Raw genomic sequence first — 144,179 nt, 5'->3', positions numbered from 1 at the left:
GTGCAGACACTGGCCAGGTCATCCTTTAGTCCTGGGTAATAATAACTAAGAGGATAGTAACTAAGGACAATGGCCTTATGCCTTTGTAGATTCATGCCAATGCTCTAATGAGGGAAGATAATAAAGCCTAATATCCCTTACAGGGGAATTCACAGTGTCTCTCTGGGAGTATGGAGGACACTTTCCTCCCAAATTAGCCTCTCCATGAGTCAGGAGATAGATGGGATCGAGCATAAACATTTCCTATCAGCCACCTATTTATACCTGAAGATAAAAATGCAAGAACAAGTTAAAGAAGTGGAATTGGCCTTTTTGGACACTTAAAGCAATGAACACATCATGGGCATTTAGGGCCTAAGCCCTGCTTGGGTCAAAGATAAAGAGGTCACACACTTCCTATCCTTAGGGCGAAGGAGAACCAACTTCACATGCACAGAAAGACTCCTCTGGGTCAGAAAGGGAGGGGTCACCAGCCAATAAAAACTTAGGCTATGTTACTGCCAGTGAGGAATCCATCTTGACCAAAAGATGTGCACGCATATTGGGGAGGACCTGGGTCCGATCAGGTGTGCAAAATGAAATAAGAACTTTGGCCAATGGGAAACAAAGACCCAGATGAACTTCCCTAAGTGTTTTAAATCACTTCTCTGGGACACTCCTCAATGATGGGGATGATTGCATTCTCACTCCTCCTTTGTGTGTATCCTACTGCTTTGCCTCTGCCTTAGACAAACAGACAACATAGCTAAGTGTACTGTGTTTCTAACAATAAACTCTGTACCTGATTTCACAGACTTTGCTTGCTTTAAATATTCTTGCCTTCAACAGGGGGTGAGAATCAAGGCAATTCAGTTGGTAGTCCCCAGCTGGTCGAGTGGCTAATATTCCTGTTTCATCCAGGCTTCCCAGCTTCCATTCCTGAGCAGAGAATTAAGATCTCACTTCAAGCCATCACTCTCTGCCATCTCTCCAAAATCATCAGCATCCTCATCCATCCAGGCCAGATGTGACCTGAGTTAAACTCATGTGCGGGATTCCAGTTTGTACTTATGGTACATTCCACATGTGAAGATCATCAACGTTTTGCTAAACCCTTTGAAGCTGGTTAACCCTGTGCATCTATCAGCTGGTCTCTATGATCTTTCCCTTCTTCCCTTGAGCCAATTGCCATGGGGCAATTCTGAAAAATACCAGCTATTTGCTTAAGAAGGGCTGGGCAGCTTCGTCCTAGGCCCTCTAAATATGGTTGTAGCTACTCTGTAACCTTTTCACTTTGGCTTATATGAAGTGGTTTAGGTTAAGTTTGGAAAGCATGGAAACTGCAGCCAGACAGGTAGGCTTCAAATCCTGGCTTATTTAACTATGGCTTAAGGGAAAGTTACTTAACTTCTCTGCAACGCTGTTTACAGAACTTTAAATGGAGTAAGAGCATTGCAGTAATGGCATCCATCTCCAAGGGATGCTGTGAGAATAACATATGTTAATAAAGGTAAAGTGCTTTGATTAGTGTCCAGCAAGCAGGATGTGTCATATAATGTTAGCTGTTATTATTGCAAGTCATTACTCTTGAGTAAATACAGACTGCAATCTTCAGTTAGAGAATGTTCTTTTGATAAAACTATATTTCATTCTTCCATGTGTTAGGCAGATTGGTCCCTAAGTCTGAAGTCATCCTAGACTTTGAAGATAGCATAGAAAGTAGGAAAATATTACAAAGCTATATTAAAATTCTAGATCTTTTTCTACATTTCTCTTTATCCGATAGTTTATGTCCTAACATAAGTAGGTATCTGTTCAATCACACCTTTATCACCTTGTATTAAAGAGCTCTAATTTTTCTTTTCTTTCTTCTTTTCTCTCTTTCTTCTTTCCCTTTCTTAAGGCTGCACACATGACATATGGAAATTCGCAGACTAGGGGTTTGTTGACTTCCACTGTGCCACAGTGGGAACTCCTAGATCCCTAATTCTCTTGCCTAGAACAAATGGATATTCTCTCATACTTACCCCATCCAGACTATTTAAAATAGCAAGGTCTGCACCTTGAAACTCCATTTCCTGGTGGGTCATTCTTTATCAAGAATACAAGCAATACAACACCATGCACAAAAACAAAATCAAAATGGGTTAAAGACCAAAATGAAAGGCCAGAAACTTACATCAAAATTCTTGGAGGAAAACAGGCAGATCACTCTTCGATAAGTATGGCAGCAAACCCTTTTTGATGCCCCCTCTAGAATAATGAAAAAGAAAACAAAAATGAAGAAATTGGGAATTGCCCTTTTGGCACAGCCAGTTATGAAACTGACTAGTATTCATGAGGACATGGGTTTGATCTCCGGCCTCACTTAGTGAATTAAGCATCTGTGGTATAGGTCACAGATGAGGCTCGGATCCCACTTTGCTGTTTCTGTGCTGTAGGCTTGCAGTTGCAGCTCCAATTCCACCCCTAGCCTGGGAACTTACATATGCCACCATGCCCTAAAAGGAAAAAAAATGGACCTATAAACTCAAAAGCTTATACACAGAAAAGGAATCCATAAAAAAATGAAAAACAACCCACACAATGAGAGAAAGTACTTGAAAATGAAGCAAATGACAAGGAATTCACCTCCAAAATTTAAAAATGGTTCATATAGTTCAGGTTAAAAAATAAACAATCCATTGAAAAATGGGCAGAAGACCTAAATACACATTCCTCCAAAGACAGAATGATTTCCAAAAAGCACATGAAAAGATGCTAAGTGTAAATAATTATGGGAGAAATGCACATAAAAACTACCATGAGGTCTCACCTCACACCAGTCAGAATAGCCATCATCAAAAAGTCTACAAATAAGGAAAGAGAACCCTCCTATCATGTTGGTGGGAATGTAAATTGGTACAACCGCTAAGGAAAACGGTGTGGAAGTTCCTCAGAAAATAAATGTACACCTGTCATATGATACAGCAGTCACCGACAGCCCAAGGTATGGTGTGGCTGTGTGTGTGTGCGTGTGTGAGTGTGTGTGTATTTATTCAAAATATCTCCAAGGAAGATATACAGAAGGCCAACAAGCACATGAAAAAATGATCAACACCACTCATCACTGATTATTAGAGAAAAGCAAACCAAAACTACCATGAGATACCACATCACACCAATCAGAATGGCCATCATTCATCAGTCCACAAATAACAAATGCTGGAGCAGGTGTGGAGAAAACGGAACCCTCCTGCACTGTTGGTGGGAATGGAAACTGGTACAGCCACTATGGAGAACTGTATGGAAGTACCTTAGAAATCTATTCATAGAACTACCATATGATCCAGCAATTCCACTCACGGGCATATATTTGGACAAAATGTTCCTTCAAAAAGACACATGCACCCACATGTTCACTGCAGCTCTATTTACAATAGCCAAGACAAGGAAACAACCCAAATGTCCATCAACAGATGAGTGGATAAGGAAGATGTGGTATATATACACAATGGAGTCCTATTCGGATATAAAAGAGAATGAAATAATGCCATTTGCAGCAACATGGATGGAACTAGAGGCTCTCATCCTGAGTGAAATAAGAGAAAGACAAATGCCATATGATATCACTCACATCTGGTATCTAATATACAGCACAAATGAACCTTTCCACAGAAAAGAAATTCATGGACTTGGAGAATAGTCTTGTGGTTGCCTGGGGGGAGGGGGAGGGAGTGGGAGGGATTGGGAGTATGAGGTGATCTGATGCTTGAGTTTAAACTATTGCTCTTGGAATGGATTAACAATGAGATCCTGCTGTGTAGCACTGAGAACTATGTCTAGATACTTACAATGGGAGAAAAATTATGTATATATGTATGTGTAACTGGGTCCCCATGCTGTATATTGGGAGAAAAAAGTGTGTTGGGGGAAATAACCATATAAGATACATTTTAAAAATATATCACCATTGGATACTTCCAAACAAACACTGTGTTTTTGTTTTTGTTTGTGTCTTTTTAGGGCCAAACCTGTAGCATATGGAGGTTCCCTGGATAGGGGTAGAATCAGAGCTCTAGCTGCTGGCCTCCACTACAGCTACAGCAATGCCAGCTCTGAGCCATATCTGTGACCTACACCACAGCTCATGGAAATGCTGAATCCTTCACCTGCTGGGCAAGGCCAGGGGCTGAACCTGTGTCCTCATGGATGCTGGTCAGATTCATTTCTACTGAGCCATGAGGGGAACTCCCAATCAAATACTTTTAAAAGGAAAAGTCCTAGGTCACCATGTATTTAATACTCTTTGTTAAATATTTGAATCTTAAATGTTCGTAGAATGGAACATGAGAATTTATCTCAAAGTAACTCTTTATATTAATTTGCAATCAATTCCCAAAAGCAGTATAGGCATCTCATATCAGAAAACTTCCAACCAGTAACAACCATTACATCTTCCCAAATGCAAGCTAGACTTGAAGAAACAGGAGCCATACCACCACCAACAACAACCAAACAAACAGCATTAACATCAAATCATGATGAGAAGGGAGAATCTGATTTCTACAATGTCTCCTTACATTTTTTAACACAAAAGGTTTCAACAAAGAATTATGAGGTATGGAAATTAAAAAAGGAAAAATGATTCATGCGGTGAGGCATTACAAGGACTTTTAGTCACTCTCTTATATATTCCCATAGTACAAAGTGAAATTTGGGACCAAGAACTAAAAAAACTCAGGAAACTGGTGCCTAACCAAATGGAGAATGCTAATAGAGAGACAGAAATTACAAAAAGGAATCAAATGTATATTCTAGTGTTGAAAAGTACAGCTGGGAATGAAAAAGGCATTGGGGGAATTACTAACAGATTTGAGCTGGCAGAATAATGAATTGGCCTCTTTGAAGAAGAACTGACTGAGGCTATCCACTCTGAGGAGTGGAGAGAGGCAAGAATGGACAATATTGAGCAGAATGTAACAGACATATAGGACACCATTAAGTAGGCCAACATACATATAATAGGAATCCACATGATACATATAATAGGAATTACACCCAGAAAAGGGAATCAGAAGTCAGGGAAAATATTGGGAGAAAAATGCCCCAACTCCTCAAATATGATGTAATACATGAATGTATACATCCAAGAAACTCAATGAACTCCAACAAGATAAACTACAGGTCTACACAGATACTATAGTTAATTGACAAAACCCATGACAAAGAGAATTTTGAAAGCATCAAGGAAAAAGCCTAGTATACTTTCATATTTAGGGAACAAAAAAGAAGAACTATGAACCATGAATTCTGTATCTGATAAAACTACCTTTCAGAAATGAAGGAGAGGAGTGATATAGGCAAGATGGCAGATTAGGAGGCTCCAGGTCTTTAACCCCATGAAAATATCAAGGAAACAATCAGGTAAGAATAGCTTTGTGGAAGCTCTAGAAGACAAAGAGTAATCTGAAGCAATCAAGTGAATAGCCAATTGAGAAAGGGTCACACTCAAAATGATAGCAAATTCCATGATATTCTGCCTCCTCTATTCCTCACCCATTGTGAATGAATATGGTGCAGTAGAGGAACCAACCACTGGTCCTCCACTGGGAGAAACACAAGAGTGCAACTTGATTGCAGGGTTTGGCAGGCCAGGCACTGTCTCCAGAATCTGATTTCTGTCTCACATGACTTGAAGTTGAGATAGGGATGGTGGGACATTTTACATATCAGTAAAATGATGATGGATTCAATGGCACAGGAGAAGTTCATGGCAACTGTAGACCTGCACACATGTGGAGGTCAGAGATGACTGACAGAAGAATGCAATAAAACATGTAAGGGCCAAGAAGACAAAGGTGAGGTTTTTAGGGAAATTAAATACTTAAAAGCAACTGTGTGTGGGGGAGAGGATTAAGGCGCTGGGGAAGCACACACACACTCCCAGTGAAGGCACATCCTCAGAAAAGACCTGAGAGCACTGGTCTGTTTAGTAAAGGTCTTCATTTGCACATATCCAAGATACAAGACTGGGAAACGTGGTGTTTGTTTTTTTTTTTTTTCCTCATATGCAACTTTTTTTAAATTTTTTTCTTTTTTTCTTTTTTTTTTTTTTTTTGTCTTTTTGCTACTTCTTTGGGCCGCTCCCGCGGCATATGGAGGTTCCCAGGCTAGGGGTCGAATCGGAGCTGTAGCCGCCGGCCTACACCAGAGCCACAGCAACGTGGGATCCGAGCCGCGTCTGCAACCTACACCACAGCTCACGGCAACGCCGGATCATTAACCCACTGAGCAAGGGCAGGGACCGAACCTGCAACCTCATGGTTCCTAGTCGGATTCGTTAACCACTGCGCCACGACGGGAACTCCTGCATATGCAACTTTTGATAAATGCTCACAAAATATAGAAATAAAAAGGTAGATGTGGCTCATTCAAAGGAACATTAATAAATCTGAAGCAAATGAGCATAAAGAAACATAGGCTTCATAGTGGCTAGATAAACTTTTTCTTTTTCTTTTTTTCTTTTTTTTTCTTTTGTCTTTTTGCCTTTTCTAGGGCTGCTCCCATGGCATATGGAGATTCCCAGTCTAGGGGTCTAATCGGAGCTATAGTCACTGGCCTATTCCAGAGCCATAGCAATGCAGGATCCAAGCCACACCTGCAACCTACACCAGAGCTCACAGCAATGCTGGATCCTTAACCCCTGAGCAAAGCCAGGGATCAAACCCGTAACCTCATGGTTCCTAGTCAGATTTGTTAACAACTGAGCCACAACAGGAACTCCTAGATGAACATTTTAAACAACTGCCTTAGGTATTCTGAAATAGCAAAAGAAGAACACACATAATTAACAAAAGGAAGTCAGCAAGGTGGAAGGTGGTGAATGAATAAACGAAGAATATAGACAAAGACATAGAATTTATTTCAAAAAAGAAACAGAGGGTCTTGATCAGGAATGGATGTTGGACTTTGTCAAATGCTTTTTCTGCATCTATCGAGAAGATCATATGATTTTTGACTTCTGTTAATGTGGTGTATGATGTTGATTGATTTGCATATGGTGAACCATCCTTGTGAACCTGGGATGAACCCTACCTGGTCATGGTGTATAATTTTTGGATATGTTGTTGGATTCAGCTGGCTAAGATTTTGTGGAGAAATTTTGCATCTATATTCATCAAAGATATTGGCCCGATAGTTTTCTTTTTTGGTGTTATCTCTGTCTGGTTTTGGAATTAGGGTGATGATGGCATCGTAGAATGGTGGGAGTATTCCTTCTTCTTCAACCTTTTGAAAGACTTTAAGGAGGATGGGCACTAGATCCTCTTTATATGTTTGATAGTATTCGCCTGTGAAGCCAGATGGCCCTGGACTTTTATTTGTAGGGAGTGCTTTTATGACTTCTTCAATTTCATTTCTAGTGATTGGTCTGTTCAGTTGGTCTGTTTCTTCTTGATTCAGTTTTGGCAGGCTGTAAGAGTCTAGAAAATTGACCATTTCTTCCAGATTGTCAAATTTGTTGGCATAGAGTTGTTCATAGTATTTTCGTATGGTTTTTTTGTATTACTGCAGTATCTGTTGTGATTTCTCCTTTTTCATTTTTAATTATATTTGAGTTCTTTCTCTCCTCTTTTTAGTGAGTCTGCCCAGGGGTGTGTCAATTTTGTTTACCTTTTCAAAGAAACAGCTCTCGGTTTTATTAATTTTCTCTATTGTTTTTTTGAATTTCTACTTTATGGAATTCTTCTTTGATCTTTATAACTTCCTTCCTTCTGCTGACTTTGGGTGTTTTTTGTTCTTTTTCTAATTTGCTTAGATGGAAGGTTAAGCTGTCAATTTGGGATCTTCGTTTTTGAGAAAGGCCTGTATCACTATAAATTTCCCTCTGAGCACTGCTTTTGCGGCATCCCATAGATTTTGAGAGGTTGTGTCTTCATTATCATTTGTCTCAAGGTATTTTTAATTTCCTTCTTGATTTCCTCATTGACCCATTGGTTTTTTAGTAGCATGTTGTTTAGTCTCCATGTAGTAGGTTTTTTCTCATTTCTTTTCCTGTGGTTGATTTCTAGTTTCATGGCATTGTGTCAGCGAAGATACTTGAGATAATTTCTATGCTCCTAAATTTATTGAGGTTAGCTTTGTGTCCCAATATGTGGTCAATTCTTGAGAATGCTCCATGTGTTGTTGACAAGAATGTGTATTCTGATTCTTTTGGATGTAGTGTCCTGAAGATATCAATTAAATCTAACTTCTATTGTTTCCTTCAGGATCTCTGTTGCTTCATTGGTTTTCTGTCTAGAGGATCTGTCCATTGGTAGGTATCAAGGGAGCATTCCTGAACATAATCAAAGCCACTTATGATAAACCCACAGCAAATATAATCCTCAATAGGGAAAAACTGAAAGCCTTCTCACTCAAATCTGGAACAAGACAGGGATTCCTACTCTCACCACTGCTCTTCAACATAGTTTTGGAAGTCCTGGCCACAGCAATTCGACAAACAAAAGAAATAAAAGGCATCCATATCGGAAGAGAAGAGATCAAACTGTCACTGTATGCAGATGACATGATACTTTACATAGAAAACCTTAAGGACTCAACCCAAAAACTACTGGAACTGATTAATAAATTCAGTCAAGTAGCAGGATATAAGATTAACAGTCAGAAGTCAGTCGCATTTCTGTATACCAGCAATGAAATATTAGAAAAGGAATCCAAAAATACGATACCTTTTAAAATTGCACCTCACAAAATCAAATACCTCGGAATACACCTGACCAAGGAGGTACCTTTACCTTATATGCCAAGAACTATAAAACTTTAATCAAAGAAGACGTAAAGAAATGGAAAGATATTCCATGTTCAAGGATTGGAAAAATCAATATTGTAAAAATGGCCATACTACCCAAAGCAATCTACAGATTCAATGCAATCCCTATCCAATGACCCAGGACAGTTTTCACAGAACTAGAACAAACAATCCCAAAATTTATATGGAACCACAAAAGACCCAGAATCGCCAAAGCAATCCTGAGAAACAAAAACCAAGCAGGGGGCATAACTTTCCCAGACTTCAAGAAATACTACAAAGCCACAGTCACCAAAACAGTGTAGTACTGGTATCAAAACAGACAGACAGACCAATGCAACAGAAGAGAGAACCCGGAAATAAACCCTGACACCTACGGTCAATTAATCTTTGACAAGGGAGGCAAGAACATCAAATGGGAACAAGAACGTCTATTCATCAAGCATTGCTGGGAAACCTGGACAGCTGCATGCAAAGCAATGAAACTAGAACACACCCTCACACCATGCACAAAAATAAACTCCAAATGGATGAAAGACTTAAATATAAGACAGGACACCATCAAACTCCTAGAAGAGAACATAGGCAAAACACTCTTGGACATCAACAGCATGAATATTTTCTCAGGTCAGTCTCCCAAAGCAATAGAAATTAGAGCAAAAATAAACCCATGGGACCTAATCAAACTGAAAAGCTTTTGCACAGCAAAGGAAACCCAAAAGAAAACAAAAAGACAACTTTCAGAATGGGAGAAAACAGTTTCCAATGATGCAACCGACAAGGGCTTAATCTCTAGAATATATAAGCAACTTATACAACTCAACAGCAAAAAAGCCAATCAATCAATGGAAAAATGGGCAAAAGACCCGAATAGACTGTTCTCCAAGGAAGATACAAATGGCCAGCCAACACATGAAAAAATGCTCCACATCGCTGATTATAAGAGAAATGCAAATCAAAACTACCATGAGATACCACCTCACACCAGTCAGAATGGCCATCATTCATAAGTCCACAAATAACAAGTGCTGGAGGGGCTGTGGAGAAAAGGGAACCCTCCCGCCCTGTTGGTGGGAATGGAAACTGGTACAGCCGCTATGGAGAACAGTTTGGATATACCTCAGAAATGTATACATAGAACTTCCATATGACCCCACAATCCCACTCTTGGGCATATAATCGGACAAAACTCTACTTAAAAGAGACACATGCACCCATATGCTCATTGCAGCACTATTCACAATAGTCAGGACATGGAAACAACCCACATGTTCATCAACAGATGTTTGGATTTGGAAGAGGTGGTATATATACACAATAGAATACTACTCAGCCATAAAAAAGAATGACATAATGCCATTTGCAGCAACATGGATGAACTAGAGATTCATACTGAGTGACATGAGCCAGAAAGACAAAGACAAATACCATATGATATCACGTATAACTGGAATCTAATATCCAGCACAAATGAACATCTCCACAGAAAAGAGAATCATGGACTTGGAGAATAGACTTGTGGGGCTGCTTGATGCGAGAGGGAGGGAGTGGGAGGGATCGGGAGCTTGGGGTTATCAGATACAACTTAGAACAGATTTACAAGCAGATCCTGCTGAGTAGCATTGAGAACTATGTCTAGATACTCATATTGCAACAGAACCAAGGGTGGCAAAAAATTGTATACATGTAAGAGTAACTTGCTCCCCGTGCTGTACAGTGGAAGAAAATATTTTAAAAAATTTAATTAATTAAAAAAAGAAAGAAAAATGGGAAAGGGAGAGGCAAAGGGCCAACAAAGTCTCTTTTCCCTCTACCTGGTCAGGGCCCTCTGGCCAGGTCTCCATCTCAGGAGGAGCCCAGAAATTAAAAGGCCCCAGTTGTGGCTGATGGGTCTGCTCCACTGGTGGGTGAGTTGGCCCTCCAGTGCCCTAAGTGGTTACGATCTGTGGCTGAGGGTTAGCCAAAGAAATGTGGGCTGTCTCTAAAACCCTGAGGAAGGACTGTCCAGGTTAACTGAGGGTCTAAAAGAATATTGTGGTCAGTCCACGTGAATGGAAATAATTCCTGGCATGAAGGGTGTAGAGGAAGGGTAAAAAGGGCATCTTTTAGGTCAAGAACAGAGACATGAGGAGTGTTAGGAGGTATACGAGACAGAAGAGTATAGGGACTTGGGACCACTGTGTTAATGGGAAGGAGTACCAGATTGATGAGGCCAAGATCCTGAACTAATCGGAAGCATCTGTCTAGTTTTTTTACAGGAAGGATAGGAATATTGAACAGAAAGTGAGTAGGTTTGAGGACGTTGGCCTTGAGGAGAAGCTGAATTATAGGCTTTCATTCTCTCTGTGCTTCTAGGCTAATAGGATATTGAGATTGGATAGGAAATTTAGGAAGATCATTTAGTCTTATGAGAATTGGAGAATGATGTCTAGCAATGGAGGGTATATGGGTGTCCCAAACAATGGGATTGACATCCAAGGGGAGGTGGGAATGACTGGGGGAGTGGGCCCCAAATCTGACTGGCCCAGATATAGGAAGTTTGTGTTTGGTTGTATAGGAAATTCAATGTATCCCTGGAACTTAGTCAAAATATTCATCCCTATTATAAGCATAGCACATGGGGGAATACCTAGGAATTAGGTGGCAGAAAGTGGTGTTTACAAGTGTGCAAAGTAAAGGTCCAGTCTGTTGGGGTGTAGTGGGCAACCACTTTACCCCCATGATAGAAGTAGGGGAGGTGTAGGTAAGACCCTGTAAAATAGGTAATACTGAGTATAATGCCCCCAAGTCCAATAAGAACAAAATAATCTTATCTGCTCCTGCCAGAGCTCCCTGAGGTTCCAGAGTGGTGGTAGGAAGCTGGGGCCTGGTGGCCTCAGGCCCCACCCATCCTCCATGGCCAGGCCCAACAGGTTGTTCATGTTGATGGTCTCCAAGGTAGGTTTTGTGGAGGAGATGGTGGGCTGTCCTGGCTTCCCACAGTCCACTTTCCAATGTCCATTCTGACTGAATTTTGGAGAAGGGCCTGGCAGGGTTTTGGGTTATGGCATTCATTTGCCCAATGCCCCTCTAAGCCACCTTTGAAATAGGCCCTGGGAGGGGAGGTTGTTCTGTAAGTTTTTTGCCTCAGGGGGTCCATGGTTTGTTTTTGAGGATTTCCCTATATGGCAGAAGCAAGAAGCTGATATTCAGTCATGGACCTCTTTAGTTTAGGGGCCTTATGTTCTTCCTCAGCATTATTAAAGACCATTAAAGGCAGTTTTAATGAGATCCCTTGGTTGGAACAAAAGACCGTCCTCTAGTTTCCACATATTTTTTTAATATCTTGTGCTGATTGGGAGGTGAAATGCATATGCAAATGAATTTATCTCTCTTGACTTTCTAGATTTAGGGTAGGATACTTAGGGTAGTATACTATAAGCCTTGACATAAAAATGGCTGGATTTTCTTGGGGTTCCTGTATTATTTCTCTAATTTTATCCTAAGTAACTATTTTTAATGAGGACTTCATTCTTTCTATTAGACAAGAGATAAGGTGGCCTCTCGAGCCTCTGTCCTGGGAGTCTATCTGATAGTTCCAATTAGGATCCACACAAGGGATAGCTAGAGTTCCAACAGGACTGTTAGCAGGATCTTGGTATGTAAGGTGTCTGCATGGGCTTGGGCTGCCAGATAAATTCATTCCCTTTCTTCAGGGGACAGAAAACAGCTAAGGATAACACAAATGTCTTTCCAAGTGAAGTCGTAGGAGTGAATAAGATACTGGAGCTCTTTTGTGTAGGTAGTTGAGTCTGAGGTGAAGGAACCTAAACATTTTCCCTATTTGGGATAAGTCTCCCAAAGACAAAGGCACATGGACCCTGACTCTTCCTTCAACTCCAGCAACCTCTCTTAAAGGAAGGTTTGGGGCCTCAGGGGGGATTGCTGATCAAGATCTTGTCAAGGGGGTCATAAAAGGGGTTGTTGTTATGGGAGGGGGCTGCATGTTGGGAGTGGGAATTAGGATTCTTGGGGCATGGAAGAAGAGGAGGAAGAACAATGGTGGGAGGGAGAGAAGAAGGTGTAGGGGCTGTAGTACTTGGGTGCATGGAATTGGTGGGAGGGGGAGGAGGAGGCTTATGGTTGTGCAGGATTGAAGGAGGTGCTGAGGCATCACTAGGATTAAAGTCAGAGTTTGAAGAAACATAAGGGGGAGGCTGTTTAGTTTTTTCCTGCAGGTGAGGTGAAATGGGAGGAGGGCATTCATTTAACAGAAGAACCTGATATGAGCTACAGTCAGAGCAAAGAGAGGGTTGAGATCTTAAAGAGATAAAAGCTTGGAATTCCTGTCTTGGCTCAGAAGGAACAAATCTGACTAGGATCCATGTGGACACAGGTTTGAACACTGGTCTTCCTCAGAGGCTTAAGGATCTGGCATTGCTATGACCTGTGTTGTAGGTTGCAGACATGGCTCAGATCTGGCATTGCTGTGGCTATGGCCCAACTGCCACACCTCCAGTTCAACCCGTAGCCTGGGAACATCCAAGTGCCATGAGCACAGCCCTAAAAAGACACACACACACACACACACATAAAATAGATAAAAGCTTTAATGTAGGGAACATCTGACCATTTCCCATTGTGCTGGAAAAAAAATTCTCAAGATCTCCTGGGATTTTGAAATTGAATGGACCAGTCTCAGGCCATTGGCTCCCATTATCTAATTTATGTTTGGGCCAAGCCACGTGACAGAAGGAAATGAGACACTTGTGCTTAACATCTGATGGAGTCTCAGAGATGAAAGATTGTCCAAAATCACCCTAAAGCTGTATCTTGTGGACGCTGACAGGAGGAGGCCCCCGTGGTGTTAATTTGGGAATAGAGGAGTCTAAAAACCCATACAGGTGCTCAGAGAGGTATCCCCCTGAGAGGGCCTAAGATCTAAACGAGATAGACCACCTCGATGGTCAGAGGGGTTCTCCCTGTGAAGTCTATGATCTGAACGATGATTGTGCCTGATCAGGAAATGTCTTTGCTGAGAAGGGGGAGTACCTGTTCCCTGGGACCACATGGAAACGCAGCTGACTCAACATCCAGATTTTAAAGAGGAAATAAAAAATGGCAAGGAGGGGAGTTTCCATCATGACTCAGCAGCTAACAAATCTCACTAGCATCCAGGAGGGCACAGGTTTGAACCCTGAACTTGTTCAGTGAGTTAAGGATCTGGCATTGCCATGAGCTGTGGTGTAGGTTGCAGATGTGGCTTAGATCCTGTGTTGCTATGGCTGTGGTGTAGGCCAGCAGCTAAAGCTGCATTAGACCCCTAGCCTGGGAACCTCCTACATGCCATGGGTGTCACCCTAAAAAGCAAAAAAGAAAAAGGAAAAGAAAAATGGCAATGACATCAGACCGGGTTTGGGGAGAGAGTGGTGGAGGAGAAATCCAGTATTTACTCAACTTCCAATGGCCTTGAAGTGGAGGCCAGTGTGGGGTGCCATGTGATGGGAATCATCAGAAGGCACTTGAGATCCCAGTGCTCAACAGTCACAAGGAAGAGGACACTTCCACTCATCTGAGCAGTAGTAACTGGGAGAGAGGGCCAGAGAAATCAGAGGTCACTGTGGAGTAGCCCTGGACTAAATCTTCAATTGTCCCAATAGTCTCACTCTGTTCACTGAAAGACTCAGGCTTAGGAGATGGAAAGCAGGGAAAGAGTTTAGAAACAGAGGAGGCATCCACTCTTTCAGACCAAAGCTACTTGCCCCTAGAACCTACAGGGACCTGCAGAACACCCCAGAGTGTAGCCCTGGCTGGTGTTTCAGCTATCCCTCCAAGTCTTGGAGCATTTGTGGAAGCCTGGACATTGGAAAGGGGTGGGTGTGTATCCCTCCAGGGTTTTGGCACCAAAATGTTAGAGAACTGGAGAAAGACAGTTGACCAGAGCAGTGACATATCAGGCAAGATTTATGAACCAGCAGAGAGGTTTGGAGCACTGAGCAAAAGGAACACAGGACCCCTCAGCCTTGGGAAAGAATCAGGATTTATAGGCAGGGGATCATGTGCTAAGTCCTATACATTTGGGACAGCAGTTAAGATCCTGGTATAAAACTTAACATTCTCCTTGGGGCAGTCTTTGTCCTTGGGAAGTCAGCCACTTCATGGGCTTTGTTGTGCTGCCAGTGGAGGTCCAATAAAGTGGAGACTGCAGGTCCGGGTCTGAGAGTGTCAATGAGTCATGGGACTTACCATTTCTTAGGCCTTCATTATGTATATATAATTATTTTTTCCCATTCTTCCTAGTTTACAGTGTTCTGTCAAATTTCTACTGTTTAGGCCTTCATTTTAGTTTATGACTAAGAGGTTCCATGTGGCCATTAATACTTATGTGTTTATCAGATGATAAAATGTCAATTTTGTTCAGAAAGCCTAGGCTGTTTTGAAGTAAGTCAAGAGCCAGGACAGAAGCAGAGCGGGTTTAGGGTAAAGAAGTGAAAAAAAAAAAAACTATGCTGATGAATAAAAAAGTGAAAGGGAAGATCAAGTCAAAACTCATGCTATGACTTTGAAAACCAATTTGTAAATTGCCCAAAGAGGCATACACCAACTATCCTGCCACTGTGTAATGTGGAAGAAACTTCTGGTTCTTGCCTACCTGCCAGAGGCCAACACGGAGTGTCACTCCAAACCCAACCAGGCCCACCTTCCCTCAGCCCCTACCCCACTGCAGAATGACTTGAGTCCCCCCTTCGAAGCTTGAGACTCAAACTTGGCCTCCTTTACTTGAATCCTGAGCATCTGCTGAAGCAGGTCACTCTCTGGGTCCTGGTCTTGACTTTTTGCTTTGAGGCTACCAGGCAGCAGTGCTCTAGGCCCAAGCCTGTGTGAATGGTTTCACAAGGAGGTAAGCCAATAGACTTGGGATGGGTTCCCAAAGACCCTGCCATCCCTCAAATCCCTGCGGTTCACATGTGATACTTCACTGTGGACACATAGTTGGATGGAAGGACAGGAAAGAGAGAGAACTGCACCCCAGGGACCCCTCACACTGGGGGGCCTAGAGGGGCCTGTAGACACCTCAGCCTACCCATGGGAGGACAGATGCTTGGAGGTGGAAAAAGAGGACATGCTCTGGGTTTGGAGGAAGGATTGCATCAGGAAGGTTGACTTTCTCTAGAAGGGAGACAAGGCACTTTGAAATGTGTGTGTAGGGAATGTGGCTTGATATCTGCTCTTGGCAGAGGGAGGGTCATGGGGAAAGCCTAGCCCTGTCTTGTGTTCCTTAGGCATCTGAAGCTTGCCTCATTAGATCTTTCTAAGGGATGTGAATGGGTGCATACTGTATCTAATGGGAGCATGGGGTGAGATGGTCAGTCAGAAAACTATTCAATGGGGTGGGTGACTGTGGCCACATGTGCATTGAAGTGGTCCTCTCTAAGCTGGGCCCAAAGTTACTCTGCCACAGCCCAGGCCTCTTCCACTCCTTCCAGCCCAGAGCTCACTCCTCAGGTCAGGGAACTGTTGCCTTGGATTCCACAAGGGAGGTGCAGCCATGTGACTTCAACCAAGCTAAGACTCCTGTTTCTGAGTTGTTCTGTATTTTTTTCCCTTTCATGGAAACACATTTCTTCAGACCTACATCATCCTGTCTGGTATCTCACAGCAGATGCTCAGGCCTGACTTTGAGATGAAGAGTATGTTCCTATTTCACGTCACCATTTCATGGACAGGGATCACATGTGTGAAGGGGGGGGTGGTTGTGATGGAATGTCTATGAAGGCTGATTCCTTGTTAAAGAGGGATGTGTTGTAGCCCAGAAGAGGAAGACGATCTTCTGTGCTACCATGAAACCTCCTTTTCCCCTGTTGAGATTAATTAGGTGCATAGTGGTGGGTACCTCCCTCTGCTGAACAGACAGCTTTACCACAATGGCACCTGACTCATGCCTGCTTCTCAGTTTGTCTTCACCTTCCATTGTTGGGATCTGGAAGGGGAAGGACCTCAGGCAGCCTGTACTCCCACGATCTATGCAACATGACACTCCCTCAGCCTGTGCTAATCCTCTGCAGCCAATAGTGGCTGTGAAATGACAGAATCCAGGGGATACATGCTTAAATCTTAGACTCCTCTCCTAGGAACACAACTGCATGATGGCAGTGACTCAGGGTCCTGGGGATGGGATGGTGGAAACTCTCCTCTGTTCAAAGTCCAATATGGGTGGTTCTGTGAGGCAGGTGCATGATGGGCAGGTGCGTTATGCGATTGTATCAAGGTTCTGTGTGCAGAGTGACTTTCTCAGCCTTTCAGTTTTGTTAGGAGAGGTCATGAAAGAAAGGAAGAGCAGATTTATATTGGCAAGTGCAAAGGAACTGCTTATCAGAAGGTGTGGCCCTAAGACTTTATACACTGCCTGTCCAAAAAATGGACTTACAGTGAGTGGATACTGGCTTGGAGAGGGTCCCTATATGCTAATGACCTTGCTGAGGAGCATTGTTCAGAGTAGATGTGCTCCAAGCTCCAGGACTTGGGGACAGTCTGTGAGGGCTGAGTGTTGGAGTTCCTTAGTGAGGCTCTCTGAGTGAGTGCTGCTGTGCCTAACCTCTTCTCAGCAGACAGGAGGCAGGGAACTTGGTGCATGGGAACAAATTCACCAGTGGAATAATTCTCAACTGGAGATGAGAACATGAAAAACCCTCCAAGACTGCACAGTTTCCCCTGTTCAAATGCCCTTGCCTGTTGAGATGTACAGTCTGATTCACCAGGAAACTCCCTACCCAGTTGCCCATTCTCCTCCATTCACCACTTTCCTTTGTCTCAAGAGCATCTCCACAGCATGCTCAGCACAGCAGCCATCATTAAGCCTCATGCCTCCCTGTCCCATTTCAGAGCACTCCACTTTTCTCCATCCACTCCTGGCCCCCCATTGAAGCCACCCTTGGAGCTGCACCTGCCACCACCCATGACCCCATTACTCCCACCTGGAAGCACCTTATTCCTGCCAGCCTTCACCAGGAGATCTCTGGTGGCTAATACTGACCATGACCTCAGTGCCCCAGGGGTTTGCAAAATCACTGTCTAAGTCAGATCAGAAGGAAAGCCAGCATTGCCCCACCAGACTCAGATCTTTGGCCTTACCCAGGTACCCCCAAAGGGAGCTCCTGGGGCCCTCAGTGGGAGGGCTTGTTGCTTGTCCTGTAACCCTATTCCTAGAAACCCCTGCAGTGGAGAGTGTTGTGGCCACACTGGCTGTTGCAGTAGCTCAGGCTTGCAAGGGAGAGTGGGTCACAGGCCTTCCTCCTCAAGCTGCACAATCAGCTGCCCAGCTGGCCCCAGTCTGCCCCCAGTGAGCTCTGGCCCATGGCCACATGGTGCATCCAGGGCAGACAGCCTATCCTCCTCCAAGAATGGGGTCCCTCAGGATGACTCTTTGAACAGCAAGAGCTGAGAACTCCCAAGGCTGGCAGTGCCTAAAATCTCTGGCCCAGAAGCACCTGACCCAGAGCCCTAATGCAGAACTTTTCTCTTGCTTCCTCATTTGAGTGCATTCTGGAGAGCTCATGAGCTCACCTGGAGCCTTCACTAAAGAGGAACTGGCCATGGACTCACTGACTAGCTTTCTAGGAATCCTTCAGCCTAGACAGAAGGAAGGTTGAGGGTGATGTCCATGCCATGAAGAGGCATGTTGTCATTCACATGTGTCACATGTCCAGTCCATGACATCCTTTCAGTGTCTTCTCTCAGCTGACCCCCACCCCGTGGGTCCAGCCACATTACCTTCTGTGTTTCCATGGTAAATTTACCACAGACTAGCAGTCAGAGAGGGTCCTTCTGTAATGTCAGGAGCCAAGAGGTGAATGGCACCATCTTCTGTGCTGCTGCATCCTTTCAACAAGAAGTTGGGTGTATGGTGGCCAGGGACTATCACTTCAGAGGAGGCATAGGACAGGCAGGCTCAGGAGAGAGTTTTATGCATATGTGGTCCTTGTTGTTCTGGAGACTTCCAGTTACAACAAGGAGGTGGTAGTGCTCTCTTAAGGCAAGGTTCTTTCCTACTAGAGCTGTGAGCCTGGAAGGAATCTCCCTCCTAGACTTAAGGTCCTTCATATAAGGGGTACAATGACACCTAGTTGAGAGGACCGGGCAGAAGAGTCCTTGGGCTTATCTGACCTGTTAGCAGCTATCCTGGCACATGCCCTCCCTCATTGATGATGCTGAATTTTATATGAAACTGCAGTCCTGGAGAGGAAAGAGTTCCCCAAGGTACAGCATTCCAGCTATGGCCTGGGAATGGATGCTCATCCTCTAAGGAGTGTGAGGTGGTGGCAACAGCAACCAGGAAGGCCTGTCTTGCTCTACAGACACCCACCCCTCACACTACTGACCCTCAGTCAGGCTGTGGTGGGAAACATGGAGGAGAAGGAATGGAGGTGCTCAGGCAGCTGGAGGTGGGGCTGTAATAGGAGACTGACCCTGAGGGCTTGCAGCCCAGTGCTTCACTCTCTGGCCCACTGAAACCAACCATGACATTGGAGAAGGGACAGTGTTGGGCCATGAAGGAATGGCAGCACACAAGCATCTTTGACAGGATGAACTTCTATGAGATGGTGGCAAAGTGAGTCAGCATCCCGGGCTGTTGGGTACATGGTGGATGAGGGGGTGGGTGAGGGCCAGACCGCAGGGCAGGATATGACTGTGATGGTGACCAGCAGAGAGAACAGAGGAGGCTGGCACCCAACACATACTGTTCCCTGCATCCCAGAGGCCTTACTCCCCTCACCTGGAGACCTTGGCTATTCTGTCCTTCTTCCACCAGGAGCACTGCCCCCACATGAGGCTGACCTGTCCCTGTCCTGACATAAGGCCTCAGGATGGTCTTGGGAACCCTAGGAGCCCAGGAAGGGTCCACTCTGGGCACAGGGACTGTGCAGGGAAATGCACTCCACCCCAAGCTGTGTGCTGGGTGGCCAGTGATCACTGATCTAACACTTGGAACCCCTCTCCTCATCAGCAGTGGACTGGCTTTCCCTGTGTTTTCTGCATGGGAATCCCCTAGTTTCAAAACCAAAACCAAACAAATAAGCACCTCTCAGAGGAACGTGAGGCCTGTCTGCTAAGTTTAGCATCCCATCTCCAGCCTCTCCTGAGCCCTGTGTCAGGTGTGTGTTCCAGAACTCTCACTTACAGACCCAGGACCTAGATTTGGGCAAGGCTACTGTGAGGACACCTGCCTGACAAGGCTGCTGGCCATCACCATTCCTGTGGGACACACAAGGATAGGGGGGGCATGAGCAGGGGCCCCCATGGGCCACCATATGTCCAGTAGTCCTGGTTCAATTAAGCAACCTGGGTCTCTGCTGGGCCATGCCCTCCAGGGCTGGTAAAGCAGGAGGTGGCCCAGATCATGTACTTGCCCTAGAGTGGCTCCCTGCTGGAATAGCACCTCACAGGCCCTGACAGCCCCAAGGACACCCTCTCCTCATCCCCTCAGTCCTGCTGCCCTCAGTGGGCTCCAGAGCCCAGGCCTTTTTCTCACTGAGGCCTGTCCCTCAACACCCCCAAGGTTCATGGAATTTGAAGTGGAGGATGACTTCCAGATTCAGAACTTGCAGTGGATGAAGGGGGAATAGGGTCTGCTTACTCCAGCTCTAGTGAGTTCAGCTCCTCAGGGACTTCAGCCCCCAAAGTGGGGCCTTAGTCAGTTACCCACCTGCCCAATGGAGGTAAAGACAAAGTTAATAGGGGCCTAGGGGTAGAGGCAAGATGGCACAAGGGTAAGAGGACATGCTCACCCTCTCCCACAAACACATCAAAAAAAAAAATATACACACATCTCCATCTAAAAGGATTCACACAGGACATCAACTGAATGCTGGCAGAAAATCTTAAACCTCCAAAAAGGGCAAGAAACTCCTGACATAACCAGGTAGAACAAAAGAAAAAAAAAGAGAGAAAAGGAATCAGGACAGGACTCGCTTTCCTGAGAGGGAGCTGTGAAGGAGAAAGGGAACCCACACCCTGAGAAGCAACCTAACAAACAGAAAGATCAGCTGAGTCAGAGGGATCTCCAACATACTGAAGAAAGCACAGCAGAAGGCCTGAGAACTGAAAAGCAGAGTGAGAGAAGCACAGATCATCTGAACTGCTGGCACAGACACCACAGCCTGAGATTCTCGGGGGGGGGGGGTTGCTGGGCACTGAGACTTAGGCTCTGGAGCAGTGAGAAGCTGCTTACTAGCTCATGGTGGACCAGACCTGTGGGTGGCAGGAGCAAACCACTGCAATTATCCCTGACTCCAGAGGTGGTGTGGCCTACCACAGCTGGGGATATCTGAACAAAAATTACTTGCAGACCCAACCATTTCAGAGGGTATCATAGAAAAGGACACTACAATGGAACCTCACCTGATGGTGCTCTCACTCTTTTGGGGGCACAATCACCCTGCAGCCACCACTGCCAAACATTCCAAGAGGTGCCCATATGCTTGATCACTGTCCCTTCCTAGGAACCTGCAACTAAGAGCACCTTGTTCCCACATCCTGTCAGGGCTAAGCAGGACCAGGTGCTTCTTGCATGATTTTACAGGTGATAGGGCAAACCACCAAAGTTATCTCTAGCTCCAGCGGTGGCAGTGAGCTGACACCATTAGGGGTTGGGGAACAGGCACCTACTGCAGCCCCATTCACCTCAAGGGCATCACAGAGGAAGGCATTATGACTGAATCAACTCTTGGTTCTCTTGCACCCTTGGGAACACACTGGCCCTGCTGCTGCCACTACTGAATGTTCAGGGCAGTACCCATAGGCCAGATCTCTGGCACTTCCCAGGATCCTGCAACTCGGAGCAGCCTGAGCAGCACCTCCTATGTGGGCTAAGACAGACAGATCACCTCATGCATGGTCTACAGGTGGTGGATGCAAACCAACACAGTTACCACTGAAGCTAGATGGTCATGGCCCACTCCCACTAGGGATCCCTGAACAGGCACCACCTGACATTCCAATCATCTCAGAGGAGGACACTGCAATCAAACACAAGCTGTTGATGTTCTCACATCCCTGGGAACTCACACACCCTGCTGCAGCTACAGCCAAATTCTCTGGCCACCTTGAAGGTACTTTTGAGCTCATTACGGCTTCCCAGGGCCCTGTAAATAGGAGTAACCTGTGCCGCCTTCCTGCAGGTCTTTGCTTCTGTTGAGAGCCCAATGACCAGGCCCTGAATGCTGGCCCTACTCATTGCCCTCTTCTCCCTGAAAACATACTGAGCATCATGGGGATAACACACTTCTCATGCAGAAGAAAGAGACAGCAAAGATCCAAACCCCCACACCAATAATAAAGAGTAACCCCCCAAAAAAGATACAAAGGGGTATTCTTGCATAGACACAGACTTTCAAAAATACAGTTTGGCTTCCCGAAATTCACACAAAAAGAAAAACACAAGCAAGATGAAGAACCTCAGAAATGAATTCCCAGTTAAAACAACAGGTGAATTCACCCAAAGCAGTCAACAAGGAAACAGACCTCTGCAGTCTGACAGACTTGGAGTTCAAAAGAGACATAGTGAAAATACGGAAGGAATTAAGAGAGGATTGGAACAGGAATGCAGATTCCCTTAGAAAGGAATGAGAACATATAAGGAGGAGCCAAGAAAACTAGAAAATTCATTTGCAGAGATACAAACTGAAGGAAAGGCTATAAAGACCTGAATGAATAATGCAGAGGAAAGAATTAGTGATGTGGAACAGAGAATAATGGAAATCACCCAATCAGGACAGCAGACAGAAAACCAAATGGAAAAAAATGAAAGAAATATGAGACCTATGGGATAATATAAAGCAGGCAAATTTATGCATAATATGGATTCTAGAGGGAGAAGAAAAAGAAAAGCAGACTGAAAATACATTTGAAGAAATCCTGGCTGAAAATTTTCCAAATCTAATGGATACTGATAACAAGATATAGGAAACACAGAGGGCCCCAAACAAGTGGAACCCAAACAGGCCCACACCAAGACATATTATAATAAAAATGGCAAAAATGTAAAGATAAAGCGAAGATTCCAAAGGCAGCAAGAGAAAAGCAAAGCGTTAACTACAAGGGAACCCAAATAAGGCAATCAGCTGATATCGCTACAGGTACACTAAAGGCCAGGAGGGAGTGGCAAGATATAATTAAACCACTGAAAGGAAGAAAATCTGCAAACTAGAATATTCTATCCAGCAAGAAAATCATTTAAAATAGACGGAGAAATAAAGAATTTCTCCAACAGTCAAAAGCTGAAAGAGTACAGCAACACGAAACCCATTCTAAAAGAAATACTTAAAGGGCTTCTGTAATTAAAAAAAAAGGAAGATATAGGATGGAGGAAACCACAATTGGAAATCCATCACTTAAATAAGTCAGCATACAGACCTAAACATGAAGATGTTAAAAAAAGAAAAGGCATCCAAATCAAACACTGTGGGAAAGGGAAGTAAGAAGAAATAGATTCTTTTTTAATTTTTTAATGATGTGTTTAGCCTATATGACTATCAGGCTAAAGTAAGCAGATATAGGAAGGGGTTAACATACTTAAAGAAACAGGGCAACCACAAATCAAAACCGAACACTACATTCACAAAAACTGAAAAGAAAATACTCAAGCATAAAATAAATGGAAATCACCCAACCAAACAAGGAAAGGAAGAAAAGAGAAACATAGAATCAACTGGAAAATAAGGCTTAAAATGGAAATAAATACATATCTATCAATAATCACCTGAAATGTCAATGGGCTGAATGCTCCAATCAAAAGACACAGAGTGGCAGATTGGGATAAAAAGCAAAATCCTTCAATCTGCTGCCTACCATACACTCACCTTGGGGCAAAGGACACTTACAGATTGAAAGTGAGGGGTGGGAAAAGAGATTTCATGCCAACGGACAAGACAGGAAAGCAGGAGTTGCAGTACTCATATCAGACAAAAGAGACTTTAAAATCAAGGCCATCAAGAAAGACAAAGAAGGATAGCATTGAATAGTTAAAAGATCCATTCAAGAAGAGGATATTACAATCATCAATATATATGCCCCTAATATTGGAGGACCCAGATACCTCCAACAAATATAACAGAGATAAAAGGAGAAATTGATGGGAATACAATCATAGTAGGAGAATTAACACCCCACCCACATCAATGGACAGATCCTCCGGACAGAAAATCAATAAGGCAACAGAGATCCTAAAGGAAATACCAGAAAAGTTAGACTTAATTGACATTTTGAGGACATTACATCCAAAACAACAGAATACACATTCTTCTTAAGTGCACATGGAACATTCTCAAGAATTGATCACATCTTGGGGCACAAAGCTAACCTCAACAAATTTAGGAGTATAGAAATTATTTCAAATACCTTCTCTGACCACAATGGCATGAAACTAGAACTCAGTCACAGGAAAGGAAGTGAGAAAAAAACCTACTACATGGAGACTAAATAACATGCTACTAAAAAACCAATGGGTCAATGAGGAAATCAAGAAGGAAATTTAAAAAAAAAACCTCAAGACAAATGATCATGAAGACACAATCACTCAAAATCCAAGGGATGCCACAAAAGCAGTGCTCAGAGGGAAGTTCATAGCAATACAGGCCTTTCTCCAAAAAGAAGAAAAATCTCAAATGGACAATTTAACCCACCACCACAATGCATTAGAAAAAGAACAACAAGAAAAACCTAAAGTCAGCAGAAACAAGGACATCATAAAGATCTAAGAGGAAATCAATAAAATAGAGATTCAAAAAACAATAGACAAAATCAATCAAGCCAAGAGCTGGTTCTTTGAAAAGGTCAACAAAATGGACAAACCTCTGGCTAGACTCACCAAGAAGAGGAGAGAAAAAAAACCCAAAGTACAAAAATCAGAAATGAAAAAGGAGAAGGCACAATGGATACTACAGAAGGAAAAAAAAAAAACCATGAGAGAATACTAACAACAATTATGTGCCAACAGATTCAACCACCTGGAAGAAATGGACAACTTCCTAGAGATGTACAACCCACCAAAACTGAATCAAGAAGAAATAGATCAACTGAACAGACCAATCACTAGAAATGAAATTGAATATGTCATAAAAACACTCCCTACAAATAAAAGTCCAGGACCAGATGATTTCACAGGTGAATTCTACCAAACAAACAAGGAGGAACTTACACCCACACTCCTACAACTTTTCCAAAAGGTTGAAGAAGAAGGAATACTCCCAAAGACATTCTAGGATGCCACCATTACCTTCATTCCAAAACCAAAGATGCTGCCAAAAAAGAAGAGGTAAATCAGTCAACATCATACATCACGTTAACAAAACAAAACTCAAAAATGACATGATCCTCTCAATAGGGGCAGATAAAGCATTTGCCAAAGTCCAACATCATTTTATGATTAAAAGCCCTTACCAAAGTGGGTCTAGAGGGAACATTCCTTAGCATAATCAAAGCCATTTAAGACAAACCCACAGAAAATATAATACTCAATGGAGAAAAGCTGAAAGCCTTCCCACAAAAATCTGGAACAAGACAAGAATGCACACTCTCATCCCTATTATTCAACATAGTATTGGAAGTCCTAGCCACAGCAATCAGACAAACAAAGAAATAAAAGGCATCCAAATCGGAAGAGAAGTGATAAAGCTGTGACTCTATGCTGATGACAAGATACAATAAATACAAAACCCCAAGGACGAACCCCAAAATTACCTGAACTGCTCAGCAAATTCAGCAAAGTAGCAGGATATAAGATTAACATTCAGAAATCAGTCGCATTTCTGTATACCAACAATGAAATATTAGAAAAGGAATACAATAATACAATACCTTTTAAAATTGCAACCCAAAAAATCAAATACCTGTGTATACACCTGACCCAGGAGGTGAAAGACTTATATGCCAAGAAATATAAAACATTAATCAAGGAAATTAAAGATGTAAAGAAATGGAAAGATAGTCCATGCTCCTGGATGGAAAAAAAATTAATATTGTAAAAATGGCCATACTACCCAAAGCTATCTACAGATTCAATGCAACCCTGATACAATTACCCACTCCATTTTACACAGAACTAGAACAAACAGTCCAAATATTTTTATGAAACCACAAAAGACCCATGATTGCCAAAGCAATTCTGAGAAACAAAAACCAAGCAGGAGGCATAGCTCTCTCAGGCTTCAGGCACTATTACAAAGCCACAGTCATCAAAGACAGTGTGCGTCTGGTACCAAAACAGACAGACAGACCAATGGAACAGAATAGAGAATCCAGAAATAAACCCAAACACCTATGGGAAATTAATCTTTGACAAAGGAGTCAAGAATACAAAATGGGGGAAAGACAGTCTTTTCAGCAAGTACTGCTGGGAAACCTGGACAGTAGCATGCAAATCAGTGAAACTAAAACACACTCTCACACTATGCACCAAAATAAACCCAAAATGGATGAAAAACATAAATACAAGACAAGACACCATCAAACTCCTGGAAGAGAAAATAGGCAGCACATTTTCTGAAATCAACCTTACAAATGTTTTCTCAGGTTAGTCTCCCAAAGCGATAGAAATAAAAGCAAAAATAAACCAATGGGACCTAATCAAACATACACGCTTTTGCACAGCAAAGGAAACCAAAAAGAAAAAAAAAAAGACAACTTAGAGAATGAGGGAAAATAGTTTCCAATGATGCAACTGTCAAGGGCCTCATCTCTAAAATAGACAAACAACTTATACAACTCAACAGCAAGAACAGCAATAATGCGATTGAAAAATGGGCAAAAGACCTAAAGAGACATTTCTCCAAGGAAGATATACAGATGGCCAGCAAGCACCTGAAACAATGCTCAGTATCACTGATTATTAGAGAAATGCAAATCACAACGAATATGAGATACCACCTCACACCAGTCACAATGGCCATCATTCATAAGTCCACAAATAACAAATGCTGGAGGGGGTGTGGAGAAAAGGGAACCCTCCTGCCCTGTTGATGGGAATGGATGCTGGTACAACCACTAGGGAGAACAGTAGGGAGGTACCTTAGATATCTGTACATCAAACTACCGTATGACCCTGCAATCCCACTCTTGGGTATCTATCCAGACAAAACTCTCCTTAAAAAAGACACATGCACCCACATGTTCATTACAGCACTATTCACAATAGCCAAGACATGGAAACTACTCAATTGTCCAACGACAGGTGATTGGATTGGGAAGATGTGGTATATATACACAATGGAATCCTACTCAGCAATAAAATATAATGCCATTTGCAGCAACATGGATGGAACTAGATGCTCACATCCTGAGTGAGGCAAGTCAGAAAGAGAAAGACAAATACCATACAATATCACTTATATCTGGAATATAGTATACGGCACAAAGAAACCTTTCCACAGAAAAGAAAATAATTCTCTTGGAGAATAGCCTTGTGTTTGCCAAGGGGGAGGGCCAGGGAGTGCGTTGGATTGGAAGCTTGGGGTAAATCGATGCAGAATATTGCCTTTGGGATGGATTAGCAATGGGATCCTGCTGTGCAGCCCTAGTCACTTATGATGGAACATGTAATGTGAGAAAAAAGAAGGTATACATGTAAGTGTAACTGGGTCACAATGCTGTACAGTTGATAAAATATATATATAAATAAAAGATAAGAAAAAAATGAAGTTTTATACATTTAAAAAATAAATAGGGACCTAGGGATGGCCAATGTCCCAACATTGTTCCTTTAACCGCACTGTGGTATTAGTCTTTCCACTAGAACAGCCCCTGAAGGGGGTCTCACCTGCCCTTTGTCCCTCTGGGTTATGGACATGGTCAGTTTTCTAACTCTTCTCCCTCCTCCATGCCTAAGCAGCCCCATGAGGTATGCCTAAGAAGTGGGCTGGTGGGGACACCCCTGGGAAATTAAAGGTTCTGCACTTCCTCACATGTGACTCTTACATGTGCCCACTTTCCTCTCCCTCCCATGGCACATGAGGCTTCAGCTGGTCCTAAAACCACCCACACACAGGTCTATGGCCCCCCAGCACTGCCCTCCAATGTGCATGCTCTAGGCTTAGGAAATGGACATTAGAGTCTCTCACTTTCCCTTCCACCTGATCACCCTCAGCCTGTGCTCTTAGGAAGGCCAGCCCTGGGGCACAACCCAAACACTGCAGCCATGCCACTGGAGTGCCACCAGAGACCAAGGCACTCTTGTGTTCCCTAAGGCTGGGGTCAGACTAGGGTCACCAAAGAATCCTGCAAACCAGAGATTGATTTCAAGGCCCTTCTAAGGCACAGCCAGCAGTGAGTGGCCTTACAGCTCAAAGGCTCAGTTCTCTCTTCAAGAGGTCAGGACATCCCTCCATCCTCCTCAGGGACCTCGATCAGGACCCAGGGCCAATGAGGTTCTTGAGGAGACCTGTCCTCTTAGGGAGACCTGAGGGCTGGGGAACAGCTCCAGTAAGGAGGAGGAGGATCTCCCCACCCTGACCTTCTTCCTGGAACCTCAGCACAACCTGCTGTCCTTGGTGCTGCCCCAGAGCCAAGTCCCCACCACAGGCCTTGTGGGGACTCTGCAGGCTGGGGGACTCAACGAGCTCACTGGGTCACCCCACCCCCCAGAGAATAGGCATCAGCCCAGCCTCCCCAGCAGCTGGCTCTGTGTGGAGGCCTGGCCACCACAGAGAACCTGCCCATGCCCAGGACTGACCTGGGAGTCTTTGGGAGACCAGCCCTAGACAGGGGCTTGTTTACCCTGACAGACCAAAAAGAGAAGTTGTAACACATGTGTCACAGGGAAGAGGATGTTCCACTGCATCCAGTAGTGAACAGTGGTCCAGCTTTCCAGTGCAATCCCAACAGGAAGCCTAGGGGCTCTCTTTAGTCCCAGCATTGATCCTGGCTGACATGGGGTCAGGGAGGAAGGGCAAGGCTATCAGAGCCAGGAGAGGGGTGGCCCTGCGGGGGGTTAGGTAGTGGGGGATTTGGGTCTGGGTGTGCACAGAAGCACCATTGGGATGAAGTATGTAAAATGTGGACAAAGATAGTTTTATGGGAAATATTCATGGTCCACTGTCATCTTGCTCATGTCTGTGTTGCTCCACAGAGTGTTCTTTGGAGGAAAGAAGGATGAGGGCTGTCACAGGTGCTCTGGATTTACAGGTGAACCATGAAATCTTTCCTCCACAAAGACAAGGACTCATCAAGCTACTCTGGGGAGCACACAGATTTCACTATCCCCAGGAACCCCCACATCATCTCCGTCTCTCAAGCCTGCCTGACTAGTGGGCATCTGGGGCATCTCTACCATTATATGCATCCCCCTACCTTCAAGGGATTTGGCGCTGCTTTTGTGCCTTTCAGCCCTCTGAACACTCAGCAGTTCCTAGAGTGGAGGCTGGTGACAGCCTTTACCTTTAGGGAGTTTCTCTCTGCTTCCCCGAAGTCGCCAGATGACAGGCTGGGATGATCCTACACTCATCCAGGGTGCCCTGTGTGGGTGGCCTGGCCAGAGAGGAAAAGGCTTGGCTGTAGGGACAGGACTTTCTGCTTCTCTGCCTCATCGATGGGGGGAGAATCCACTATTCTCAGTGGGATTATTGCAATGGGCAAAATGGTGGAGGCAGGTGCCTCTTAGTCCCAATGAGGACAGAAAGATGGGAATGGTTGAGAGGAAATTCATAGATGATTAGGGACTTGAGTGGAGTAGTCCATCGTGATTTATTTATTTTTTCTTTTTAAGGCTGCACCAATGGCCTAAGTAGGTTCCCAGGCTAGGGGTCACATCAGAGCTGGAGACACTGGCCTATGCCACAGCAATGCCAGATCTGAGATGCATCTTCAACCTACACAGAGCTCACAGCAATGCTGGATCCTTAACCCCCTAAGGTCAGGGATCGAACTGGCATCCTCATGGATACTAGTCAGATTTATTTCCAGAGAGCCACTATGGGAACTCTGAGTATTGCACCTTGTCAAATCCCTGCACCACCCCAATGGCATCAACACCCAGATAGCTTTAGAAAGAGCAAGACCTAAGACTTTACAAAGACCAGGAATAGAGTTCCTGCTCTGGGAAAGAGGCCTAAGTATCCTGCCTTGTTCCAAGGAACCCCCATATGCCAAGAGTGTGGCCAAAAAAGGAAAGTAACAAAACCAAAAAATGAAATAGACTAGGTTTAACATTAAGGTGCATGGACTGCAAATGACAAATTACACTAATGTTCTTCAAACCATAAAAGGAATGAAATAGAAGGAGTTCCTGTCATGGCTCCGAGGTAATGAACACAACTGCTATCTGTGAGGACATGGGTATGATACCTAGCCGTGCTCATTTGGTTAAAGTTCCAGAGTTGCCACGAGCTGTGGTGTAGTGTCATGTAGCTTTGATCCTGCATTGCTGTGGCTGTGGCATAGGATGGAAGCTCAAGTTCTAATTCAATTCCTAGCAGGGGAACTTCCATATGTCCAGAATGAACCCCACCAAAAAAAAAGAAAAGAAAAAGAAAGAAAAAAAAGAACACAAAAAGAAAAAGAATGAAATTAAAAATAATTAAATGGAATTTTCATTCAACAGAATCAGCTGTAGCTTACATTTGACCCCTAGTCAGGGAACCTCTACATGCTGCAGATGGAGCCAAACTTGACAAAAAATACATACATAAAATAAAATAAATCAATAGTGGTCTAACGGATGATACATTCATGGAATCAGAGAATTGACTACCATCCACAGGGTGGATAAAGGAGGTTCCTAATTGCAGGGGTAGCATGGCTGCAGCTTGTCTGAGGGAGAGGCAGGTGCTGGACAACCTTTGGCTATGATACACACCAAGGGGAAGCCTGCCCATTGACAACACAGAAAGTCTCATCTCCGAAACTCTCAACATGGAATCAGAGCATTGGCTGAAGGAACACACCTGACAGAGGCTGTGGGCTGCCTGGTCTGGGTTCTCCCTACCAAAGGACATGTTTCTTCAAGAACAAGGCAAGGAGTAACACTTTTCTAAGTCACAGACATCATATATTAACAATACAGCTATTACAATTGTGCAGGCAAAGGGCTCTGAAGGGAATTTTTAAGTGGGGGGCAGGGAGCAGTTGTGTACGAGGGAGGATTTGGGCCCTCTGGCTTGTAGGTGACCTCTTGTCAGACAGGGGAAGTGACACACCTCGAAGCTGGGTAGTGTTCCAAGGCACTGCCTTCCTTCCTCAAATGGCAGGGATATGGAGGGTTTAAAAGTGGGAGCAGAGCAAAGAGTTATCACCTACTGCCTCCTTACCTCCTCTGCTTCAGGGTGAGGAGCTTCCTGCTTTCATAGAAATTATTGCTAGCACACCGATCATTGGAGATCTTGAACATCAACATTTTACTTCTCAGAAGCACATAGGAGAAATCAAAGATAGCCCATGGGTGTAGCTAAGGGTCTTGTCTTAGGGGAAACTTGCTTAATTGCAGTAGCTGCTTCCTGGTTAACTGGGGTTCAGTTGTACTTCTTCTAGAAAATGATGTTACTAATATTTGAAAAAGAACGTTTGGGGAGTGACCACCATGGCTCATTGGTTAACAAATCTGACTAGGAACCATGAGGTTGCAGGTTCTAGTCCTAGCCTCGCTCAGTGGGTTAAGGATCCAGCATTGCTGAGAGCTGTGATGTAGGTCGCAGTAGTGGCTCGGATCCTGTGCTGCTGTTGCTCTGGCATAGGCCAGTGGCTACAGCTCTGAGTAGACCCCTGGCCTTGAAACCTCCACATGCCATGTGTGCAGCCCTAGAAAATACAAAAAGTCAAAAACAAAAGTTTGGCAATCCCATGTTTTGGGAGGTAGCAAGATGGAGTGATGAGATTTTGGTTTCTGAAGTAGTGAGAGGGCAGGGCTGACTTGGGCAAGACAACCTCCCTGCAGGAGAAAGCCTGGCCTTCCTGCGACTTCAGGGTCACTGCCCATAGCCAGGGCTTATGGCTGACAGAGATGGGAAGTGCTGCCTAGTGACTCAGCCACTGGCCTTCTGAGACTTATGGCTGCACCCACAGCTCAGACCCACCCTGAGCAGCAGGAAAGAGGCTGGAGCTTCCCCCACCCTGAGCGCTCATCCCGCAGCCAGCTACTCAACCTGCATCCTGCACGTCACCATGCTGGTTGTAGTCCCTGCCCACAGGGGGCCTGGACTTCTCTGATCATGCAATAAAAGCACCAAGCCCAAGATCTGGGCCCCTCTCCTGAACGCTGGGTCCGAACAGAGTCTCTGGGTGCTGACCCGGAAATCAACGTGCAATGGCGACCCACAAATTCTCCTACTATTGTTCTGTCTGTGAACTTCCCTTGATAAACACAACTTCAGCAGCATGAATTCATATATTCAGGCAATTCCTTTATGGTTACTGTATAAGTGAAAAGTCTGAGAACTCCCGTGTAAAATTAATATTCAAAAGGTTCACACCAATGACACTTGAGGAACCTATAAGATAAACAAATAGTCATTACATTTCACTCCACCGTGTCCAAAGTATAAGCTTCCCCTTGTATAACAATGAGAATGAGAAGTGAGCCTCCAAATATGTGGAAATTGAGATGCACACTTCTAAATAACCCATGGTTAAAGATGACTCTCAAAGAAAAATTTTGAAATGAATAGAACTGAATGCAAAGGAAGATACAGTCCATAAAATGTGATTGGATCCAGATAAACCATTGTGAAGATGGAAACAAATGGCACTAGATGCTTCTACAATACAAAAGAAGAAAGGTCTCAAAATCAATAGCTTAAGTTTTCCTGAACGGAAACTACAAAAAAAAAATGCAATACTCAACCAATATCTGAAGAACAAACGAACTGACAATGCATTATAATCAAATGGAGTTTACTCTAGGAATACAAGCTTGGTTTAGTATTTAAAAATCATCAGTGTAGTTTGCTGTTATTAATAGATTAAAGAAGAAAATGTACATGGTCACATCAATTACTACAGAAAAAGCATTTGGCAATGTTCAACAACCCATTCATGTTAGAAACTCTCAGAAGACCAGGAAGAACACTCCTTCAACCCAGTACAGAACATCTACAAAATACCTACACTAAGCATCCTACTGAAAGGTGAAAGAATGAATGTTTTCCTCCTAAACTCAAAAGAAGGTCAGAATGTCCTTTCTCATTTCTTCCATTCTACTTAGCACTGCAGGGACTTGCCAATGCAGCATGGCAAGAAAAAGAAATGAAGACATACAGAATAGAAATGAAGAAATATAACTGTCCATGTTCATGGATAGCATGGCTACCTCCACAGAAAATCCCAACAATTCTCTTAAGGTACACTGAAGAGATGGAGGTTCCTTTACCAAAGTCTCAGGAGAGAAGATCAACACAGAAACATTCATCATATTTGTAAATGCTAAAAAGGGACATCTGGTAGCCCAAACCAAAAACACAATGCAATACAGAACAGTTCCAAAAAATGAAATATTTGGTTATACATATAAGTTTATGGCTGCTCCTGCAGCTTGTGGAAGTTCTCAGGCTAGGGGATCAAAATGGAGCTACAGCTAGCAACCAACACCACAGCAACAGCAACACCATATCCAACTGGCATCTGCACCCTACACTATAGCTTGTGGCAATAAAAGTACCTTACCCCACTGAGCCAGGCCAGAGAATCACCCCACATCCTCATGGCCACTATATCAGGTTCTTCATCAGGGACCCATAATGGGAACTCTCGTTAGAAATGTTTTGATAGAGGATTTGATTTGTATCATAAAACCCTATAAGACCTAAACAATTGTGTATGCATATACATAGATAATATTCACAGTCTGGAAGACTCCACATAATAAACTGTCCACTTCCAACAGAATTGCTTTTGTCAACATGGACAAGCTTATTATAACATGTATAAAGAAAAGGAGCCAAAATAGCTAAAATTATTTTGAGAAAGAAAATTAAAATTTGAGGCTATTAGGCTCCATATAAAGCCCTATGGAAGATAGATTAGCATTGGTGGAGGAATAGATTCATAGTTTGGTGTACAGGATAGAGAATACAGAAATAGACACATACCAATACAGCAAACTGGAATGGCTTAACACAAAAGTTATAGAGAAGTAGAATGGAAAAGGGATAGTTTTTAACGGATACTGAAATTCTACAAAATGGGGCATAGATTCAAATGCAAATTTCGAGACTGTGAAATTTTTACCAAAAAAAAAAAAAAACTAGGAGAAAAATCTCTGGGTTGTTGGGCTTGATAAAGAGGTCTTACACAGGACAAAAAGAAAATTACCCAAAAAAAGAAAAAAATGGAAAATCATATTTCATCAAAATCAAACATTTCCCTATACTGAAATGTCCTTCAAAAGGCACATGCACCCCAAATGTCCCTGAAGCACTGCTTACAAAAGCTATTGACCATGAGAAGTAGGTTGTGAGACCTCCCTCTACAGGCCTTCACAACTTGAAGTTTAATGAAGATTTCATTTTCTTAATTGGCACAGTTCTCCTTGATCTGGAATGATCCAGATCTTTCTCTGAAAGCATCACTGATCAAGAGTCAGGTTTTCCAAATTTAGAAGTCTTCACCTCTCAGTTCCAGGAAGGCTCTTTCTCATGCACTGTGTCCCACATAGAAGGGAAAGTAGACAGACCAGAAATCACTTGAGGTCACATTTGAGTAACAGGAAGAATAGTAGGGAGAACCCTCAGGTATGAGAGTCTACAACCCTATTGTTTGCAAAAAGGAGATCACACTCAAAAGCTCTACAAAATGACAAGGCATAGAATTATGACTCAGATAAAGGAAGAAGAAAAAAAACAGAAAAACAATTAAACGATCTGAAGATTATCAACTTCCACAAAAAAGTCCTTAGACTAATGATAGTCAAGATGGCTCAAGAACATGGAAATAAACTGGAGGCAAAGAGAGACAAGTTACAAGAAAACCCAACAAATAGAAGATTTTAAGATTAAGCAAGCAGAGACGAAAAACACAATAGCTGAAATAAAAAAATTCACATCAAAGGAAACAGTAACAGAATGCAGAAGGCAGAAAAATGAATAAGTGAGATGGAAGACAGCCTGGTGGAAATCACTGACGAGGAACAGAAGAGAAAAAAAGATTGAAAAGAAATGGAGGCAGTCCATGAGAACTCTGGAACAACATGACATGCACCAACATCTGCATTATAGGGGTACCAGAAGCAGAAGAGAGAGAGAAAGGGCCAGAGCACATAACAAAAACTTCCTTAACATGGGAAAGGAACCACTCACTCAAATCCAGGAAGCACAACGAGTACAATAGAAAACAAACCGAAGGAGGAACACCCCAAGACACATATTCATGAAACTGACCAAAATTAAAGACAAACAGAAAATGTTGAAAGCAGCTAGGGAAAAGAAACACATAACATACAAGCGAAGCCCAGGAAGGTTTTCAACACTACCAAACCAGCTTTACAACAAATACTACAGGAACTTCAAGAGGTGGACATGAAAAGGCCACCACTAAAATAAAAAATACTAAAAACGACACGGCTTACCGGTAAACATATACATATACATATAGTAAAGGCAGGAAATCATCCACACATAAATATGCTGAAAAATCCAGAAATCATCCAAAGAGGGTAAAAATGCAGCATACCAGAGTTGCATTTGCAACTAAGAGACCAACAACTTAAAACAATTTGTATATAGATAGAATCCTATATCAAAACTTCATGGGAACTGTGACCAACAATCTACAATCAATACACACAAAAATAATAAAAAGCCGTCCAAACACAACACTATATAGAGTCATCAAACCACAAGAGAAGAGAAGGGAAGGAAAAGAGGCCAACAAAAACAAATACAAATCAGTTCATAAAATGGTAATGTCATTGGACTAAATGCCCCAACCAAAAGATATAGACAGGCTGAATGGATACTAAAGACCCACATATATGCTGTCTCCAAGAGACTCACGTCAGTTCTAGGGACATATGAAAATTGAAAGCGAGGGGATGGAAGAAAATATTCCATGCATATGGAGTCAAAAGAAAGCTGGAGCAGCAATACTCTTTTCAGACAAATTAAACCTTAAAATAAAGAATATTATAAGAGACAAACAAGGTCATTACATAATGATCAAAGGATCAATCCAAGAAGCATGCATAGGGATGGTAAATACATATGCACCCGAAAGAGGGTTACCTCAAAACATAAGGCAACAGCTGTTAACCTGACCAAGGAGGTGAAAGACTTCCATGCTGAGAACTCTACAACTTCACTCAAGACAGTTAAAGAGGATTCAAAGAAACAGAAAGATGTTCCACACTCCTGGATTGGAAGAATTAATATCATTTACATGACCCTCCTACCCAAATCAATCAACAGATTCAAAGCAATCCCTATCAAATTACCCATGCCATTTTTCACAGAACTAGAACAAACAATCCAAAAATTGATATGGATCCATAAAAGACTCAGAATTGCCAAAGCAATCCTGAGGAACACAAACCAAGCAGGAGGCATAACTCTCTCAGACTTCAGACAATATTACAAAGCTACAATCATCAAGACAGTGTGGTACTGGTACCAAAACGACATACACTCCAATGGAACAGAATACAGAACCCAGAAATAACCCCAGACAACTATGGTCAAACAATCTTTGACAAACGAGGCAAGAATACAAAATCAGGGAAAGATTGACCCCTCCCCAAGTGGTATGGACAAAGCAGAACAATTCCACGTAAATCACACTCTCATACTAGAACTAGAACACACTCTCATACCATACACAAAAATAAACTCAAAATGGCTTAAAAATTTAACATAAGATAAGACATCATAAAACTCCTGGAAGAGATCATAGGCGAAACATTCCCTGACATCAAACATTGAAAGGTTTTCTTAGGTCAGTCCCCCAAAGCAATAGAATGAAAAAACAAAAATAAACCAATGGGAGCTAATCAAGCCCACAAGCATTTGCACAGCAATGGAAAACTTTAAAAAAAGCAAAAAGACAATCTATGCAATGGGAGAAAAGAGTTTCAAATAATGTAACTGACAAGAGCTTAATTTCCAAAACATACAAACAACTTATACAACGCAACAGCAAAAACAAAACAAACAAACAAACAAAACCCAGTTGAAAAATGAGGAGAAGGGGACTGGATTAAGATGGCAGGACAGAAGGAATGGAGTTCACCTGCTCTCTTCAAAACAACAAAATTACCACCAAATGCTGAACAACCTTCAACAAAATGGATTGGAAACTTTCAAAAAAGATATCCTACTCCAAGAAACAAAGAGGAGACCACATCAAGATGGTAGGAAGGCCTATTATGTGATATACACAAGCCCATGAGCATCATGTGGGCAGCACACAGACTGGAAAGGAACTGTGTCACAGAGACCCACCTACAGGAGCGAGAGTTCTGAGTCCCACATTGGATCCCCATACCTGGGGGTATGGCATTGGGAGAAAGAGCCCCCAGAGCATCTGGCATTGAGGGTAGTAGAGCTTCTGTGCTAAAGCTCCATGGGACTGGGGGAGACAGAAACCCCATTCTTGAAAGGTACACACAGGCTTTCATATCCACGGGGTCCCAGACAAAGTAGAGACTCCATGGGAATCTGGGGCAGGCCTGACTGCAGTTCTTGGAGGATCTCCTGGGAAAACAGGGAGTGACTGTGGATCACTGCTGGGGAAGGACACTGGAAGCAAAAGTCTCAGGAGTGCTCACTGGCATGTGTTCCTCTAGAGGTGGCCATTTTGGGGAAATCCGGCCCCACCTATCAGCGCTGAGAAGCCCCAGGTCAAACACGAGTCCAGGTGAGATCACAGCCCCACCCATCAGTAAACAGGCTGCCTAAAGACACCCTAATCACACAACTGCCTCTAATCTCACCCAGAGCAAAGACCCATCCTCCAGAGGGATAAGAAGCAGCTCCACCTACCAGTGGGCAGGCACCAGTCCTTTCCATCAGGAAGCCTATAGCAAGCCCCCACACCAACTTCAGCCACAAAGGGTGCGGACTTCAGAAGAAAGAGGGGCTACCACATTGTTTTCTGGAAAAAGGAGACCACACCAAAAACCTATAAAAATGTAAAGGCAGAGAACCATAACCCAGATGAAGGAGAGAGAAAAACCCCAGAAAAACAGCTAAGTGATCTGCAGAGTATCAGCCTCCAGGAAAAAGACTTTAGACTGATGATCATGAATGTGATGCAGGGCATTGGAAACAGATGGGAGGCAAAGACTGATAATTTACAGGAAACACTGAGCAAAGAAATACGAAATTTAAGACTGAAGCAAGCAGAGATGAAAAATACAATACCTGAAATATAAAATTCATTAGAAGCAGCCAACAACAGAATACATGAGGCAGAAGAATGAACAAGTGAGGTGGAGGACACACGATTGGAAATCACTGATGTGGAACAGAAAAAGAAAAAAGATTGAATAGATTGGAAGACAGTCTAAGAGAACTCTAGGACAACATTACATGCACCAACATCTGCATTATAGGGGTGCCAAAAGAAGAAGAGAGAGAGAAAAGGCCAGAGAACCTATTTGAAGAGATAATAGGCCAAAACTTCCCTACCATGGGGAAGGAATCACTCACTGAAATCTAGGAAGCACACTGAGTACCATATGAAATAAACCCAAGGAGGAACACCCCAAGACACATATTCACGAAACTGGACAAAATTAAAGACAAAGAGAACATATGGAAAGCATCTAGGGAAAACAAACACATAACATACATGGGAATCCTGAAAAGCTTTTCAGCTGATTTTTCCGCAGAAGCTCTGCAGGCCAGAAGGGAGTGGCACGATATACTTAATGAGATGAAAGGAAAAATCTCCAACCAAGATTACTCTACCCAGCAAGGCTTTCATTCTGATTTGAAGGAGAAAGCAAAAGCTTTACAGACAAACAACAGTTAAGAGGCTTCAGCACCACTAACCCAGATTTACAACAAATACTGAAAGAACTTCCTGAGGCAAAGAAAAGGCCACAACTAGAAACCAAAACACTACAAATGACAAGGATCACCAGTAAAGACATATACCCAGTAAAGGCATAGACACAGTAAATGTAGGAAATCATCCACGCTTCAATATGCTACCAAATCCAGAAATTGGGAGAAGAGGAGGGTACAAATGCAGGACACTGGAGATGCACTTCCAATTAAGAGACCAACAACTTAAAACAATCAGAGAGAGAGAGACGCCTATCTCAAAACTTCAGGGTAACTACAGGCCAAAAACCTACAATAGATACACACACAAATAAGAGCAATCAACTCAAATACAACGCTAAAGGTAGTCATCAATCCACAAAAGGAGAGAACAAGAGAAGAAGGGAAGAAAAAAGAGCAACAGCAACAAATCCAAAACAGTTAATGAAATGGCAATAAGAACATACAAATCAGTAAATAGCTTACATGTAAACGGACTAAATGCCCCAACCAAAAGATCTAGACTGGCTGAATGGATACAAAAGCAAGACCCATACATATGCTGTCTTCAAGAGACCCACTTCACTTTCTAGGGACACATACAAATTGAAAATGAGAGGATGGAAGAAAATATTCCATGCAAATGGCAATCAAAAACGCTGGAGTAATGATACTCATATCAGACAAAATAGGCCTGAAAATAAAGAATATGATAAGAGAAAAAGATGGGCATTACATAATGATCAAAGGACCAATCCAGGATCACTTCAATATATAAGGCAACTGCTAACAACCTTAAAAGGAGAAATTAACAACAACACCATAGAGCAGGGGACTTTAACACCCCACTGACTGCAATGGACAGATCATCCGGACAGAAAATCAACAAGAAAACTCAGGCCCTAAATGAAGCATTAGACCAGATGGATTGAATAGAGAGTTATAGGACATTCCATCCAAAAGCAGCAGAATACACTTCTTCTCAAGTGCACATGGAATTTGCTGTAGGAATGATCACTTTCTGGGCCACAAATCAAGCCTTGGTAACTTTAAGAAAATGGAAATCATATCCAGCATCTTTTTCCAAACACAACGCTATTCAACTTGAAATCAACAAGAAAAAAATTGCCAAAAACCACACACACACAAAGACATGAAGGCTAAACAACATGCTACCAAACAACCAATGGATCATCGAAGAGATCAAAGAGGAAAACTATAGCAAAAGCAGTTCTAAGAGGGAAGTTTATAGCAATACAAGCATACCTCAGGAAACAAGAGAAAGCTCAAATAAACAACCTAACTTCACATCTAAAGCAGCCTGAGAGAGTGTAACAGACAAGACCTAAAGATATAAGAAGGAAAGAAATAATAAAGATCAGAGCAGAAATGAATGAAATAGAAATGAAGAAAACCATAGAAAAGAGCAATAAAAATAAAAACTGGTTCTTTGAAAAGATCAACAAAATTGAAAAACCCTTAGTCAGACTTATCAAAAAAAAAAAAGAGGACTCAAATCCATAAAATTAGAGATGAAAAAGGAGAAGTTACAAAGGACATCACAGAAATACAGAGGATCCTACGAGACTACTACATACCAATAAATCTATACCAATAAAAGGGAAATCCTAGAAGAAATGGACAAATTCTTAGAAAACTACTTTCTTCTAAGACTAAACCAAGATGAACTAGAAAAGATGAATGGACCAATCACAAGCACAGAAATTGAAACTGTGATTTTAAAAATTCCAAAAAATAAAAGTCTAGGACCAGATGGCTTCACAGGGAATTCGATTCAAACATTTAGAGAAGAGATAACATCTATTCCTCTGAAACTATTCCAAAAACTTTCAGAGGAATGAACGCTTCCAAACTCATTCTAGAAGTCCACCATCACCCTGATAGCAAAACCAGACAAAGATGCCACAAAAAAAGAAAACTACTGGCCAATATCTCCAATGAATCTAGATGCAAAAATCCTCACCAAAATACTAGCAAACCAAATCCAACAGTACATTGAAAGGTTTGTACATTATGATCAAGTGGGATCTGTCCCAGCAATGCAAGGATTCTTCAATATCCACAAATCAAACAGTATGATACACCACATTAACAAACTGAGGAATAAAAACCATATCACCCTCTCCATAGGTGCAGAGAAAGACTTTCACAAGATGCAACACCCATAAAATCCCTTCAGACATGGGTACGGAAGGAATCTACCTCAACATTCTAAAGGGCATATATGACAAACACACAGCTAACATCATTGTGCATGGTAAAAAGCTGAAAGAATTCCCTCTGTGGTGAAGGATGTCTGCTCTCACCACTAATATTCAACATAGTTTTGGAAGTCTTGGGCATGGCAATCAGAGAAGAAAGTGAAATAAAAGGAATCCAAATTGGAAAGGAAGAGGTACAACTCTATTTGCGGAGGCATGATACTATACCTAGAAAATCCTAAAGATGCTACCTGAAAACTGTTAGCATTCATTGATGAATTTGGAAAAGTCACAGAATACAAAATTAATACACAGAAATTCATGGCATTTCTATATACTAAGAATGAACGATCAGAAAGAGAAATTCAGGAAACAATCCCATCAACCATCACATCAACGAGAATGAAATTCATAGGAATAAACCTACCTAAAGAGACAAGAGACCTGTACTCTGAAGACTATAAGACACTGATGAAAGACATCAAAGGTCACACAAACAGATGGAAATACCATCTTTTTGGATTGGAAGAATCAATATTATCAAAATTACTGTACTACCCAAGGCAATCTGCAGATTCAATGCAATCCCTATCAAACTACCAAGGACAGTTTTTGTAGAACTAGAAGAAAATATCTAAAAGTTTGTTTGAAAGCATGAAAGGCTCAGAATAGCCAGACATCCTGAGAAAGCAAAACAGAGCTGGAAGAATCAAGTTCCCTGACTTCAGATTATTCTACTAAGCATCAAATCCATATGGTACTGGCACAAAGACAGAAACGTACATCAGTGGAACAGGATAGAAAGCCCAGAATTAAACCCACACGCCTACAGTCAACTAATCTATGGCAATAGAAGCGAGAACATACAATAGAGAAAAGACTGTACCTTCAATAAATGATGCCATGAAACCTGGACAGCCACATGGAAAAGAATGAAATCAGAACACTTCCTAACACCACACACAACAATAAATGCAAAATGGATGAAAGACCTAAATAGAAGACCAGATAACATAAAACTCTTGAAGGAAAACCTAGGCCAAACACTCTCTGATATAAACCAAAGCAATATCTTCTCAGATCCACCTCCTAGAGTAATAACTATAAGAACAAAAAAAATCAATGGGACTTAATTAAATTTAAAACTTTCTGCACAGCAAAGGAAACCCTAAACAGGACAAAAAGACAACCCAAAGAATGGGAGAACATATTTGCAAATGAAGAGACTGACAAGGGGCTCATCTCCAAAATTTATAGCTACCCCTGCAGCTCAATTACAAACAAGAAAATAACCACATCAACAAATGGGCAGAAGACCTAAACCGACAATTCTCCAAAGAAGACATAACAGATGGCCAAAAAACACATGAAAAGATGTTCAACAGCACTAATTATTAGAGAAATGCAAATCAAAACTACTAGGAGGAACTACTTTACACCACCCAGCATGGCCATCATTAAAAAGTTTACAAACTGGAAATGCTGAAGAGGGTTGGAGAAAATGGAACCCTTATCATACTTTTGGTGGGAATGCAAATTGGTGCAATACTATGGAAAAGAGTGTGGAGATTCCTCAGAACACTAAAAATAGAATTACCCTTGATCCAGCAATCCTACTCCTGGGCATCTCTCCAGAGAAAACATGACTTAAAAAGATACCTGTACTCCAATGTTCATTGCAGTACTAGGTACAATACCCAAGCCATGCAAACAACCTAAATGTCCATCGGCAGTGGAGGAGATAAAGAAGATGTGGTCCATATACACAATGGAATATTACCCAATCATACAAATGAATGATGGGAGTTCCCACAGTGGCCCAGTGGTCATGAATCTGGCTGGTATCCATGTGGATGCAGGTTTGAACCCAAGCCTTCTTCCATGAGTCAGGGAGCTGGCATTGCTGTCAAATGTGGTGTAGGTCATAGATGTGGCTGATGCCATGTTGCTGGGACTGTGGTGGGATTCAATCCCTAAATGGAAACTTCCATATGCCCTAGGTTTGTCCCTAAAATGCAAAAAAATAAAATAAAATAAATCATAAAGAATGAAATAATGCCATTTACAGCAGCATGGATGGACCTAGAAATTATTGTCCTAAGTGAAGTTAGTGAAAGACAAACATCATATGATATCACTTATAGGTGGAATCTAAAAAAGGGATACAATGAACATCTTTGCAGAGCAGAAATAGACTAACAGACTTTGGAAAACTAATGGTTTCCAAAGGAGACAAGTTGGGGAGTAGGTGGGGTGGGCTGGGTGTTTGGGATGGAAATGCCGTAAAATCAGGTTGTTATGTTTGCTGAACAACTATAAATGTAATAAAATTCAATATAGCCCTGGGAACTATGTCTAGACACTTATGATGGAGAATAATGTGAGAAAAAAGATATATATGTAAGTGAGACTGGGCCACCTTGCCATAGAGTAAAAAATTGACAGAATCCTGAAAAACAGCTATAATGGAAAAAAACATTATAATCTAAAATCAATGAATTAAAAATAATAAAAAAAACAAACAAATGAATACATACATACATACATACATAAACCTAGAAGGTTTTGCACAGGAAAGGAGACCCTAAACAACAAAAAAAGACAACCCATGGAATGGGAGAAAATATTTGCAAATGAAGCAACTGACAAGGGATTCATCTCCAAAATTTATAATCACCTCCAAAAAAATGGGCCGAAGACTTAGACAATTCTCCAAAGGAGACAGACAGATGGTCATAAAGCACAAGAAAAGATGTTTAACATCACTACTTATTAAAAAAAATACAAATAAAGATACAATGAGGTACTCCCTCATACCCACCAGGATGGCCATCATCAAAAAGTCTGCAATAAATAAGTGCTGTAGAGGATGTGGAGAAATGGGGACCCTCTTAACAGTGTTGGTGGGAATGAAAATTGATACAGCCACTGTGGAAAACACTATGATCATGTCTCAAAAAAACTAAAAACAGAATTATCATATGATCCAGAAATCCCACTCCTGGGCATCTATCCAGAGAAATCCATGACTTGAAAAGACCTAGGCACCCAAGTGTCCACTGAAGCACTTTACAATAGCCAAGATCTGGAAGCAACCTAAATGTCCATCAACAGAAGAATGGATAAAGAGGTGGTACATAAACACCATGGGATATTAGCCATTAAAACGAAAGAACTAATGGCACTTGCAGCAACATGGATGGATATAGACAGTATCATGCTAAGTGAAGTTAGTAAGACAGTGAGACACCAATATCATATGCTATCACTTATATGTGGGATCTAAAAAATATGGATACAACTTCTGTGTAGAACAGAAAATGACTTTGAAAAACTTTCCGTTACCAGGTGGGATTCACCCCAGGTTCACAAGGATGGTTCAACACACTCAAATCAAACAATGCCATGCACCACATTAACAAAAAAGTCAGAAACCACATGATCATCTCAAAAGATGCAGAAAAAGCATTTGACAAAGTCCAACATATATTCATGATCAAAACTCTTAATAAAGTGGGTCTAAGGGGGAACAATCCTTAACATAAATAAAGCCATTTATGACAAACCCGCAGAAAATATAATACTCAATGGAGAAAAGCTGAAAGCCTTCCCATGAAAATATGGAGCAAGACACAGATGCCCACTCTCAGCACCAATGTTATTCAACATATTACTAGAAGTTCTATCCACAGCAAACACACAAACAAAAGAAATAAAAGCCATCCAAATAGGAAGAGTAGTGGCTAAAACTGTCAGTGTAAAATGATCACAGTAAACCTAGTTAATATCCATTACCACAAAGAGTTACACATTTTCTTTCTGTGATAAGAACTTTTTTTTTCCTTTTGGCTGTGCCTGTGACATGCAGAAGTTTCTGAGCCAGGTATTGAACCTGCGCCACAGCAGTGACCTGAGCCACAGCAATGATACCACTGGATCCTTAACCCACTCTCCACTAGGGCATCCAAGGACTCTTAAGATCCATTCTCTCAGCTACTCTCCAACACACAACGTGGTATTAACTGCAGTCACCATGCTGTACATTACCGTCCATGATTTATTTTATTTTATTTTATTTTATTTTATTTTATTTTATTTTATTTTACTATTATTATTTATTACTCATCTGTAATTGCACAATGACCATAATAATCCAATTTCACAGGATTTCCATCAAAAGCCCAAGCATTCCCCCCACCCCCCAAACTGTCTCCTCCGGAGACCATTATTTTCTGTCTTTTATTTATCAATCTGCTAAAAGGGAAGCTGAAGCAGGCTGAGTGACCTTTTAAATGTATGGAACCCCAAATGCTACAAAACGAGATTCCACAGGCTCCAAAGGCTGCCACAGATTCACCCTTCTTTGTGACTATGATGGAATTGTCCACCTATCAGTGTGAGCAGGGAAGATGTTAGGAATGGCTTATAAAAAGTTACTATTTTGCAAGCCCGTTCAGGTTGAGGCTCTTGAATATCATCCTAGAGGTCACTAACACTTCACTGTATGGAATCCAGGGGCTGAGTCAAAATAGAGGGGTCTATTTTGGGAAGGGAAGCAGGAGGCTGTAGGGTCAGCTGGTGGACATGGTGAGCATATGGCTCCCTGTTGGGTTGATGGCTGGATGTGGAATAAAGAAAACTAGGGTCAGGTCATCTGAGAACCAAGGACCTGAGATGAACTCGCCATTGTTAGAAGCATCCTGAACCTTCAGAAAAGAACAGGGACCATGTCTAAAGGTTTGCGAATATCAGAGCCATATCTCCTCAGAGAAGGACTCCCCAGGCTCTCCAGGCCTCACTCCCCAAGCCTCCCTTAGAGACAAGGCCTCCCCACCTTTGTCCTTGTCAGCTCACTGACCCTAGAGGTCCTGCCTATCCCTGAGGACTTAGGTTTCCACAGAGATATGGTGGTGGAGAATTGCTCATACAGCTTACCAGCCTGACCAACAGTAGTTCCCACCACACTGGGGCAACTGGGCACAGGGACACATGGCTCTAGAGACTTGAACCATCTGGACCCCATGTGCACGGTGTCCTTGCCTACCAGCTGTGCCACAGAAGAGCCAGGAATACCTGTGCTTGCCCAACTGATTCTCAGGGGGTTTTCCTGGGAGAACACTTGCCCACCTTACCTCTTATCCATGAATCCCCACGACTTCCTGACTGCTGCTTGTCGGCCAACCACACACCTGAGAAGCTTCTGTGCTAGAGAGTGATCTGCAATCAGCCTCACCCTTCTAGGGCCCCAGATTCTAGGACCATACAAATGCTGAAGGTGTGTCCCTGCCTAAGGTACAGATACCCTAAATCCATCCACATGATTTCCACTGGAATTCACCAGCATTTGGAGGGAGGAATTCTTGACCCTAAAGATTGAATCAACCTGAGAGGAGCAATGCTGTGATTCAGAATGAAGGGCCAAGGCACACATAAAATGGCACACCGCCCAGGATGCCCCACTCACAATTCAAATATAATGTGATATACACACACACCAATGATGCCTGAATATTCTGGCTTGGCACATAATTAAGTCACAACACACAGATGAGTGATATGCTCTAAATGCATTTTTGAAGCTCTTCAAGAAACTCAGGTGACATTTCAGATGTGATATCTGCATGGTATGAATATTCCAAACATGAGCAAACTCAAATTACAAAGCTGAGGTAACCGAACACAGAGCCGATTATCCCAAGCTAGTCTGAACCAGTTCCAGTGCCCTTTCATATATGCATGTGCACACAATCCACTTACACTCTGAGGAGGACCCTCAACACCCACCAGGGGATGTAAGCAAAGGACAGCACACATACATATGTGTGTGTGTGTGTGTGTGTGTCTTCTGAGCACACATGTACCTTTTAATCCTCAGTGTGAATCACCATACAAACTGACCGCCTAAGTTTACATATCTCAATAGACACAACTTCTAAAGTTTTACAGACAAATTCCTACTCACCTGGAATTTTCCACTGCCTCTCCTACTGAGACAGGTTGGGACCTGGCACCCTTGGCTGCAGTGGCTGCAGTGGCTGCAGGGAATGCACCTGGACAAACATCTCCTGGGGAACAAAATACAGCAAAGTATAAACAATGAGAAAGAACTCTGCTTGCACATTGCGGACAAATCATGAGAAAAATACAACTGCCACTTCTGAAGAACAGAGAGCAAAAGCAGAGGACTATGCATGCCCCCTACATGCACCACACTAAAGGGGTGGGGTGGGCAAGCCCCCTCAGCCACCCCCCGGCCCAATCCCTGGACATGCCCCTATCCTCACCCCATAGAAGGAACTAGCTCACCGCTACTCAGTGAGAAGGTGAACGAGGGAACCTGGTGATTGCTTTAGTGCCTCTATGCTGAAGCAGGTGTCCTGAATAAAGCCTTCACTGAGTTTCTCCTCCAGCATCTTATCAACTGCTCTTGATTAAGGAAGGCCAAGAACTCTAGCTGGTAACACTCCAACTCTATACACATCCAAAACATGGGCCTGAATAAAACAGGTGCAACCTACCTACCAACCAGTTGTCCATGTTGAATACCTACATGTACAGGCTCACGAAAACCAGCAAGTCCTCAGTTGTCTCATGCATAGCCCGTATGCCATGCCATAGCCCTAAAACACAGCCAATCCAGGACTCCTGAACACACACACAGCCTACACCGTTTCTTGGTTTCCAAACACACAAACAGACTTCTCACACCTCTCAGAATACATACCACATAAGCTCCAGGAACTCAAAAACACACACAGCCACAAGTAGCCTACACTGACTAAGATACATATACAAATGTCAAACACCTATGGACACACACATACAGATATTCCCAACCCTTGGACATACAGATGCCCCAAACACTAGGCGTGATGCCACCTCTTCAAAATACAACCACCCTCCTCCTCCCCCAACATAGACACCAAAGGGCACTCTAAGTGTATGTGTGTCAAATGTATGCATGTTTTTACCCTCCCCTGGATAGACACAGACAGACCATCTCTTAGTACCTATTAACAAACACATTAGCAACAAACACATAACACCTTAGCATTCTCCAAAGGCACATACTTTGCACACTCCTAACAACTCCAAGCCATGCAAACAAGACTTGGGCAGTCATGCACCTGGTGATAGACATACAAACATGGATATGCAAGTAAGACCCATGGACATATCTCCAGAAAACCACATATGAAGTGACTTCCATCTATCAAATGATAAGAGGAGCCAGCTCACACACCTGCATCTACTAACACATAACCATAGCCCATATTTCTCCTACACATCAATGCAAGTCTCCAACTCCCCTGAATAAACACAGAACCTCATCTCTCCATTAGAAACACACGTACGAACTCCTGGAAGAGCACATAGGCAAAGCATTCTCTGACATCAACCTCATGAATATGTTCACAGGTCCTTCTCCCAAGGCAACATAAAGAAGAGCAAAAATAAACCAATGGGACCTAGTCAAACTCACAAGCTTTTGCACAGCAAAGGAAACCAGCAAGAAAACACAAAGACAACTTTCACAATGGGAGAAAATAGTTTCAAACAATGCCATGGACAAGGGCTTCATCTCTAGGATATACAAGCAACATATGCAACTCAACAGCAGAAAAGCCAACCACCCAATGGACAAATGGGCAAAAGACCTGAAGAGACATTTCTCCAAGGAAGATACACAGATGGCCAACAAGCACCTGAAGCAATGCTCAACATCCCTGATTATTAGAGAAGTGCAAACCAAAACGACCATGAGATACCACCTCACACCAGTCACAATGGCCATCATTCATCAGTCCACAAATCACAAGTGCTGGAGGGGGTGTGGAGAAAAGGGAACCCTCCTGCCCTGTTGGTGGGAATGTAAGCTGGTACAGCCACTATGGAGAACCACATGGAGGTACCTTAGACACCTATACCTAGAACTACCCTATAACCCCGCAATCCCACTCTTGAGCATACATCCGGAGAAAACTTTCCTTGAAAAGGACACATGCACCTGCATGGTCATTACAGCTCTATTCACAATAGCCAAGACATGGGAACCAACCCAAATGTCCATCAACAGATGATTGGATTGGGAAGATGTGGTATACATACACAATGGAATCCTACTCAACCATAAAAAAGGACATGAGGCCATTTGTGTCACCATGAATGGAACTAGAGACTCTCATCCTCAGGGAAATAAGTCAGAAAGAGAAAAACAAAGACCATAGGACATCACTTATAACTAGAATCTAATATAAAGCACAAATGAACATTTCCACAGAAGAGAAAATAATAGACTTGGAGAATGGACTTGTGGCTGCCCAGGGAGAGAGGGAGGGAGTGGGAGGGATTGGGAGCTTGGGGTTAACAGGTGCAAACTATTGATCTTGGAATGGATGTACAATGAGATCCTGCTGTGTGCCATTAAGAATTCTGTCTAGATACTTACATTGCCACACAACAATGCGATGAAAACCTGTGCATACATGTATGTGTAACTTGGTCACCATGCTGTACAGCAAAAAAAAAAAAAAAATGAATAAATAAATAATAAATAACAAAGAAACACACATGTGCACTTCCCCAAATATTTAGGCCTAAAATCTCCCTACTGAAAAATACAAGTGCATAGCCCCAGCAAATATTCTACCAAATGACCGTGCCCCTTGAATACACACACAAACTCATACACACAACTCCTCTCCACAAGCCCCAAATATACCCACAATTACCCAGGACACTACAAATATGGCAACGTATAACCCCTATGCATTTAGCTCCAAATACACATATAATACATGCTCTGCATATACATAAAATCACACTCCCCCCCCACCCAGCCTTCATGCAAATACAGAAGCACAGAAACACAGGACAGCCACCTATGGAATATTCACCAGTCTCATAAAAGTTTCAGACTTGCCCTAAATACATCAAAAGACACACACACAGCTCCTGAAAAACTGCTACACAGAAAAGCCAAGAAGCATACAACATGCTACAAATACACAAATAATCATCCTAAAGATAAGGATAGATTCGGATACTTAAAATACATGAAAAGTCCCACTGGGGGTGAAAGACAAGGTTTAACAGAGTTTGGGGAACTGGTGTAAGCTGAGGAGCACTCAAGGAATGGAACCCAGCTATGATCTACACTAACTTGAAGGAAGACCAGGGGCCTCTATGTGTCAGACACAAACCCCCATACTTAAAACATAGGACAACACATAGGAAGAGTAAATCCTGTTGCATGAAGTCATGGAGTTAGTAGTCCTTGAAAAGCAGCATTTTTTCACATACCCAAGACAGAAATATAGATGACAGGGGACAAAACTAGGTAAATGGGGACATTAGCTTAAAACCTGAGATGAATTGCCATATTGTACATGTTACCACACTCCTGGTAATACACACAGGACTTCAATAGCATGGTTGACTGACCTGGTTAAGCCATGTAGGGGCAAAGCGAGGGACAAAAGATGTAAGCCTTGCCATCTGCCCCCAAATGAGGAAGAAGGCAGACTTCTCCCTTCTCCTCTTTTCCTTGGATTATAGAAATGGAGCTCTCTTGGTTCTTGGGGCTGCTCTGCTCCCTTGCCAGCCTGCTTCTCTCTCTCTCACAAGTGTCTTATGCTAAAAAACTCACTCATTGCCTGCTGCTTTGTCTCAAGCTGAATTCATTCTGCAATGAGTCAGAAAAGCCTGAGCTTCATGAGTCCTGACACTGGTAGAGAGGTTTTTCCTTAAAAGACAGTGGTTTTGAGGAGTTCGAGTCATTCTTTTGTGGCACAGAAGGTTAAGGATCCAACTTTGTCACTGCAGCCATCCAGATCGCTGCTGTGGCATTCAATCCTGGGCCTGGGAACCTCCACATGTAGCAGATAAAACCAAAAAAAGAAAAAATAATAATCATTGTGTTCCAGTCCACTCCTAACTTGGGATCTGGGTTCAAGTGCCAAACTACCGTGCAGGTTGATTCAAGTCCCACTCTCAATTTTGGCTGGGTTGAAGTACCAGCCACAGAGTTTCACTACACTCCCCACATATACAACATAAATGGATTGTACACCCAAGTGAACAGACCCCCGTAATGACCAAACATGGCCCTTATGCATAGGCAGATAATCCAAGTCCACCATTAGACACACAATCCCAAAACTCATGGGTGAAAACACCATGTGCCAAATATTCCCCTGAACACCAACTTACAAACACCTAAACACCAACTCCTTGAGAGTGCCTCTGTTACATCTCAAAACCCTTCAAATATAACACTCACCCTTAAAAAACGTTCACCAAAACACAGGCATGAACTCCCCTTATACACACATATCCATAGACCTAACCAACCCAGATATCTGACCATCCACCAGACTCCCAACAACCTATCAAATATGTCTGAACCCCATCTAGGCTTGTGCATCATTCATGATTTACATCAGACTACAAAGAGTTGGTGAGCACTACATTCAGGAAAGTTGTCCCCACCATGGACCCAAGCATGCCTTTTGAATATGAGCATTGACAGTAATTTTTATGTTCTGAAGGAGACACCAATGAAACAATGATCATGTACCTTGGCTCTTCACTGATTTTCCAGTGACCTGCGCTACTTCCTGGGAAGTGCATGAGGGTTTTCCAGTTGGAAATGTTTCTGTCTAGCTTTCCTACTCTTGAGAACTGCATGCTGGAATGGCACACATTTGAATGGCCCACAAACTTTATGCACCTGCCTCTGGAGGCCCTGCAATCACTCAAGTCTTCACGCAGCCTGACCCACAGTGCTGCCAATAAACTGTGGTGAAACACTGCTCCGGACCTTAACTCCATGCTGGCATGAACCCACACAGAGGAGGGCCCAGATATCCCACAGAGTGAAAAATAGTGCTGAGGGCTCACACCCAACACGTGAAAAGTCCCCATATGCCTTACCAGGGCCTTCACAGAATTAAGTGGAAAGGCTGCCATGTCTGGCCCACCCCCAGGCGGGCCACCCATTGGGAAACCACCCTCTGCCCTCATGCATGCGCTACTGGATTCCCAAGCAGACCCACCTCAACAGATACTGGGAACAGTTGGTGGAGTGTAGTCCCTGCACCTGACAGCCCTAGCCACTAGCGGACATGTGCATGGTTGCTGGCATGGGATGTGTGAATACCTAGCCCAGGAATTCTTGCATGAGAGGAATATAATGGAGAATTGGCATCCTCTGGGGAGTTTTTTTTTTTGATATGTCTTCTCATTGCGATCTTTCTGACCTTCTCCTCTTTAACCTCTCTCTTGTGAGATGATCTCCCACATTCAAATTGCAAACTTGAAAACTGTCCATTTAGATATGATCCCCATGAAAGAGTTTGGAGAGCTCCAGCCTAAGCACGGTATCCTCAATTTGGGCCAAGGGCATTCATGCCCTTTGGGCTGCAGTTCCTTAGTTTTGCTTACTGTTTTTTCTAGAAATATTAGGTCCTTTTACCTAGCAAGCCTTAGGGTTCCATTAAAAAGAATTTCTAGCAATGAATTGTAGACATGGAAAACACTCTGAGAGAACTTTCTCCTGTTTCCATGCCTAGAGCTTTTCCAAATGCATTTGTTCTACTCGAATGTTTTGCTCTCAGTGTAGTTAGTTAATGCATGGAAGTTTTTCAATAAAGGTTGATTCATAGGTGTTTCCTTTGTAAGGTTTTGGTTATCCTTGTGAAGTAAACTTGACAATCTTGGCCAATTACAGCACAGCAGGTACTTTGGGAACATTTGTACTCTCCCTCCCTACTTCTTTGACTACATCACAGAATTTCCGTTGGCAATCAACCAACAAATAAATAGGAGCAGATTCAACTTACTGACCTGACATTGTCATACTTTGCAAAGAAATGTGAACCATCAGGACCGTTCTCCGGTTAGCTGCAACGTTGGAGCATTTCTTCATCAACAGGATACCTCTCATGACCCCTTACATCTAACAACACCAAGAGCTCCCAAGGGCACAGACTTGAAACCTCCACAAGACACAAACCTGGAATATCTCAGTGCCTTTAAATTTCCATCAGCAAGTGGGAGATTACCTGTCTTCTGATGCTTGTGATCCATTTCCAGAGATGTTTCTCCTCAGCTGTCAGTGCCTGCCCTGAAGCTCTCTGCAGGAATAATCAGATAAGGGTCCAAAAGACATTGAGACACCCACATGCATGACTGGTTTTCCCTAATTACATTTCAGCTAATTTGATTATCTCTGCCTCTAGGATGTAGGGTTTTGAGGTAGTAAACAAAAATTGATTGCAGAATTGGGAATGTCACTTTTCCACAATGTGATTTTCTATCAGGGTCCCTGAGAAGATGCATTCAAATACTATATCAGAGCGATGAGTGAGCATCTTGTAAATAATCGGTTGAATGGTGGAACAAGGGGAGGAGACAACAAGAAGCCTGCCCTTCTTGAGAGCCTGGGTACAATGCCTGCCTCACCAATCCTCTCATATGAAGTTATTGGTTGAAAAACATTTAAAATTTTCATTACAAGAGCTCAAATACAGAGAAATATTTCCAAATTGTTTATTTTTTCAATCCCCCATCAAGAGGTACTTGATAGAAAGCTCACCATGATATTGCTTGAAATCCTCTCACTCTCTTTTGAGTCCATTTTTCTTTGCAAGGGGTAAGAAGCTTCTGAAGCATCTTCCCAAGTCTTTTTCTCAATGTGGGACATTCCTTATAAACCTCTCTTGCCTTCCCCGACACCCTAACATCAGTAGGAATTGTAGTGGTGCTACAGCAGAGAATGAATTTCACCTCCCAAGAGATTTGGTTGCAGTCCTATTAGGTTTTCACCCCTCATCTCCCTTGATGAGTTTCCTAATTGTCCTCTCTTCTCACCACACAAAACATGAATACTCATTCATATCATTAGGAGAGTGATGAGGTGACATTAATTCCCAACATGAAAATAAGAGTCAGAGAACTGTTTCTCATTTGTGTCTCTGTTTTGTTGTCTAAGGGATGCAGATGGGACCATAGGTAATGATGAGCCTAGATTCTAAAGTGGAAGGCTATGGGATGCGGACAGGAAATTCACAACCTTATAAGCAGGGCTTGCAGACCAGGTCTTAGATGGGATTGGCTTTGTCCAAAAGGAGAGTGGACAATGGTGGATAAAATACCGGCACTCTCTCAAGGTGCACATGCATTTCATGGGTAGTTGATTTTTTAAATCCTAGAAATATAAGGAGTTCCCATTGCGGCTCAGCAGAAATGAACCTGACAAGTACACATGAGGTTGCACTTTTGACCCCTGGCCTCCCTCAGAGGAATAAGGATCTGGTGTTGCCTTGAGCTATGCTGTAGGTCACAGACACAGCTTGCATCCCACATTGCTGTGGGTGTCCATAGGCCTGTAGCCGTAGGTCCGATTTGACTCCTATTCTGGAACTCACATATGTTGCAGGTCTGGCCCTAAAAAGGAAAATAAATAAAAGACCAAAAAAAAAAAAAAAAAAAAAACCCAGATCTCTGGGATATTTAGTACATTAACTTGTCTTCTTGTCCCTTATTTCTGTCCTTAACCCCATGAAGCACAAACACTCAATCCTATATCCTGCCTCTTCCATTGACATTTCATCCTGCAGATTTGGGGTCCCTTTGCCATTTTATTTTGGGTTGGACCAAAATGCACATTTCAGGTTCTAGTCCAAGTTCTCATCCTCTCTAGAACTGCTCACTATTAAGCGCCTAATATGTTACCCTTTTTGGCTAGTCTTGCCAGATAAATGCTGATGCTGAGGGAAAGGTAAATTTCAGATAAATAGGGAAAGAACTTTCAGTAAAGATATGTCCAAAATGTTGCATAGGACAGAGTTAAGGCTAAAGGCAGGCACTGTGTATGGGAAATGAAAAATTCAAATGGAGCTGGATATTTACTTTTGATATTGCCTGGGTTTGAACACTCTGTTCTTTCAGTTCCTTGAATTTCAAGAAAATGTAGAAACTCCCATAATAAAGGTTAGTCCAGTAACAGAGGAGCCACAATGGCAGTATGAAGGTGACAAAAATAATATACTCAGATATACGGAGACAAGATTTAATTTTCTATTTTTCCTGTTTACTTTTTTTCAAGATGAACTCTTACCTTATAATTGTTAATTTTTCCATTGCAGTTGATTTACAATGCTTTGTCTATTTCAACTGTACAGCAAAGGACCCTGTCATACAGACACACACACACACACACACATACATACACACATATATATACACATATATTATATATATATAATCGCTTTCTCACATTATCCTCCAACATTTTACATCCCTGTGCACATTTTAATTTTCAGAGACAAAGAAATAATTTTTGAAAAGGCAAATGGGTTGCATTCAATGTTCCTTGCCCAAAAGATCTCTGAAAAGATGTGAATGAAACAGGTAACACTGATTACCAGTGGGAACGAGGACTGAGTGGACAGGGGAAAGAGGGGGGAGGAGGACTCAACACTGCAAATTCTATCTCACACAAGTGGATTGTGATCCCTGAGAAGGGAGGATTTGTTGAAAATATTACATTCGATCATTAAAAAGGTAAAACATACAATACTTACCAGCAATGTCATCATACGGGAAACACATCACACTGATCTCTGGTCTTGGACACGTGGGCTGTGCAGCGGCTTTTTGGATAGGCTGGGCCTTTCCAGCACAAGGGAACATGAGGAAGGTGGGTCCTGCTGGATGCTGGTTGGCACACAAGGACAGCTTCCTTAGCAAAGACGGACACACACCAATCACAAATGGTGGGTCTGCTGAGAGAAGCCAAACCATAAACATTGGGTTCCAGGTGGCCATGAAAACCCAAGTGGTTATCAGATGATAAAAGCTGAATTTTGTTCAGAAAGTCTGGCCTCTGGGGAAGGAAGCCAAGAGCCAGGACGGAAGCTGAGGGGGTTGAAGGACAACAAACAAGTTCATGAATAACAAAGGGAAAGGGAACATCAAGACAAACCTTGGTGCTGTGACTCTGAAAACCAACACATACATTGCCTGACGAGGCACTTGACAATTGTCTGGCCCCTGCATAAGGTGGAAGAAACGTCTGGTTCTTGCCTCCCTGTAGAGGCCAGCATGGAATGGCACCCCACCCCCACCCAGGCTCACCTGCCCTCGGCCCCTCCCCCACTGCAGAATGACTGGAGGCCCGCATTCTACTGTTGAGATTCAAACTTGGGCTCCTTTACTTGCGTCCTGAGCATCTGTTGGGGCAGGTCCCTCGCTGGGTCCTGCTCTTGACTGTCCACGTTGAGGCCACCAGCCCGTGGCGGTCCAGGCCCATGCCTGTGGGAATGGCTTCAGAAGGCAGTAAGCCTCTAGACAGGGGCTGTTTTCCAAGAGAAAGGGCCTCCCTCAAATCCCTGGGTTTCCATTGTGATACTTCACTGTGGACATGAAGTTGGACTGAAGGAGAGGAAGGTGAGAGCACTGCACCCCAGGGTCATCTCCCCTGGGAAGCCTGGGGGCCTATAGAAACCTGAGCCTGCCCTGGGGAGGACAGCTGCTTGGAGGTGGTTATAGAGAACTTGCTCTGGTTGGGGAAGTAGGATGGCAGCAGGCAGGTTGGTTGTTTCTAGAAGGGAGACAAGCCACTTGGAACGTGTGTGTAGCCAGTGTCCTCTTGCTATTCAACTTTATAAAAAAACTTACTAATTTCAACCAATAGAGGAGAGTACTTTGAAATGGGGAAAAGATTAAATTTTAGAAAATTTGTAAGGAATGACATCTTGTGGAGTTCCCACTGGGGTGCAGCAGGTTAAGGATGTGGCATTTCCACAGTTCCAGCTTAGGTGGGATTCAGTCCCTGGCCTCTTTCTCTATGCAGCAGGTAGAGCCAAAAACCGCCCCCCAAAACTTGACATTTTATTCTACTCATGCCTACAGAATCTAGGCAGAGAGGCTGTTTTCACAACTAGGAAATTAATTGTTATTCTTAAGCCATTCATTCCTTAACAGTTCTAGTCTTTTATATGTATTAATCTCTTTAAAAAACATAAGAATCTTGCCAATACCTATGATTTTTATCAACGAACCCATTTTATCAACTGTCAGTGCCATGGCTATACATGTAAGAAATCTAAAATATATATGTGTGTATCTCATATACCAAGTTTGCTATTTTTCTGTCTTTTGCTTTTTACAGCTGCACTTGCAGCATGGGGGAGGTCCCAGGCTATGGGTCTAATCAGAGCTACAGCTGCTCATCACAGCCACAGCCACAGCAATGAGGTATCCAAGCCATGTCTATGAACTACAGAAGAGCTCACGGCAATGCCAGATCTCTGACCCATTTAGTGAGGCCAGGGATCAACCCTGCATCTTCATGGATACCATTCATATTTGCTTCCACTGTGCCACAAAAGGAACCCCTTGAGTTTGCTATTTCTTTTTTTTTTAATTTTTTTATTTTCCCACTGTACAGCAAGGGGGTCCGGTTATCCTTACATGTATACATTACAATTACATTTTTTCCTCCACCCTTTGTTCTGTTGCAACATGAGTTTCTAGACAAAGTTCTCAATGCTATTTAGCAGGATCTCCTTGTAAATCTATTCTAAGTTGTGTCTGATAAGCCCATGCTCCCGATCCCTCCCACTCCCTCCCCCTCCCATCAGGCAGCCTCAAGTCTATCCACGAAGTCCATGATTTTCTCTTCTGAGGAGATGTTCATTTGTGCTGGATATTAGATTCCAGTTATAAGTGATATCATATGGTATTTGTCTTTGTCTTTCTGGCTCATTGCACTCAGGATGAGATTCTCTAGTTCCATCCATGTTGCTGCACATGGCATTATGTCATTCTTTTTTATGGCTGAGTAGTATTCCATTGTGTATATATACCACCTCTTCCGAATCCAATCATCTGTCGATGGACATTTGGGTTGTTTCCATGTCCTGGCTATTGTGAATAGTGCTGCAATGAGCGTGCGGGTGCATGTGTCTCTTTTAAGTAGAGTTTTGTCCGGATAGATGCCCAAGAGTGGGATTGTGGGGTCATATGGAAGTTCTATGTATAGATTTCTAAGGTATCTCCAAACTGTTCTCCATAGTGGTTGTACCAGTTTACATGCCCACCAACAGGGCAGGAGGGTTCCCTTTTCTCCACAGCCCCTCCAGCACTTGTTATTTGTGGATTTATTAATGAGGGCCATTCTGACTGGTGTGAGGTGGTATCTCATGGTAGTTTTGATTTGCATTTCTCTTCTAATCAGCGATGTTGAGCATTTTTTCAAGTGTTTGTTGGCCATCTGTATATCTTCTTTGGAGAAATGTCTATTCAGGTCTTTTGCCCATTTTTCCATTGATTGAATGCCTTTTTTTGCTGTTGGGTTGTATATGTTGTTTATATACTCTAGAGATTAAGCCCTTGTCAGTTGCATCATTTGAAACTATTTTCTCCCATTCTGTAAGCTGTCTTTTTGTTTTCTTTTGGGTTTCCTTTGCTGTGCAAAAGCTTTTCAGTTTGATTAGGTCCCATGGGCTTATTTTTGCTCTAATTTCTATTGCTTTGGGAGACTGACCTGAGAAAATATTCATGATGTGGATGTCAGAGAGTGTTTTGCCTGTGTTTTATTCTAGGAGATTGATGGTGTCCTGTCTCATATTTAAGTCTTTTAGCCATTTGGAGTTTATTTTTGTGCATGGTGTGAGGGTGTGTTCTAGTTTCATTGCTTTGCATGCAGCTGTCCAGGTTTCCCAGCAATGCTTGCTGAATAGACTTTCTTGTTCCCATTTTATGTTCTTGCCTCCCTTGTCAAAGATTAATTGACCACAGGTGTCAGGGTTTATTTCTGGATTCTCTCTTCTGTTCTTTTGGTCTGTCTGTCTGTTTTGATACCAGTACCATACTCTTTTGATGACTGTGGCTTTGTAGTATTTCTTGAAGTCTGGGAGAGTTACGCCCCATGCTTGGTTTTTGTCTCTCAGGATTGCTTATGATACCTTTTAAAATTGCACCTCACAAAATCAAATACCTTGGAATACACCTGACCAAGGAGGTAAAGGACGTATATGCCGAGAACTATAAAAGTTTAATCAAAGAAATCAAAGAGGATGTAAAGAAATGGAAAGATATTCCATGTTCCTGGATTGGGAAAATCAATATTGTAAAAATGGCCATACTACCCAAAGCAATCTACAGATTCACTGCAATCCCTATCCAATTACCCATGACATTTTTCACAGAACTAGAGCAAACAATTCAAACATTTATATGGAACCACAAAAGACCCAGAATCGCCAAAGCAATCCTGAGTTTGCTATTTCTCATATCACACTCTCCCTCCCTCAATCAATCCAATGGTGCTGTGGGGTGATCAGTCTTGACACAGACACCTTTCCTGGGTTCCCCTCACAGAGCCCTGTTCTGGACCCCATACCCACCTTAGCGATCCCTTCCTCCACACTCCTTTCTGAACTGAGCTTCTCTAGGCCCCACTGGACAGCTGCTGACATACTCTACATGGATGAAACATCCCAGTAGGTTATGTGACAGCAGGTTATCTGGTAGAGCTGTAAGAACCAGAGGGACTCAACTCTTGGCCACGCTCAGGCTGCACACACCCCAAACACTTTGCTTCCTGATAGCAGTGACTTTCAAACAAGATTCTTACTCAAGTCCCAGAGAATAATGCAGACATGGGTGCTAGCTGCATGTACATTTCATAAGAAAGGACTTATGATCTTAGAATAAATCTAATCACAACACACATTATAAAATTCATCAACCAATAAGTGAGTCATCTGGGGGACATCTACAGTACAATACTTTCATCTCAGTCTTTCAGAGGTTTCTTAAAATAGTTTTGGAATTTATTTGACCAGGGGGAGGGGCTGGTCAGGGGATTTAGAAAGAGCCCATCACACATTCCCCATCGGACAACAATGTCCTGGAAGGCAGCAACAATGGCTTCCTGCCACCAGCACCAGAGCAGCAAGACTAGGGTCAACTCTGTACTCCCTGAAAACATGCTCAATGACTGGTAAAGAGTATTTAAGCTCCACAAACATAAGACTTCCTCCTCCAGTATGAGGACACTCCAAGAACCACTCACAGAGCCCCATCCTCTCAGATTACAATGAAGAAACAATGGCTGGAAGAAGTGGAGTCATTGGACCAAGGCCACCCAGTAGCTTGGAGTCCAAGTAAATATATTTATTTAGCAAACAAGGGTCTGGAAACCAGTGCAGTAAAGTCCTCATCATCAGAGTGATTTTATTATTCCTCAGCCAGCCAGCCATATATTTGTTCTATTAAACTTTCACCACACAGCCTTGGCTTTAATATTGTCACATGCATTCCTCTTCTCTCCCCAGAAGAGTGATGCTCTTTGAGGCACAAGATTCCCTCCAAATTCCATGTTAACAGTCCAGGAGAGCCTGGCTCTGCTGGGTGAGGAAGGACCACCACCTGACTCAGTGCTGCTGGTGGCAGCAAGCCAGCTGAGCAATGCCTCAGGTCCTGAGTGGACTCACTGGGAAGGCTGGTCTTGTCACTTGGCAGGGGCTGTCGCAGCAGCTGCATGTCTGTCATATCCACATTAGGTGTCCAGGGCTGATTGAGGGGCCAGAGTGTGGGAGGAGGCTGAGTGCTGGCTGTACTCTTAAGACCTAGGAGAGGTACAGAACAACACCCACACCCTCACTTCAACCCTGGGAGAAAGCCTGAGGCCAATGTGAACCATGAAGGTCAAGGGTGGATGCTGCAGGAATAAGGGGATAAAGCTCTGTCTTCCTCATTGAGCACCCTTGCTGGGTAGATCTCTCCTCTGGGACTGTGACCCTCTCTCTGTAAACCAAACTGTCACCAGTCTGAGGTCTTATGTGAAGATGGATCTTCCACATATCAAATTAGGTTCTAGGCTTAACAAGAGTCTTCTTGGCACATACTTAGTGGGATGACATTGGTGATGGGGGCCAAAACCCTGCTGTAAGCCATGGTGCTCCATGGCCTGCAGGGTCCTTCGGTGGGGGAGAACTGTGGTCCAGTGACTGCAGGGGCCTACTTGCCATGGGCAGAAACCCAGGATGTCAGTCATCACATATGTGTTTCATCAGAGGGGTCACGTGCTTCATGGTAGGCGAATCAGGAAGGAGCATGTGCCAGGAGCTAGGATGCAAGGGCAAGGCTGTCTGAGAACCTCAGTTACTGACCGCAGCTGCATTTTCCACGGGCCACATGCTGTTGGAACTAGACTTTGGTGCAAGCAAGTTTAGAGGGGTTCTCCATGGTGGGAGCTGTGTTCTCTCCTGATGGCACTCTGCCCATGCCAGCCTTGTGGTGTGAAGACAGAATGAGGATTGGGTGGGCTGTTTCTCAGCTGTGCAACCTGCATAAAAGGAGCTGAAACTCAGATATTCAGGCTTATGGACTGTCAGTGAGACCATGCTCCTTGCCTCTGATCCTTTCCTGCTTCCTCATCCTATTTCTTCACCAGTGAGCCTGAAAAGTAGGCATGGATATAGGAATGGAGGATGGAGGCTCCAGCCCAGCAGCACAGTGGTGCTGACCAGTGAGGCATGGAAGTCCTCGTGTGTTGCCGAGGCTCATCGTCCAGCATAGATGCAGGCAAAGCCCAGTGAAGATTTCAAAGTCAAGAGGAGAGTGTACTCAGAAGGCTGTGCCTGGACATCTCTGACTCTAGAATGAAGCTTGCTCAGAGGCAGAGGGGAAACCAGTCAGTTGGTTAGAGAAAAGCCTTTAGCTCTGCCACTTAAACTAACAGACTTACAAATTACCTGACAGGCTTTGGGACAACACGAGGAAGCCTCAGAAGACTAGGGTCAACTTCCTAGCAAGTTTTGTTCTAACAAGAGGGGAAGGAAGCCCTGTATTTTAGCAAATAGCTGGGAGAGGAGGAACGAGCCAAGTGAAAAGGCAGATGAGGCTGGCAGCCCCGGGCAATCTTCAAAAAATTACTGGGAGAAACCCAGGGGGAGCGAGGAAGCTGTTGATGGGAGGTTCTGTTCCTGGTGGGGGTGGGCGGTTGCTGTTCTGCTGCAGAACTTGGAAAGCTGAGTCAAGCCATGGTGCTTGATTTAGCTTGGCTTGGTCTTTCTCAGGTCGAGCATTTGACAGGCACCTGCAGAGCTCTCTCTGAACCCCAGAGAGCTCAGACTACAAATCATCATTAGCAAAAGGTTCACAGCTTAGGTTAAGAAATGAGAAGGGACTAGGTCCATCTTCAGCAGATGAAGAAACCAGGAGGCACTCTTTTCTGCACAGAAGCCAAAGACAGCAGCCTTAAAATGTCTTGGGCCAGTTTGAAGAAGTATAGGGAAAAGAGCAATGGTTGTAAGGAAAGCAGGGCCCTTAATTTTGTTTGGAAGTTGCTTATTATAATTGCGGATTCCATCATCATCTGGGGTGTGGGAACCCTTGAGAATAGAAAAGGGGATTTCGGAAGTTTTAACGCACAGCCTATACATGGTGAAGAGACAGGAAATGCCATGAAACCTGAAGGTGCCACCAATGCAAGTTACACACTTGTTAGCTGACAGTGGGGCTTTGGATGCCATTTTTCAGGGCGAAAGGCAGTCTGTCTAAAGGGTAGAAGGTGTCCCTAGAACATAGAAACTCTGTGTCACAACCCATTGACCGGAGACAGCTTTTAATTGACCATGGATGTTTGAGGCTAGAGTCTGGTGAAATTATGCACTTTTAATGGCAACTTGGAGGAGCTTAACCAGGACATGCACTGCTCTTTTCTCTCTTTGACTCCTTGTCCATTGTCCTCCTCTACACACTGCAAGCCATCTGCCATAGTCTGTAACTGGTGACAACCGTGCAGATTTAAACTGCAGGAGAGGCATCAGGCTCTGCAAACTCTGCATTTCCAAAATCGCTGTTTGGACTGTAAGCTGACCAAATAGACACATTTAGGATTTGGGCTCCTGTTTCCCAGCCAGAAATGCAGGCCTGGGAAAAGATGCTTCTCTATCTTGACACAAAGCTTTGTCTTGACAATTCATTGGAGCGTTGAGAAAATGGAACACAGAAGTCTCAGAGTTGGTGCAGCCCAATTTGGAAGCACGGGGAGGCTCCACATCCATTCCGGGGAAAATGAATTATGCTGCAGGTTCCGAAGAAGATCCTGACATTATCAGGAGCCGCTCTCACTAGGGCCCTCTGGTCAGGACCAGCCAGAGGAAGAAAAAGGAGGAGAGAAGAGATGCTCTTCCGGTATCTTAGGTCTTGAGTTGATGATGGGAGGGAGCTGGGTGAGAAATTTTACAAAGTTATAACACATTGTTACGATCCCTCACCTCGTCAGCTCCTGTCTGCTTGACAAGGACAATATCCTTTCAGGAAAATATGAAATAAAATGGAAAGTGGCCTCACGATGAAGTTACCTGAAGCAATGGCCTGATATGTTACAGAGTGTTGGGAGCAACATTAAAAAGGCATTTGTAACTGGCCACCTCCATGGCTCCAAGTGGAAGCTGATGCAGGCCTTCTCAGTCCCAGGGCTTTTGTGAGAGTTGGCCCCTCATGACCACTCTTGGCAAGCCAGGCCTGGGACGCTGGGGACCCCACCAGGGAAAAATTCCTTTTAAAGAGTCACAGCCCCTCTAACATGGACATTCTAGCAAGAGTCACGTCTGGGCAGAGGGTCAGAGGCATTCGCACCTGTGAGAGCACGAAGGAGGAGCCCAGCACCAAAGGGGGCTGGAAGTTGGCGACTGTCACCACAATAATCTAATTATTACTCTGCTCCTGTCCCCTCCTGAATAACTTTTTTATTGAAGTAGAGTTGATTTCCAATGTTGTGTGTCAGGTGTGCAGAAAAGTGATTCCATTATACCCCTGCATGTGTATATCTAGTCTTTTCCAGATTCGTTTCCATTACAGGTTCGTACAAGATGCTGATAGGTTGTCTATTTGATATTTAGTAGTGCTGATAACATCCTCAATCTACCATAACTGGGCCCATCTGAATGACACCCAACACCGCTCCTTCCTGAAGGCTTTCCTCTCAAGCTGGATGCCTGTCAAGATTCCTGTGCTGTGTGACAGCCCTCTCACTGCTGGCCCTGCAGTCAGCCCCTTCTCCACTTCCTCTAGCTGTCCTCTCACCTCATCACCACCCACCCCGCCTTATTCCCACCTCATTACCGACCTCCCACTTCATCACAGCTGTCACCATCCCATCGCCACCCTCCTCCTTCACCCCCATCCTCCCACCTCACCGCAGATCTCCTAACCACCCTCTCTCTCAGCTCAACTCCACCATCCTCCCACCTCATCTCCGTAACCCCACCTCATCGCTGTCCTCCCCACTTCATCACTGGCATCCTTCCACCTCACCACCACCCCCCCATCTCATCACCAACCTCCCACTTCACCACCACCCTCCATCTCATCACCAACCTCCCACCTCATCACCATCCTCCCCATCTCACCACCACCCTCTCATCTCATCTCCGTCTTCCCCATCTCACCACCACCCTCCCATCTCATCGCCAACCTTCCACCTCATCACCATCCTCCCATCTCACCACCACCCTCACATCTCATCTCCGTCTTCCCCACCGCCCCCTCACTCCCTCAGCACCACCACCTGCTCCCCACTGGCTCTTCTGGCGCCCTGGACTCCTCTGCCCCCCCCAGGCCTCCTTCTTCTCCTCAGCAGTTCAACTGTCACCTACAAAGCCCATTAACAATTCCCTGCTCATAAAAGTACAGTCTGGGAAATAAAGCAAAGTCTACCTTTTCTTTTCCTTTGTGCTTGGCCAGGTTTCAGTTGCTTGCAGGGCGCAGTGCAGAGACACCACGCCTGCACTGCAGACCCCAGTTAGGGAAGCAGCTGCGCCAGCCGTTAAAAAACGGTTCCTGAGGAAATAAGAGCAACACCGCGATTCAAGATGGCAGCGGACTGTGAACTAGGCTGTGCCTGGGATTGGGTGTGAGCCGTGTGTCCCCGCCTCCCGCGGCCTGCCGAGGCCCCGCCCCCCGGGCACATTGCCAGCCGAGGCCCCGCCCCCCCGCGCTCGGCCTGCAGAACCCTCGCCCCCCAGTCACATAGCCTGCTGAGGCCAAACCCCCCTGCAGAGGGCCTGCAGAGGCCCCGAAACCTGGCACATGGCCTGCCGAGGCCCCGCCTCCCCGCGCGCGGCCAGCCGAGGCCACGCCCCCCGGGCACATTGACAGCCGAGGCCCCCCCCCCCCCCCCCCCCCCGCGCTCGGCCTGCAGTAGCCGCGCCAACCTGGCACAAGGCCGGCCGAGGACCCCCTGTCAGCGCGCGGCCTGCGAGGCCCCGCCCCCCAGGAAACGCCTGCCGAGGTCCCGCCTCCCTGGCACGCGGCCTGCCGAGGCCACATCCCCCCAGGAAAAGGCCTGCCCTGGCCCCGCCTCCCCGCGCGCGGCCTGCCTAGGCCCCGTCCCCCCAGGAAAAGGCCTGCCGAGGCCCCGCCTCCCTGGCTCGGCCTGCAGAAGCCGCGCCCCCCAGTCGTATAGCCTACCGAGGCCCCGCTCCCCCCGCGCGCGGCCTGTCGAAGCACCACCTCCCCGCGCGCGGCCTGCCGAGGCCCCGCCCCCACGGCACAGGGCCTGCCGAGGCTTCTCCTCCCTGGCACGCGGCCTGCCAAGGCCCTGCCTCCCTGGCACATGGCTTGCCGAGGCCCCGCCTCCCCGCGCGGGGCCTGCAGAAACCTTGCCCACCTGGCACTTGGCCTGCTGAGGCCCCGCCCCCCAGGCACACGGCCCGCCGAGACCCCGCCTCCCCGCGCATGGCTTGCCCAGGCCCCGTCCCCCCAGCACAAGGCCTGTCTAGGCCCCGCCTCCCCGCGCGGCCCCCAGAAGCCGCGCCCCCCAGTCACATAGCCTGCGGAGGCCCCGCCCCCCCGGCGCAGGGCCTGCCGAAACCCCGCCTCCCCGCCCGCGGCCTGCAGAAGCCTTGCCCACCTGGCACGTGGCCTGCAGAGGGGCCCCCCCCCCCCCCGCCCTGTCCGCGCAAGTCCCGCAGAAGCCGCGCCCCTCAGTCACACAGCCTGCCGAGGCCCCGCCTCCTCAGCACGCGGCCTGCTGAAGCCCCGCCTTCCCCAGGTCGGCCTGAAGAAGCCACGCCCCCCAGTCACACAGCCTGCCGAGGCCCCGCCCCCCTGGCACCTGGACTGAAGAGGCCCTGCCTCCCCGCAAGGCCTACTGAGGGGGGTCCCCTTCGCACCCTACAGGGCCTGCTAAGGCCCCGTCTTCCTGCCGAGTCTGCCCCCCCCCCACCGCCGCCACCCCACGCCGCCTGCAGTGGCTATGCGCCCCACCGCCGAGCCCCAGCGCGCCTGCCTTGTCACCTCGCCACCACCACCCCCCCTCGCCCCCCGCCCCCCGCCCATGAACTGAGGAGACACTGTGAAGCTCCCAGGCCCGCCTGACTGCAGAGTGTGTGCTTGGAGCTCACAGCCCCGTCTTCGGGTGATGGAGAATGCTTTCCTTTCCTTCGCTGGGCCGGAGCCACGAGGGCAGGTGGCCCCTTGATGCGGCCCAGCTGGAAAGTGTCAGGAACACAACTTCCACCTGGTCTCTATGCCTACTGCTGGAAGCCACCGTGTCCAGCTCCCTTGGCCCATCCCCAGCTCTACCTGCAGTGGTTACCCTCTGCTCCCCGCTGCTGGCCAGGTCCCACCTAGGCCACCATCCCGGGGCCTCTGGCCGCTCACAGTCCCTCCCTGCACCTGCTCCCTCCAGGCTTCTTCCACGTTGTCCTCTGTCCCCCACAACCACACTGTTCCCACCCCTCCCTCACTGGTCCCCAGCTTTGGTCTCATCCACTCAGGTGTCCTTTCCTCCTTCTGGACCCTCTCCGCCTCCCTGACACGCGGCCTGCCGCGGACCCCCTGTCCGCGCGCTGCTCGTCGAAGCACCGCCCCCCCCAGGAAACGGCCTGCGGAGGCCCCGCCTCCCCCGCTCAGCCCGCAGAAGCCGCGCCCCCCAGTCACATAGCCTACCAAGGCCCCGCCCCCCCGGCAGAGGGCCTGCCGAGGCCCCGCCCCCCAGGACACGTGCTGCAGAGGCCCCGCCCCCCCGGCACAGGGACTGCTGAGGCCCCGCCTCCCTGGCACGCGGCCTGCCGAGGCCCCCGCTGTCAGCGCGCGGCCTGCCGAAGTCCCGCCTCCCCGCGCGCTGCCTGCCGAGGCCCCGCCCCCCCAGGTCATGGCCTGCCGAGGCCCTGCCTCTCAGCAGGCCACCGAGGGGGGATTCCCCCCCCACCCCCTGCACAGGGCCTGCTAAGGCCCCGTCTTCCCCCGTGTGGCCTTCCGAGGCTCTTCCCCCCCCCCCACCCCCCCCCCCGCCACCCCACGCCGCCTGCAGAGGCTCTGCGGCCCCCCGCCGAGCCCCAGCGCCTGCCTTGGCACCTCAACCCCCCCCATGGACTGAGGAGACCCTGTGAAGCTCCCAGGCCCGCCTGGCTGCAGAGTGCGTGCTTGGAGCTCACAGCCCCCTGTCTTCGGATGATGGAGAATGCTTTCCTTTCCTTCCCTGGGCAGGAGCCACACGGGCAGTTGGACCCTTGATGCGGCCCAACTGGAAAGTGTCAGGAACACAGCCTCCACCTGGTCTCTGTGCCTACTGCTGGAAGCTACCGTGTCCAGCTCCCTTGGCCCATCCCCAGCTCTACCCACAGTGGTTACCCTCTGCTCCCCACTGCTGGCCAGGTCCCACCTAGGCCACCATCCCGGGGCCTCTGGCCGCTCACAGTCCCTCCATATACCTGCCACCTGCAGTCCCTCCCTGCACCTGCTCCCTCCAGGCCTCTTCCACCTTGTCCTCTGTCCCCCACAACCACACTGTTCCCACCCCTCCCTCACTGGTCCCCAGCTTCAGTCTCATCCACTCAGGTGTCCTTTCCTCCTCCTGGTCCCTCTCTGGAGCACACTGCCAGGTCCACCAGCAACACTCGGTCCCCGTCTCTTGTTTGTTTTCTCTTTTCTCCACTAGAATGTAAGCCCCAAGCAGGGATTTTACTCTCCTGTCCTCTTTGCTGTGTTCCCAGTACCTCGAATAGTGTCTGGCGTGAGCTGAATGCTCCATAAACACTTGGTGAGTGAAAGGTGATGTGATGTGATGTGACAAGACAGTCCTGATTGGGAGAGGAGAGAAAAGTGACCAATGGTGAGCAGTCCTCAGGGAAGTGCTGACCCTTTCATGAGTGGGATGTTGGTGACAAGGTAACCAACTTGGACAGAAGACTCAGAAAGGTAGAGAGGGTGCCCAGGAGCTGAACAGAAGGAATGATGTGTTTACATTCAGACTCTCCCTGAGGAGTAGATGGGAATGTTTTCATTGCTCACCAGAGAGTCAAAGGGCATCTAAATAAATTGCTGACAATTTTGCTAAGTACAGTGCTTTTCGCTTGGTAGATGCACAAGGCAACTAACATATATAGCATCTACCAGCTTAAAAGCAATACTACCAGAATTATATAAAACTATATTTGAAAGTTTCTTTTAATAACATCTTGGGTTTTTTTTAAAGTCTAATTTTGTTCTGCAAAAGGGATGAGGTGTTGGTTCCTAGTAAAATAAGTCTACTTCCTCAATGTCTTTATTCCCATATACTAGATCTTATAACTACACTGGAGCTAAAAATTGCAAAACATAATTTCCACATTTGGCCGATAAAATCTAATGTACATTTAGAGTGTTATACTTTGCAAAGCCAAAGAAAAGGAATGTAGGTTATGGGACCTGGATACTTGGATTTGAAGAGTGTATCCGACATCCTAGCCATTCTGAACCTTGGTTTCATCAACTGAAAAATGGGAATCCTGTTGTGTCTAGAACCAGTATAATTTTAGTGACTAACAGCGTGTGCTACGGGTAGTACATGCTCCAGAGTGCTGCTAACAACCTATACTTTCTCAGTTACTAAAATCCCAAACAAAACGGCCTACCTAATCTTGATGCTATTAAACAATTTTTAGGGGTTGTGATGCTATCACAACTCAAAAATTCTTTTAACTCTGAAAACCCAAATCATTCATAAAAACCATCCAAAAAGTTTTTATGCAAATGAGTCAGCTTTGAAGTGGAGAAGATATAAAGCACATATTGCATTATCTCCTGAATACTTTCATAAAGAACAGGGCTCCTGGAGTTCCCAACGTGGCTCAGTGGAAGTGAATCTGACTAGCATCGCTGAGGACACAAGTTGGGTTCCTGACCTCCCTCCATGGGTTAAGGTTCCAGCATTGCTGTGAGCTGTGGTGTAGGCTGCAGATGTGGCTTGCATCCCTCATTGCTGTGGCTGAGGTGTAGGCTGGTGGCTACAGCTCTGATGCAACACCTAGCCTGGGAACCTCCATATGCCACGGATGCAGCCCTAAGGGGGGGGGGGAACAGACAAAAACAGGGTTTCTGAAATGGCATGCAAGTACCTTGTTACACAATTCCATCCGAGTTTCTCAGAATTACATTATTAATTCTTTTTTTTTTCAAAAAGGACTTTAGAACCATAGGATTTCCCTAAACAAATGACCTTGTTCTATAGATGAGGACGTGAAGAGCAACTCCTCCCTGGTTGTACAGGCAAGACCTGGCACAGTCTCTAGACTGCTAATTCATTCCTTTGTCATCTGCATGATGGCTGGGGCAGCCAGTAACCCAGACAAAAAGAAAGCCATGGAAGGGAGACAGGCCAATAATATCTTCCAGATGAGCCTTGCCCACCTCCAGTCTCCTGACGCAAGCATTTCCATATTGCAGATCTTCTCACACGTGGCTCACCCACCAGCTGTGGATAACTGCCCTGAACATGGGGCCCTGGCTCACCCTCCACATCTGCACAGCCTAAAAGGATAACAGGTCATACACCTGAAGAAAGCATCACTCCAACACACACTGTAGGTGCCTTGTGAGGAGGATAAAAGCCAGGGCTTGAGGAGCCAGGGAGTAGGGAGCTCATTCCCGGAGTGCTCAGAAGAAGGAAGTGCTCAAGGGACAGGAAGTGTACAGTATGTTCTGGCTGGCAGAGGTCTGCCCTGGCTTCCACATGGTTCACCACTGGATCTTCCATCTGGTGGGAAGATGTTATTGATTTTATATATATACACATACAGTTGGCTCTCATTAGTCACAGATTCCATATCAGAGAATTCACCTATTCACTAAAAATGTATTTGTCACCCCAAGTCAGGGCTTGGGGTGCTTTTGCTCATATGTGGACACACACAGAGAAGAGAAAAATTCATCTACCTACAAATGCATTTCCAGCTAAGGCTGAACAAAGCGAAACTCTGCCTTCTTGTTTCCACTCATACTGTAAGCAAATGCCCCTTCTCTGGTCTATTTAGTGCCACATTTCCCCACATTTTTGTGGTGTGTGTGTGTGTGATTTAACTCTTTCAAATGGCCCCCATGTTTGGTGCTGAAGTGTTGTCTAGGACTTTATGGGGGGGAAATACATTGGTTAGATACATTTGGTTTACACATAGGATTACAGTGCAATTGGCTGTGAGTTCAGTGCCAATGAAACAACAGTGTATATTAAACAAGGTGTCTTTAAACAGAAACACACATAAAATAAGCTTTTGTATTTATCAAGAGACAAAAAAGTGTGACCAGAGGCTGGCAGGAACCTAACCCTGAATTTCCCATGGGCGCAGTGTTTCAGTGTTCACTGATTCCATGTTTGTGGTGACTATAGACCCCAACCACATGACAATGAGGACTGAATAGGTATGTATATACCCATGCACTCATACATAGATATGCACTCATCCATGTCCGTGTAATGATGCAAACATGCGTGGGGCATATGGCATGTGGCTCCAGTCATGGTTTCATGAAGAGACTGTCATGGTTCTATAACCTATATTGTGAAAGCAGGAAATTTCAGGAGACGAAAGTGAAAAAAGAAATGCACCAAGACTCTGTGCATTAACCATTCATCAGTGGCCTGAATCCAGGATAAGACATGAATGAGATGGGCCATTCCACATGGCTTTGCAGGGAGATTTTACATCTTCCTGATAACAACTCTGACTCCATCAGGCCTGTGAGAGTTCCAGCACACAAGCGATTTTAATGCACCTAGATGGTAATACTTTTCCCCAAATTTCAATATTCTAAATATTTTAAGAGTCACAAATTATTTGCTCCCAAATAATTTATATGGACAAACTTTAAACAGTAATGATCTAAGCAAAATGTGCATCCCATGGGCATGACATAAAAAAAGAGGCTTTTCCAATTGTCAACCTTTTGAAGCCGCATTATCATCTTTGCAGTTCCCATAGCAACATGTTCCATTGCATGGGTGACAGTGATCTTGTGCTAAACTAACTTGGAAAACAAATGGACATTTCCTCCTGAGTGTCCTCACATCTCACAGTTGCCTCCAAGCCATAGAGGGTTGATGTACCCAGTGCAGCTTCGTGAAGAGTTATGAGGACATTTCATAAACAAGTTTCCAGGATTTGGCCTGTTAAAGCAGTTTTCAACTTCAAGAGCTTTCCAACACGAACCACATCGCCCTTTGTGTTATGCCATGGAGATTGTCCCAGCTGCAGAACAGATGCCAAGGGAAGACATGCCATCTTGGGTGGATTTGCAGCAGTTCCACAAAGGACCTGAGGGAGAGGGTGGGATGGAAGATGCCCAGTCCTACCGTCACCAACTCAGGCAGCAGGAGCCATTCTGGGAAAAGTGGATGAGATGCAGCAACCATGAAAGGCCAGTTTCTCCTTCCACAAACCACGTGGGAGAGCCACAATGCAGGACAGTACTCCCATGTTGGTTTCATCCTATCCATATTTTCATGAGTATGGAATCTCATAAGGGAAGGTCTCATACATGCACAGGGGTGGAAGAGATAGTTATAGGAGTGGAGGGGCTATTTTAAAGTACATTTTAGCCCAGAAACCTAGAAAGGGCTCCATGCTTTCTCCCAATGCCTCTCACAACTGGTTTGTTTGAATGACACATGTAGTTAGGACATTTCTTGAGAAAAAGTGGAATGTAGAGAATGGAATGTCAGTCAGTGGATTTGCAGGCACAGACACACTGTCCTAGTGCATATTTTTCTCCTGAAATAATCAAATATAATTTAGGCACTTTATAATTAACCCAAAGGGGGCTTTTAACAAAGAGCACAGAGCTCTAAGTTGAAAACGTACACTTGCAGAGTGTGTCCAAAGCCAACTTTGTTTTTCAAAAGGAAAATGTGTTCTCTCACTGCTTGAATTCAACCAGAAGGATGTGAACCAGGCATAGAGAAGGAGGCCTGGCCTCTCGGGTCCCTGAGATAGTGTAAGGCTGAGTCCTATGGGAGAAGACAGGGTCTCATCTCTCAAATTGTAATGGTTAGAGAAGCCAACTGGTGGACTTTTAAATAATTATAAAGGAAAGAGAAATAATTTGAGAATAAGGCAAGAAACTATAATGAAATCCTAAAACCTGATAGAGACCATACACTCCATGTGAAGGGTAGAATGAGCAGTTCCAAATCACAGAGGGCTAAAGAAGGCGGGGAGCCTTCTCACACCTGCTAGAACTTGTCACACTTCAGGCTATGTTTTCTCTGCAGAGGAGAAGTAGCAATACTACAGGACCGAGGAAGGTGGAAGGCACCTCCCCTTCCTAGTACCGAGTACTGTGACTTCCTCCTTGATTTCTGCTTCCAGTGGCTCAGTCAGTCCTAAAAGGCTCCTGCATACTGAGTGCCCAAGACATTGCAAATAAAATCAGACGCCATGGTGGTGCATCACTGGGCCTCAGGGTCCAGTGTGCTAGCTTTTGCTTCCCTAAAAGCCAAGATCATTGCTATGAGCCTAGGTCATTGCCACAAGCATACTTCAAAGCTTCTTCAGCATTCTTGCCTCTTCAATATCTCACTCAGTCTGTCTATTCAGACACTATTCAGCGACGCAAGATCTGAGCCATATCTTTGACATACACCACAGCTCTCGGCAACACTGGATCCCCCACCCAGTGAGCAAGGCCAGGGATAGAACCCGAATTCTCATGGATACTAGCTGGATTTGGTTCTGCTGTGCCACAATGGGAACTCCCTGAAACCCAGGTTTATATCCTGTTAGATTCTCATTCTTACTCTTTTTCCCTTGGTATGCATTCATGTTCATATTCTCCCTCTCTCTCTCTCAAAAAAAAAAAAAAAAAAAAAAGGAAAAAAGGTGTTCCCATCATAGCTCAATGTCCTCTGACCAACATCCATGAGGACACAGGTTTGAGCCTTGAGCTTGTCCAGTGGGTTAAGGATCCAGCGTTGCCATGAGCTGTGTTGTAGGTCTCAGATGTGGCTTTGATCCTGCATTGCTGTGGCTGTGGTGTGAGCTGGCAGGTATAGTTGCCATTCGACCCCTAGCCTGAGAACCTCCATATGCTGCGAGTATGGCCCTGGAAAAAAGAAAAAACAAACAAATATATATACATACTTTCTGTTTAAAATATATATGTTTTAGGGCCTCTAGGAAGTTCCCAGGCTAGGGGTTGAATCGGAGCTGCAGCTGCCAGCCTATGCCACAGCCACAGCAACAGCAATGCTGGATCCCAGCCACAATGGCAACCCATGCGGCAGCTTGCAGTGATGCTACATTTTGATCCTTAATCCACTGAGCAAGGCCAGGGATAGATCCCACATCTTCATGGACCCTGTCGGGTTCTTAACACACTGAGCCAATTTAAAGTATGGAATTCCTGAAGTCCATACTTTAAAATCCATACTTTTTATTCAAACTTCCTTAGTTTTCACCTCATGTGTTTTTTCTGTTCTAGTATTCCATCTATGATACCAGGTTACATTTAGTTGTCATGTCTCCTTAGGCCCCTCTTGGGCTGTGACAATTTCTCAGACACCTTGTTTTTGATGACCTTGACAGTTTTGAGGATGCTGGTCACTTAGGTTGTAGAATGTCCCCCACTTGGAATATGCCTGATGTTTCTTCATGATTAGATGCAGTTTATGGACTTTGGGGAGAAGATCACAGAGGTAAAGTGCCATTCTCTTCACATATCAATGATACACATACTCTAGGAAGGACTTAGCCCTTGTGTTGTTGACCTTGACTCCTGTTAGATTTTTCCACTGTCTTTTTATTTCCTTTCTATATTGTCCTTTTTAACAATAAGACATGATAATCAGTCTACAGTTAAAAGCAGGAAATTGTGCTGCACGTCCTGAGAACAGAGTACCTACATAAGTATTTGGAATTCTTCTGTACAATATATTTTTATTATCCCTTATTGATTGACTGAATGATTAATTTAGGCATTTATTGATTAATAGGGATTCATAGCCATTTATTTTATACTTTGGGTTATAAACTACTACTACATTACTTATTTTCTTGGTCAAATTGCTTCACTTTGGCCATTGGAAGCTCTTTCAGTTGGCCCATGTACACCGCATTTTTTTTTAGTAGTTTCTGACTTTCTCTTTTAAATATTGTTTGCAAATACATTGAGAACCACTTCAAATGCCACAGTAGTTTTTTGTTTTGAAACATCAAACATCATTTTTAAAACCTCAGTGGAGGAGTTCCCGTTGTGGCGCAGTGGTTAAGGAATATGACTAGGAACCATGAGGTTGTGGGTTCGATCCCTGGCCTTGCTCATGTGGCTTAAGGATCTGGCATTGCTGTGAGCTGTGGTGTAGGTTGCAGATGTGGCTCAGCTCTGGCATTGCTGTGGCTCTGGCATATGCCAGTGGCTACAGCTCTCATTTGACCTGTAGCCTGGGAATCTCCATAGACCACGGGAAGCAGCCCTAGAAAAGGCAAAAAGAGAAAAGAAAAAAGAAAAAGAAGGAAAAACCTCAGTGGAGAATAATGTTATCCTCATCAAATATCAACACTGGATATTCCTTTTTTTCACTCCTGATATTCCAAGTTTTTTCCTATAATCATTCCCCTTCTATCTCAAGAAGATCCTTTAGGAATTTTTAGATTAGATCCACTGGCAAAAAATTCACTCGGTTTTCCTTCATCTGAGAATGGCCATCTAAGGCACCACCAAACAGACAGGGGCCTGTTCAGGCACAAAGGCTCTGTGCCCTCTCCAGGATATCAGGAAGCCCCTCAGGCTGGAACTGCACAGCCATTTCCTTGCCAGGGCACAAAGCGCTCGGGCCCTCCATCAGGACCCAGGGCCAGCAAGGTTCTCAGCAAGGTTCTCAGGGAGGCCTCTCCTCTTAGTGAAGCCCCAGGGCTGGGTCACGGGTTCAGTGAGGATGAGGAGGAGCTCCCCAGCCTGGCCTACCTCTTGGGCCTTCACCACAGCCTGCTGCCCTGGGGGCTGCCACAGAGCCCTGTCCCTGCCTCGGGTCTTGTCTGCACTGCAGGGCAGAGGGCCCAGAAAGCTTCACAGGCCCCCGTGCCCCAGAGAATGGGCCTCAGCTCAGGCCCCCTGGAAGCTGCCAAGTCTAGAAAGCGGGCTCGATGTGGAGGCCTGGCTGCTGCTGAGGACCTGGCCAGGCCTAGGGCTGACCTGCGAGGCTCTGGGAGGCACACCCTGGCTCTGGGGCTGGATGACCCTACCCAGCCCAAAAGGAGTAGGTGTGACCCATGTGTTACGCGGAGGAGGAGGAAGTGGAACCTCAGCCAGTAGGGAACGGTGGGCCAGCCTTCCAGGGCCAGTCCAACTGGGCAGTCCCCATGGAAGCCTTGGGCTCCTCCAGGTCCTAGCAACCATCCTGGCTGCCATAGGGGTGGGGAGGAAGGACAGAATGACCAGAGCCAGGAGGGGGTGTGGGTGGGTGGGGTTAGGTTGTGGGGACTTGGGTCTGGGTGTGTGTGGGTGGGCACAGTAGCTCCTTTGCGATGGGGGATGTAAAACATGGATAAAATCGTTCTGTTGTGAAATGCACTTGGTCCACTGTCGTCTTGCATGTGCCTGTGTCCTCAGAGATGGGTCGTCTGAGGACAGAGAGGGGATCTGAGAGGAGCGAAGCATGTGTGAGATCCCAGGCAGTCTGGATCCACATGTGAAGGACTAAGTCTTTCCTCCACAGAGACAAGGATGCCCAGGCTGCTCCTGGGAGTACACAGCTCTCACTAGCCCCAGGGACAGCCTCATCATCCCTGTCTCTCCAGCCTGCTGGGCTAGGGGGCTTCTGGGGCATCAGTTCCATGCTCTGCATCCCGGAACACTCTGGGGATGGAGAGCTGCTTTTGTGCCATTCAGCCCTCTGGACACTCACCAGTCATGAGAATGGAGGCTGGAGGCAGCCCTTACCTCTAGAGAGTTTCTCTCTGCCTCTCTGAAGTGGCTAGATGACAGGCTGAGGTGATTCTCCACTCCTCCAGGGTGTCCCGTGAGGGCGGCCAGTCCAGAGAGGGAAAGGCTTGGCTGTAGGGACAGGACTTTCTGCTTCGGTGCCTTGTGGGTGGGGGACCATCCTATCGTCTTGGTGGGATTATTGCCATGTGCTAAATGGTGGAGGCAGCGGCCTCTCAGTCCCGGTGAGGACAAAACAAAGGAGGGAGTGAGTGACGTTAATCTCATGGCCTGTTAATGGCTTCGGGGGAGGTTCCATCATGTGAAGCTCAGTGGTCCCAACCTCACCAGCCCACTGGCATCCACCCCCAGGGAGCTTTTGATACAAGAAAACTTGGGACTTTACGTGATCAGGGATAAGTTTTGGATTTGGGTGAGGAGGGTTAAGGATCTTGGGTTGTCCCTGGGAACGTCTGTGTGCCACAGGGGCAGCCAACACTTACAAAATAAAAAACAAGCAAACAAAAAAAAGAAAAAGCAAAATGCCCCAAACGCCAAAAATCTAGGATTAATGCCAAGTGCAGGCACACTTAATGTGAGCCATTCACTCATGCTTTTCAATCCATTAAAACATGAAAGAACAGGAGTTCGTGTGGCTCGGCTCTAAGGACACTGATTAGGATCCATGGGGACGCGGGGATGAGACATGGCATGGCTTACTGGGCTAAGGTTCTGGCATTGCCGTCAGCTGTGGTGTAGGTATGAGGCATGCCTCAGATCCTGAATTGCTGTGGCTGTGCCATAGGCCAGCAGGTGCAGCTTGGACTCGACCCCTGACCTGGAACAGCCCACAGGCCCCAATGCAGCTGACTCAAAATGGAAAAGAAAAGAATGCAATAGAATTTGCAGAAAGGAAAGATGTACAGACCATCACCAAATAGTATTTTAGGGAGTTCCCATTATGGCTCAGAAGATGAAGAATCTGACTGCTATCCATGAGTACGTGGATTTGAGCCCTGGCCTTGTGCAGTGGGTTAAGCAATCCAGCATTGCCTTGAGCTGTGGTGTGGGCTACGGATGTGGCTTGGATCTGGCATTTCTGTGGCTGTAGCGTAGAACAGCAATGCCAGCTCTGATTCGACCCCGAGTCGGGGAACTTCCCTATGCTGCAGGTGGGGCCCTCCAATGCCAATCAGAGACTCCATCTATCCATGCATCACTCCATCCAACAAGGAAACAGTGGATTAATGGATGGCACATTCACTGCATCACAAAAATGGCCGCCATGCCCAGGGTGGGTGAAGGAGCTTCCCAATCTCAGGGGCTGGATTGGTGCAGCTTGTGTGAGACAGAGACAGTGGCTGGACACTCTTTGTCTATGACAGACACCAAGGGGAAACTGACCCTCTGATACCAGGGAAAGGCTCATCTCCAAACCCCTCAAGGCGGAGTCAAACCATTGGCTGAGGAAACCCATTTGACTTAGGATGTGGGGCCCCTGGCCTGGGTTCTGCCTTTCCAATGCCATGTGTCTCCAAGACCAAGGCACCGAGTCCCTTGTGTCCCAGTCACAGACAGCACACATTCAGTGTCCAGCCATTCCAACGGCCAGGCCATCGTGCCTTATTGGAAGGGCCTGTTTGGGTGGTGGGGATGCAGCAGTGTGTTCCAGAGGGGATTCGGGCCCTCTGGCTCACAGGTGACCTCTTGCCAGACAGGCCAAGTGACGCATCTGTAACCAGGGTGATTTCCCAGGCACTGCCTTCCTTCCTCAGATGGCAGGGATGCAAAGGGCTTGAAAGGGGGCACAGAGCACAGAGCCATCACCTACGGTCTCCTGACCGCCTCTGCCTGAGGGGGAGGAGTTTCCTGCTGTCGCAGAAGCTATTGCTAGCACACCAGTCGTTGGAGGAGTTCAGGATCCCCAACATTTTGCTACTCAGCAGCATGCAGGAGAGAGCAAGGATGGTCCTTGGAAGGAGCTAAGAGTCTTGGGTGAGGGGAAACTTGCTTATTTTCAAGAGGTGCTTCTTAGTCAGTCGGAGTAAGGATGCCCTTCCTTTCACGAAGTGCTTTGGAAGAGGTTTGACAAAGAAAGACTGGCAACCGCATGGGTTGGGAGGAAGCAACAGGCAGGGATGGAAATGTTGCTTGCTGAAGACGAGAAAGGGCAGTTCTGACTTGCTCAAGACCACCTCCCTGCAGCTGGGAGGTGGGCCTTCTTCCTTGGGACATCACGGTCCCTGCCAACAGCCAGGGACTGTGGCTGACAGAGCTGGGGAGTGCCTCCTGGTGCCTCTGTCATTGGCCTTCGGAGCCTGGTGGCTGCACCCACAGCTCAGACCTGCCCTGGGCAGTAGGAGAGAGGCTGGAGCTTTGCCCACTGGGAGTGCTGATCCCCCTGCCAGGGACTGCACCCGGCTCCTGCATGTCAGCCTTCTGGTGGTAGCCAATGCCCACATGGGACCACGGCTACACTGTTCATGCCATAGAAAGCAGCAGAGCGCTGCATCTGGGCCCCCTCCTGGACCCTGGCTCTCTCTCTACTTGTAAGCTGATCCAGACAACAATGGGCAGGGGTGGCTGTGAACTGGCCCTGTCAGACACATCTTCAGAAGCCTGGCATTTCCATGTTCAGGAAATCCCCTTATGGTTAAAGTGTAAGGGAAATAGGCAGAGAACTCCTCTGTCACAGTCATATTGGAGCCGTTCCTGCCTGGGATGTTTGGAGAACCTCTACGATAAGGAAACAAAGAGCCACTGCATTTCACTCCACTGGGTCCAAAGCATATGCTGTCCATTGCAGAACAACGAGAATGAGAAGAAAGGAAGCCTCCAGATATGTGGACATGGAGATGCACCCTTCGAACGACTCCATGCTCAAAGAGGCCTCTCCAGGAGAACTTGGAAAATATATAGAACGGTAGGCAAAGGAACGTGCAGTACCTAACAGGTAGTAGGATCCAGACAAACTGGTGTTAAGAGCGAAGCAAATGGCACGAAATGCTTACAGAATACAGAAGATGCCAGGTTGCCCATCAACAACCTACGTTTTCACACAAGGCATTGAGAAAATACAAATCGCAAAATAAAACAAACGCAGGAACAAAGAAGCTCATGACAATACCCTATGTTCAGAGGGACTCTAGCCAAGGAACACTAGCTTGGCTTACGATGCACAACCATCAACGTTATAGGCTCCATGAAGACATTACAGAGGAAAACCTACATGGTCACAATGGCGCTTGCAGAACATGTGCCACGCCCATTCATGTAAGAAACGCTCAGAAGTCTAGGAAGAGAAGGGCACTCCTTGAACCCCGTAAAGAACATCTCGACAAAAAGCTACACCAAGCCTCCTGCGTGATGGCGAAAGAATGAACGTCTTCCTCCTCCATCCAAAACAGGTCAGAAAGTTCTTTCTCATTTCTCCTTTTCTACTTAGTACTGTAGCTACGATCCAGGGCAGCATGGCAGGAAAAACAAAGAAAGTCCTACAGATGAGACAGGCACAACCATAATTCTCCATGCTCATGGATAGCATGGCTACCTCCACGGGAAGGCCCACCGAATCTCCAAGGCACACGGAAGAGATGGAGGTCACTTTATCAAAGTCTCAGTATACAAGGTCGACACAAACACCTTCATCATGTGTGTAAATCCCACAAAAGAACATGGCACCAAAACGAAAAACACCATGCAATACACAAGACTTGCCAAAACCTTGAAGCATTTGGTTCCATCGGTCATTCTATGGCTGCACCCACGGCATATGCAAGGTCCAGGCAAGGGGGTCAACCTGGAGCTACAGCTACCAGCCTACAGCAAAGCCCCACCAACACCAGGTCCAAGCCACACTGCCGCTGGTGGCACCACTGGACCCTCATCCCACTGAGCCAGGTCAGGGATTGAAACCACATCCTCCTGGACACTCTTTCAGGTTTGTCACAAACTGAGCCACAATGGGAAATCCGGGGATACATATTTGGGATAGAGCATCTGTATGATAAAACGAAAGAAGACCTACAACAATGCGGACACATATCATACACATGGATGGGAAGACTCAACACAGAATATGGCCAAATTCTAACAGAAGTTTTTTTTTTTTTTATTTTTTTTTTTGGCCCACATGGATGAAATTATTCTAAAATGGATAAAGAAAAGATAAAGGAGCCAGAACATCAAACATAATTTCGAGAAAGTACATTAATGTGGGAGGTGATTCGGCTTATGAGAACGATCTATGGAGGGCAGCTTGGCATTGCTGGCGGGAAAGAGGCAGACAGAGTTCAGTGTACAGATAGAGAATGCAGAAATAGATCCATAGCAATACACCAACCTGGGATGTCCTAATACGGAAGCTCAAGGGCAGTAGAATGGTATAGGGATAGGGATTGTATCCCATAGGAAAATGAACTCATCATGGAACATTCAGTGCAAATGTAAAATGTGTATAAATACAAACGATGCAACCTTTACCACACCTAAGAAAAAACATTTGGAGCAAACCTCTGGGTCCTCGGGCTTGGCAAAGGGGTCTTCCACATGACAAGAAAAACATTATCCCAAAAGGGAAGGAAAGAACAGAAAGTTGGACTTCATCAAAAGGAAAGAAAGGCCCTTCAAAACATACATGCACCCCAATGTCCACTGAAGCACCATTTCCAATAGCCAAGACAAGGGAGCAAGCTAAATGTCCATCGGCCGAGGCATGGATAAAGAGGATGAGGTTCATATGTACGGGGGGACATCACACAATCATACAAGAGAATGGAATCATGAACGCTGCAGCAGCAAGGATGGACCTGGAAATTATCATCCTAAGTGAAGGTGGACAGGGAAAGACAAACATCGTATGATACCACTTCTAAGTGGAACCGAAAGAGAGGACACAAATGAACATGTGCACGGAACAGAAACAGACTCCCAGCCTTGGAAAACAGGATGGGTCCCAAAGGAGCCAAGTCCACAGCAGGAGGGACTGGGGGTTTGGGACTGGCTTCTGCACACGGAGTACATGGAATGACCGGCCAACGGGAACCTGTGGTAGTGCCCAGGGAACTCTAGCCCACAGTTAGTGATAGTCGATATGGGCATAGAATCTGAGGGAGAAGGGGTGTGTGTGTATGTATGACCGAATCACTTTGCGACACAGCAGGAAATAGCACAACATGGTACCTCACTGTCCTTTCAATCAAAATGAAGATAAGTACATCAATACCGCTGGAATAGGCAACAACAACATCAGCAACAATGAAAAGATAAGCGTTCTTCCCCATGACAGCCAAAACCCTACCCCAGACAGAAAACGGACCTCATCAAATGGAAACATTTTCCTAGCTGAAAAGAAGCTACAGGTTTGAAGAAACTACCTGCCAACCACACATCTGACCCAAGTCTGGTGTCTCGAGGGAATAAGGCACTGCCAAGACACGACCATAACAGCGGGACCTATTCCACCAGAAAATGGGCAAACGATAGGAAGACATGGGTCACCCACCACAGCACTGTTAGTCCTGAAGGCTGGGTCCACTGTGAGGCTTCCCGGGATCCTGCTGGCTACATGAGATCACTGGGTCAGGCAGAGGGCAGGAAGGATTGCAACAACACTACTTCCAGGAACTCCCTCGGGTTGGCCTGAGCCAGCTAAGCTGAAAAGGAGACATCAGGCTCCAAGTGCTGGAGGTGTGGACCCCTTGGACCAGGCTGGCTGGGGCCCTTGGACCGAAGGCAGGTGTTCATGTGGGGGTGGGGGCCAGAAAGGTGGGCAGTGAGTTGTTCCCCTTCAGGCTATGGAGAGCGGGGCCGTGGGCATGCTGAAAGAGGGTGCTGGGAATCCAATGTAGGAGCAGAGTGCTGTGAGGCCTGGACCTCATCTCACAGCCTGGCGCTGGAGCTCCTCTCTCAGCTTCCCTCTCTGTCGCCTAGACTCCGTTCCTTCATGAGGCTTATATGCCATGGGCTGGAACCCCCGGCCTCACGGCCTTTGGTCATGGGCTCTGATCCGGCTCGAGTGCCCTGCACTCTGGAAACGTCCCCCCCTCACTTTGGGGAGTCGATCCTCCTTCATCCCAACTCCAGGACTGATGTTCCTTTACTTTCCAAGAGACCCTTCATCCCTGGCACTGGAGACACCTGCCAAAAGGGGCTACAGCTCTATTACCCGAAGTTCATATGTGGAAGGCTTCTCCCCCAGGACCTCCGAACATGACCTTAGGTGGAGCAGTCTTTTCTTTGTCTTTCCATTGCCTACGTTTGTTTGTTTGGATGGGGCTGCTGGGGCGGCATATGGAAGTTCCCAGGCTTGGCATCCGAACGATCCATCGATCGATCGGAGCTTTGGCAGCTGGCCTACACCACAGCCACCACAATGCCACATCCAAGCCGGGTCTGAGACCTACACCACAGCTCATGGCCACATTGGATCCTTCCCTTCCTGAGCGAGGCCAGGGATCGAACCTGAACACTCCTGGTTCCTTCTCGGGTTCAGTTCCAGGGCAACACCAGAGCAAGCCCTGCAGCAGAGTTTGTACAGGAAGAGCTGAAATCAGGTCACTAAGGTGGCCCCTAATACAATAGGATGGGTGCCCCTATAGAAAGGGCAAATTTAGACCCTGAGTCCCACAAGGGAGCTGATGTGAGGGCGCAGGCCGGAGATGGGCATCTGGAATCCAAGGAGAGAGGCCTCAGGGCCAACCCAGCTTGTTTATACCGGGATCTCAGAAGGCTGGGCACCAAACGATGAGTTGATTTCCTTTGGTTATTGGAGATTGCAGGCTTGGTTTGTGGGGTGGCCACTGTGGCACAGGAAGGCCAAGATGGGGCCCTGGAAAGCTGATGGATCTGGTGGGGGAGGAGTGGCTGTTTGCGGAATGGAGACTGGAGTCTGAGGCAGAGACAGGAGCACAGGAGCTTGGGGGGTCTGCACCAGGCCTGCTGCAGGACCTCGAGCATGAACAGCAGCAGGGGCCAGTCTCTGGGGGCACAAAGCCTGTGCCAGGCCCAGGAGAGCCAGCAGCCTGCAGAGACTGCGATGGGACCTGGGTGTGAGGAGGAGGGACCGTGGGCTCAGGGAGAGGCATGTGCTTCTGGATCTCATCGGTCCCATGGGAGAAGCAGGTGATATTGGTGAAGATGCTGGGGTAGGGGGCGTGTCAGCCGTCTAAGCCCCAGCGGGCCATCCCCACGAGACACCCTGAAAAAGGGAGGTCACAGATGAGGGCACCCTCCTTGGACCACCCTCCGGAGGACAGGGGACTTAGGCTGCAAGCAACAGAGCTAGGTCAGAGGAGTCTCTGCCATGCACGGTCACTCAGTTGTACTTCTGGGAAGTTCCAAAGCCTGGCATCCCATGGCTGATGAGCCTGTGTAAGCCATGCAGGCAGGCACGGGCGTCCTGATGGAGGAAGCTCCTGACTGACCCTCAGGACAATCACAGGTTTCAATCTATCAGCAGATGGGACTCTGAGCCTGGAGAACCCCTGGAGGTCCAGAAGAAGGCACTGTCCAAGGCCGAGAAGGGACATAGGTACCAACAGGGCCCAAGAGAGCTGGTGTGGGAGTGGAGCCTGGCCAGCTCAAGCCCCTGCAGACCTCAGCTCTGGCAAGGCCCTGGGCTGCACCAGCACACCCCTAACCGAGACCCTCTTCCTTTATCATTCCTTTAGACATCTGGTGTTCTCTCAAGGTCTTGGTTGAGCCTTTTCAGAAGATACCCATACCCAGGCCTGTTGGAGGTAGCCGGTCTTGCTCAGGGGGTCAGTTGGGTTTAGAAACAGAGTGGCTGGGACTTCCTAGAGTTAGTGCGCTCAGGGCCGGGCCATCTGGTGGGAAATCTCCTCATGTCATCAGCCAAAGGGAGGGTCTGGACCTTGTGGCTGGGGGAGAGGGGCAGGGGCCATTGCCAGTTTCCAGGGCACCACAACAGGGAGTCCTGCAATCGAGGTTTTAAAGCAACAACTACAGGAGAGTGATAGCAAGATACGGGAAGGACAGAGAGCCCCAAACAACTTGAACCCAAACAGGCACGCTGCAAGACCTCTTCTGATAAATATGGCCAAAGTGAAACAGAAAGAGAGGAGGCCAAAGGCAGCAAGAGAAAAGCAAGGCGTTCATGATGAGGGAACCCCAATAAGGTTATCAGCAGTTTGCTCTACAGAAACACTACAGGCCAGAAGGGGGTGATGAGACCAATTGAAAGAAAGAACAAATAATCTGCCTCCTCCAAATAGCCTATCCAGCAAGACTATCATTTCAAATCGAAGGGGAAATCAAGAATTTCTCCAACAAACCAACACTGAAAGTGTACTGCAATACAAAACCCATTCTGAAAGAAATACTCAAATGGTTCTCCAATTAAAAAAAAAGAAAAAAGAAAAAAACCATTGGAAAGCAGTGACTTAGAGAAGCCAGCGTACAGATCTAACCATGAAGATGTCAAAAACATAAAATGAAATAAACTACATCAAATCATACAATGAGGGCGAGGAATGGAAGGAAATGTAGATCCTTTGTCTTGTTTCAATGACGCGTTTGGTCCTATGTAAAGGTCAGGCTAAAGTCAGCAGACATACGAAGGGGTTAACATAATAACAAAACAGGGCAGCCCCAATCCAAAGGCCAACACTACATTCAAAAATCGGAAAAGGAAAGGACTCCAGCAGAGAATCAACGGAACCCATTCACTCAAAGGAAAAGAAAGAAGAAAAGAGAAACATAGACTCAACGGGAAAACAAGGCTTCAAATGGCAATCAAGAAACATCTATCAATGACCACCTGAATTGTTCTGGGACCGAATGCTGCCATCAAAAGACACAGAGGGCCAGATTGGGTACCAAAGCAAAATCCTTCAATCTGCTGCCTAGACAAGCTCACCCGAGGGCAAAGGACACGCATAGATTGAAAGGGAGGGGATGCAAAAATATATTTCATGCCAATGGACAAGACAGGAGATCAGGAGTAGCGCTGCTCATATCCAACAAAATCGCCTTTAAAACGAAGGCCATCGAGAAAGGCAAAGAAGGACACTAGTTCACGGTTAAGGGATCCATTCCAGAAGAAGATACCACACACTTATATCTGGAATTTCATATACGGCACAAATGAACCTTTCCACAGAAAAGCAACTCATGGACTTGCAGAATAGACTTGTGGTGGCCAAGGGGGAGGGGAGGGGGAGGGAGTGGGGTGGATGGGGAGCTTGGGGTTAATGCCTGCCCACTATTGCCTTGGGAATGGATTAGCAATGAGATCCTGCTGTGTAGCGCTGGGTACAATGTCTAGTCACGTTTGACGGAGCATGATAATGTGAGAACATAGAATGCCTACAGGTATGTGTAACTGGGTCACCACGTTGTACAGTAGAAAACAAGATTGTATCGGGGAAATAACAATTAAGAGCCAAAGAGGACGCGGTATATACACACAATGGAATACTCCTGCGCCATAAAACAGAGCACCCTAATGCCATCTGCAGCAACATGGGTGGAACGAGACCCTCTCATCCTGAGTGAAGGAAGTCCGAAAGAGAAGGACGACTACCATACGACATCACTCATATGAGGAGTCTCACATACAGCCCAAAGGAACCTTTCCACCTAAAGGAACTCATGCACTTGGAGAATAGACTTGTGGTTGCCTAGAGCGAGGGGAGGGAGTGGGATGGATGGGGAGCTTGGGGTTATTGGATGCAAACGACTGCTTTTGGAAGGGATTAGCAAGGAGATCCTGCTGTGTAGCACTGAGAACGTGGTCGAATCACTTATGATGGAGCAAGATAATGGCACAAAGACGAATTACACATGTATGGGGAACTGGGTCACAATGCTGGGCAGTGGAAAAAATTGTCTCGGGGAAATAACAATCAAAAAACACCCAACAAACACCCCACTAGAGGCAGTCATCAAACCACAAGAGCAGAGAACAAGGGAGGACGGGAAAAGACCAACAAAACCCAATCTGACACAGCTAATAACATGGCCATAAGAACATACAGATCAAGAAGCACCTTCAATGCAAATGCACAAAATGCCCCAACCGAAAGACATCGACTGGCTGCATGCATACAAAAAGAAGACGCATCTCCTTCTCTCTGGGTCTAGATGGAGAGCTCCGTCTCGTTCTCCATCTCAATCTCCATCTCGATCTCGATCCAGATAGGTAGAGGGATAGACAGATAGGTAGACCTGCTGTCTTCAAGAGACCCCCTTCAGTTTGAGGGACATATACAAATTGAAAGTGAGAGGATGCAAGAAAATATTCCTCGTGCGTGGGAATTAAAAGAGAGACGGAGTAGAAACACCCCCATCACACAAAAGAGACCTTCAAATAAAGCATATTAATAAGACACAAAGAAGGTCATTACATAACGGTCAAGGATAAATCCAAGGAGTGGAGATGGGAATTGGAAACCTATATGCACCCAATACAGGATCCCCGCAATGTAGAAGGCAACTGCTACAACCGTAAAAGGAGAAATGGACACTAACACAGTCAGAGCAGGGGGCCTTCCCACCCGACTCCCATCAACGCACGGGTCCTCCAGACATAAAATCAACAAGGGAACCCAGGCCTTCAATAATGCATTGGACCACAGGGCACTTCCTCCATAGGTAGAGCGCTTTCCATCCCAATGAAGCAGGATACACACTCCTCTCAAGGGCACACCCGACATTCCCTAGGACCGATCACATGCTGCGTCACCAAGCAAGCCACTGTACATGGAAGGAAATGGAAATCCTATCCCACAGCTTGTATGAACCCAACGCTATGAGGCTCGAAATCAACCACCAAGAAAACAATGGCAACAAACACCAACGCCCGGAAACTCGACAACATGCTACTCAACAACCAAGGGAGTGCTGGAGAAACCAAAGAGGAAATCTGAAGATCCCAAGAAGCAAGTGACACCAAAGACATAACAATCCAAAGCCTATGGGATGCAGCAAAGGCAGATCGAAGAGGGACCTTTCCAGCAATACAAGCCTACCTCAGCCAACAAGGAAAACCACCAACAAACAACCTGGCCTTATGCCCAAAGCAACCAGAGAAAGACAAACACAAGGAAAGACATCCTAATGATCAGAGCAGAAAGGAAAGAGCAGCGAAGAAAACCATCGGAAAGATCAATGCAGCTACAACTGCTTCTTTGAATACATCCACCATATGGATAAACCCTTAGCCAGACTCATCAGGGAAAAAAGAGTGGACTCAAATCAATAACCATCAAAATGCACACCAGCTTCCAATGGACATCCCAGAATACAGAGGATCAGAAGAGACTACTAAAAGCAACTCTATGCCAAGAAAACAGACTTCCTAGACGAAATGGACACCTTCCTAGCAAAGTACAATCTGCCAAGACTAAACTCCGATGACCTAGAAAAGATGACTGGGCTGATGCCAAGAACTGAAAATGACATTGTGAGGAAAAAACTTCCAGCAGGCATTCCCGTCGGGGCTACACTGGAATGAACCTGACCCGTATAGGAGAAAAGGCACGTGCAATCCCTGGATCCAGGATTGCCTTCAGATATGGAGCAGGTCCCAGATGCAGCTCGGATCTGGCCTTGCTGTGGCCGTGGCTGGCAGCTGCAGCTGCAGCGCCAATTCCACCATAGCCAGGGCATTTCCAAATGCCATGGGTCTGCCCTGAAAAGACAAGAAAAGGCCAACGCCCCACTCCACCCACTTCCCCACAAACAAAACTAGACCACCTGAGGTCTTCACATGCACATACCCAACAGGGGCCTGAACACAAACACCGACCAGTGGTGCACAATGACTACCTCGTATACAGGCTCACTACCACCAGCTCCTACACAGTCATCTCACGCACAGCCCATGGGCAAGGCCACAGCCCTACAGTACTTCTAGGCCAGGATTCCAGAACACACACACATCGCCTATGAGATTTCTTTGTTTCCAAACACACACACCTACCTCTGACATCCCTCCAAATACATACTACAGAAGCCCCAGGACCTCAAATACACACACAGCCACAATCCGCCTACACGTACTAATACACATGTACACGTCTCAAACACCTATGGACACACACAGACAAATATTCCCAACCCTTGAACATACAGATGCCCCAAACACTACACATGGTGCCACCTCTCCAGAAGACAACCGCCCTGCCAGGACACTGCACCTGTGTGGGTGTCAACTGCATATGCATTTCAGCCCTCACCCTCAATGTGGACACACCATCTCTTCGTACCTAGGACCTGTAGAAACACCTCGGCATTCTGCCAAGAAGCAACGTGGCACACTCCCAACACCTCCATACCATAGGAACACAACCTGGTCATTCATGCACCTGGTGATAGACACACAAACGAGTAGACACACGTAGGACACATGGACCTATCGCCAGCAAACCACACAGGAAATGACTTCCACATATCCAATGATCCTAGGACCCAGCTCATCCATCTGCAAACTCGTAACACATAACCCCAGCACATATTTCTCACACCAAGAAATGCACGTCTCCCACGCCCCTGTAGAAACACAGAACCTCATCTCTCCAGCAGACACACACTTCCCCACGTCCCCACATATATAAGCCTAACATGTCCCTCCTGAAAACTACAAGGGCATAGCCCCAGCGAATATGCCTCCAAATGCCCATGCCCCTGGAATACACACTCAAACGCATTCTACACACAACTCTCCAAAACACCCAAGCAGACCCGCAATTACTCAGTACACGACACAAGTGCAAACCTAGCACCCTACGTCCTTTCCTCCAAACACGCATATAACACACTCTCGGCATATCCATAAACCCACACTCCCCAAGGCTCCATCCAAGGGCATGCACTCTTCCAGCATGCAGAATCCAGAAGCATACCAATACGGCACCCCGACCTATATAGCATTCACCTGTCCCAGAAGATAGGCCGACTCGCCCTCTACACATCAAAAGACACATGCACGGCTCTGGAACATGTGCTACACACAAAAAAGCAAAGAGCCATATGACAGGCCATGAACACACAAATAATCATCCTAATGGGAAGGGCAGAGGAGGATCCTTAAAGAGCAGAAACCGCCCACGGGGGATGGGTTAAAGACAAGCTTTCAAGGGGTCTTCGAAATGGTCTAAAGCTGATGATCACTCAAGAAAAGGAACCCAGCCATGACTTACCCGACTTGAAGGAAGACCAGATGCATCCAAGTGCCAGACACGCTCAAGACACAACCCCCAAGAGTTCAAGCACAAGACAACAGATGTGGAGATCGAGTCCTGCTGCATGAGGTCAAGGAGAGAAGAGTCCTGGACAAGGAGCATTTCTGCACCTCACCCAGACAGAAACACAGGGGAGAGGGGACACGCCTAGGTAAAAGAGGACAGTAGATGGAAACCTGAGATGAATTACCCCAGTTGATATATATTACCAAAAGCCTGGGAATACACACCGATTTGAACAAGCACTGTGACAGCCCAGGGCACACCATCCATATAGGGCACAATGAGGAGCTGGAGATGGAAGCCTTGATATCCACCCCCAAATGAGGAAGAAGGCAGTCTTCTCCCCTCCCCACTGGGCCTTGGATTCTAGAAATGTAGCTCTCTTGGTTCTTGGGGCTGCTCTGCTCCCTGGCCAGCTTACGCGTATCTCCCCCCAGGGTCTTATGCTCCTAAACTCACTCTTTACCTGGGGCTTCGCTTCCTGCCAAACTCTTCCTGCCACGAAGCAGAAGAACCAGAGCTTCATCAAATCCTGACACCTGGTGAGGGGTCTGACAGTGCAAAGACAGTGGGTTTGAGCAGGTCGAGGCGTTCCTTTGTGGCACGGAAGGCTAAGGATTCTGAGTGTTCACTGCAGTGGTCCCGATTGCTGCTGTGGCACTCCGTCTGTGGACGGGGAAACTCCACATGGGGCAGATGCCACCAAAAAGAAGAAGTCTGTGCGCTCGAATCCTCTCTGAACCTGGGATCCTGGATTCAGGTGCCAAGCTGAGGGCAAGGTAGATTCCAGTCCCACTCTCAATTTTGGCTGGGGTCAAGTCCCAACCACGAAGTTTCACTACAGGCCCCAAAGGTACAAATACACAGATCGGCCCCTGGACTTCCCTAACATTGCCCTGAGGCCTAGGCAGATAATCCTACCAAGTCCACCAGGAGACACACAATCCCCAACTTCATGGCGGAAAACATCCATGAAAAATAGGCCCCTGAACACCAACTTACAAACACCTAAACGCCAGCTCCTGGACTATGCCTCTGTTACATCTCAGCACCCTCCAAAGACAAACGCTCACCCAAACACAGGCATGATCTCCCCTTACACACATATCCGTAGACAAAACCCAACCAACCCTCACCTTTGATGGATTACCAGATTCCCGACAACCAGGAGGCCATGTACCAATCCCCCCTAGGCTTGCAAATCCATCAAGATTTACATCCGACTACAACTAGGTGGTCAGCACTACATTCAGCAAGGCTGCCCCCAACAGAGACCCAAGCATGCCGTTTGAACAGAAGTGCTGACCGACATTGGGATGTGAAAAAGGAAGACACCAGTGAAACTAGCAGCCTGGATGGTACATCTTCACTCCTTTTCCCGAGCCCTGAGCTACTTCTTGTGAACCCCATGAGGGTTTTCAAATTGGAAATTCCTCCTTCGAGCTTTCCTACACTTTGGAACGGCGGGCACACTGGAATGCCACCCATTTTAATCACTCACACACTTTAGTCCCCTGCCTCCATAGGCCCCACAGTCCCTCAAGTCTCCCAGCAGCCTGATCCACAGTGCTGCTAAAAGCTGTGGTGGAAACACTGCTCCGGACCTGAGCTCCATGCGGGCATGAACCCACATGGAGGAGGGCACAAGGAGTCTGCAGCGTGCACAAGAGCACAGAGCGGTCACACCCAATGGCTGAAGAGTCCCCATATTCTTTGGCAGGGCTGTCATGGAATGAATGCTAAAGGCCACCAGGACGGGCCCCACCCTCAGGCAGGCCACCCCTTGGGAAACCAACCTCGTTGATCCCATGTGCGCTACTGACTACCCAAGCGGACCCTCCTCAACAGACACTAGGAGCGGTTGGAGGATGGGAGTCTCTGTGCACAACAGCTCAGTCAGCAGGGGACAGGTGGGAAGAGGAGGGAGGGAAGGAAGCATCAGAAGAGCTGGCCCAGGAGCTCCCTCCAAGACAGGAATGTCATGGAGGATTTGCATTCACTGGAAAGCTCTCTGGTGTCGTCTTCCTGTCTTCTCCCTGGGAGCTTCTGTGGCAATCTCTTCTTAAACCCTATCTCTTGGGAGATGAGCCCCCACGGTCACACTGCATCGGTGAAACCCATGCATTTAGATAGGATCCCCATACAAGAGTTTGCAGAGATCCAGCCTAAGCACAGAATCCTCAAAGTGGGCCAAGGACATTCATGCCCTTTAGGCCACAGTACCTTAGGCTGTGTGGACTCTTTGGGTTGGGATTTGCTCGTCTAGAAAGAGAAGGGTCTTTCCCCTAGCAAATTGGATGGATCCATTAAAGAACCATTCTAGCACGCAATTGGAGATCTGGGAACCTCTCTTCAGAGATGGTGCTCCTGTCGCCATGCCTAGAGAATTTCCAAATGCCTCGATTCTCCACGCATGTTTGTTCTTCATGTCTTTCTTTAATACATGGAGCTTGTTCAATAAAGGTTGGTGCACAGGTGTGTCTCCTTTGTACGGTTCTGGTTGTCCTGGTTATGCTGGTGAGCTAAACTTGACCCTCTTGGCCAGTCACAAGACAGCAGGTACTTTGGGAACACTATTCCTCTCCCTCCCTATATTTTGCACGACATCGTGGAAGTTCCGGTGGACATCCACCCACAAAGAAGTAGCAGCAGATTCAACATACCCACCTGACTTGGGAATGCTCGCCAAAGAAACTTGACCCCTCAGATCCCTTTTCTGGTCCATGGCAACATCAGAGCATTTCTTCCTCCACACGATACCTCTCAAGACCTTTACATATCTCTGATGACACCCAGAGCTCCCAAGGGCACAGACGTGAAGCGTCCACAAGACACAAACCTGGGATCTCTCGGTGCCTTTCAATTTCCATGTGGGAGTGGAAGGTTCACTGTCTCCTGATGCTAGTGATCCATCTCCAGAGATGTTTCTCCTCAGCCGCCAGTGCCTGCCCCGAAGCTCTCTGCAGGAACAATCAGAGGTCATGGTCCAAAGGACGTTGAGACACCCACTTCCATGACTGGTTTCCCTAATTACAGTGCAGCTGATTTGACACCCTCTGCCTATCCGATGTCGGCATGTAGGGTTCTGAGGTAGTATAAGATAATGAACAACAGAAGGAGTTCGTGTCATGGTGCATCAGAACCGAATCTGACTAGGAACCATGAAGTTGCGGGTTCCACCACTGGCCTCGCCCGGTGGGTTAAGGATCGGGTGTTGATGTGAGCTGCGGTGTAGGTTGCCAACACGGCTGGGATCTGGCATTGCTGTGGCACTGGCATAGGCCAGGGGCCACAGCTCTGATTGGACCCCTAGCCTGGCAATCTCCCGATGCCATGGATGCGGCCCTCAGAAGTCCAAAGTCAGTCAAAAAATGTGGAAGATTTGGGAGCACCTCGTTTCCACAATGCAACTTTTGTATCAGTGTCCCTGAGAAGACTCATGCCAATACGACATCTGGGGAGGGGGTGGGGTGGATTGGGAGCTTGGGGTGAAGGGATGCAAAGGATTGGCTTCGGTGTGGATTAGCAATGAGATCCTGCTGTGTAGCACTGGGAACTTGTGATGGAGCATGCTCATGGGAGCGACTAGAATGTGTACATGTGTGTGTACCTGGGTCACCATGCTGTACAGTAGCAAAACCATTGTCTTGGGGGAAGAACAATTCAAAACCAACCAAACAAGAAACCCCCACAAATACTACATCTGAGCTATGCGTGAGAATCTTGTAACAAATTGCAGGAGTGGCTGAAGAAGGGGAGGAAGCAACAAGGAAGCCTGGCCTTCCTGAATGCCTGGGTACAATGGGGGCCTCAGCAATCTTCTCATATGAAGGTCTTGTTTGAAAACCCTTGAAATGTTTCTTCAGTGTAAAAGCTCCAATAGAGAGCCCTATTCCCATGGTGCTCAGTTGTGCAGTGCCCCATCCAGAGTTTCTTCCTACAAAGCTCACCATGGCATTGCAGGAGATACTCTCGCCTCAGCTTCTCACCCTCTTTGGAGTCCATGTTCCTTTGCAAGGGGCAAGAAGCTTCGGAAGCACCCACACAAGTCCTTTTTCTCAATCTGCAACAATCCTTTCAACCTCTCCTTCCTTGCCCAACACCCTAACAGCAGGAGGAATTGTAGTTCTGCTACTGCACACAGGGACTCTTGCCTCCCAAGAGATTTGCTTGCAGTCCTAGGAGGTTTCACCCCTCACCTCCCTTGATGATGTTCCCGAGACCTCGCCTCTCACCACACCAGACGGACATACGCATTCCTATCACTTGCATCGTGATAAGCTGACCTTAACTCCCAATCTGAACGTTTCCTCAGGTGTGTTTCCGTTTGGCTGTGTCAGGGATGCTACGTTGATTCCCATGCAGACAGCACCATAGGCAAGGACGAGCCTCGATTCTCAAGAGCAAGGGTATGGGATGCAGACAGGAAATGCACCAGCTTTCAAGCAGGGCTTGCTGGGGAGGACGTTGATGCGAGTGGGTTTGGACACGTGGAGATTGGACATTGGTGGATAAAAAGCTGGCACTGTGTCAAAGGGCACACCCACATCACGGGCAGTCGATGTTTTCATACCTACAAAAGCCAGCAATTCCCATCATGGCTCAGCAGACATAAACCCCCCTAGGATCTGTGAGGATGCACACTCCATGCCAGCCTCCTTCAGTAGAATAAGGATCTGGGGTTGCCCTGAGCTGTGCTGTAGGTCCCAGATGCAGCTTGGATCCCACATTGCTCTGGCTATGGCAGAGGCCTGCTCGTGTAGGTCTGATGTAACTCCTAGCCTAGGAACATCCATAGGCAGCATGTGTGTCCCCCCAAAGGAGAAAGCAATTAAACCCAAGAGACCCGCCCACACACACTTTTGGTTCTTTCACATAAGGAAAGAGAAGATTTTGTCTTCTCCTCCCTTACTTCTGTCCTTAACCACATAAAGCTCAAAGATGCAATAGTATCTCTTGTCTCTTCCATTGCCATTTCATCCAAAGAGCCTGCAGATTTGGGGTCCCTTTGCTATTTTCTTTTGGGTGGGACCAAAAGGCACCTTTTGGTCTCCACTCTGAGTTCTCCTCCCCTCAAGAACTGCCCACTCCCTGTAGCCTAATATGGTACCCTTATGGGCGAGTCTTGCCAGATGCATGCTGATTCCAAGGGAAAGGTAAATTTCAGATACACAGGGAAAGTACTTGCCGTAAAGATATGTCCAAAATGGTGCACGGGACACAGGTCAGGCTAAATGCAGGCACTGTGTGAGGGAAATGAAAAACTCAAATGGAGCTGCACATTTACTATTGTTTTTGCCTGGCGTTGAGCACTCTGCCCTTTCAGTACATTGAATTTCAAGAGAATGGAGGAACTCCCATGTTAAAAATGCATCCAGTAACAGAGGAGCCACGATATCAGTAGGAAGGCAACAAAAGGAAAGATACTCAGGTCTATGGGGACGCAATTTAAATTTCTCGTTTCCTTTTTTACTTTTTCTCAAGAGGAACTCTTTGATCTTACAAGAGGTTAGGTTTTCCACTGCAGTTGATTTACAATGTTTTGTCTACTTCTGCTGCGTAGCCAAAGGACCCTGTCGTACAGACAGATGTATGTATATATGATATATGATACATATATATCTATATAGGATACATATGTAATCACTTTCTCACATTATCCCCCAACCTTTTCCATCACAAGTCCAAGATGGAGTTCCCTGTGCACATGGTACATTTCAACCAGAGACAAAGGAATACTACCTGCAAAGGCAAACGGATGGCATTCAAAGTTGCTTGCCCAAAAGATCTCTGAAAAGATGGGAATGAAACAGGTATCTCTGATCCCTGGTGGGAACGAGGACTGAGTGGACAGGGGAAAGAGGGGAGAGGAGGACTCAGCACTCCATATGCTATTCGGCACATGTGGACTGTGATCCCTGCAAGGGGAGGATTTCTTGAAAATGTTACATTCAAACATTTAACAGGGAAAAGCTCCAAGACTTACCAGCAATGTCATCATACGGGAGACACGACAGACTGATCTCTGGTCTTGGACACGTGGGCTGTGCAGTGGCTTTTTGGATAAGCTGGGCCTTTCCAGCACAAGGGAACATGAGGAAGGTGGGTCCTGCTGGATGCTGGTTGGCACACAAGGACGGTTTCCTTAGGAAAGACGGACACACACCAATCACAAATGGTGGGTCTGCTGAGAGAAGCCAAACCATAAACATTGGGTTCCAGGTGGCCATGAAAACCCAAGTGGTTATCAGATGATAAAAGGTGAATTTTGTTCAGAAAGTCTTGCCTCCGGGGAAGGGAGCCTGAAGCCAGGACGGAAGCTGAGGCGGGTGAAGGACAACAAACAAGTTGATGAATAACAGAGGGAAAGGGAACATCAAGACAAACCTTGGTGCTGTGACTCTGAAAACCAACACATACATTGCCTGACGAGGCACTCGACACTTGTCTGGCCCCTGCATAAGGTGGAAGAAACGTCTGGTTCTTGCCTCCCTGCAGAGGCCAGCATGGAATGGCACCCCACCCCCACCCAGGCTCACCTGCCCTCGGCCCCTCCCCCACTGCAGAATGACTGGAGGCCCGCATTCTACTGTTGAGATTCAAACTTGGGCTCCTTTACTTGCGTCCTGAGCATCTGTTGGGGCAGGTCCCTCGCTGGGTCCTGCTCTTGACTGTCCACGTTGAGGCCACCAGCCCGTGGTGGTCCAGGCCCATGCCTGTGGGAATGGCTTCAGAAGGCGGTAAGCCTCTAGACAGGGGCTGTTTTCCAAGAGAAAGGGCCTCCCTCAAATCCCTGGGTTTCCGTTGGGACCCTTCACTGTGGACATGGAGTTGGACGGAAGGAGAGGAAGGTGACAGCATTGCACCCCAGGGACATCTCAGCTGGGGAGCCTGTAGAAACCTGAAGCTGCCCTGGGGAGGACAGCTGCTTGGAGGTGGTTCAAGAGGCCTTGCTCTGGTTGGGGAGGCAGGATGGCAGCAGGCAGGTTGGCGGTTTCTAGAAGGGAGACAAGCCACTTGGAACGTGTGTGTAGCCAGTGTCCTGTGGCTGGCCCTGGGTGGGTCATGGGGAAAGCCTAGCCCCGCCTTGTGGTCCTCAGGCATCTGAAGCTCGCCTCACCAGACCTCTCTAAGGGATTGGAACTGGCGCATCCTCTGGCTAATGGGGGCGTGGAATGGGAGGGTATAGTCAGAAAACGATTCAGTGCTGGTGGGTGTTGTCTGGGGCCTCATGCTCAGGAAAGGGTCTGCTCTGAGCTGGGCGGGATGTGACTCTCGCTGCAATGGCCCAGAACGTTTCCCTCCATCCCGCCCAGAACTCACTTCTCAGGTCAGGCAACTGTGGCCTTGGATTCCACAAGGGAAGGGCAACCAGGTGACTTCATCCAAGCTAGGACTCGTGGGCCTGAGGTGTTCTGTATTGGTTTCCCTTTTGTGGAAATACATCTCTGCAGACATGGCGCAGCATGTCAGGTGGCTCACAGCAGAAGCTGAGGCCTGACTTTGAGATGAAGAGTGTGTTTCTATTTCAAGTCACTACTACTACATGTGGAGAGAGGCTGGTGCAGGTGGAATGCCTAGGAAGGCTGCTTCCTTTGTAAAGGGGGGGGTGAAGCAGTGTAGCACAGAAGCAGGAAGATGATCTAGTCTGCTACTCTGAAACCTCCTAGAGCATCTGTGGAGGTCAATTCGGTGCCTCGTGGTATGTACCTCCTTCTCCTGAATGGGCGGTTTTCTCACAATGGCACCTGACTCCTGCCTGCTTCTCAGTTTGTCCTCACTTTCCATTATTGGGAGCTGGAAGGGGAAGGACCACAGGCAGCCTCCACTCCCATGACCCTTGTCAGATGAGCCGCCCTGGGCCCGTGCTCATCTTTGGAAGCCAACCCTGGATGGGAAGTGGCAAAAATGCAGGGGACACACACCGACTTCTCAGACTTCTCTCTGAGGAGCAGAACTGCATGGCGGGAGGGACTCAGGGCCATCGGGATGGGGTGGCACACCTTAGCACCTGTGAAGTGTCCACTCTGGGTGGTTCAGAGAGGCAGGTGCATGCTTGGTGGGGCTGTTCTGTGTTTGTCTAAGGGTTCTGTGTGCAGAGCGATCTTCGCAGCCTTTGAGAGGTGTTGTGTGAGGTCAGGAAAGTATGACAGAACAGATGTGTGCTGAGCATCCCGAGAGGAAGGGTTGAGGAGGATGTGAGGCCCTTCGATTTAGACAGTGGAGGTCCATCAAAGGCCTCACGGTGCCTGGAAGGACCTTGGAGAAGGCCCTTACCTGCCAGTGACCTTGCTGAGGGGCATGCTCAGAGTAGATGACCTCTCAGGTCCAGGACGTGGGGACAGCCTGTGAGGACGAGGTGTCAGGGAGCTCCTCAGGGAGGCTCCCCCATCCCTGCTGCTGAGCTGAGCATTTCTCGGTAGACAGGGGCAGGGAACTGGGTGTGGGGGTCAAGACCATGAACATCCCGCCACGACATCTGCACAACACACAGGTTCCTCGGGCCAAATGCCCTCTCTCACTGAGGTCAGAACATGAAAATCCCTCCACGACATCTGCACAACACACAGCTTCCTCGGGCCAAATGCCCTCTCCCACTGAGGTGTGCCCTCTGAGTCCCCAGAGAGCTTCCGTCCATGTCACCCATTCTCCTCTTCCATTCACCCCTTTCCTTTCTCTCCACAGCATTTCCACTGCCGGGCACGGATGTGGTCATGCCCCCTGGGGCCTCACGCTCCTATCCTCCCCCCACTCCTGGCTCCCAACCCCAGCCAGCTTGGGAGCAGCACCTGCCACCGCCCATGGCCCCATTACTCCTGCCTGGCAGCACCCTATTGCAGCCCCCTCACCCCATGACACCTCGGGTGACTCCTGCTCACCATGGCCCCATTGCCCCAGGGCTTGGCAACATCCCTGTCCCAGTCTGGTCAGGAGGGAGGTCAGCATTGCCCCACCAGTCTCAGGCCTTTGGGCGCCCTCAGGCCCCCCTCAATGGGAATGCTTCCAGGGCCCTCATGGGGAGTGCTTTGTGTCCTGCACCCCTTTGCATAGCAAGCCCTGTGGGGGACAGCGGGGTGGCTGCCACAGCTATTGCAGCAGCTCAGGCTGGCAAGGGAGGCTTGGCCCCAGGCCTTCCTCCTCAAGCGGCACCACCAGCTGCCCAGATGGCCTTCATCCTGCCCCCAGGGACCTCTGGGCCGTGGCCACATGGCACCTCTGGGGCAGGCAGCCTGCATGCCTCCCAGCACACGGGCCCTCAGGAGGACGCCTCTCACCATAAGAGCGTCTATCAGAACTTCCGACGCTGGCAGCGCTTCAAGTCCCTGGCCCGCAGCCACCTGCCCCAGAGCCCCGATGCGGAAGCTCTCTCCTGCTTTCTCATGTAAGTGACCTCTCAGACCCTCATTAGCTCAGCTGGAGCCTTCGCATATACAGGACCTTGGCATGGACTCCCTGCTTAGGTTTCCAGGCATCCTTTCACCTCGAGAGAAGGAGGGTTGACAGCAATGTCCATGCTATGAGGAGGCACGTCTGCACTCAGATGTGTCCCACGTCCAGTCCATGACATCCCGTCCGTGCCTTAGCTCAGCTACCACCACCATGCAAGACCAGTTGTCTCACTTTCTGCACTGCCATGATAACATTGAGTGCAGGAGAGCAGTCCAAGAGGGTCCTGCTCGGATGTGAGGAGCCAGAGTTTGAATGGGACCTGCTTCTCTGGTGCTACCTCCTTTCAACATGGACCTGGGCCTCTGGCAGCCAGTGGGTATCACTTCAGATAAGGCTTAGGACATTCAGACCCAGGACGGAACTTTCTGCATGCCCGGTCCTTGTTGTTCTGAAGAAGTCCAGTGTGAACGGGGAGGTGGTCGAGCTGTCCATAGATAGACGGGCAAGGGTCTATCCTCCTAGAGCTGTGAACCTGGCAGGAACATCCCTCCTAGACCCGAGGTCCCTCCGAAAAGGGGGACTAGGCCATCTAGTGCAGAGACCTGGGCAGAAGAATCCTTGGGCTTCTCAGACCTGTTAGCTGGTAGACTGGCGCCTGCCCTCCCGCATTGATGGGGCTGCGTTTTATATGAGATGGCAACCCGCCCCCAGCCAGAGTGTCCCAGCTATAGCCAGGGAGTGGACAAGCATCCTCTGGTGAGTGGGAGGTGGTGGCACCAGGCACCAGGAAGGCTTGCCTTTGCTCTCCAGACACCCTCGTCTCCCCCTCTTGAGCCTGGGTTTGGCAGGGGTGGGGCCCATGGAGGCCTTGGAGCTGGGTGGGGTTGGGCAGTTGGGGGCTGGGCTGTACCAAGAGACTGACCCTGAGGGCTTACAGCCCAGTGCTTCGCACCCTGGCTCGCCTGAAGCCCACCATGACGCTGGAGGAGGGCATGGGGCAGGCCATGCAGGAATGGCAGCACATGAGCACCGTTCAGAGGATGGCCTTTTATGAAATGGCAGCAAAGTGAGTCAGGGTCCTGGGCCATGGGCGACATGGTGGGGTGGGTGGTGGGTGATGGGCAGGCCCCAGGGCAGGATCTGGCTATGGTGCTAGCAATCAGAGAGGATGCAAGAGGAGGCTGGCACCTGACACCTCCTGTTCCCTGAATCCCCAAATCCTATTGGCCTCCAGAATCCCCTCTGCCACCTGGAGAGCTTGGCTCTTCCAGCCTGTCTGTCCCAGGAGCTCTGCCCTACCGTGATGCTGATGTGGGGAGGCCTCAGGATGGCCTTGGGGAGCACGGCAGCCCAGGAGGGGGTCCCCTGAAGGCATGGGGGCTGTGCAGGGCTGAGGACTCCACCCGGCAGCCTGGCACCCCTTCATGCTGGGTGCCTAGCCATCACTGACCTAGCATGTGGTAGGCCTCTCTTCATCAACGATGGCTGGAATGGGCAAGCGGCCATCCCTGGGGAAGCCCATGGGTCTCTGGCCCTCCCTGTCATTTCTGCATGTGAACCTCCTAGTTTCCAAACAAAACCAAAGGAGCAGCTAGCTCTCAGTGGCAAGAGATGCCTCACCTCTAATGGTAGGATCCCCACTCCAGCCTGTGCTGGGCCCTGTCTCATGCGTGCTCTCCCAGACTCTCACTCCCAGCCCCAGGTTCTGGGTTCGGGCAAGGGCTCTGTGGGGACACGTGCCTGACCAGGCCACTGGCCATCTCCATTGTTTGGGTCAGACAAGGTCCGGGGGCACATGAGCAGTGGCCCCCACTGCCCACCATGTGTCCCTAAGCCTGGTCCCAGAGATTGACCTGGGTCTCTGCTGGGCCATGCCCTCCAGCTCCAGGGCTGGTCAGGCAGGAGGAGGCCCAGATCTTGGATATCTGCCACTGCAGTTCCCTGCTGTGACAGCACCTCACAGGCTCCTGACAGACCTAAGGACACCCTCTCCTCACCCCCTCGGTCCTGCTGCCCTGGGTGGGCTCCAGAGCCCAGGTGGTTTTCTCACTGGGGCCTGTCCCTCAACACCCCCCAGGTTCATGCAATTTGAGGCAGAGGATGAGATCAGGATGGGGAACGTGTCCTGCACAACGCGGGCACAGGGCATGCCTCCTCCAGCTCCAACAAAGCTGGCTCCTCAGGAATCCACATCCCGCAAAAGGGGCACTCAGTCTGTGAATCACCTTCCCCCTGGAGGTCAAGGTACAGGTAAGAGAGGCCTAGGCCTGGTCCCTGTTCCCAGATGGGTCCTTTCCACTCAAGGGGGCATTGGTCTTTCAACACGGATAGCCCCCGAGGGTGTCTCAGTCCCCCTTTTCCCCTCTGCGGTGTGGACCTGGTCCATTTAGAACCTCATCACCCTCCTCCCTGTCTAAGGGGCCCCTGTGAAATCTGCCTAACAAGTGTGCTGGTGGGGAGACCCTTGATCATTAGATGTTCCACACGTTCTCACACCTGACTTTTACCTGTCCCTGACTTGAATCTGGCCTCCCACCAAACCTGAGGCTCTGGCTGCTCCTCCCCCTTCCCACATGCATATCCATTGCCCCACAACAATGCCCTCCCCTGTGCCTGCTCAGGGGTCAGCTTCTGGGCGCTGGGTCCCCTCACTTTCCCTTCCTCCTGCTCTGCCTCAGCCTGTGCTCCAAGGAAACACGGCCCCAGGGTCCAGCACACCCACCCAAGGCCACGCAGGGCCTGGCAGCTGCTGGAGAACAAGGCCCCCAAGGAGATTCCCCCTGAGGCTCGCAGGGAGCATGGGGACATCCTGCAGGCACTGGTGGGTCCTGGCCCCTCAGCCACAGGGGAGTCAGATATGGAATGTCGAGAGGATGGATATGAGCTGCCACAGGACGAGGACGGCTGCTTCCCAGACCCGGATCTCCTCAGCTACGTGGACAAGCTGTGTTCCCAGGAGGACTTTGACACCAAGGTGGGCTGGGCCTGGAGTCTGAGACTCCAGGATTCCAGGGAGAGATGCTCTTAGCACCCTAGTTCTGGCTTTGGCCCAGGATAATGGGATTTAGGCTCTGGTCCTTGACCCTGACATCTGTGTGTCTTCCTGTGTGTCTGAGTGTACTTTGGTGCATAGGATGTGTATATGTGGATGTGTAAGTTGTACATGTGTGTGTCTCTCTCTTTGTAGGCCTTTGTGTGTCTGGGTCGGTGCCTATGTGTTTGTGCTTTGGAGCCCATGTGTCTGCATGTGCACCTGCTTGTGAGTGTGTGTGTGTGTTTATGTGAGAGTAGACAATACCTATGGGAGTTTGAAAGCTCCCCCTTTGTGAGGGGAACTCTGGATTGGCCTCTGCTAGTCACGTTTCTCCCAGGCCTTCCTGCCTCCCAGGGCACACCTGCCAAGGCTGCTCACAGCCTCTCCCTTCCATTCCAGGTGGACGTGGTCATTCACCCCCGATTCCTGGCAGAGTTGCTTTCCCCAGAACCAGAGTTGGATCTCTCGGGCCTGGCTGAGGAGCTGGAGCAGGAGGAAGGACTCTCCCCTGAAGAGGTGGCCAGGGGAGGGACTGACACTAGGGAGACTGGGGGCAGGGGGGGGTAGTCAGGTGACCCTGGAAATCCAGGAGGAAACGACCCAGGTCAGCCAGGGCCGGGGAGAGCCCTAGAGCAGGAGGCCCTGAAGGCTCTGTCCCTCCCTCCCCTGACAGAGAGGCCCTGCACCCGGGAGGCTGCCCAGGTGGGTGCAGGGCAGGAGGAATGGAAGGGGAGGAGGGGAGCCGGGGACAGGGCAAGGACCCTGCTGGGGAGAAGGTGCAGGAGGAAGGCAGGAGGGCCACAGTCTCTGTCTGTGGATGTGAGTCCCATCTCACCTCCCCCTGCCCATAAGCCCCGGCTCTCCCTGGAGGGTGCAGAGCAGTCACTGTCCACCTCTCTCCCACCAGCTAGTGCAGACACAAGTCCTGGCCTTGGAGGAGGATGACGGGGTGCCAGCCACTCCCAATCACAGGGCACTCCACCTGGACTCAAGACCTTCAGAGTCTGTGGCCCAACACGATGCCCAGAGGAACGAGCAAGGCCCACAGCCTGGGGTCAGAGATGAAACCTGTACACCCCAGATGGATTTCCATGGCCATCTAAGGCACCCCCAAACAGACAGGGGCCTGTTCAGGCACAAAGGCTCTGTGCCCTCTCCAGGATATCAGGAGCCCCCTAAGGCTGGAACAGCACAGCTGTTTCCTCGCCAGGGCACCAAGCGCTCGGGCCCTCCATCAGGACCCAGGGCCAGCAAGGTTCTCAGGGAGGCCTCTCCTCTTAGTGGAGCCCCAGGGCTGGGTCATGGGTTCAGTGAGAATGAGGAGGAGCTCCCCAGCCTCGCCTACTTCTTGGGCCTTCACCACAGCCTGCTGCCCTGGGGGCTGCCACAGAGCCCTGTCCCTGCCTCGGGTCTTGTCTGCACTGCAGGGCAGAGGGCACAGCAAGCTTCCCAGGCCCCCGTGCCCCAGAGAATGGGCCTCAGCTCAGGCCCCCTGGAAGCTGCCAAGTCTAGAAAGCGGGCTCGGTGTGGAGGCCTGGCTGCTGCTGAGGACCTGGCCAGGCCTAGGGCTGACCTGCGAGGCTCTGGGAGGCACACCCTGGCTCTGGGGCTGGTTGACCCTACCAAGCCCAAAAGGAGTAGGTGTGACCCATGTGTCACACGGAGGAGGAGGAAGTAGCACCGCAGCCAGTAGGGAACGCTGGGCCAGCTTTCCAGGGCCAGTCCAACTGGGCAGCCCCCATGGAAGCCTTTGGCACCTCCAGGTCCTAGCAACCATCCTGGCTGCCATAGGGGTGGGGAGGAAGGACAGAATGACCAGAGCCAGGAGGGGGTGTGGGTGGGTGGGGTTAGGTGGTGGGGACTTGGGTCTGGGTGTGTGTGAGTGGGCACAGTAGCTCCTTTGCGATGGGGGATGTAAAACATGGATAAAATCGTTCTGTTGTGAAATGCACTTGGTCCACTGTCGTCTTGCATGTGCCTGTGTCCTCAGAGATGGGTCGTCTGAGGGCAGAGAGGGGATCTGAGAGGAACGAAGCATGTGTGAGATCCCAGGCAGTCTGGATCCACAGGTGAATGACTAAGTCTTTCCTCCACAGAGACAAGGATGCCCAGGCTGCTCCTGGGAGTACACAGCTCTCACTAGCCCCAGGGACAGCCTCATCATCCCTGTCTCTCCAGCCTGCTGGGCTAGGGGGCTTCTGGGGCATCGGTTCCATGCTCTGCATCCCGGAACACTCTGGGGATGGAGAGCTGCTTTTGTGCCGTTCAGCCCTCTGGACACTCACCAGTCATGAGAATGGAGGCTGGAGGCAGCCCTTACCTCTAGAGAGTTTCTCTCTGCCTCTCTGAAGTGGCCACATGACAGGCTGGGGTGATCCTCCACTCCTCCAGGGTGTCCCGTGTGGGTGGCCTGTCCAGAGAGGAAAAGGCTTGGCTGTAGGGACAGGACTTTCTGCTTCGGTGCCTTGTGGGTGGGGGACCATCCTATCGTCTTGGTGGGATTATTGCCATGTGCTAAATGGTGGAGGCAGCGGCCTCTTAGTCCCAGTGAGGACAAAACAAAGGAGGGAGGGAGTGACTGTAATCTCATGACCTGTGATTGGCTTGGGGGGAGGTTCCATCATGTGAAGCTCAGTGGTCCCAACCTCACCAGCCCACTGGCATCTGCCCCAGGGAGCTTTTGATACAAGAAGACCTGGGACTTTTCGTGATCAGGGATAAGTTTTCGATTGGGGTGAGGAGGGTTAAGGATTTTGGGTTGTCCCTGGGAACGTCTGTGTGCCACAGGGGCAGCCAACACTTACAAAATAAAAAACAAGCAAACAAAAAAAAGAAAAAGCAAAATGCCCCAAACGCCAAAAATCTAGGATTAATGCCAAGTGCAGGCACACTTAAAGTGAGCCATTCACTCATGCTTTTCAATCCATTAAAACATGAAAGAGCAGGAGTTCGTGTGGCTCGGCTCTAAGGACACTGATTAGGATCCATGGGGACGCGGGGATGAGACATGGCATGGCTTACTGGGCTAAGGTTCTGGCATTGCCGTCAGCTGTGGTGTAGGTATGAGACATGCCTCAGATCCTGTATTGCTGTGGCTGTGCCATAGGCCAGCAGGTGCAGCTTGGACTCGACCCCTGGCCTGGAACAGCCCACAGGCCCCAATGCAGCCGACTCAAAATGGAAAAGAAAAGAATGCAATAGAATTTGCAGAAAGGAAAGATGTACAGACCATCACCAAATAGTATTTTAGGGAGTTCCCATTATGGCTCAGAAGATGAAGAATCTGACTGCTATCCATGAGTACGTGGGTTTGAGCCCTGGCCTTGTGCAGTGGGTTAAGCAATCCAGCATTGCCTTGAGCTGTGGTGTGGGCTACGGATGTGGCTTGGATCTGGCATTGCTGTGGCTGTAGCGTAGAACAGCAATGCCAGCTCTGATTCGACCCCGAGTCGGGGAACTTCCCTATGCTGCAGGTGGGGCCCTCCAATGCCAATCAGAGACTCCATCTATCCACGCATCCCTCCAACCAAAAAGGAAACAGTGGATTAATGGATGGCACATTCACCGCATCACAAAAATGGCCGCCATGCCCAGGGTGGGTGAAGGAGCTTCCCAATTTCAGGGGCTGGATTGGTGCAGCTTGTGTGAGATGGAGACAGGGGCTGAACACTCTTTGTCTATGACAGACACCAAGGGGAAGCTGACCCTCTGATACCAGGGAAAGGCTCATCTCCAAACACCTCAAGGCGGAGTCAAACCATTGGCTGAGGAAACCCATTTGACTTAGGATGTGGGGCCCCTGGCCTGGGTTCTGCCTTTCCAATGCCATGTGTCTCCAAGACCAAGGCACCGAGTCCCCTGTGTCCCAGTCACAGACAGCATACCTTCAGTGTCCAGCCATTCCAACGGCCAGGCCATCGTGCCTTATTGGAAGGGCCTGTTTGGGTGGTGGGGATGCAGCAGTGTGTTCCAGAGGGGATTCGGGCCCTCTGGCTCACAGGTGACCTCTTGCCAGACAGGCCAAGTGACGCATCTGTTACCAGGGTGATTTCCCAGGCACTGCCTTCCTTCCTCAGGTGGCAGGGATGCAAAGGGCTTGAAAGGGGGCACAGAGCACAGAGCCATCACCTACAGTCTCCTGACCGCCTCTGCCTGGGGGGGAGGAGTTTCCTGCTGTCGCAGAAGCTATTGCTAGCATACCAGTCATTGGTGGAGTTCTGGATCCCCAACATTTTGCTACTCAGCAGCATGCAAGAGAGAGCAAGGATGGTCCTTAGAAGGAGCTAAGAGTCTTGGGTGAGGGGAAACTTGCTTATTTCCAAGAGGTGCTTCTTAGTCAGTCGGGGTAAGGATGCCCTTCCTTTCACGAAGTGCTTTGGAAGAGGTTTGACAAAGAAAGACTGGCAACTGCATGGGTTGGGAGGAAGCAACAGGCAGGGGTGGAAATGTTGCTTGCTGAAGACGAGAAAGGGCAGTTCTGACTTGCTCAAGACCACCTCCCTGCAGCTGGGAGATGGGCCTTCTTCCTTGGGCCATGACGGTCCCAGCCAACAGCCAGGGACTGTGGCTGACAGAGCTGGGGAGTGCCTCCTGGTGCCTCTGTCATCGGCCTTCGGAGCCTGGTGGCTGCACCCACAGCTCAGACCTGCCCTGGGCAGTAGGAGAGAGGCTGGAGCTTTGCCCACTGGGAGTGCTGATCCCCCTGCCAGGGACTGCACCCGGCTCCTGCATGTCAGCCTTCTGGTGGTAGCCAATGCCCACATGGGACCACGGCTACACTGTTCATGCCATAGAAAGCAGCAGAGCGCTGCATCTGGGCCCCCTCCTGGACCCTGGCTCTCTCTCCACTTGTAAGTTGATCCAGACAACAATGGGCAGGGGTGGCTGTGAACTGGCCCTGTCAGACACATCTTCAGAAGCCTGGCATTTCCATGTTCAGGTAATCCCCTTATGGTTACAGTGTAAGGGAAATAGGCAGAGAACTCCTCTGTCACAGTCATATTGGAGCCGTTCCTGCCTGGGATGTTTGGAGAACCTCTACGATAAGGAAACAAAGAGCCACTGCATTTCACTCCACTGGGTCCAAAGCATATGCTGTCCATTGCAGAACAACGAGAATGAGAAGAAAGGAAGCCTCCAGATATGTGGACATGGAGATGCACCCTTCGAACGACTCCATGCTCAAAGAGGCCTCTCCAGGAGAACTTGGAAAATATATAGAATGGTAGGCAAAGGAACGTGCAGTACCTAACAGGTGGTAGAATCCAGACAAACCGGTGTTAAGAGCGAAGCAAATGGCACGAAATGCTTATAGAATACAAAAGATGCCAGGTTGCCCATCAACAACCCTCATTTTCACACAAGGCATTGAGAAAATACAAATCACAAAATACAGCAAACGCAGGAACAAAGAAGCTCACGACAATACCCTATGTTCAGAGGGACTCTAGCCAAGGAACCCTAGCTTGGCTTACGATGCACAACCATCAACTTTATAGGCTGCATGAAGACATTACAGAGGAAAACCTACATGGTCACAATGGCGCTTGCAGAACATGTGCCACGCCCATTCATGTAAGAAACGCTCAGAAGTCTAGGAAGAGAAGGACACTCCTTGAACCCCATAAAGAACATCTCGACAAAAAGCTACACCAAGCCTCCTGGGTGATGGTGAAAGAATGAACGTCTTCCTCCTCCATCCAAAACAGGTCAGAAAGTTCTTTCTCATTTCTCCTTTTCTACTTAGTACTGTAGCTACGATCCAGGGCAGCATGGCAGGAAAAACAAAGAAAGTCCTACAGATGAGACAGGCACAAACATAATTCTCCATGCTCATGGATAGCATGGCTACCTCCACGGGAAGGCCCACCGAATCTCCAAGGCACACGGAAGAGATGGAGGTCACTTTATCAAAGTCTCAGTATACAAGGTCCACACAAACACCTTCATCATGTGTGTAAATCCCACAAAAGAACATGGCACCAAAACGAAAAACACCATGCAATACACAAGACTTGCCAAAACCTTGAAGCATTTGGTTCCATCGGTCATTCTATGGCTGCACCCACGGCATATGCAAGGTCCCAGGCAAGGGGGTCAACCTGGAGCTACAGCTACCAGCCTACAGCAAAGCCCCACCAACACCAGGTCCAAGCCACACTGCCGCTGGTGGCACCACTGGACCCTCATCCCACTGAGCCAGGTCAGGGATTGAACCCACATCTTCCTGGACACTCTTTCAGGTTCATCACAAACTGAGCCACAATGGGAAATCCGGGGATACATATTTGGGATAGAGCATCTGTATGATAAAATGAAACAAGGCCTACAATAATGCAGACACCTATTATACGCATGGATGGGAAGACTCAACACAGAATACGGCCAAATTCCAACAGAAGTGTTTTTTTTTTATTTTTTCTTTTTGGCCCACATGGATGAAATTATTCTAAAATGGATAAAGAAAAGATAAAGGAGCCAGAACATCAAACATAATTTCGAGAAAGCACATTAAAGTGGGAGGTGATTCGGCTTATGAGAACGCTCTATGGAAGGCAGCTTGGCATTGCTGGCGGGATAGAGAGAGACAGAGTTCAGTGTACAGATAGAGAATGCAGAAATAGATCCATAGCAATACACCAACCTGGGATGTTCTAATACGGAAGCTCAAGGGCAGTAGAATGGAATAGGGATAGGGTTTTTATCCGATACGAAAATGAACTCATCATGGAACATTCAGTGCAAATGTAAAATGTGTATAAATACAAACGATGCAACGTTTACCACACCTAAGAAAAAACAATTGGAGCAAACCTCTGGGTCCTCAGGCTTGGCAAAGGGGTCTTCCACATGACAAGAAAAACATTATCCCAAAAGGGAAGGAAAGAACGGAAAGTTGGACTTCATCAAAAGGAAAGAAAGGCCCTTCAAAACATACATGCACCCCAATGTCCACTGAAGCACCATTTCCAATAGCCAAGACAAGGGAGCAAGCTAAATGTCCATCGGCCGAGGCATGGATAAAGAGGATGAGGTTCATATGTACGGGGGGACATCACACAATCATACAAGAGAATGGAATCATGAACGCTGCAGCAGCAAGGATGGACCTGGAAATTATCATCCTAAGTGAAGGTGGACAGGGAAAGACAAACATCGTATGATACCACTTCTAAGTGGAACCGAAAGAGAGGACACAAATGAACGTGTGCACGGAACAGAAACAGACTCCCAGCCTTGGATAACACGATGGGTACCAAAGGAGCCAAGTCCGGGGCAGGAGGGACTGGGGGTTTGGGACTGGCTTCTGCACACGGAGTACATGGAATGACCGGCCAACAGGAACCTGTGGTAGAGCCCAGGGAACTCTAGCCCACAGTTAGTGATAGTCGATATGGGCATAGAATCTGAGGGAGAAGGGGTGTGTGTGTATGTATGACCGACTCACTTTGCGACACAGCAGGAAATAGCACAACATGCTACCTCACTGTCCTTTCAATCAAACTGAAGATAAGTACATCAATACCGCTGGAATAGGCAACAACAACATCAGCAACAATGAAAAGATAAGCGTTCTTCCCCATGACAGCCAAAACCCTACCCCAGACAGAAAACGGACCTCATCACATGGAAACATTTTCCTAGCTGAAAAGAAGCTACAGGTTTGGAGAAACTACCTGCCAACCACACATCTGACCCAAGTCTGGTGTCTCGAGGGAATAAGGCACTGCCAAGACACGACCATAACAGCGGGACCTATTCCACCAGAAAATGGGCAAACGTTAGGAAGAGATAGGTCACCCACCATAGCACTGTGAGTCCTGAAGGCTGCGTCCACTCTGAGGCTTCCCGGGATCCTGCTGGCTACATGAGAACACTGGGTCATGCAGAGGGCAGGAAGGATTGCAACAACACTGCTTCCAGGAACTCCCTCGGGTTGGCCTGAGCCAGCTAAGCCGAAAAGGAGACATCAGGCTCCAAGTGCTGGAGGTGTGGACCCCTTGGGCCAGGCTGGCTGGGGCCCTTGGACCGAAGGCAGGTGTTCATGTGGGGGTGGGGGCCAGAAAGGTGGGCAGTGAGTTGTTCCCCTTCAGGCTATGGAGAGCGGGGCCGTGGGCGTGCTGAAAGAGGGTGCTGGGAATCCAATGTAGGAGCAGAGTGCTGTGAGGCCTGGACCTCATCTCACAGCCTGGCGCTGGAGCTCCTCTCTCAGCTTCCCTCTCTGTCGCCTAGACTCCGTTCCTTCAACAGCCTTATATGCCACGGGCTGGAACCCCCTGCCCCATGGCCTTGGGTCATGGGCTCTGATCTGGCTCGAGTGCCCTGCACTCTGGAAACGTCCCTCCCTCACTTTGGGGAGTCGATCCTCCTTCATCCCAACCCCAGGACTGATGTTCCTTTACTTTCCAAAAGACCCTTCATCCCTGGCACTGGAGACACCTGCCAAAAGGGGCTACAGCTCTATTACCCGAAGTTCATATGTGGAAGGCTTCTCCCCCAGGACCTCCGAACATGACCTTAGGTGGAGCAGTCTTTTCTTTGTCTTTCCATTGCCTATGCTTGTTTGTTTGGATGGGGCTGCTTTGGCGGCATATGGAAGTTCTCGGGCTTGGCATCCGAACGATCCATCGATCGATCGGAGCTTTGGCAGCTGGCCTACACCACAGCCACCGCAATGCCACATCCAAGCCGGGTCTGAGACCAACACCTCAGCTCATGGCCACATTGGATCCTTCCCTTCCTGAGCGAGGCCAGGGATCGAACCTGAACACTCGTGGTTCCTTCTCGGGTTCAGTTCCAGGGCAACACCCCCGCAAGCCCTGCAGCAGAGTTTGTACAGAAAGAGCTGAAATCAGGTCACTAAGGTGGCCCCTAATACAATAGGATGGGTGCCCCTATAGAAAGGGCAAATTTAGACCCTGAGTCCCACAGAGGGAGCTGATGTGAGGGCGCAGGCCAGAGATGGGCATCTGGAATCCAAGGAGAGTGGCCTCAGGACCAACCCAGCTGGTTTATACCGGGATCTCAGAAGGCTGGGCTCCGAAACGGTGAGTTGATACATTCTTGTTATTCAAGCCCCATTGCCCATGGGATTGGTGATGGCAGCTGGAGCTGACCGATTCCCTGTGAAGGCCTGGGCACTCCCAGGGCAGGAAGGAGTCTCAAGGGAAGACACCCTCTCTGTCCGCAGCTGGGCTCCACCAGCATCCCCACTCCTACCTTCCTCCTGGGACACTCTCCCTCTCATGTCCTCTCCCCTTGTCCAGGGAGTCAGATGGAGGACCCCAACAGAAGAAGGAAGGACGGACGACAGAAGGGGCCGTAGGGCCCCAAGGCAGCAGCAGGAGGAGAATTTCCTTTGGTTATTGGAGATTGCAGGCTTGGTTTGTGGGGTGGCCACTGTGGCACAGGAAGGCCAAGATGGGGCCCTGGAAAGCTGATGGAGCTGGTGGGGGAGGGGTGGCTGTTTGCCAAATGGAGACTGGAGTCTGAGGCAGAGACAGGAGCACAGGAGCTTGGGGGGTCTGCACCAGGCCTGCTGCAGGACCTCGAGCATGGACAGCAGCAGGGGCCAGTCTCTGGGGGCACAAAGCCTGTGCCAGGCCCAGGAGAGCCAGCAGCCTGCAGAGACTGCGATGGGACCTGGGTGTGAGGAGGAGGGACCGTGGGCTCAGGGAGAGGCATGTGCTTCTGGATCTCATCGGTCCCATGGGAGAAGCAGGTGATATTGGTGAAGATGCTGGGGTAGGGGGCGTGTCAGCCGTCTAAGCCCCAGCGGGCCATCCCCACGAGACACCCTGAAAAAGGGAGGTCACAGATGAGGGCACCCCCCTGGGACCTCCCACCGGAGGACAGGCGACTTAGGCTGCAAGCAACAGAGCTAGGTCAGAGGAGTCTCTGCCATGCACGGTCACTCAGTTGTACTTCTGGGAAGTTCCAAACCCTGGCATCCCATGGCTGATGAGCCTGTGTAAGCCATGCAGGCAGGCATGGGCGTCCTGATGGAGGGAGCTCCTGACTGACACTCAGGACAATCACAGGTTTCAATCTATCAGCAGATGGGCCTCTGTGCCTGGAGAACCCCTGGAGGTCCAGAAGAAGGCACTGTCCAAGGCCGAGAAGGGACATAGGTACCAACAGGGCCCAAGAGAGCTGGTGTGGGAGTGGAGCCTGGCCAGCTCAAGCCCCTGCAGACCTCAGCTCTGGCAAGGCCCTGGGCTGCACCAGCACACCCCTAACCGGGACCCTCTTCCTTTCTCATTCCTTTAGACGTCTGGTGTTCTCTCAAGGTCTTGGTTGAGCCTTTTCAGAAGATACCCATACCCAGGCCTGTTGGAGGCAGCCGGTTTGCTCAGGGGGTCAGTGGGGCTTAGAAACAGAGTGGCTGGGACTTCCTAGAGTTAGTGCGCTCAGGGCTGGGCCATCTGGTGGGAAATCTCCTCATGTCATCAGCCAAAGGGAGGGTCTGGTCCTTGTGGCTGGGGGAGAGGGGCAGGGGCCATTGCCAGTTTCCAGGGCACCACAACAGGGAGTCCTGCAATCGAGGTTTTAAAGCAACAAGTGCAGGAGAGTGATAGCAAGATACGGGAAGGACAGAGAGCCCCAAACAAGTTGAACCCAAACAGGCACGCAGCAAGACCTCTTCTGATAAATATGGCCAAAGGTAAACAGAAAGGGAGGAGGCCAAAGGCAGCAAGAGAAAAGCAAGGCATTCATGATGAGGGAACCCCAATAAGGTTATCAGCAGTTTTCTCTGCAGAAACACTCCAGGCCAGAAGGGGGTGGCGAGACCCATTGAAAGCACTGAAAGAAAGAACAAATAATCTGCCTCCTCCAAATACCCTATCCAGCAAGACTATCATTTCAAATCGAAGGGGAAATCAAGAATTTCTCCAACAAACCAACACTGAAAGAGTACTGCAATACAAAACCCATTCTGAAAGAAATACTCTAAGGCTTCTCCAATTCAAAAAAAGAAAAAAGAAAAAAACCATTGGAAAGCAGTGACTTAGAGAAGCCAGCATACAGATCTAACCATGAAGATGTCAAAAACATAAAATGAAATAAACTACATCAAATCATACAATGAGGGCGAGGAATGGAAGAAAATGTAGATCCTTTGTCTTGTTTCAATGACGCGTTTGGTCCTATGTAACGGTCAGGCTAAAGTGAGCAGACAAAAGAAGGGGTTAACATAACAACAAAACAGGGCAACCCCAATCCAAAAGCCAACACTACATTCAAAAATCGGAAAAGGAAAGGACTCCAGCAGAGAATCAACGGAACCCATTCACTCAAAGGAAAAGAAAGAAGAAAAGAGAAACATAGACTCAACGGGAAAACAAGGCTTCAAATGGCAATCAAGAGACATCTATCAATGACCACCTGAATTGTTCTGGGACCGAATGCTGCCATCAAAAGACACAGAGTGCCAGATTGGGTACCAAAGCAAAAACCTTCAATCTGCTGCCTAGACAAGCTCACCCGAGGGCAAAGGACACGTATAGATTGAAAGGGAGGGGATGTGAAAAGATATTTCATGCCAATGGACAAGACAGGAGATCAGGAGTAGCGCTGCTCATATCCAACAAAATCGCCTTTAAAACGAAGGCCATCAAGAAAGGCAAAGAAGGACACTAGTTCACGGTTAAGGGATCCATTCCAGAAGAGGATACCACACACTTATATCTGGAATCTCATATACGGCACAAATGAACCTTTCCACAGAAAAGCAACTCATGGACTTGCAGAATAGGCTTGTGGTGGCCAAGGGGGAGGGGACGGGGAGGGAGTGGGGTGGATGGGGAGCTTGGGGTTAATGCCTGCCCACTATTGCCTTGGGAATGGATTAGCAATGAGATCCTGCTGTGTAGCGCTGGGTACATTGTCTAGTCATGTTTGACGGAGCATGATAATGTGAGAACATAGAATGCCTACAGGTATGTGTAACTGGGTCACCACGTTGTACAGTAGAAAACAAGATTGTATCGGGGAAATAACAATTAAGAGCCAAAGAGGACGCGGTATATACACACAATGGAATACTCCTGCGCCATAAAACAGAGCACCCTAATGCCATCTGCAGCAACATGGGTGGAACGAGACCCTCTCATCCTGAGTGAAGGAAGTCCGAAAGAGAAGGACGACTACCATACGACATCACTCATATGAGGAGTCTCATATACAGCCCAAAGGAACCTTTCCACCTAAAGGAACTCATGCACTTGGAGAATAGACTTGTGGTTGCCTAGAGCGAGGGGAGGGAGTGGGATGGATGGGGAGCTTGGGGTTATTGGATGCAAACGACTGCTTTTGGAAGGGATTAGCAAGGAGATCCTGCTGTGTAGCACTGAGGACGAGGTCGAATCACTTATGATGGAGCATGATAATGGCACAAAGACGAATTACACATGTATGGGGAACTGGGTCACAATGCTGGGCAGTGGAAAAAATTGTCTCGGGGAAATAACAATCAAAAAACACCCAACAAACACCCCACTAGAGGCAGTCATCAAACCACAAGAGCAGAGAACAAGGGAGGACGGGAAAAGACCAACAAAACCCAATCTGACACAGCTAATAACATGGCCATAAGAACATACAGATCAAGAAGCACCTTCAATGCAAATGCACAAAATACCCCAACCGAAAGACATCGACTGGCTGCATGCATACAAAAAGAAGACGCATCTCCTTCTCTCTGGGTCTACATCGAGAGCTCCGTCTCGTTCTCCATCTCGATCTCCATCTCGATCTCGATCCAGATAGGTAGAGGGATAGACAGATAGGTAGACCTGCTGTCTTCAAGAGACCCCCTTCAGTTTGAGGGACATATACAAATTGAAAGTGAGAGGATGCAAGAAAATATTCCTCGTGCGTGGGAATTAAAAGAGAGACGGAGTAGAAACACCCCCATCACACAAAAGAGACCTTCAAATAAAGCATATTGATAAGACACAACGAAGGTCATTACGTAACGGTCAAGGATCAATCCAAGGAGAGGAGATGGGAATTGGAAACCTATATGCACCCAATACAGGATCCCCGCAATGTAGAAGGCAACTGCTACAACCGTAAAAGGAGAAATGGACACTAACACAGTCAGAGCAGGGGGCCTTCACACCCGACTCCCATCAACGCACGGGTCCTCCAGACATAAAATCAACAAGGGAACCAGGCCTTCAATAATGCATTGGACCACAGGGCACTTCCTCCATATGTAGAGCGCTTTCCTTCCCAATGAAGCAGGATACACACTCCTCTCAAGGGCACACCCGACATTCCCTAGGACCGATCACATGCTGCATCACCAAGCAAGCCACTGTACATGGAAGGAAATGGAAATCCTATCCCACAGCTTGTATGAACCCAACGCTATGAGGCTCGAAATCAACCACCAAGAAAACAATGGCAACAAACACCAACGCCCGGAAACTCGACAACATGCTACTCAACAACCAAGGGAGTGCTGGAGAAACCAAAGAGGAAATCTGAAGATCCCAAGAAGCAAGTGACACCAAAGACATAACAATCCAAAGCCTATGGGATGCAGCAAAGGCAGATCGAAGAGGGACCTTTCCAGCAATACAAGCCTACCTCAGCCAACAAGGAAAACCACCAACAAACAACCTGGCCTTACGCCCAAAGCAACCAGAGAAAGACAAACACAAGGAAAGACATCCTAATGATCAGAGCAGAAAGGAAAGAGCAGCGAAGAAAACCATCGGAAAGATCAATGCAGCTACAACTGCTTCTTTGAATACATCCACCATATGGATAAACCCTTAGCCAGACTCATCAGGGAAAAAAGAGTGGACTCAAATCAATAACCATCAAAATGCACACCAGCTTCCAATGGACATCCCAGAATACAGAGGATCAGAAGAGACTACTAAAAGCAACTCTATGCCAAGAAAACAGACTTCCTAGACGAAATGGACACCTTCCTAGCAAAGTACAATCTGCCAAGACTAAACTCCGATGACCTAGAAAAGATGACTGGGCTGATGCCAAGAACTGAAAATGACGTTGTGAGGAAAAAACTTCCAGCAGGCATTCCCGTCGGGGCTACACTGGAATGAACCTGACCCGTATAGGAGAAAAGGCAGGTGCAATCCCTGGATCCAGGATTGCCTTCAGATATGGAGCAGGTCCCAGATGCAGCTCGGATCTGGCCTTGCTGTGGCCGTGGCTGGCAGCTGCAGCTGCAGCGCCAATTCCACCATAGCCAGGGCATTTCCAAATGCCATGGGTCTGCCCTGAAAAGACAAGAAAAGGCCAACCCCCCACTCCACCCACTTCCCCACAAACAAAACTAGACCACCTGAGGTCTTCACATGCACATACCCAACAGGGGCCTGAACACAAACACCGACCAGTGGTACACAATGACTACCTCGTATACAGGCTCACTACCACCAGCTCCTACACAGTCGTCTCACGCACAGCCCATAGGCAAGGCCACAGCCCTACAGTACTTCTAGGCCAGGATTCCAGAACACACACACATCGCCTATGAGATTTCTTTGTTTCCAAACACACACACCTACCTCTGACATCCCTCCAAATACATACTACAGAAGCCCCAGGACCTCAAATACACACACAGCCGCAATCCGCCTACACGTACTAATACACATGTACACGTCTCAAGCACCTATGGACACACACAGACAAATATTCCCAACCCTTGATCATACAGATGCCCCAAACACTACACATGGTGCCACCTCTCCAGAAGACAACCGCCCTGCCAGGACACTGCACCTGTGTGGGTGTCAACTGCATATGTATTTCAGCCCTCACCCTCAATGTGGACACACCATCTCTTCGTACCTAGGACCTGTAGAAACACCTCGGCATTCTGCCAAGAAGCAACGTGGCACACTCCCAACACCTCCATACCATAGGGACACAACCTGGTCATTCGTGCATCTGGTGATAGACACACAAACGAGTAGACACACGTAGGACACATGGACCTATCGCCAGCAAACCACATAGGAAATGACTTCCACATATCCAATGATCCTAGGACCCAGCTCATCCATCTGCAAACTCGTAACACATAACCCCAGCACATATTTCTCACACCAAGAAATGCACGTCTCCCACGCCCCTGTAGAAACACAGAACCTCATCTCTCCAGCAGACACACACTTCCCCACGTCCCCACATATATAAGCCTAACATGTCCCTCCTGAAAACTACAAGGGCATAGCCCCAGCGAATATGCCTCCAAATGCCCATGCCCCTGGAATACACACTCAAACGCATTCTACACACAACTCTCCAAAACACCCAAGCAGACCCGCAATTACTCAGTACACGACACAAGTGCAAACCTAGCACCCTACGTCCTTTCCTCCAAACACGCATATAACACACTCTCGGCATATCCATAAACCCACACTCCCCAAGGCTCCATCCAAGGGCATGCACTCTTCCAGCATGCAGAATCCAGAAGCATACCAATACGGCACCCCGACCTATATAGCATTCACCTGTCCCAGAAGATAGGCCGACTCGCCCTCTACACATCAAAAGACACATGCACGGCTCTGGAACATGTGCTACACACAAAAAAGCAAAGAGCCATATGACAGGCCATGAACACACAAATAATCATCCTAAAGGGAAGGACAGAGGAGGATCCTTAAAGAGCAGAAACCGCCCACGGGGGATGGGTTAAAGACAAGCTTTCAAGGGGTCTTCGAAATGGTCTAAAGCTGATGATCACTCAAGAAAAGGAACCCAGCCATGACTTACCCGACTTGAAGGAAGACCAGATGCATCCAAGTGCCAGACACGCTCAAGACACAACCCCCAAGAGTTCAAGCACAAGACAACAGATGTGGAGATCGAGTCCTGCTGCATGAGGTCAAGGAGAGAAGAGTCCTGGACAAGGAGCATTTCTGCACCTCACCCAGACAGAAACACAGGGGAGAGGGGACACGCCTAGGTAAAAGAGGACAGTAGATGGAAACCTGAGATGAATTACCCCAGTTGATATATATTACCAAACGCCTGGGAATACACACCGATTTGAACAAGCACTGTGACAGCCCAGGGCACACCATCCATATAGGGCACAATGAGGAGCTGGAGATGGAAGCCTTGATATCCACCCTCCAATGAGGAAGAAGGCAGTCTTCTCCCCTCCCCACTGGGCCTTGGATTCTAGAAATGTAGCTCTCTTGGTTCTTGGGGCTGCTCTGCTCCCTGGCCAGCTTACGTGTATCTCCCCCCAGGGTCTTATGCTCCTAAACTCACTCTTTACCTGGGGCTTCGCTTCATGCCAAATTCTTCCTGCCACGAAGCAGAAGAACCAGAGCTTCATCAAATCCTGACACCTGGTGAGGGGTCTGACAGTGCAAAGACAGTGGGTTTGAGCAGATCGAGGCGTTCCTTTGTGGCACGGAAGGCTAAGGATTCTGAGTGTTCACTGCAGTGGTCCCGATTGCTGCTGTGGCACTCCGTCTGTGGACGGGGAAACTCCACATGGGGCAGATGCCACCAAAAAGAAGAAGTCTGTGCGCTCGAATCCTCTCTGAACCTGGGATCCTGGATTCAGGTGCCAAGCTGAGGGCAAGGTAGATTCCCAGTCCCACTCTCAATTTTGGCTGGGGTCAAGTCCCAACCACGAAGTTTCACTACAGGCCCCAAAGGTACAAATACACAGATCGGCCCCTGGACTTCCCTAACATTGCCCTGAGGCCTAGGCAGATAATCCTACCAAGTCCACCAGGAGACACACAATCCCCAACTTCATGGCGGAAAACATCCATGAAAAATAGGCCCCTGAACACCAACTTACAAACACCTAAACGCCAGCTCCTGGACTATGCCTCTGTTACATCTCAGCACCCTCCAAAGACAAACGGTCACCCAAACACAGGCATGATCTCCCCTTACACACATATCCATAGACAAAACCCAACCAACCCTCACCTTTGATGGATTACCAGATTCCCGACCACCAGGTGGCCTTGTACCAATCCAACCTAGGCTTGCAAATCCATCACGATTTACATCCGACTACAACTAGGTGGTCAGCACTACATTCAGCAAGGCTGCCCCCAACAGAGACCCAAGCATGCCGTTTGAACAGAAGTGCTGACCGACATTGGGATGTGAAAAAGGAAGACACCAGTGAAACTAGCAGCCTGGATGGTACATCTTCACTCCTTTTCCCGTGCCCTGAGCTACTTCTTGTGGACCCCATGAGGGTTTTCAAATTGGAAATTCTTCCTTCGAGCTTTCCTACGCTTTGGAACGGCAGGCACACTGGAATGCCACCCATTTTAATCACTCACACACTTTAGTCCCCTGCCTCCATAGGCCCCACAGTCCCTCAAGTCTCCCAGCAGCCTGATCCACAGTGCTGCTAAAAGCTGTGGTGGAAACACTGCTCCGGACCTGAGCTCCATGCGGGCATGAACCCACATGGAGGAGGGCACAAGGAGTCTGCAGCGTGCACAAGAACACAGAGCGGTCACACCCAATGGCTGAAGAGTCCCCATATTCCTTAGCAGGGCTGTCATGGAATGAATGCTAAAGGCCACCAGGATGGGCCCCACCCTCAAGCAGGCCACCCCTTGGGAAACCACCCTCTTTGCTCCCACGTGCACTACTGACTACCCAAGCGGACCCTCCTCAACAGACACTAGGAGCGGTTGGAGGATGGGAGTCTCTGTGCACAACAGCTCAGTCAGCAGGGGACAGGTGGGAAGAGGAGGGAGGGAAGGAAGCATCAGAAGAGCTGGCCCAGGAGCTCCCTCCAAGACAGGAATGTCATGGAGGATTTGCATTCGCTGGAAAGCTCTCTGGTGTTGTCTTCCTGTCTTCTCCCTGGGAGCTTCTGTGGTCATCTCTTCTTAAACCCTATCTCTTGGGAGATGAGCCCCCACGGTCACACTGCATCGGTGAAACCCATGCATTTAGATAGGATCCCCATACAAGAGTTTGCAGAGATCCAGCCTAAGCACAGAATCCTCAAAGTGGGCCAAGGACATTCATGCCCTTTGGGCCACAGTACCTTAGGCTGTGTGGACTCTTTGGGTTGGGATTTGCTCGTCTAGAAAGAGAAGGGTCTTTCCCCTAGCAAATTGGATGGATCCATTAAAGAACCATTCTAGCACGCAATTGGAGATCTGGGAACCTCTCTTCAGAGATGGTGCTCCTGTCGCCATGCCTAGAGAATTTCCAAATGCCTCGATTCTCCACGCATGTTTGTTCTTCATGTCTTTCTTTAATACATGGAGCTTGTTCAATAAAGGTTGGTGCACAGGTGTGTCTCCTTTGTACGGTTCTGGTTGTCCTGGTTATGCTGGTGAGCTAAACTTGACCCTCTTGGCCAGTCACAAGACAGCAGTGCATTGGTGAAACCCATGCATTTAGATAGGTTCCCCATAAAAGAGTTTGCACAGATCCAGCCTAAGCATATTCATCCCTAAGCACATTCATGCCCTTAGGCTGTGTGTGAGCTGAATTTGACCCTCTTGGCCAGTCACAAGACAGCAGGTACTTTGGGAACACTATTCCTCACCCTCCCTACGTCTGGCACGACATCATGGAAGTTCAGGTGGCCATCCACCCACAAAGAAGTAGCAGCAGATTCAACATACCCACCTGACTTGGGAATGCTCGCCAAAGAAACTTGAAACCTCAGATCCCTTTTCTGGTCCATGGCAACATCAGAGCATTTCTTCCTCCACACGATACCTCTCAAGACCCTTACATCTATCTGATGACACCCAGAGCTCCCAAGGGCACAGACGTGAAACGTCCACAAGACACAAACCTGGGATCTCTCGGTGCCTTTCAATTTCCATGTGGGAGTGGAAGGTTCACTGTCTCCTGATGCTAGTGATCCATCTCCAGAGATGTTTCTCCTCAGCCGCCAGTGCCTGCCCCGAAGCTCTCTGCAGGAACAATCAGAGGTCATGGTCCAAAGGACGTTGAGACACCCACTTCCATGACTGGTTTCCCTAATTACAGTGCAGCTGATTTGACAACCTCTGCCTCTCCGATGTCGGCATGTAGGGTTCTGAGGTAGTATAAAATAATGAACAACAGAAGGAGTTCGTGCCATGGTGAATCAGAACCGAATCTGACTAGGAACCATGAAGTTGCGGGTTCCATCCCTGGCCTCGCCTGGTAGGTTAAGGATCAGGTGTTGATGTGAGCTGCGGTGTAGGTTGCCATCACGGCTGGGATCTGGCATTGCTGTGGCACTGGCATAGGCCAGGGGCCACAGCTCTGATTGGACCCCTAGCCTGGCAATCTCCCGATGCCATGGATGCGGCCCTCAGAAGTCCAAAGTCAGTCAAAAATGATGGAAGATTTGGGAGCACCTCGTTTCCACAATGCAACTTTTGTATCAGTGTCCCTGAGAAGACTCATGCCAATAGGACATCTGGGGAGGGAGTGGGGTGGATTGGGAGCTTGGGGTGAAGGGATGCAAAGGATTGGCTTCGGTGTGGATTAGCAATGAGATCCTGCTGTGTAGCACTGGGAACTTGTGATGGAGCATGCTCATGGGAGCGACTAGAATGTGTACATGTGTGTGTACCTGGGTCACCATGCTGTACAGTAGCAAAACCATTGTCTTGGGGGAAGAACAATTCAAAACCAACCAAACAAGAAACCCCCACAAATACTACATCTGAGCTATGTGTGAGAATCTTGTAACAAATTGCAGGAGTGGCTGAAGAAGGGGAGGAAGCAACAAGGATGCCTGGCCTTCCTGAATGCCTGGGTACAATGGGGGCCTCAGCAATCTTCTCATATGAAGGTCTTGTTTGAAAACCCTTGAAATGTTTCTTCAGTGTAAAAGCTCCAATAGAGAGCCCTATTCCCATGGTGCTCAGTTGTGCAGTGCCCCATCCAGAGTTTCTTCCTACAAAGCTCACCATGGCATTGCAGGAGATACTCTCGCCTCAGCTTCTCACCCTCTTTGGAGTCCATGTTCCTTTGCAAGGGGCAAGAAGCTTCGGAAGCACCCACACAAGTCCTTTTTCTCAATCTGCAACAATCCTTTCAACCTCTCCTTCCTTGCCCAACACCCTAACAGCAGGAGGAATTGTAGTTCTGCTACTGCACACAGGGACTCTTGCCTCCCAAGAGATTTGCTTGCAGTCCTAGGAGGTTTCACCCCTCACCTCCCTTGATGATGTTCCCGAGACCTCGCCTCTCACCACACCAGACGGACATACGCATTCCTATCACTTGCATCGTGATAAGCTGACCTTAACTCCCAATCTGAACGTTTCCTCAGGTGTGTTTCCGTTTGGCTGTGTCAGGGATGCTACGTTGATTCCCATGCAGACAGCACCATAGGCAAGGACGAGCCTCGATTCTCAAGAGCAAGGGTATGGGATGCAGACAGGAAATGCACCAGCTTTCAAGCAGGGCTTGCTGGGGAGGACGTTGATGCGAGTGGGTTTGGACACGTGGAGATTGGACATTGGTGGATAAAAAGCTGGCACTGTGTCAAAGGGCACACCCAACATCACGGGCAGTCGATGTTTTCACACCTACAAAAGCCAGCAATTCCCATCATGGCTCAGCAGACATAAACCCCCCTAGGATCTGTGAGGATGCACACTCCATGCCAGCCTCCTTCAGTAGAATAAGGATCTGGGGTTGCCCTGAGCTGTGCTGTAGGTCCCAGATGCAGCTTGGATCCCACATTGCTCTGGCTATGGCAGAGGTCTGCTCGTGCAGGTCCAATGTGACTCCTAGCCTAGGAACATCCATAGGCAGCACGTGTGTCCCCCAAAGGAGAAAGCAATTAAACCAAGAGACCACCCCACACACACACATCTGGTTCTTTCACATAAGGAAAGAGAAGATTGTGTCTTCTCCTCCCTTACTTCTGTCCTTAACCACATAAAGCTCAAAGACGCAATAGTATCTCTTGGCTCTCCAATTGCCATTTCATCCAAAGAGCCTGCAGATTTGGGGTCCCTTTGTCATTTTCTTTTGGGTTGGACCAAAAGGCACCTTTGGGTCTCCACTTCAAGTTCTCCTCCCCTCAAGAACTGCCCACTCCCTGTAGCCTAATATGGTACCCTTATGGGCGAGTCTTGCCAGATGCATGCTGATTCCAAGGGAAAGGTAAATTTCAGATACACAGGGAAAGTACTTGCAGTAAAGATATGTCCAAAATGGTGCACGGGACACAGGTCAGGCTAAATGCAGGCACTGTGTATGGGAAATGAAAAACTCAAATGGAGCTGCACATTTACTATTGTTTTTGGCTGGCTTTGAGCACTCTGCCCTTTCAGTACATTGAATTTCAAGAGAATGAAGGAACTCCCATGTTAAAAATGAATCCAGTAACAGAGGAGCCACGATATCAGTATGAAGGCAACAAAAGGAAAGATACTCAGGTCTACGGGGACGCAATTTAATTTTCTCGTTTCCTTTTTCACTCTTTCTCAAGAGGAACTCTTTGATCTTACAAGAGGTTAGGTTTTCCACTGCAGTTGATTTACAATGTTTTGTCTACTTCTGCTGCGTAGCCAAAGGACCCTGTCGTACAGACAGATGTATGTATATATGATATATGATACATATATATCTATATGGGATACATATGTAATCACTTTCTCACATTATCCCCCAACCTTTTCCATCACAAGTCCAAGATGGAGTTCCCTGTGCACATGGTACATTTCAACCAGAGACAAAGGAATACTACCTGCAAAGGCAAACGGATGGCATTCAAAGTTGCTTGCCCAAAAGATCTCTGAAAAGATGTGAGTGAAACAGGTATCTCTGATCCCTGGTGGGAACGAGGACTGAGTGGACAGGGGAAAGAGGGGAGAGGAGGACTCAGCACTCCATATGCTATTCGGCACACGTGGACTGTGATCCCTGAGAAGGGAGGATTTGTTGAAAATGTTACATTCAAACATTTAACAGGGAAAAGCTCCAAGACTTACCAGCAATGTCATCATACGGGAGACACGACAGACTGATCTCTGGTCTTGGACACGTGGGCTGTGCAGTGGCTTTTTGGATAGGCTGGGCCTTTCCAGCACAAGGGAACATGAGGAAGGTGGGTCCTGCTGGATGCTGGTTGGCACACAAGGACGGTTTCCTTAGGAAAGACGGACACACACCAATCACAAATTGTGTCCCCTAAGCCTGGTCCCAGAGATTGACCTGGGTCTCTGCTGGGCCATGCCCTCCAGCTCCAGGGCTGGTCAGGCAGGAGGAGGCCCAGATCTTGGATATCTGCCACTGCAGTTCCCTGCTGTGACAGCACCTCACAGGCTCCTGACAGACCTAAGGACACCCTCTCCTCACCCCCTTGGTCCTGCTGCACTGGGTGGGCTCCAGAGTCCAGGTGGTTTTCTCACTGGGGCCTGTCCCTCAACACCCCCCAGGTTCATGCAATTTGAGGCAGAGGATGAGATCAGGATGGGGAACGTGTCCTGCACAACGCGGGCACAGGGCATGCCTCCTCCAGCTCCAACAAAGCTGGCTCCTCAGGAACCCACATCCCGCAAAAGGGGCACTCAGTCTGTGAATCACCTTCCCCCTGGAGGTCAAGGTACAGGTAAGAGAGGCCTAGGCCTGGTCCCTGTTCCCAGATGGGTCCTTTCCACTCAAGGGGGCATTGGTCTTTCAACACGGATAGCCCCCGAGGGTGTCTCAGTCCCCCTTTTCCCCTCTGCGGTGTGGACCTGGTCCATTTAGAACCTCATCACCCTCCTCCCTGTCTAAGGGGCCCCTGTGAAATCTGCCTAACAAGTGTGCTGGTGGGGAGACCCTTGATCATTAGACGTTCCACACGTTCTCACACCTGACTTTTACCTGTCCCTGACTTGAATCTGGCCTCCCACCAAACCTGAGGCTCTGGCTGCTCCTCCCCCTTCCCACATGCATATCCATTGCCCCACAACAATGCCCTCCCCTGTGCCTGCTCAGGGGTCAGCTTCTGGGCGCTGGGTCCCCTCACTTTCCCTTCCTCCTGCTCTGCCTCAGCCTGTGCTCCAAGGAAACACGGCCCCAGGGTCCAGCACACCCACCCAAGGCCACACAGAGCCTGGCAGCTGCTGGAGAACAAGGCCCCCAAGGAGATTCCCCCTGAGGCTCGCAGGGAGCATGGGGACCTCCCGCAGGCACTGGTGGGTCCTGGCCCCTCAGCCACAGGGGAGTCAGATATGGAATGTCAAGAGGATGGATATGAGCTGCCACAGGATGAGGTCGGCTGATTCCCAGACCCAGATCTCCTCAGCTACGTGGACAAGCTGTGTTCCCAGGAGGACTTTGACACCAAGGTGGGCTGGGCCTGGAGTCTGAGACTCCAGGATTCCAGGGAGAGATGCTCTTAGCACCCTAGTTCTGGCTTTAGCCCAGGATAATGGGATTTAGGCTCTGGTCCTTGACCCCGACATCTGTGTGTCTTCCTGTGTGTCTGAGTGTACTTTGGTGCATAGGATGTGTATATGTGGATGTGAAAGTTGTACATGTGTGTATCACTCTCTCTCTTTGGAGGACTTTGTGTGTCTGTGTCGGTGCCTATTTGTGTGTCTGTTTCGGTGCCTATGTGTTTGTGCTTTGGAGCCCATGTGTCTGCATGTGCACCTGCTTGTGAGTGTGTGTGTGTGTTTATGTGAGAGTAGACAATACCTATGGGAGTTTGAAAGCTCCCCCTTTGTGAGGGGGACTCTGGATTTGCCTCTGCTAGTCATGTTTCCCCCAGGCCCTCCTGCCTCCCAGGGCACACATGCCAAGGCTGCTCACAGCCTCTCCCTTCCATTCCAGGTGGAGGCGGTCATTCACCCCCGATTCCTGGCAGAGTTGCTTTCCCCAGAACCAGAGTTGGATCTCTCGGGCCTGGCTGAGGAGCTGGAGCAGGACGAAGGACTCTCCCCTGAAAAGGTGGCCAGGGGAGGGACTGACACTAGGGAGACTGGAGGCAGGGGGAAACCCAGGTGACCCTGGAAATCCAGGAGGAAAGGACCCAGGTCAGCCAGGGCCTGGGAGAGCCCTAGAGCAGGAGGCCCTGAAGGCTCTGTCCCTCCCTCCCCTGACAGAGAGGCCCTGCACCCGGGAGGCTGCCCAGGTGGGTGCAGGGCAGGAGGAATGGACTGGGAGGAGGGGAGCCGGGGACAGGGCAAGGAACCTGCTGGGGAGAAGGTGCAGGAGGAAGGCAGGAGGGCCACAGTCTCTGTCTGTGGATGTGAGTCCCATCTCACCTCCCCCTGCCCATAAGCCCCGGCTATCCCTGGAGGGTGCAGAGCAATCACTGTCCACCTCCCTCCCACCAGCTAGTGCAGACACAAGGCCTGGCCTTGGAGGAGGACGACGGGGTGCCAGCCACCCCCAATCACAGGGCACCCCACCTGGACTCAAGACCTTGAGTCTGTGGCCCAACAAGATGCCCAGAGGAACGAGCAAGGCCCACAGCCCGGGGTCAGAGATGAAACCTGTACACCCCAGATGGATTTCCATGGCCATCTAAGGCACCCCCAAACAGACAGGAGCATGTTCAGGCACAAAGACTCTGTGCCCTCTCCAGGACTTCACGAGCCCCCTCAGGCTGGAACAGCACAGCCATTTCCTTGCCAGCGTACAATGCGCTCAGGCCCTCCATCAGGACCCAGGGCCAGCAAGGTTCTCAGGGAGGCCTCTCCTTTTAGTGGAGCCCCAGGGCTGGGTCACGGGTTCAGTGAGGTTGAGGAGGAGCTCCCCAGCCTGGCCTTCCTCTTGGACCTTCACCACAGCCTGCTGCCCTGGGGGCTGCCACAGAGCCCTGTCCCTGCCTCGGGTCTTGTCTGCACTGCAGGGCAGAGGGCCCAGCAAGCTTTCCAGGCCCCCGTGCCCCAGAGAATGGGCCTCAGCTCAGGCCCCCTGGAAGCTGCCAAGTCTAGAAAGTGGGCTCAGTGTGGAGGCCTGGCTGCTGCTGAGGACCTGGCCAGGCCTAGGGCTGACCTGCGAGGCTCTGGGAGGCACACCCTGGCTCTGGGGCTGGTTGACCCTTCCCAGCCCAAAAGGAGCAGGTGTGACCCATGTGTCACACGGAGGAGGAGGAAGTGGCACTGCAGCCAGTAGGGAACGGTGGGCCAGCCTTCCAGAGCCAGTCCAATTGGGCAGCCCCCATGGAAGCCTTGGGCTCCTCCAGGTCCTAGCAACCATCCTGGCTGCCATAGGGGTGGGGAGGAAGGACAGAATGACCAGAGCCAGGAGGGGGTGGGCATGGGTGGGGTTAGGTGGTGGGGACTTGGGTCTGGGTGTGTGTGGGTGGGCACAGTAGCTCCTTTGCGATGGGGGATGTAAAACATGGATAAAATCATTCTGTTGTGAAATGCACTTGGTCCACTGTCATCTTGCATGGGCCTGTGTCCTCAGAGATGGGTCCTCCGAAGACAGAGAGGGGATCTGAGAGGAACGAAGCATGTGTGAGATCCCAGGCAGTCTGGATCCACAGGTGAAGGACTAAGTCTTTCCTCCACAGAGACAAGGATGCCCAGGCTGCTCCTGGGAGTACACAGCTCTCACTAGCCCCAGGGACAGCCTCATCATCCCTGTCTCTCCAGCCTGCTGGGCTAGGGGGCTTCTGGGGCATCGGTTCCATGCTCTGCATCCCGGAACACTCTGGGGATGGAGAGCTGCTTTTGTGCCGTTCAGCCCTCTGGACACTCACCAGTCGTGAGAATGGAGGCTGGAGGCAGCCCTTACCTCTACAGAGTTTCTCTTTGCCTCTCTGAAGTGGCTGGATGTCAGGCTGGGGTGATCCTCCACTCCTCCAGGGTGTCCTGTGTGGTTTGCCTGGTCAGAGAGGAAAAGGCTTGGCTGTAAGAATAGGACTTTCTGCTTCGGTGCCTTGTGGGTGGGGGAGCATCCTATCGTCTTAGTTGTGTTGTTGCAATGTTCAAAATGGTGGAGGCAGCTGCCTCTTCAGCCCAGTGAGGACAAAACAATGGGGGGAATGGGTGACTCAGATTTCATGGCCCGTTAATGTATTTGGGGTGACTTAGATCATGTTGAGCTCAGTGTTCCCAACCTCACCAGCCCACTGGCTTCCACCCCCAGGTAGCTTTTGATAAAGAAGTCCTAAGACCTTATATAACCAGTGATAATTTTCTGATTTTAGTGAAGAGGGTTAAGGATCTAGGGTTTTTCCTGGGAACTTTCATATGCCACAGTGTCAGTGAGGGAAAAAGTAAAGTCTTTCATCAATTCTTTGTGAAACCTGAATATATTTTATCTAATGTTTCTTGTGGAAATCAAGTTTTAGCTTTAGTAAACAAATGTACGTATTTGCAATGCAGTAACTTTACTTCTATTCTTTTCTGCAAATATTGGGGGTCAGCGAAAATGTCTTGTAAAGGATCACAATGTAAATATTTTCAGGCTTTAAAGACTATACTTCATCTGTTTTAAATTGTCAACTCTGCTGTTGTAGGATGAAAGCAGCCACAGGCAACACTTATTTTTAAGTGTGACCATGTTAAAACAAATCTGTATTTACCTAAACAGGCTGTTGGCCAGACTGGACACAAAGGCTGGTACACACTCACCCCTACATGCACAATCCTTGGTCTTTTAAAACTTAAGTTCTGGCATCTTACATTATCAATGTAGAATTTACATTATCTTTATATCCTATGTTGGAATTTATTTATGATTGAAAAGTAAACTTTAAATACCTTACATAATTTATGCATGATTATAGAATGTCTACACACACTAACAGTGACAATGCCAGATCCTCTCACCTCCTGAGCCATGAAGGAACTTCTACATGTTTTGTTTAATGTACTCATGAATCTTCTGCCTTATCCTGAGCAACAAAACACACTTCAACCAATTCAAGAGAAATGAAATCATGAAGAATACATTCTTCAACCAAAATGGAATCAAACTACACTTTTAAATAACACACAACAGGAGAACCTCTAAAAACGTTGAAAGTTAACCACATAGTCATAAACGATGGGTCAAGCAGGAAGTCATTTCAAAGATAATAACAAAAAAATACATAGCACTAAGTGAAAACAGTGAAACATATCAAACTTGTAGAACCCTGCTGAAGCCAAGATGAGGGGAATATTTATAGCACTAAATGCTCACATTATGCGATTAAGAAATGTTTCAAATCTGTAGTTTAAATTTGTACTTCAAGAAAATTGAAAGAGCAAAATCAACTCAAAAGAGATGGATAGAAATAATAGAGATAAAAGCAGAAATCAATGTAATTCACACAGAAAAACAACAAATATGGAAAAAATTTCATTCTTCAAATGGTAAAATACAATTCATTAACCTGTTGTAATTATGACAAAACTAATAGACATGATACAAATCATCAATATCAGGCGGGAAATGGGCTCTCATGATAGATCCTGTAGTCATTAAAATGCCAGTGAGAGATTACTATGAACAGTTTTACTGTTCTCATGAATTGTGTCCTAGAGAAAATGGAACAACCCCTCAAAAATCAGATACCAACATACCTGATAAAATAGATAATCTGAAAAGTTACATAATCATTAAGGAAACTAAATAAATGTCCTCGTCCAGATGATTCCCCTGAAGTATTCTACAAAACATTGGAAGTAGAACTGTCCATCATCTCTTCCAGAAATTAGAAGAGGAAACTTTTCCTAATCTTTTATGAGGCCAGTACTAATTTGATACCAAAAGCAGACAAAGAAAGTACAAAACTGTAAAGGTATAGATGAGTATCTCTCATGAAGATACACACAAGCTCTCTCAAAAAGTTTAGCATTTTAAATCCATCATGTATATATAGAATGATACCTTATGACCAAGTAGAAGTAATTCTTCATATGCAATGTTGATTCAATATTAGGAGCTCAGCAATGAAAAAGAGTCCCCTGATGCTAAAAATAACAACTTAGGTAAATTACCATGCAAGTTACACTGAATGAAAAAGCCCACCCCGAGAGGTTACATCCTGTATGATTCCAATTATATAATACTCTCGAGCTGATAAAATTAGGAAGAAAATAGTCAGGGTTACCTTTGCTTAAAGATGAAGTTAAGGGGACAGAAGAAAAGTGGGTGTGACTAAAAGGGCAACATGAGGGATCCTTACGGGAATGAAACTCTTGTTTTGTGCCTTTACTTTGGCGGTGAATACATGGATACATCCATATGATAAAATTGCATGAGGTAAATACATGCACAGACACACACAGACACATACACACACAAAATTCATATATGAGAAACTTGGGAACCTGAATATAATCGATGGACTGTATCAACGTGAATAATTTTGTTAAACTCTTGTACTATGATTTTGCAAGATGTTGCCACTGGTGAAAACCATGAAGGGTACACAGGAGCGCTATAATTTCTTACAATTGTATGTGGATGCATAACTATCTCAAAATTCAGTTTAAATTTCTCAAAGAGGAAAGGTACATTTTAAGTACGAAAACTAGATAGAGACTCCTGCTTTGATCTTGCATATCTTCCAACCCTTTAGGGTTAGAAAAGAAAGTTTATGACATATTTCAGGAAATTTTCTTTGTGTAAATTTTACAGTATTTGAGTTAGTTGGAACTCAAGTATTCCTGCTACAACATGATGGAACAGAGTAACCAGAAACGAAGAAAAACATACTTCATCTCTCTCTGTGCACATGCCTTTCTCCTCACCACGAGTTCTCTTTATATGATGGTTAATTTAGGTGTCAATGTGGCTGGGGCTCAGTGCCCAGATACATGATCAGATGTTCTGGATGTTTCTGTGAAGGTATGTTTTGGATTAGATTAACATTTAAATCCTTGGGCACTTTAAGTAAAAAAGATTACCCTCTATGATATGGGTGGGTTTCATCAAAGCAGCTGAAGGCTGTAAAAGAACCAAGAATGATCTTCCCTGAGCAAAAAGGAATTTTGCCAGCAGACAGCTTTTGGACTCATCAAAATTCTTTCCTGAGACTGCAGGCCTGCTGGACTCCCCATCAGATTTTGGGTTAACTGTGCCTCCAAAATCTCATGAGTCAGTTCCTTAAAATGAACCAATATCTATCCCTATACACATTTCTATTGGTTGAAACTTCTCTGGAGAACCCTGACCAATACACTTCATATTTCTGCCCTTCCCCCTCTTTTTTCTTTCCTTTCCCTTTCAGAAACACTCACTGCTTTATCTCCCTCTGCATAGAGATGCACTGACATTCTAGGGCCTTAATAAGTTTGGTCTCTCTCTCCCTCCCTCCTCTTTTCCTTTCTTTCAGTCCCATGTTCTTTGATTTGTGAAAAACATCATGAAAAGAATTAGGTGGTAGTAGTTGCAAGTTTTGTCAAGTGTGCAAATTATCCCTACCCTTGAGGGAAATTACAAGGGTGCAGCTAGATGATAGCAAGTTAAGTGCTCTCTCCATACATCAGCTGTCTCCACAATCCATGGGTTACAGACTGGAATCAGAGCTGTATGGCTTTTGGAATATAATGAGGGTTTGAAGCTATGATAAGAGTACACAGACCTCAGCTAGCTGGAAGCAGACAGAGAGGTCATCACCTGGAGGAATCCCCAAGACACATGGACATCCTCTGTAACTGAATAGCTGGGTGCCAGAGTGTTTGGACCACTGATCTCCCCGTCACAACAGGTGGTGGGCTTACTTACCATTTCCACAAGAACAAATCTCAGTTGCATTTCTTGAAGATGTGGTTGATGTAAGGATGCTCCAATAAACCTCAGCCAATTTGGTGTTTTTCATCATCTTGACATTGTGTCACTCCTGACTTCATCCTGCAAAACTGAGCCAAGAGTTGTACCTTGCTGAAACTGTACTTCTTAACTTGGGAACATAGCCAATGCAAAGTATACTGCTAGAAAACCTAACACAAATTCTGAGGCATATGGTTACAGGCAGAATCAAAGTCCAAAACAACTCTTGGAAATTGAAGGTATTCCTGTGAGCCACAATTAAGCTTATTTTCCTTGAGTGTAAAAAGCCAACAGTATTAATTTCTTCATATGGGGAACAGCTAGTATACACAAAGTCACAGTATTCATGTCCTTCCTTTTTTCATATGCCACCTTTTTTTTCTTCTATCATCATTCCTGTGTATGTGTGTATGTAGGCATTTATAATCATGCATAAATGATGTAAGATATGTAAAACTTTAATTTTCAATCATAAATAAACTTAAACTTATTAAGAAAATGTAAATTCTGCATTGAGAATGTAGGACTCCAGAATTTAAGCTTTTAAAGAACAAAGATTATGGGAGTTCCTATCGTGGCGCAGTGCTTAGTGAATCCACCTAGGAACCGTGAGGTTGTGGGTTTGATCCCTGGCCTTGCTCAGTGGGTTAAGGATCCAGCAATGCCTTGAGCTATGGTGTAGGTCACAGATGTGGTTTGGATCCCACGTTGCTGTGGCTCTGGTGTTGGCCGGTGGCTATAGCTCTCATTGGACCCCTAGCCTGGGAAACTCCGTATGCCATGAGAGCAGCCCAAGAAATGGCAAAACGACAAGAAAAAAAAAAAGACAAAAGATTATGCACATAGGGGTTGGCACAGGCCAGCCTGTGGGTCTAGTCTGGCCCACTATCTGTTTTGGTAAATACAGTTTTACTGTAACATGGTCACACTTGTTTGGGTGTTGCCTGGGCCTGCTTTCATGCTGCAACAGCAGAGTTGATTATTTGTGACAGGTAAGGTATCATCTTTAAAGCCTAAAATATTTTACAGAACATTTTTGCTGAACCTTGATATTTGTAGGAAAGAATAGAAGTAAAATGATTGCATGGCAACTACATATATTTGTTTACTAAATTTAAAAATTCTTATTTCCGTAAGAAACATTAGCTAAAATACATTTATTAGGGATTTCTCAAGGTTTCAATTAAAACCTTTCATACTAAATTTAAAAAAAAAAAAACATTTTTGCTACTCCCACAGCTTACAGAAGTTCCCAGGAAACCTATGCCTGCTGAGGCAATGCCAGATCCCGAAGCCATTGTGCCACAGAGGGATCTCCAAATTCAACAAGTTTTTAAAGAACAACACGTCAATTTTGATGTTAAAATCTTTAAGGCCACACTTTTAGAATTCATATACACTGTTTATAGAGAAGCTGTATAAGGTCATATGATTTGTACCCCTCACTGCAAATCACTGAACCACTGATTTTCTGATCAGTTATAAGGCATATTTGCATTTTATCTTAAATTTGCTGTTGTTTTATCTGAGCAAAAAAACATATGTTGGAAATTTGATATATTTTGGTTAATTAGGCTTTTCATGGGAAAATAGGTCAGAATCTATTATAACATGTATTATGCTCAGTATAATTTACACTATGATATAATCATGAAGATATATTATGAAAGTTGTCTAGTACTAAAAATGTTTCCCTTTATAGACCAAGTCTTAAAATTTTTTAATTGTTTTACAGCAGTGAATGCACAGCATTCCTGATTTTATTGTAACCTAGTGCTGTGGTCATTCATTTAACTCACTGCTATACAGTTCCTCACAATTACAATTGCAGCTAGAGAAGGAGATGTGTCTTTAAGGAGCCCATTGGCATGGATATTTTTTGCTTTTTGTTTGGATCATTTGAGATTATGTATAATTATTGAAGTACGTATTGGTTTGAAAATATCAACTGGTACAAGAACAGCTTTAGATTATTTAACAGAGTTTATACATTGATTTTTTCCTACATTCTGGAAAATGGTATGATTAACTGAAAACTATTTTTAGGTCTCTTTTTATTGAGGAATTTCTGGATGTGGAAAACCGTGTTAAGGTTTAGGGTTTCCCAAAGTGGATATTGTCATTTTTAATCATTTTAGCTAAACTTTGCCACACTGTGAAGTAAGGACAAAAATGATGAGGAGTGAACAGTCTGATTAGAAGCTTTGGCTCCCAGAAGGGCAGTGTTAGCTGTATTTAAACCCATCACCATATTTAATACAGAAGACACTGAACAGGGCGTCTGCAATGATGTGTAGTTTCTTGCTAACCTTAGATTTTGGTAACCCAGCTGGGAATAAAAACAAGCCAAGAGGAAGGCAGTGGGTGCTCTTCTCTTCCCATCACATCACAGACAAGGAGACAAGAGTGAAATGCTGAAAGATCAGCTGTCAGAACCTTAGCATCACAACTAAGTATGGAACCTGCTGGTCAGAAATGCACACACCCACCATGAGTTCTGAACACGTGGGCAGCCATGCTTAACAAGGAAATTCCCTGAGAGTTCAGTGAGCTGAACTAGAGCACATTCAATGCTGAGAGACCAGCCATGGTGGGACCCATGATGGCCAGATCTGTACACCAAGACTGAAAGGACATGCACAGTCCCAGTGGAAGTCCAGCAGGGCCAGCACTTGTGGATGACTATCAGGGCCATTTCTCAGGAGCCTCTAGATCTAGCAACACCTACACACATATACAGAGAGAGAGGAAATCACTGAGGAAGGGAGGAGAGAGGACCCAAACTAAGTTTACTGGATGGCTTGCCGAGGAGGTAATGGAGGAAGGGGTTTCCTGGAAGCTCTTCTTGTTAGTATTGGTAGCTAGGGTCTTTCCCCAGATGGGAGGAGTAATTTTCTGTAAAGGACCAGATTGTAAACATTTTAGGTGTTGTAGTCTTTATTGTCAGTGTTGCAAGCACTCACCTTGGCTGTTGTATGTGAAAACTGCCATAAACAGTACAGAAAGATCAAGTGCGGCTGTGGGCCAACAGACCTCCACTCACAAAACCCGTGGTTAATTGGACTTTGCTGACCACTTTTGTAGAGTGTTTATTAAACACATCTCATGTTTGGTGAGTCAGGTAGGTCTGCCAAGGCCTGGTATATTGCACTTATAGTTCACAGTATTTTTCCTCATCTTAGGGTGAAAAAAAGCAGTGTAATGGAACAAGGCCTGCAAATTTGATATCTTTAAGAGCTTTTTTTTGGGTGGAAATATTATTTCTTTTTCTTTGTTTTTGTATCTTAGGGTTGCACCTGTGGCATATAGAAGCTCCCAGGCTGGGGGTTGAGCTGGAGCTACAGAGGCTGGCATATACCACAGCCACAGCCATGCAGGATCCAAACCACATCTGAGATGTACACAGTAGCTCATGGCAACATTCGTTCCTGACCCACTGAGCAAGGCCATATATGGAACTTACAACTTCATGGATAGTAGTCAGCTTCATTTTTGCTGTGCCACAATGTGACTCCTGGAAATTCTCCCATTTACAATAATTTGTAAAGGGAAGAAAAGAAAAGAGAGGATCTCAGATTGACTGGGGTCACCACGAACCAAAATCCTTAAAGGGATTGCTGGCCTAGACTGTGTCTCTGAGTTTCTCTACCTAGTCCACATGCCATGATCAAGAACCGAGGATGTAATCCTCTAGGAAATACTTGTTAAGGATGGAGGAAAAACCTTCCAGGTCATTTCCAACACACACCTCTCAGCACCTTTTTTAGACTGCTATAACGCATTCCCTCAACTGTTGAGAACACCATGGTATTTGCTGTCTTGGGAGACATGAAAAGAATCAGTGGGTTTTTGTTCTGACTGCTGGCCCTGTGTGAAGGGAGATATGTCTTAAAATGGTCTTCATTCTCAACACTTCCTCAGTCTTCCAACAGCTAAATGAGAGCCAGAAGCTGCACACTCATCTTCCCACAACACAAGTGAAGGACATCTTCCCCCACTGCCAGCCCTGCAATCACTGGCCTCATCCTGTGAGTCTTGCCCCTGTGCCAGCCCCCAGACCCAGGACCTCAGGCAAACCCTCCCCAGTCATCTAGTCACAGGCTAAGGAGCTGGATACCCACTCCTATATCCAGCTCAGGCCATGCCTCCTCAGCCAGTGCCCCAGTGCTCAGTCTGGGACTGGCCACTTTCTTTTGCCTTGGGCCCTGAATGATCATGCACGATCAATCTCCACAGGCCTGAAGGCTTTGGTGGTACAGGGGGATTTGCATGGAATAAAAGCAGAGTTTGTAGTTTGGGGAAATTAGAAAATCTTGACTGGATGGATTTCAGAAGAACAGATGAAACACTGGTTCTAGTACCTCAACTGGAGTTGTGGAGAATTTGAGTGGACCTTGGCCAGCTTTGGTGGGGGCAGCTTGGGAATACCTGGAGATGGAGGCTGGGGCACCCTGTTTCCAATGAAGCCTCTTGGCTTTAGTCATGTCTCCCAGAGCCAGAGCTAAAAGGGAAGGGATGTGTGTGTGTGTGTGTGTGCGTGCTTATATGCATGTATACCTGCACTTGAATCCCTTTGCTAGTATATACTTGTGCATGTGTGGTGTGGTGTGTTTTGGGGCCAATACAAAGAGAAAGTGGCACCTCTTTCTTCTAAGCAAGTGGTGATAATTGTCTCCCATATGGAATCAAGCAAAGGAACAAAAACCCTGTCAACTTCTTTGTTAAAATGGTTGAATGAAAGGAAACAACACTCTTCTGTTAAATATGCAGAATCCTTTAGAGGCACTGTAATGCCTGGTTTATGGCTGTGCCCAGCCAAGGGCAGGATAAACAGTCTATCTGGTCAGTCTCTGGAGGAAGTTTCTGGGTTCCTCACCAAGCCACATTTTATTCCTTCTTGGGAGGCTGGGGGTTAGGAATGGCACCTACCCTGCCCTGCCACCTACCTCCATGGCTCCTCTGAAGAAATGGTCTGAGGAGAAGAAGTGGTACAGAGGGACATGTAGCTCCAGTATATAGGAGGCCCATGGGTTTCCCACAAGGGGGGATAGCAGGCTTTGGAGAAAGAATTGGGTATTCATTTATGCTTTTAGACCATGAATCTCTTACTCCAATGGCTACAGGGGCTGAACCATTCTTTTGCATGAGAGGCCCAGGCCCACAGTGGGGATTGAGAATGGGGGGCTTAAGCTAACTTTGAGACAGTGCTTGCTCCTTCTAGTCCTGCCCTTAGCCCTTCCTCTAAGTTTTTTGAGCTCCATTGTTTTACTTTATTTTTATTTTTAGTGCCAGACCTGTTGCATATGGAAGTTCTCGGGCTATGAGTCGAATCAGAAGTACAGCTGCTGGTCTACAGCACAGCCACAGCAATGGCAGATCCAAGCTGCCTTTGTGACCTACACCATAGCTTATGGAAATGCCTGGTCCTTTACCTACTGAGGGAGGCCAGGGGTGGAACCCACCTCCTCATAGATACCTGTCTGGCTCCTTATAGCTTAACCACAATGGGAATTTACTTTTCTTCTTCTTTCTTTCTTTAACTTTTTTTTTTCCATTCTTATGGCATGCGGAATTTTCTAGGCTAGGGATTGAACCTGAACAGCTGTAACCAGGGCCACAGCTGTAATCAGGGCCACAACAGTGAAAATACCAGATCCTTAACCTGCAGAGCCTGAGGGAACTCCAAACTCCATGGTTTTTGTCCTTCCCTTTAAAGGTCTGTGGCAGAGGCTCTTGGTGGCACCTGGTTTCCTTCGCTGGGGTGCCTCTTTCCTGGTGGCTGAGTGTTGTTGCTAAGGGTTCACAGCTGCTTCCTTCACAGGGCATTACCCACACCCAGGCACATACTTCCTTATTCAAGAAGTCACAAGCCTATGCTATCAGCAGAAACTGGTATCTGGCAGAGGGTAGGGTCAAATTGAGCCCTTTCATCTCCAGGGGGACCAACTCTGTGTTCTTCATGTTCCAGAGAGAGGTCCCTTGAGGACCAGGATAAGGTTCTGTTTCTTCCCCTGCCTTATCCTATTTTCCTCAGTCCCCAGTTCATGAGCACATTTTCAAGGATTTTCCCAAGTGTCCCCATCTAAGATTCACTTCTGGTGATCTTGCTCTAATGCACTGGGTACGAGAAGAGTCCTAAGAAACACATGCAATTCTAGAAATGGATCACCTTTTAGCACACAAGCAAGGATGACTCCATGGGTATGTTGTATGGAGAATTCCTAATCTCTGGTGTGCTTCAGCAGTAACTGTCCATGAAGTGCAGACACTGGCCAGGTCATCCTTTAGTCCTGGGTAATAATAACTAAGAGGATAGTAACTAAGGACAATGGCCTTATGCCTTTGTAGATTCATGCCAATGCTCTAATGAGGGAAGATAATAAAGCCTAATATCCCTTACAGGGGAATTCACAGTGTCTCTCTGGGAGTATGGAGGACACTTTCCTCCCAAATTAGCCTCTCCATGAGTCAGGAGATAGATGGGATCGAGCATAAACATTTCCTATCAGCCACCTATTTATACCTGAAGATAAAAATGCAAGAACAAGTTAAAGAAGTGGAATTGGCCTTTTTGGACACTTAAAGCAATGAACACATCATGGGCATTTAGGGCCTAAGCCCTGCTTGGGTCAAAGATAAAGAGGTCACACACTTCCTATCCTTAGGGCGAAGGAGAACCAACTTCACATGCACAGAAAGACTCCTCTGGGTCAGAAAGGGAGGGGTCACCAGCCAATAAAAACTTAGGCTATGTTACTGCCAGTGAGGAATCCATCTTGACCAAAAGATGTGCACGCATATTGGGGAGGACCTGGGTCCGATCAGGTGTGCAAAATGAAATAAGAACTTTGGCCAATGGGAAACAAAGACCCAGATGAACTTCCCTAAGTGTTTTAAATCACTTCTCTGGGACACTCCTCAATGATGGGGATGATTGCATTCTCACTCCTCCTTTGTGTGTATCCTACTGCTTTGCCTCTGCCTTAGACAAACAGACAACATAGCTAAGTGTACTGTGTTTCTAACAATAAACTCTGTACCTGATTTCACAGACTTTGCTTGCTTTAAATATTCTTGCCTTCAACAGGGGTGAGAATCAAGGCAATTCAGTTGGTAGTCCCCAGCTGGTCGAGTGGCTAATATTCCTGTTTCATCCAGGCTTCCCAGCTTCCATTCCTGAGCAGAGAATTAAGATCTCACTTCAAGCCATCACTCTCTGCCATCTCTCCAAAATCATCAGCATCCTCATCCATCCAGGCCAGATGTGACCTGAGTTAAACTCATGTGCGGGATTCCAGTTTGTACTTATGGTACATTCCACATGTGAAGATCATCAACGTTTTGCTAAACCCTTTGAAGCTGGTTAACCCTGTGCATCTATCAGCTGGTCTCTATGATCTTTCCCTTCTTCCCTTGAGCCAATTGCCATGGGGCAATTCTGAAAAATACCAGCTATTTGCTTATGAAGGGCTGGGCAGCTTCATCCTAGGCCCTGTAAATATGGTTGTAGCTACTCTGTAACCTTTTCACTTTGGCTTATATGAAGTGGTTTAGGTTAAGTTTGGAAAGCATGGAAACTGCAGCCAGACAGGTAGGCTTCAAATCCTGGCTTATTTAACTATGGCTTAAGGGAAAGTTACTTAACTTCTCTGCAACGCTGTTTACAGAACTTTAAATGGAGTAAGAGCATTGCAGTAATGGCATCCATCTCCAAGGGATGCTGTGAGAATAACATATGTTAATAAAGGTAAAGTGCTTTGATTAGTGTCCAGCAAGCAGGATGTGTCATATAATGTTAGCTGTTATTATTGCAAGTCATTACTCTTGAGTAAATACAGACTGCAATCTTCAGTTAGAGAATGTTCTTTTGATAAAACTATATTTCATTCTTCCATGTGTTAGGCAGATTGGTCCCTAAGTCTGAAGTCATCCTAGACTTTGAAGATAGCATAGAAAGTAGGAAAATATTACAAAGCTATATTAAAATTCTAGATCTTTTTCTACATTTCTCTTTATCCGATAGTTTATGTCCTAACATAAGTAGGTATCTGTTCAATCACACCTTTATCACCTTGTATTAAAGAGCTCTAATTTTTCTTTTCTTTCTTCTTTTCTCTCTTTCTTCTTTCCCTTTCTTAAGGCTGCACACATGACATATGGAAATTCGCAGACTACGGGTTTGTTGACTTCCACTGTGCCACAGTGGGAACTCCTAGATCCCTAATTCTCTTGCCTAGAACAAATGGATATTCTCTCATACTTACCCCATCCAGACTATTTAAAATAGCAAGGTCTGCACCTTGAAACTCCATTTCCTGGTGGGTCATTCTTTATCAAGAATACAAGCAATACAACACCATGCACAAAAACAAAATCAAAATGGGTTAAAGACCAAAATGAAAGGCCAGAAACTTACATCAAAATTCTTGGAGGAAAACAGGCAGATCACTCTTCGATAAGTATGGCAGCAAACCCTTTTTGATGCCCCCTCTAGAATAATGAAAAAGAAAACAAAAATGAAGAAATTGGGAATTGCCCTTTTGGCACAGCCAGTTATGAAACTGACTAGTATTCATGAGGACATGGGTTTGATCTCCGGCCTCACTTAGTGAATTAAGCATCTGTGGTATAGGTCACAGATGAGGCTCGGATCCCACTTTGCTGTTTCTGTGCTGTAGGCTTGCAGTTGCAGCTCCAATTCCACCCCTAGCCTGGGAACTTACATATGCCACCATGCCCTAAAAGGAAAAAAAATGGACCTATAAACTCAAAAGCTTATACACAGAAAAGGAATCCATAAAAAAATGAAAAACAACCCACACAATGAGAGAAAGTACTTGAAAATGAAGCAAATGACAAGGAATTCACCTCCAAAATTTAAAAATGGTTCATATAGTTCAGGTTAAAAAATAAACAATCCATTGAAAAATGGGCAGAAGACCTAAATACACATTCCTCCAAAGACAGAATGATTTCCAAAAAGCACATGAAAAGATGCTAAGTGTAAATAATTATGGGAGAAATGCACATAAAAACTACCATGAGGTCTCACCTCACACCAGTCAGAATAGCCATCATCAAAAAGTCTACAAATAAGGAAAGAGAACCCTCCTATCATGTTGGTGGGAATGTAAATTGGTACAACCGCTAAGGAAAACGGTGTGGAAGTTCCTCAGAAAATAAATGTACACCTGGCATATGATACAGCAGTCACCGACAGCCCAAGGTATGGTGTGGCTGTGTGTGTGTGCGTGTGTGAGTGTGTGTGTATTTATTCAAAATATCTCCAAGGAAGATATACAGAAGGCCAACAAGCACATGAAAAAATGATCAACACCACTCATCACTGATTATTAGAGAAAAGCAAACCAAAACTACCATGAGATACCACATCACACCAATCAGAATGGCCATCATTCATCAGTCCACAAATAACAAATGCTGGAGCAGGTGTGGAGAAAACGGAACCCTCCTGCAGTGTTGGTGGGAATGGAAACTGGTACAGCCACTATGGAGAACTGTATGGAAGTACCTTAGAAATCTATTCATAGAACTACCATATGATCCAGCAATTCCACTCACGGGCATATATTTGGACAAAATGTTCCTTCAAAAAGACACATGCACCCACATGTTCACTGCAGCTCTATTTACAATAGCCAAGACAAGGAAACAACCCAAATGTCCATCAACAGATGAGTGGATAAGGAAGATGTGGTATATATACACAATGGAGTCCTATTCGGATATAAAAGAGAATGAAATAATGCCATTTGCAGCAACATGGATGGAACTAGAGGCTCTCATCCTGAGTGAAATAAGAGAAAGACAAATGCCATATGATATCACTCACATCTGGTATCTAATATACAGCACAAATGAACCTTTCCACAGAAAAGAAATTCATGGACTTGGAGAATAGTCTTGTGGTTGCCTGGGGGGAGGGGGAGGGAGTGGGAGGGATTGGGAGTATGAGGTGATCTGATGCTTGAGTTTAAACTATTGCTCTTGGAATGGATTAACAATGAGATCCTGCTGTGTAGCACTGAGAACTATGTCTAGATACTTACAATGGGAGAAAAATTATGTATATATGTATGTGTAACTGGGTCCCCATGCTGTATATTGGGAGAAAAAAGTGTGTTGGGGGAAATAACCATATAAGATACATTTTAAAAATATATCACCATTGGATACTTCCAAACAAACACTGTGTTTTTGTTTTTGTTTGTGTCTTTTTAGGGCCAAACCTGTAGCATATGGAGGTTCCCTGGATAGGGGTAGAATCAGAGCTCTAGCTGCTGGCCTCCACTACAGCTACAGCAATGCCAGCTCTGAGCCATATCTGTGACCTACACCACAGCTCATGGAAATGCTGAATCCTTCACCTGCTGGGCAAGGCCAGGGGCTGAACCTGTGTCCTCATGGATGCTGGTCAGATTCATTTCTACTGAGCCATGAGGGGAACTCCCAATCAAATACTTTTAAAAGGAAAAGTCCTAGGTCACCATGTATTTAATACTCTTTGTTAAATATTTGAATCTTAAATGTTCGTAGAATGGAACATGAGAATTTATCTCAAAGTAACTCTTTATATTAATTTGCAATCAATTCCCAAAAGCAGTATAGGCATCTCATATCAGAAAACTTCCAACCAGTAACAACCATTACATCTTCCCAAATGCAAGCTAGACTTGAAGAAACAGGAGCCATACCACCACCAACAACAACCAAACAAACAGCATTAACATCAAATCATGATGAGAAGGGAGAATCTGATTTCTACAATGTCTCCTTACATTTTTTAACACAAAAGGTTTCAACAAAGAATTATGAGGTATGGAAATTAAAAAAGGAAAAATGATTCATGCGGTGAGGCATTACAAGGACTTTTAGTCACTCTCTTATATATTCCCATAGTACAAAGTGAAATTTGGGACCAAGAACTAAAAAAACTCAGGAAACTGGTGCCTAACCAAATGGAGAATGCTAATAGAGAGACAGAAATTACAAAAAGGAATCAAATGTATATTCTAGTGTTGAAAAGTACAGCTGGGAATGAAAAAGGCATTGGGGGAATTACTAACAGATTTGAGCTGGCAGAATAATGAATTGGCCTCTTTGAAGAAGAACTGACTGAGACTATCCACTCTGAGGAGTGGAGAGAGGCAAGAATGGACAATATTGAGCAGAATGTAACAGACATATAGGACACCATTAAGTAGGCCAACATACATATAATAGGAATCCACATGATACATATAATAGGAATTACACCCAGAAAAGGGAATCAGAAGTCAGGGAAAATATTGGGAGAAAAATGCCCCAACTCCTCAAATATGATGTAATACATGAATGTATACATCCAAGGAACTCAATGAACTCCAACAAGATAAACTACAGGTCTACACAGATACTATAGTTAATTGACAAAACCCATGACAAAGAGAATTTTGAAAGCATCAAGGAAAAAGCCTAGTATACTTTCATATTTAGGGAACAAAAAAGAAGAACTATGAACCATGAATTCTGTATCTGATAAAACTACCTTTCAGAAATGAAGGAGAGGAGTGATATAGGCAAGATGGCAGATTAGGAGGCTCCAGGTCTTTAACCCCATGAAAATATCAAGGAAACAATCAGGTAAGAATAGCTTTGTGGAAGCTCTAGAAGACAAAGAGTAATCTGAAGCAATCAAGTGAATAGCCAATTGAGAAAGGGTCACACTCAAAATGATAGCAAATTCCATGATATTCTGCCTCCTCTATTCCTCACCCATTGTGAATGAATATGGTGCAGTAGAGGACCCAACCACTGGTCCTCCATTGGGAGAAACACAAGAGTGCAACTTGATTGCAGGGTTTGGCAGGCCAGGCACTGTCTCCAGAATCTGATTTCTGTCTCACATGACTTGAAGTTGAGATAGGGATGGTGGGACATTTTACATATCAGTAAAATGATGATGGATTCAATGGCACAGGAGAAGTTCATGGCAACTGTAGACCTGCACACATGTGGAGGTCAGAGATGACTGACAGAAGAATGCAATAAAACATGTAAGGGCCAAGAAGACAAAGGTGAGGTTTTTAGGGAAATTAAATACTTAAAAGCAACTGTGTGTGGGGGAGAGGATTAAGGCGCTGGGGAAGCACACACACACTCCCAGTGAAGGCACATCCTCAGAAAAGACCTGAGAGCACTGGTCTGTTTAGTAAAGGTCTTCATTTGCACATATCCAAGATACAAGACTGGGTAACGTGGTGTTTGTTTTTTTGTTTTTTGTTTTTTTTTCCTGCATATGCAACTTTTTTTAATTTTTTTTATTTTTTTATTTTTTATTTTTTTTGTCTTTTTGCCACTTCTTTGGGCTGCTCCCGCAGCATATGGAGGTTCCCAGGCTAGGGGTCGAATCGGAGCTTTAGCCACCGGCCTACACCAGAGCCACAGCAATGCGGGATCCGAGCCGCGTCTGCAACCTACACCACAGCTCACGGCAACGCCGGATCCTTAATCCACTGAGCAAGGGCAGGGACCGAACCCGCAACCTCATGGTTCCTAGTCGGATTCGTTAACCACTGCGCCACGACGGGAACTCCTGCATATGCAACTTTTGATAAATGCTCACAAAATATAGAAATAAAAAGTAGATGTGGCTCATTCAAAGGAACATTAATAAATCTGAAGCAAATGAGCATAAAGAAACATAGGCTTCACAGTGGCTAGATAAACTTTTTCTTTTTCTTTTTT

General features: G+C 46.9%; 1 long non-coding RNA gene across 3 annotated transcripts; it reads right to left on the bottom strand.

The window, feature by feature from the left end:
* Positions 1–62,554: 62,554 nt before the first annotated feature.
* On the bottom strand, positions 62,555–65,631 carry LOC146396285 (uncharacterized). 3 transcript variants are annotated; one of them, XR_014827750.1, is made up of 3 exons: positions 65,424–65,631; positions 64,671–64,793; positions 62,555–63,177 (listed from the first exon to the last, which is right to left on the bottom strand). It is a non-coding gene; the product is annotated as an uncharacterized LOC146396285 (long non-coding RNA). The 3 variants fall into 3 exon arrangements; XR_014827749.1 differs by lacking the exon at positions 65,424–65,631 and adding an exon at positions 65,168–65,220; XR_014827751.1 differs by lacking the exon at positions 65,424–65,631 and adding an exon at positions 65,036–65,074.
* Positions 65,632–144,179: the final 78,548 nt, after the last annotated feature.

The sequence above is a fragment of the Sus scrofa genome, chromosome 14 (assembly GCF_054392235.1).
Source record: "Sus scrofa isolate SSC_HxYL_T2T_F1_AM1 chromosome 14, Sscrofa_HxYL_maternal_Yorkshire_Landrace_v2.0, whole genome shotgun sequence".
In the NCBI taxonomy this organism is placed as follows: domain Eukaryota; kingdom Metazoa; phylum Chordata; class Mammalia; order Artiodactyla; family Suidae; genus Sus; species Sus scrofa.
Note: the sequence above shows the minus strand (reverse complement) of the source record. Positions and strands in the feature narration are given on the sequence as shown.